Source organism: Carcharhinus amblyrhynchos, chromosome 6, assembly GCF_965287045.1.
Source record: "Carcharhinus amblyrhynchos chromosome 6, sCarAmb.v2.hapA, whole genome shotgun sequence".
NCBI classification, from domain to species: domain Eukaryota; kingdom Metazoa; phylum Chordata; class Chondrichthyes; order Carcharhiniformes; family Carcharhinidae; genus Carcharhinus; species Carcharhinus amblyrhynchos.
Genome location: NC_137329.1, coordinates 51,888,412 through 52,032,590, shown reverse-complemented (window position 1 = coordinate 52,032,590; position 144,179 = coordinate 51,888,412). Strand labels below are relative to the sequence as shown.

At 42.1% G+C, this 144,179-nt stretch overlaps 3 protein-coding genes across 5 annotated transcripts in view; 1 reads left to right on the top strand and 2 right to left on the bottom strand.

Moving 5' to 3' along the window:
* The window catches only part of pnpla2 (patatin-like phospholipase domain containing 2), a 66,038-nt gene extending 13,824 nt beyond the window's left edge, over positions 1-52,214 (bottom strand). Inside the window, exons 1-5 of the mRNA XM_080190458.1 lie at positions 51,923-52,214; positions 21,008-21,240; positions 20,627-20,692; positions 10,376-10,585; positions 4,787-4,847 (exon numbers count right to left, since the gene is read on the bottom strand). Of these exons, the coding sequence (XP_080046584.1) occupies positions 4,787-4,847; positions 10,376-10,585; positions 20,627-20,692; positions 21,008-21,240; positions 51,923-52,115 (763 nt within the window). The 5' untranslated portion in view covers positions 52,116-52,214. The remainder of the gene's footprint in view (positions 1-4,786; positions 4,848-10,375; positions 10,586-20,626; positions 20,693-21,007; positions 21,241-51,922) is intronic.
* Positions 52,215-62,106: 9,892 nt separating this feature from the next.
* On the bottom strand, positions 62,107-71,605 carry LOC145343921 (large ribosomal subunit protein P2-like). The gene is made up of 5 exons (XM_080190454.1): positions 71,490-71,605; positions 69,427-69,550; positions 69,295-69,343; positions 62,770-62,856; positions 62,107-62,223 (listed from the first exon to the last, which is right to left on the bottom strand). The coding sequence occupies exons 2-5, from the start codon at positions 69,547-69,549 to the stop codon at positions 62,147-62,149; spliced, it is 336 nt and encodes a 111-aa protein (XP_080046580.1). The 5' UTR covers position 69,550; positions 71,490-71,605; the 3' UTR covers positions 62,107-62,146.
* Positions 71,606-71,664: 59 nt separating this feature from the next.
* On the top strand, positions 71,665-143,853 carry pidd1 (p53-induced death domain protein 1). Of its 3 annotated transcripts, none has more exons than XM_080190452.1 (18): positions 71,665-71,771; positions 85,239-85,306; positions 88,269-88,604; positions 89,524-89,937; positions 90,369-90,572; positions 95,272-95,326; positions 95,415-95,613; positions 97,013-97,123; positions 104,086-104,268; positions 104,406-104,553; positions 109,989-110,124; positions 121,045-121,195; positions 122,122-122,245; positions 124,651-124,769; positions 128,933-129,040; positions 130,240-130,312; positions 134,843-134,969; positions 142,486-143,853. In XM_080190452.1, exons 3-18 carry the CDS (start codon positions 88,361-88,363, stop codon positions 142,721-142,723), a joined length of 2,634 nt encoding a protein of 877 aa, XP_080046578.1. In that variant the 5' UTR covers positions 71,665-71,771; positions 85,239-85,306; positions 88,269-88,360; the 3' UTR covers positions 142,724-143,853. The 3 variants fall into 3 exon arrangements, 2 of the variants coding, with proteins under 2 accessions (XP_080046578.1, XP_080046579.1); XM_080190453.1 differs by lacking the exon at positions 71,665-71,771 and adding an exon at positions 75,210-75,351; XR_013886821.1 differs by lacking the exon at positions 142,486-143,853 and having other exon boundaries at positions 128,947-129,040; positions 134,843-134,876.
* The last annotated feature ends 326 nt before the right edge of the window (positions 143,854-144,179 follow it).

Below are 144,179 nucleotides of genomic sequence, written 5' to 3'. Positions count from 1 at the left end.
TGGGAATAGAAAATAAAGTTATTATTCTTCTCGTGGAAAAAGCTTTGGGTTGAAAGAAGCAAACCTTAGTTACTGTTTTATCAAATTGCATACATAAATTAGGGAAATTCAGTGTGGACACATTACAGGAAAGTAACAAAGCAATTTGGGATCTCACCAGAAACAACTTCTGAAGCTCAACACAGAAGGCTGCTCACATAAGTAAGTCTCAAATTTCAATGAGCCAAAGTATAACTTTATCCAGAAATATCTGGATGCAGTTTGCATCTAGTACTCAGCAAGCAACACACCACAATGGAGATGGCTCATTTACCTTCTACTTGGCTTTTGCATTTATAAAGTCCCTTTGATGTAGAAGAACATTTGAATGAACTTTAAGGAGGTACAAGGAAAAATGCCCACTGGCACAAAGGAAGAGTGTCCAAAATCATGGTTGGAGGTGGATTTTTAAAGAGGGTCTTATAAAAGGAAAGAGAAGCTTAATGAAGTTGAGTATAGGAATGGTCTTTCAAAACATTCATCTCAGCAAGATGAAAGCACAGCCATCAAAAGTGAGATTAAAAAGTGGGGGAAATTCACACCAGAAGGAGGCAGAGTCAGGAAAACAAAGAAGTGTGATGAGAATGATTTGTAAAATGGAGACTACACGAATAGGGATGAAACTAAACACAGATGGGGATTTTGAAGAATTGAGAATTTGTGAGCTACTGAGAAAACAGAAGTGGTTGGTGATGGGAATTTGATGCCAGATAAGTTACAGGTCGTAGAATTATGGATATACTGAAATTTACAAAAAAGAGTGGAGAATGGAAGTTGGGTGAGGACAACCTTGGTACAGACTGAATCTAGAGGCACCACAGATAGAACTAAGAGCTTCAACATCAGATAAGAAATAGTAGAAGTGGAAGAGATCAGGGACCTTGGTTTAAAGTTAAAATTTAAAACATTACACGCAAATTCAAAGCAAATTGTCTTTTATATCCAACGCAGAGGGTAAACACATCTGCTATAACTCTTTAAAACATCAAAGCATTCTAAAAAAAAATTAATTGCAAAACCTACTATGAATGAAAATACCACTAAATATTAAATGAAAATAATGCTAGAGGGAGACTGATTTAGTGTGGATGAAAATGGTTCAATTGGAGTTAATAATGCTTTGAACCAGCCATTATGTGCAGGTTTGGAAGACATTAAGCACTTACGTTTCAATTTTCATCATCCTTTTATGTTTATGGGTTGTGAAGATTATTGTTAACATAGTGGGAGATGGTGGTGTCGTGATAATGTCACTAGATTAGTAATCCAGAAGCCCAAGGTAATGCTCTGGGGACACAGGTTCCAAAACATCACAGCAGTTGGAGGATTTTAAATTCAAGTAAAAAAGCTGGAATCTAAAGCTAATTGCAGTAATGGCAACCATGGCAATTATCATCAATTGCTGTAAAAACCCATCTGACTCACTAATCTCACTTCCTTTAGAGAAGGACTTTATGTCATCCATACCCAGTTTGACCAACACATGAGTCCAGACCTACAGCCATGTGACTGTCCCTGCCCTCTGAAATAATCTAGCAAGTCACTCAGTTCAAAGGCAATTTGGGATGTGCCAAAAGTGCTGGCCTTGCCAGTGACACCAACATCCAGTAAGAGAATAAAGAAACAAAACATAGATTATCTCTGGTCTCAGGTTGATCTTCAAAGCATTTTGTGACTATTAAAAAGGGATTGCGTACGTTGTGTGCACCAGCAGTTTCACTTAGTCTGGGAAATGCAGGACCATAGTGTGGCTCTGTAGTTATGCTTATGGCAGCCCTGCAAAGATTGCAGGATTTATCCTAAGTTCTGCAAGAAAACATTTCTTCTGACTGGTTTGGGTTTAACCCTTCATGAATTGTTTTCAAGTTGTTGTATTTACTTACATTCCTTTTATATCTTAGACTTCTCGGAATAACTTGTTTGGGAGGCTAGTCCAGTATAAAATTTGAATGGTACTACTCTTATGTGAAAAGAGACACGGAATAGAGTTCCTATATTTGGTGACAATAGAAGTGTTTATTGCTTGCCTAGGCTGACCACCACACATTATCTTATACTTACAGTCAGAGTGAGCGAGCAAATGCTTTCATTTGGAAATGCTGGACTATTCTTATTGGGCGCAAGAAAAAGCATTTGGAGCAAGCTCAAACTGTATTCACGAGAGGAACCAACTGGAACACACAAGAGACAAAAGCAAAGACATTCTGTCAAGGCAGCGTACATTTGGAATAGGGTTGATTATGAATTGTCCTGCAGAGCACTTGGGGCCCTAGAACAAGGGAGCCAGACAGGAACACAGGTAGATTCAGATGATGCCACAAACTACTGAAATATTCACATCAGCTCTTTACAATGAATCTGTTTTTCAGTTCATTAGTGCGTCAGTTATCCCTAAATATGTTAACATCTTGACACACTCAACAGGTCATTTCAAGATAAATATGACTTTACATCAGAATTGAGAGTCATATTCGACTGAAGAACAGACTTTGACTTGAAACATCAACTCTGTTTTGCTCTCCACAGATACTGCCCACCAGCTGAATATTTCCAGCATTTTCTGTTTTAATTTCAGATTTTCAGTATCTGCCAATGTTTTGCTTTAATATTTGTGACTGATTTTAAACCCTGCTGCAACTCAAGACACAAACAGCTGCCAAATCTGCTTTGCTAGAATTTAAAAAGGCATTTGGTTCCTCGTATATCAGCAAAAAGCCCTTGTCTTTTTGAAGGCAACAGAAGGTAAAGCATATTGATAACCAAAAAAAAATGTTTTGCTGCACGGTTGCTTAGCATCGCCAAAACATAACAAAGTGGAAGAGAATTTCTGATTCAAAGAATACAAACCAAATAAATTAAACAAAGTAGGTTGAAAGACTGGTTATTCCAATTCACTAAGTTTGGCTCTACATCCTTCATTCACTTCCTGGATGGAATGTTCTTTCGGGGGGTGGGGGGGTGCTCAGTGCAGACTCGATGAGCCAAGTAGCCTCCTTCTGCACCGTAGTGATTCTATGGTTCACACTATGATCCTCAGGTGGAATACATGAAGTTATCATGGCTAGAGTCCTCATCACAGATCACAAATGCCACAATTCAGATGATCCAGTCTGAAGTAGGTTAGAATGTGAAACTACACCACACATTCTCCCTTCTTTCCCTACGTAAAGGCAGAAGTAATGTCTCCGAGCAAGCAGTTCCAGTGCAAATATAACGAGACCAGGATTATGTCAAGTTCCCTTAAAGTTATGGCAGACAATGAAAGCTGTCTCAGTGCTATTTGTTTCCAGATATATAAATGCTGTTCTATAAACCAACAGTTAAATGAAACTATCTTGGGTAAGTGCTTTTGGAAGTTAGCAACATTTAGCAGCCAACCTTTTGATTTTCCTCTTGACAGATTCCAAAATATGTGGTAGTGGCAACAGTGAACTATGTGGATTGCCAAGAGAATCGCCTTAAACATATTCTGCAATTGAAACAGTTTTAGAAGCAATTAGAAGCACCATTACCCTCAACCGAACCAAAATTTGGTGGTGGGTGAGGAATGGAATTCAGACCTGTTGCCAGAATTTTACTGTCTTGCCCGCCAAGGGTATCAGAGCAAGCAAGGGGCAGACCATGGAAAGGTCTATTGACCTCGGGCAGGATCTTATGGTTTCAGGATGAGCGAGGCCACAAAATCCTGCCTGTTTTGTGCAAATATGTTACCAATACAGAGATTCACTGCAGTTTTGGTTTTCAAATTTACCTAGAGGATGCTTTGTTATATCAGGAGAGAATAAAATCTGGCAGGCAGGTAGCCTTCATCAATAGTAGCAAGTGTGTTGTGAGCAATACCAAGACCTTGAACAGAAAATGCTGGGAAATCTCAGGTCTGACACCTCTCCCCACAGATGCTGTCAGGCCTTGAGACTTTCCAGCATTTTCTGTTTAACGTTTCCAGCATCCATAGTATGGTTGCTTGACCCTGTCCATCTTTCAATGTCTCCATTGTATGAAAGGAATGGCCTGTTTACTTGTATGTGGTTATTGAATGATTAAATGATATCGAATGCAAAATCCAGCAGTTCATAGACTACCCTGCATTTTATTATGATATAAATGTTGATCTGGCATTTCACAAAATAAGGAATTAATTTGCACACTATAATGTACAAAACAAGCATATGATGAGTGCACCGTTTGGCTTCACATAAATTCATACATGTGGAAAGGAGATGTGTTCAATTTGTAAATCTGTACAGTTTTCCTTACTAACACCTGTGGAGATGGTTTGACCTGTGGAATGGCTCACAGGAGAAGGGACAAAATTAAGTAAAAGGAATCTTGATTTCAAGGATGGTGAGCAGCCGGGATGGTGTACACTTGCTGAATATCCAAGCTGGATACCAGTAATTACTTGATTTTCAATGGACCAGTGGTTGCCCCAAAACTAATCTTATTGAGGAACAGATTTAACACAAGCACTAAGTAAGTCTTCCTTCTTGCTTTAGCTATAAAGATAGGTTTCTGATTCTTGCCATCTCTTTAAAAGATAAAATTATCGGATAGGTGCATCATTTTTTTTAAATCAGCTGCAGGATACCTTTAGTAAATATGATATGCAATGATGATTACTACCTCTAGTAATTAAATCCAATGTTGCAGAATATGGTTCACAGAAATAGAGGCAAAATATAGTTCACTTAAATACAGACAGCAAATAAACCTGCCTGTTTAAAAAATATAGCAGGGATACACTCACCATTCCTCTTGAGGAAGTCAAATGCATCACTGTAGCCCTGTTTGCACATATCCCGCATCACCTGCCAGACAGATTAAAACATGGTGAGTGGACAAATTTGGACATGCCAATTGCTAACTTTATAAAACTTATTACATGCTTTTTCATTCGTATTAATTATGCCCATTGTGGAAGATTTGCTGGAATTCAATGAAGACTTTTAGAACGCTATAATCTGAAGAATTCAGGCAGAACACATTTCATAAAGTGTTTGTCCACCTTAATTCAAATCCCTACTGTACTTTTCTTATGTCTTGCTATTCTGTTTAAAGAACATCTCCATATGGTCTGGCATCTCGTTCTCTTCAATTTTTCTGGAGCGAAGTCAGCCACCTGTTTAACCTGAATTCTGATTTCAGGAAAAACACTTCTGGGACCAAAGGCTTCCTGCAATGCTTCACTGATCAATAATGTAGGAATTGTGCTCATGAACCATGCAAAAGTAACACAGCTTTGTATCTGCTGGGATGGAAGGTTTGTTCTAATCATACAGCCTACCCATGCTTTGTTACCTATTTACCTTGCAGCATCCAAGAGTCTTAGTTCTGATCTGAAGACAATTCATCTGGCTCATGCAACGCAAGTTTTGTATGCACTTGCCTCCTCCGAGAATAGCTCAAATTTTGCCGTGAATGTTGTAAGTAGAGTTCATATTGGCTTTAGGCACTGTGCTACGCCCGTCCCTCTGTCATACTGATAAATGATGAATCAGAAAAAGGTGCGGGGATAAGGATTCTTCCCAGAGTGAAGATGGCATTCAACTGGCAACGCAAGGACAAACATACTGAACTAAATTTCTTACAGGCAAAGTGCTTCATAAAAGGGTCATGAACAAAACCCAACACATCACGCAAGCCAGCCTCCCATCCATGGACTCTAGCTACAGTTCTTGCTGCCTTGGAAAAGCATCCAGCATAATTAAGGACCTCACACACCCCAGACATACTCTCTTCCACCTTCTCCCATCTGGAAAAAGATACAAAAGTCTGAAGTCACATACCAACCAACCCAAGAGCAGCTTCTTCCCTGTTGCCATGAGACTTTTGAATGGACCTACCTTACATTAACTTGATTTTTCTCTACAGCCTAGCTATGACTGTAACTATGCTTTGTCTGTATAGCATGCAAGAAACAACACTTTTCACTGTATGTTAATACATATGACAATAATAAATATAAAATCAAATCAAAAAGAAAAATCCACCAATTCAACATTGCAAGTTTGAGATCATCAGTTAATTGAGCCAGATGCACTTCTAATGTACTTCCTTCTAAATTCTCAGGACACCAGTTATGCAGAATTATAGAAGGTCAATGGTGATCAAAAAGTCCCTGATAGTTTATTACAAATTGCACCTCCAGATTAGAGCTTGACACTCCTAGTTACTAATGCCCAAGGAAGATGTTAAGGTACAGGTTAAACATGATTCCAGACCCACAGCAATACAGCAAACTTTTAAATACTTTCTGAAATATCCTAGCAAGTCACTCTGGTCCACCAAAGTACCATATCAAGGAAAAAGCATAAAACTCGATGTGAATTTAGGAACTGGGTTGACAAATGATAAAAGTACACCCTGCTCAGTCAAATCTATAAAGTTCTTCTTACCAACACCTTGACATTTGTTGTCAAAACTGGAAAAGTGGTTCCATAAAGTAATCAAACAGCCTGATAATTATATTCACAGAATCATAGCTTTTAGCCAATGTCCGAGGTTCTTCCATCACATTCTCTGGGTTCACCTTGCTCTCCATCCCCCAATTAACTCTCATTGCATTAACCTATCAAGCCATTTAGTATTGTCCACAGTAACCTCCTGCAGAGGCAGCAAGTTAGATAAGTTAAACAATCGCACAAGCAACAGATCATATCAATTGCTGAGTCTTGCCGCATCAAATCATGAACAGTGATGGTCAACTATACAATTAATGGGAGAAAGAGGCTCCATGAACATCCCATCCCCAGTGATGGTAATCACCTGATTGCAAAAAGGCAAGGGTGGAAAATTTTCAAGAAGAAATGCTGAGTGGATGAAGCATCATTGCCTCTCCCGAGGTCACAGAAACTTGTCTACCACTAGTTTGATTCACTGCACATGTTGTCAAGGAATAGCTGAGCAGACTGGATACAGAAAGGCTTCAGGCCCTAATAACACACTGGTTGTAGAGATGAACACTTGCGTTTCAAAAATGGTGCAGCCTTGAGCCAAGCTGTTTCAGCACAGCAACAACACTGGTATCTACCCAAAAATTTAGAAAAATTGAACATGTACGTCCTGTCCACAAAAAGCAAGTCAATTCCAACCCAGCTGATTCCTGTCCCATTGGTCTACTTTCAATCATCAGCAGTAGTGAGTGAAGGGTTTGTCGATAGGGCTATCAAGCAGTACCTACACAGCAATACCTGCTCGCTGACACTCAGTTTGGGTTCTGCCAGGGCCACTCAACTCAGCTTCTGACCTCACTGCGGTCTTAGTCAAACATGTACAAGATAGTGGAATGGGGGTGGAGGATGTTAGTGATTACCCTTGCATCAGCCTCTAACTGAGGATCATACCAGAAGTCCAGTAAACCCGAAGTAAAAGCAAATCAATAGGAAATGCTCCACTAGCTCCCCAAAGCCTTTCCATCATCAACAAGGCACATGTCAGGAGTGCAATGGAATACCCACAACTTGCCTGGATGAGTGCAATGTCTATCACATTTAGTTGTCCACTAGAATAATATCTAGCACAAAGGGTGGTGGTCATCCGCAGGACCTCAGGACAAGGTCTCAACCACCCCCATCTGCTTCATCAATGATGTTCCTTCCTTTATGAAGCCAGAAGTGGAATTGCTTTTTGATGATTGTTATGTTCAGTTCCATTCATAATTTCTCAGAAACTGAAGCAGTTCATGCAAAGTCTGTCATCTAATACTCAAATGTGGAGGCAAGATCCACACTGGCCAGTAACTTAACTGGAACAGCCATATAAAAGACCTGGGCATACAAAAGCAGGACAGGGGGATTTTGCAAAGATTAACTCTGCAAAATGGGGTGGCACGGTAGCACAGTGGTTAGCACTGCTGCTTCACAGCTCCAGGGACTTGGGTTCAATTCCCGGCTCAGGTCATTGTCTGTGTGGAGTTTGCACGTTCTCCTCATGTTTGCGTGGGTTTCCTCCAGCTGCTCCGGTTTCCTCCCACAGTCCAAAGATGTGCAGATTAGGTTGATTGGCCATGCTAAAATTAGTGTCCTGGGACATGTAGGTTAGAGGGTAAATTGTAGGGATATGGGGATAGGGCCTTGGTGGGATTGTGATCGATGCAGACTCGATGGGCCGATGGGCCTGTTTCTACACTGTAGGGTTCTATGTTAACTCACCTCCCAACTCTCAAACATTAGGAGGCCATGTGGCACAGTGTCGAGTCCCTACCACTGGACCAGAAACTCTGGGTTTGAACCCAACACGTGAACTCGCTAGTCGTAGAAGAAGCATTCATAACGCAGTTCAACAAGCTTCTTCGACAATACCATAGAATCATTACAAGTCTGCACCAAATTTCTGAAAAAGCATCCCACCCAAGTTCAACCCCACAGCTGCATGCATTTACCCTGCTAATTCCTGTAACCTACACACCTTGGGACACTAAGGAACAATTTAGCTTGGCCAATCCACCTAACTTGCACATCTTTGGACTGTGGGAGGAAATCAGAGCACCCAGAGGAAAGCCATGCAGATATGGGGATAACATACAAACTCCACACAGACAATGTGGAGGTAACTCTCAAACCATTACTTCTACCACCTAGACAGACAAGGGCTGCAGATGCATGAAAACACCATCACCAAGTTCCTCTCCAGATCTCTCATGTTCCTGTTAATCCTTCATAACTGCGTCAAAATTCTGGAACTCCTGACATAACAGCAATATCAAGCACCTTCACTACGTGAACTGTAAAGGGTCAGGTAGCTGGTTCACCAACACCACCACTACCACCTTCTTAAGGCCAATTAATGCTGGAGCTGCCAACAATGACACAATGATTTTTTTTTTAAAAATGTCACAATGTGAAAATTAGGAGTATAAAAAGCCAACATGTTTTTGCTCAGATTTGCCCAGGAATAGTCAATAGAGCAGAACACAGGACAGGGAATGGCAGTACCTTCGCTGCAGTTAGGTTGTGGATGATTATTCCAACATGGGAACAATAGTTGATTAAACAGGAGAACACTAATTATTTACTGGCCTGAAAATCCCAAGAATGGCTCATTCTTGGATGTGGGGTCACTTCCCTGCAGGCGATTTCAAGTTTGATTCACACAGTTCACAGAACATGTCACAGAGGTTTTTTTTAAGGAATGTATTTGCAGGTTAGTTCCTCTGCTAAATAACTTTTAAATGCTACTGGTAAATCGAAGGCTTAGTTGTCTCAACATTTAGCAGGAATCTCCAAAATGTCTCCCTACAGTAATCCAGACACATATACTGAAGTGAGTGCACTTTGGAACAGTACAATCAATATCCCATTTCTTTGCCCTCCATCAGTTCAATTCAGTAAATTGAGAATACTTTCTATATAGTGCACTATTATTTTTAGCTACCAATACTGAATGTATTTCACAGACATTCCATTCTAATTATTGGAACATTTATTTCTTTGTACAAAGCTTCAAAAGAAAATGTTCAGCTAAACCACACTGGACAAAATTAAACTACATAGTTTTGGCTACAGTAATAGCACACCCGCACCATAAAAAGAACCATTAAGGCTTCCTTGGCACACATTAACAGTACATTGTAAGAATAGAATTTTTATCCCCATTACCTCCTGCACCAAACCTCACCCACTTACCATGGCTAATCCACCTAACCTATACATTTCTGGACACTAAAGGGCAATTTACCATAGAAACACTACAGAGCAGATAGAGGTCATTTGGCCCATCAAGTCTGTACTGACCTTCTGACATCATACCCAGCCCCTCACCCCCACCTCCTCCAATCTCCATAACAGTCCCCATTTACCATGGATAAAAAAAACCTAATCTACACATCCTTGGGACACTATGGGGCAATTTAGCACGGCAAATTTACCAATCTGCATATCTTTGGACTGTGGGAGGAAATTAGAGCATCCGGAGGAAACCCATGCAGACACAGGGAGAACGTGCAAACTTCACACACAGTCACCTAAGGCCAGAATCGAACCTGGGTCCCTGTCGATGTGAGGCAGTAATGCTAACCACTATCATTGTGCCAATTCAGGCATGATAGAGTAGGAGCTTTACTGATCTTTGCAACAGCATATCTCGGATTTCATATCTATTGGAATAGAAAAGTTTAAGCCTGCACATCCACACTGCAACCTTTGTGCATGTATAAAATCAGAATACCCAAATCTGCTGGAGAGGCTAAGTGAAGCATTCTTGTATAGATTTGTTCCTTTTGGTTGGACTTCATACAGCTACAGCACCATTTGTAAACAAGGTTTCATCATCGTCTGTAGCACCCTGTAATTTAAAAAAAAAACTGTATGGAACTTCCTCCTTATTTATTTGTTCTTACCTCTGGTTCAGGGGGAAATAAGGCCTTAGAAAGTCGGTATAAGTTCTGCAGGTTGAACTGAATGCTGGTGTTGGTTATTCTTAGCTCATGCATATTGCTAGAGCAATCACGAGGACAAATATCACTTTCTCCAGCAAATGGAGACACTGTAATTGTGTTTTTGAGTTCATACTGAGGTAAGTTATCTGTAATTCCTCCATCGACATATCGCTGAGAAGAACAAAAACAAGTGTCAAACTGTAGCAAAACATTTAAACGATAAAATACCATGAACAATGGCTTTGTATGGTCTTGAATATAATAAAGGACCGTATCACAAACATGCAATGCCAACAGAACTCTCCTCCCCTTCCCCATCCAACCCAGGCCCAAATAAAGTTTGGGAGACAGACTGCGTGCACCCATAACCATGTCAGGAATTAGAGATTACAACACTCCTTCTGAATTTGTCTCTCTGGTCACCGTTTGTTGCTATTAGTTTCAGGAATAGTCATTTTGTTTAGCAAGCTGTATCAACGTGGGATAATGCAAGAGAACAGAACTGAAGTGGGGGATTAGCCAAGATCTTTTTGAAAAGCGAGTGAGTTGCTTAGCCTCTTGTGCAAGATGTTGCTGGATCCATGGAACTACACACCAACATGTTACAAAGAACAGACCCTTTCACCCTCCAACCCTCCACCAATCATGATGCCTGTCTAAAGTAAAACCTTATACGTTTACAGAATCCACATCCTTCCATTCCCAATCTATTCATGTATTCGTTCAGATGCCCCCTAAATGCCACTGTTGTACCTGCTCCCACCACCACCCTCTGCTTAAACTTGCATTGCACATCTCCTCTAACCTTTTCCCTATGCACCTTAAACCTATGCCCCCTAGTACTTGGCTTTTCTATCCTAGCAAAGAGCATCTGACTATCCACTTTGTCCATGCCACTCAATCTTGTAGACCTCTATCAGGTCACACCTCAACCTCTGTCGTTCCAGCGAGAACAAAGAGTTTATCCAACCTCTCCTCATAGCTAATACTCTGCAGACCAGGAAACATCCTGGTAAATCTTTTCTGTATGCCCTCCAAAGCATCTACATTCTTCTAGTAGTGTGGTGACCAGAATTGTACACAATAGTCCAAATGAGGCCTAACTAAGATTCTGGGCAGCTGCAGCATGACCCACTAATTTTTTTTATATACCGAATGCCCTTTGTACCTCCTTCAGTTTAGGAGAGGAGAAATGCAAAGATACTTCAGACTGGCAACAACTAGTGCAAATTGTAAAAGTGCCATTGTTGTTACTGGTGGTAATTTTTTGTGGATGAGCTCAGGAAGTAAAACAGCTCTGTAGTGAGATAGCCCGTAGACATCAGCTGCAGGGAAATTTATGTATGCAATAATACTGTCTGCATGCAATAACTCCTCTTCAATCTTCCGAAGCTCTACTATTCACAGGGATTGTGAGACAAATGTGCAGCAGCCATCATGAATGCATTTTCTACCAACATAATAATTTGGAGTTATCATAGAATCATAGAACCCTACAGTGCAGAAAGAGACCCTTTGGCTCATCAAATCGGCACCTAACACAATCCCGCCCAGGCTCTACCTCCATATCCTACATATTTTACCCACTAATCCTTTTAAGCTACACATCTCAGGACATTAAGGGGCAATTTTTTAGCATGGCCAATCAACCTAACCCGCACATCTTTGGACAGTAGGAAGAAACTGGAGTACCTGAAGGAAACCCATGCAGACACGAGGAGAATGTGCAAACTCCACACAGACAGTGACCCGAGCTGGGAATCGAACCCAGATCCTTGCAGCTGTGAAGCAGTAGTGCTAACCACTGTGCTACCGTGCTGCCCCATGGTAGCATGGTGTAATCTTGGGCTCCTAAAATATCTGTTCCATATGAAACTAGCACACAAGAAGCCTCGAGGCAAGTGGTGAAATCCCTACATGCACTCAAAAAAGAATCAAAACAAAGCAGCAGAGTGTTGTGGCTGTTTTCCTGGTTATGACCTTTTTCTGGAATGTACTGTTCCAAACTATGACTCAGAGGTGACAGCCATGCCCTGTACTTCAACTTTATAACACCAAGGTCTCTGGTTAATTATTTAATGTACTACTGTTCTAACATTGCTTGGGTTGGCATGGGATGACATTTCAGCTATGAACCCTGTACACTCCTCCCTTCATTTTCAATGAATACTTGGAAGTCTACTGAGGACTCAAATTTCCAGTAAAACTCCATCACTGTATCATATGACTGCCAGGATGGTGGAAGATCAGATTATTGCAAGGGTTTTTTTGTATGATATACTTTAGCTATCTGAACTGAATCAAGCAGCAACAAATCAGGCTCAATGAATGTTAAATTGAACGTAAGCACATATACACATACTGCAGCATGGGTAGCCTTATTTCAATATTCAGGAATTCCTCACAATTGGTGAGGCAACAAAAAAATAAATTGCAGAGAGGAAGGCCCAAATTGGGGGTGCTCCAACCCAAGCATTCAAGAGAACTGTTGAAAACACTGTCTTAGGATTGTCAAACTCTGATCAGTAGTACATAATAAACAGTCTGTATGGCTGATTTATGGACGATGCAGAAGCATAAATCAAAATAAAATTGCCATAACTGCTATGCTGTCTAAAAGGCATTTACTAACAGTACATCACAATCCTTTTTCCACATAGCAAAGGACTTCCTAAGCCTCAGGTGAACAGAAAAACAAAGCACACTATGGAAGCATGATTGGTTGTGGAGAAGGAACTTTGGTAATAGCCATGTTACTGGACTGGTAATCACAAGACCTGGACTAATAATGCTGAGTGTTCATATCCCAGCATAGTAGAATTTGATTTCAGAATTTGTTCTGGACTACAAAGCTGTTGGATTGTTGTAATAACTCGATTGCTCACTAGTATCCTCCAAACAAGGGAGCTGGCCATTTTTACCTAATTTTTTGTTTTGTGTGATGCGAATCCCAAGTCAATGTACCTGATCTGCAAATGCCCTCTGAAGTAGCCAAGTGAACCATTCAGTTGTATTAAATTCATTACAAACAACTGTAATTCCTCTTTTCTAAGTATAGGCAACAGGTGTCAGTTTGCCAGCGACAACCGCATCCTAAGAACTCTGACCAAAATGAGATGATGTTACTATTTCGTGGATAAAGCTGGCCAAACCCAAGAATTACCCTCTCTATGTGCTTTACAAATAGGGACAATCTGCTTCTCACTAACCCTATAGAACAAGTCAAAAACCTATCTGAAGAGAAATAGACAAGGAAATGTTGATGCAGAAGAACACCAGCAATGTAGTGTGTGGGGATTAAAGTGCAGAAAGTCAGACAGACTGTGAAGCAGGCTACAAGAAAGCAAGAAGGAGCTGTTAGGGAAGGTACAAAGAGCCATTCTGGACAAGAAACGGTGTGCTTTGTTTTGTGTTTATACAGGGCATTGTCATATAGCTCAGTTTCTGCAATATAAGTTCAAGGAAGGTGAAACACTGAAAATTTGGTATTAATTATTAAACCAAGCTAATGAGATAATAAAACATAACCTCTTATATACAATGAGACAGGTATCAATTTAACATTATAACCCAATTACCAAGGATCTCTTCAGGAGATGAAAGCCTGTTAACATTAACTATTTGCACTAGTCGCAGCAAGACTAGAAAAGTCCCTAAGGAGCTTTACCACTGATTAACCATCTATTTGCATGGATGGTTAAGGAGGTAATGGGCAAGATTTTAATTTACTGAATTAAAACCAAGTCCCACATCGCCAAGATACATATACACCAAAGTTAAGAAACGCATAGCTATTTATCACCACTGGCTCCCATGAGATTGTCACTAGGCTAGTCATTCAGAGATCTAGACTAATGCTCTGGCATTTCTTAACTTTGGTGTATATGTATCTTGGCGATGAGGGACTTGGTTTTAATTCAGTAAATTAAAATCTTGCCCATTACCTCCTTAACCATCCATGCAAATAGATGGTTAACCAGTGGTAAAGCTCCTTAGGGACTTTTCTAGTCTTGCTGCGACTAGTGCAAATAGTTAATGTTAACAGGCATCCCATCCTGGCAGCTCATGGAATGTAATATTCAATTAATAAATCTGGCATTACAAATTTAGTCTCAATAATGTTGTCCATGAAATTATTACATTGTGAAAATCCACTTGATTCACGAATTGCCTTTAGGAAAGGAAATCTGCTGCCCTTACCTAGCCTGGCCCAAACCTGACTCTAAATCCACAGCAATTGTCCACTGAAATGGCTAGCAACTCAGCTCAAAAGGTAATTAACAGTGGGCAAAAATATTGGCCTGGCCAAAGATGCCCACTTCCCATGAGAAAGGAATTTTAAAAAAGCTTATTCCTGCACAAAGAAATATACGTTCCAGAGTTTTTATTCAAATTACGTAGGCAACACAATGCATGATACCAGATTCCAATAGGCAGAGGCAAATGATCAGCTAACATCAGTCAAATACAAGGGTTCCTTATACTGACTCTCCACATTTATGCTACTATAACAGTCTTACGGATTCCAGGAATAAGAATATAGACGTATTGTGATGGAAGTAGGGAGCTGCGCATGGACACATCTCTACTGCAATCCAAACTAAACAAAGTCATAGTAAGAGCTGCTATTAGCTGACCATGAGGTGAAGTGTAAAGGAGAGTTCACTTGACTCGATGAAAGTTATTACTGGTCAATATAAACAGTGCCTACATTTCAGAGTTGTGGTATATGACTACAGCTGGTTGCAAACAGTGCAAATTTCCATTAAAGCAGCATTTTCTAAACTAGCTGATATTTTGGATTTTGAATCAGATTTGATCTAACTGAAAATAAACTATTTTAATTAACTGAAAAGTAATCGATTTAATTGCCATTCCAATCTTGAGCCCTCTGCAACTTTTCAGAGATAACTGCAAGTGCATTTTATAGTAAATCTTCCTCTTTCTATCAGTTTTGTGACTTTCCTCCCCCCCCCCCACCCCGCCAAAAGGGATTGAATACTTCTGGTATACTGATTCAAAGTGTTGGAGCTAAAGAGGAGGCATCACTTTTAAGGGCAACCGCATTCTTAAATGCCTCCTTCCTGTTGAAGCAGCTGGATAGTGCTAAGAGGTCAAAACCCTTTTTCACTCATAATCCAGGGGTCTCAAAACTAAATGAATCACTATTACAAAAAAATTTGCCTATTGGTCAGATAGCTCCACCTGTAGTAATGTTCATACCTGGGACAAATGATTCAGTGTGTATAATGTTTGCAGCTAATTTGGAAGGTTGTGGATTCAAGACCCACGCCAGAGACACCATAGATATAAGGAAGTGATTGCACTAGAGAAGGTGCAGAGGAGACTCACCAGCATGCCGCCTGGGCTGGAGTGTTTCAGCTATGAAAAAAGGCTGGATAGATTGGGGTTGTATTCCTCAGAGCAGAGGGGAGGGGAGGTGGGAGCCAGGAGACAAGGTGTACAAAATTTTGAGGGATAGGAAGAAACATTTCCCCTGAGAAGCGGGATTAATAATCAAGGGCATAGACTTAAGGTAAAGAGCAGGAAATTTAGAGGGGATTTAAGGAAATACTTTTTCACCCAAAAGGTGGTGAGAATCTGGAACTTACTGCTTGAAAAGGGTGGTAGAAGTGGGAACACTCGCAACATTTAAGAACCATTTAGATGAACATTTGAAACACCAAGGCTATGGCCCAACTGCTGGAAAATGCGATTAGAACAGTTTGATGGTCAGCACAGATATGATGGGCCAAACGGCTGCTTTCCATGCTGTAAAACATTATGAGTCAAGTATAAAATCTAAGCTAATACTCACTTGAGGAATTACTGCACTGGAGTAAATCAGTTCCACTACGTGTCCAGACTAATATTCACCCGCAACTATTATCATTAAAAAGCAGATTATCTGATCATTATCTTATCACTTTATGTGGAACCTTGCTGAGTGCAAATCAGCTGCTGTGTTTGCTACATGATGACAGTGACTAAACTTGTAAAATACTTCATTGGTTGTAAAACGCTTTGCAAAGTCCCAAATTCATGAAAGATGCTGTAGAAATGCATGTCTTTCATTTCTTAACCTTAACCAGTCAATATCTGGACAGAAAGCTTCATTATGTGCTTCATCGGTGACAAGTAACGATCCTGATGTTTTAGTTACTTTAATAGCAAGATAATTAGAAAACACATTAACCCACTGAAGAGAGACAGGACTAGTGTCAAATTTTCAACAATGCAACCGAAGTAAAGTAGATTTATCCCCTGATTTGCATACCGCATGTGCAATAAATTATTTCCACAATAAGGAACATCTGTCCTGAAGTATTGATTGTTAGAGGCTATTTTATTAGAACTAACATTAGTTTTGACAGCAAAAGTGCACATAGCAGTCAGGCTGAATGTTTGCATCACGTTCAATTTTGAATGCCTTAGTTCACTGAAATTGACTTGGTTTGTCATTGGAAACAAGCCTTTGTTGGCTGAAGCAGCAGTCATCCGCACTGGCAAGCAGCCATTTGATTTTGCCTGAATTTGGAATTAAATAGTATTCAGCAAATCCAGTTCAAACAGGAATTTTGTTTTAAACGTACAAGATTCACAAAAGAAATAACTGGTCTGCCAGCAGATCAACATAATTCCTGTTTTATCCTCTGTTTACTCACAATGTAATTTGTTAATCTTAGCTAACCTGTTTGGGAATGCATCAAGCGGAAACACAGGACAAGAGCGAAAAATGAAATAACACCCGAAGGTGATTCACTTCATGATATTTACGATACTTCCTGACTGACAGTTCAAAAACTGCTGGAAAGTAGATGATTGGATTAGCTACTAGTCAGATGTATAATAAAGACTGGAAGTAACAGGAAAATTCGAACTAATAGCAATAGAAATGAAATTAATGAAGTCTATCTTATTGTTAGCTGTATGAATTTCAGTAAATTGAAATCACAAAACTGACTGTGCTTTGTCGAAGAACAGGCATTATTATATTCTACAGCATAAGACCTTCTTCACTTTGATTCCGGGGCAGCATGGTGGTAGTGGTTAGCACTGCTCCTCCATAGCACCAGGGACCCGGATTCAATTCTGGCCTCAGGTAACTGTGTGGAGTTTGTACGTTTTCAGTGTCTATGTGGGTTTCTACAGGTGCTCCCGTTTCCTCTCTGTCTAACGATATGCAGGTTAGGTGGATTGGCCATGCTAAATTGCCCCTCAAGTGTCCCAAGTAGATTATGGGATTAGTGAGGAAAATGCATGTGGTTAGGGGATAGGATGAGGTGGGTGTGAGCAATGGGTCGAATGACTTCCTCCTTCTAATGTATTTTATAACCTCGGAACTTCCCAAAAATGCATTAATTGCAGTTACCATTATTATGTAGGTAAATCCCTCAGCAAATCTGCACACAGCAAGATGCCACAAAGGCAATGGCATAAATAATCAGATATCTGTTTCCTGACAGTGTCAGCTCTTGCTCTTCTTTAAGTATGTCCAGCTTAACAGGTAAGTAGTGCTTCTGTTTAATGTCTCACCCAAAAGAGTTTTTACCCCCATTACAGTGCAGTACTCCCTCTGTACCACACTGAAGATGCATCAGCCTGGATTATTTGCTGAAGTGATATAGAGCGTGAACCTTCTGAATCTGAGGCAAGAGTCCGACTGCAGAACTGAGCTATGACTTAGAAATTTGAACAAAAATTGCTCAAAATTCAAAGAGCTACAAACTTTTATTTCCTTCTTGTTCCGTACTGTGCGTCAGACTGGATAACTAATTTTTCTACATTCAGCAACCTTGCTTTCTTTTAGGCTCAGACTCCAAAACAGTCCACATTTCACTCTAACTATCCCATTTGTTTCAAATTATTTCTAACATCACCAAATGTGGTGTTACTGACAAACTTTAGAAGCCTGGCCACTGACTCTTCATGTACAATCAACCATGTCAGAATGGAAGCAACTACTGCCATCTCTTTCCATGCTAACACTATACCTTACCAATTCCAAAAACTTCTCCAGTGCTGTGCTATTTTACCTTGTGATTCCCATATTCCAAGTTCAACTACCTCAAATATATTCTCAAAGATTTCTCAAGCACGATCTGATATTGTTGACTTGCCATATCATGCCCCTCCTGGTTATTTCCCTCTTCTTTATTTCAGAACACTTTCTATTACTTTTGCCCATTACTGATTCAAGTTCACAGTCTGTCTTTCTACTATCTCTAAAAATCCTGAGGTGTTTACTCATTGTTATGTTATGAAAATACAAGCTGTCATTATGGCCCATGTATCTTCATGAAGATTGGCTCCTTAACAAGCTGTTGGAAAGTTTAATGTGTTTGTGGAGCCCTGCTCCAGGGAGACAGCTTTTAAATGAAAAATAAATTAAAGGTGGCTAGTGCCTGCGCCCCTGCCCCCCACCCCCTCCTCCCCATCTCCAATCAATACTGAACAATTCACATTATCTGTTGGAGAGATTAATGACAAGACATAATGGAGACATGGGGACAAGTGGCAGGGTAGGTATTTGGTCAGAAGAGCACTTTGTACTCTACCAAGGCTATATTGTTTGGCATAAGCCTATCTGCCCTCAGTAAGGGAGAGACAACAAACAACACCACGGAATGCACAAGGCTGCAATGCATAAACGAACTCATGACATCGAGTGAAGCTAGAATGGTTTACACAATGACTCATGCTAAACCCAAACCCCTTCAAAGCTTTGAACAAACTTTCATAAACGATTGTTCGTGCAGGAACTTGAAGGCTCAGTTGGCTTGCAGAGTTTACAAGCCTATTAATGGGGGAGAGGAAGCATTGACAAATACCATCAAATTTCATCCGAGTTGGAACAGGATCAGCAAATAATATCAGGACATTTACTGAGAAATCATTTTCTCAGAACTGGTGCACTGTTGTATAATAGTGGTTAAGCTCCTGTTCTGTAATGTGACATGAAGCAAGATGTTACGGCAGTTCAAGACAGAAGTTATATCTCATTTGTTTCACACATCCAATTATTCATGAAAGTCTTCATCCATAAACTCTCACAAAAATCACAATTAATAGGCAGCAGCACAGATACTTTAGATTTATGGATTCTGTTAATAAGGACACTTTCTTTCCAATTAACTGAATATCCCTAAATTATACTTGAATGTGATATACAGTATTAACTTAACACAACAATCTATATGATGTTATTAGTAGATCATCAGTTTAGAGCAAAATTCTGATGATGGGAAAGGACAGAAATCATGTAGTGCAATCAAAAGGTTTAAGGGCTGGGGGGGGCGGGGATGATATTCCCTGGTGCTTTCTCCCTGGCATTGCCTCAACCAAACAACACCTTTTTCTCTTGCAGTACAAATTGCAGTTCCCTTTGAAATTTGGCTTTCTTGAATCTGTCCTAATGAATCCACTTTGACAGCATGCCTCTTTGTTCAGCAACATTCAAGTTCTGTACTACCAAGTAACTATTTGTAAACTCTAGATTCTTATGTTTAGTGTCTGCAAAAGAAAGCATAAACCTATTACAACTTCTACAAAGGCTTACCAAAAGAAGGCCGAAACACAGTCGAGACTAGTTCCTTGTCTATGCAAGCTAGAATGGAGGCTCAGATGTTACAATTAGCCTATGCATTTCTGAATCATAGGAGAAACAAAATGGTGACAGAACCTGCTCTTGATTCAAGTGAAAATGCGTGAACGGACTGGTTGCTGAGAACTGGTTGCACTGGCATGACATTTGCTGCAACTGGCTAATAATTCCACGTGTGTGTGTGTGTGTGTGTGCTTCTTTCCAAGTAAACAAAGTCAATGAATTGTGGAATAAATTAAAAATGTAGTTTCTTAAAAAGATAGTGCATTAAAGTACACATCAAAATAAAATGTAATTCCTGTGTGTGCGTGTACACACATGGACAGGCAGCTAAATATGGGCAAGTTATTGGGAGATGCCTTCTGTCCATTGACCTGTTTGATAGCAAAGAGACAATGTTGCAACCTGGATAGAGAAAAAGGAAAAGGAAAAAGATGAAAGTTAACCATATGACAGTAGTAATTCAACCAATCTGTTGTTTGGAAAAAGACTGATAAGCCCAAGCTCACTCGGGTTCACAAGGTAATTTGATACTGAACAATGTGTTGATCATCCCAGTCAAATTCCAGATCAACAGTCTCATATCTTCCAGTCACAGTCCAACTTACCACTCCTTGCAGTGTTGGTGGTATGAGTCCACAGTACACAGGAATAAACGCACTGCATAGACAGGCCTGCAAAATAAATCAAAGGCTATTTTTAACAAGCTGAGTGATACAGCATTTATGGCTGTCCAAAAATAACTATGTAATTATAATCTACTGGGAATCTAGGAAAATTGATAGATTATAACAGTATTCCAGCTGGCAGAGTGCAGGTCAGGATGACTTTGTAATTAAAAGAAACCAGTTTTTTGGATCTGAGATCTTTGTTCCCTCAGCTGCAATTAATCAGGATTTGGGGATCAAAATGTGAAATTCCCAAAGATCAAAATCTCTTCCACCAAGCAGAAACACTGGAACAACAGCAGCAATGCATTCCTACATCACCTGTACAAGCTCCTCTTTATTGTTGAAAACTGTCACCAGAACATTCTCGCCATCAGACACACGGGTCAACGAAATGCCCAGCCGGCCTGTTGCAAGCTCATGCGCATTGTCTGGAAGCCCTTTGTAAAGTCGGCTACGGATAACCTTCATCAAGTTAAAAGAAGGGTGGAGTGGACCCAGGAACCTTTTCCGTGCTTCTTTGGAAACATCAATAATATTTGCACCACTTTCACCTGAAAATTAGATTTTAATTTAATAAACAGGACATTAGTAAACAAAAATTTACTAGATCCTCCACAAGAGCTTTTTCCATGCACCATAACAGTCAAGTGATCTTACCCTGTGACCTATTTTTAAACGAGGGAGATTCCCAGTATCTGCTGTTAGCAGATCTCAGCTGGTCATAAATGGCATCAGCACACTTGGGTTGGAAAGGAGAAATTCATTCAGAAGACACTGATGCAGGTTGTCACCCTTTGCTGGAAGTGCACTTGTGCTGACATCAGATGAAAAAAGAATTGGGCCTGACCATGTTTTGTGGTCAAATAACTAATCGAAATTCACTATAGTTGCTACACATGAAAAAAATGGGCCATTTCCAGACGAAAACCCATCCTTGTACAGCCATTCCAGCAAGTTGGCATCTTCAAAAGAAATTCTAAATAAAATACACATTTGCTATGTACACATGCATAAAAGTTACATTTCCTCAACATTAACAATCACATATCACAATGGCCATTTAGGTAAAGTTATCACTGATGGGACAATAACATAAGAAGCTCAATTATATTGCACAAATTTACACTCTAATTAGGGATTCATTTTCAAGACTGTTAAATAACCAAATTAAGGTTTTGACATACTGGAATGCAAATTAGAAGACAAATAAATTTTTTTTAAGGAGGCAGATGTATGACTGCAGTTGTTTCACAAGAAAATAAAACAGAAGATAACAAATTTAATTAAATAAATGAGCCAATGTGATTTCTCACATCAACTTCAACGTCAATGGGTTGTCTGGTTCAACATCAGCTTCAAATAAATGCACAATACAAATTAATTTTATTCTTCAGGTGGGCCTGGGTTGGATCCAAATAACTGCAACATGTTCCACTTCATCCTTTTCTATAACAATGGCAGAGCTAATTGTTTCCCAACAACAGATCTTTGAAACTGCTTTTGGTTCCACCACAAGAATTTGAGTTGGCAGTTACATCTGCCTCAGAACCCCAAACATTTCTACATCTATCAACAATGGGACAGTCAACAAACTGCTAGCCGATACGATTGTGGCCTGCTCCCCTTAATCCCGTGGCTAGAAATCTGTTTCAGCACACGTTCAACAATGCGGCATTCCACATCCCGCTAAGGTAGGGAATTTCAGAGATTTGTAACCCTTTCAGTGAAGAAATTTCTCCTTATTACAGTCCTAAATGGTTGGCCACTTATCCCAAGATGGTGCCCTTGTGTTTTAGATTCCCCAGCCCACAGGAAAAGTCTCAGTGTCTACCCTGTTGAACCCTCTTAAGGATCTTTTATGTTTCATTGAAATCACCCCTCATTCTTCCACGCTGCAGAGTATATGCCAATTTAATTAGCCTCTCAATCCAGAGCAACTCTCTCATATATGAGCCCTTGTCTTGCCTATTAACCTTGTGTGGCATCTTACTGAATGTCTTTTGGGAATCCAATCTGGTGAAGCCTTGCTGTTCTTCCTCCAATTAAAGTACTGCATGGTAGGTTGTTGCATAAGGTTAAATCTCACAGAATCTAGGGTGAGGTATTTAAATGGAAACAAAATTGGCTTCTTGACAAAAGCCAGAGGATGGCTGTAGAGGGTGACCAGTGGCGTGCCTCAGGGATCAGTGCTGTGTCCACTGTTATTTGTCATTTATATCAATGATTTGGATGAAAATGTAGGAGGCATGGTTAGTAAGTTTGCAGATGACACCAAGATTGGTGGCATAGTGGACAGTGAAAAAAGTTGTTGCCCATTGCAATGGAATCTTGATCAATTGGCTAGTGGGCTGACAAAGACAGATGGAGTTTGATTTAGATAAATGCAAGGTGATGCATTTTGGTAGATTGAACCAGGGCTGGACTTGCTCAGTTAATGGTAGGGCACTGGGGAGAGTTACAGAACAAAGCTATCTAAGGGTGCAGGTTCATAGCTTCTTGAAAGTGGAGTCACAGGTGGACAGAGTGGTGGAGAAGGCATTCAGCATGCTTGGTTTCATTGGTCAGAACACTGAAAACAGGAGTTGGGACATCCTGTTGAAGTTATACAAGACATTGGTAAGGCTACACTTGGAATACTGTGTGCAATTCTAGTCTCCCTATTGCAGAAAAGGATATTATTGAACTAAATAGAGTGCAGAAAAGATCTAGTAGGATGTACCAGGATTTGGTGGTTTGATTTAAAAGGAGAGGCTGGATAGACTGGGACTTTTTTTCTCTAGAGCGTAGAAGGCTCAGGGTGATCATATAGAAGTCTATAAAATAATGAGGGGCATAGATTAGCTAGATAGTCAATATCTTTTCCCAAAGGTAGGGGAGTCTAAAACTAGGGGGCATAGTTTTAAGGTGAGAGGGGAGAGATACAAAAGGGTCCAGGAGGGCAATTTTTTCCCCAGAGGGTGGAGAGTGTCTGGAACAAACTTCCAGAGGTGATAGTAGAGTTGGGTACAATTTTATCTTTTTAAATACATTTCAACAGTTACATGGATAAGATGGGTATAGAGGGATATGGGCCAAATGGGATTAGTTTAGGGATTTTAAAAAAAGGGCAGCATGGACAAGTTGGGCCAAAGGGCCTGTTTTCATATTGTAATCCTCTATTGACTCTACTTCCCTTGGATATGGAAATCAGAAGTGCACAAAGTCCTCCAGGTGAGCTCTCAACAAAATACAATACAATCATAGGAAGATTTCCTTATTTCTGTACTCCAATCTCCTTGCAGTAAAAAGACTAACATACATCCGCCTTCCTAATTACTTGCTGTACTTATACAGTAATTTTGTGTTCCTCATGTAAGCATATCTAAGTCTTTTTGAACACTACATTTAAAAGTTTCATGTATTTTAAAACATATTCTGCTTTTGTATTCTTAAAGGGGAAACGGTGGCATCTGGCTTTTTAAAATGATAAGTAATTCAGAGGCCCAGGCTAATTCTCCAGGAACACAAGTTCAAATCCCACAATGACAGCTGGCAGAATTTGAATTCAACTAATAAAATGTGGAACTGAAAACTAGTCTCAGTAATGGTGCCCAAGAAACTTTTGTCGATTGTCGTAAACACCCATCTATGTTCTTTTGGAACAAAATCCACCACCTGATCTAAATGTGATTCCAGCCTCATAGCAATGCAGTTGACTCTGAACTGCCCTTAGTTCAAGGGCAATTAGGGATTGCAACAATTGCTGGCCTTGCCAGCGATACTCAAGTCCCAAGAAAAAATATTTTTTGTAAACCACAAAATGAATAAGTACTTCTGTACCTTGGTTTCCCATTCACTTAATGTGTCTACATTTCTTCACAATCTTTTTGTATCCACCTCATTGCTTACATTCATACCTAGCTTTGTATCATCAGGAAACTTAGTATCCAAGTCATTATTACAGATTGTAAATAGCTAACTCTTCATCACTGATGCTGTGGTAATCCACGAGTTACAGCCTGACAACTTTCATCCATGACCTATTCATCCCAAATCTCTGCTTCCTGAGTGGTAACCAATCCTCAACCCATGAAAGCATTACTCCCAATGCCAAAAGCCCTTCACCTTCCTGTATAATATATTCTTTTAAACTCTTAAACCCCTAGCATTGCATACTGTCTGCTGAAGGCTGCCATTTTTGTCTCGTGAACCATGCACAGTGTCACAGCATGTGCAATGGGCAGTGTGCAAAAGAAGGTAATAAAAGTGATTTGTAGTGCAGCAGCAGAGCATAGTCCCGTGTTTGTCCTTACCATTGTTTTATGATGAAATGTTCTAAATTCCTGATAAAATTTAATAAGTGAAGCCCATCTCTTTGCAGGCCATAACTCCACTACCAATGCTAAACTATTAGCTGCCTGACGCTGGATAGCGTCAGTTAAAGTTTATTTTTATTAGTGTCAAAAGTAGGCTTACATTAACACTGCAATGAAGTTACTGTGTTACATTTACCCAGCGTGACATCTTTCGACCTCTACTCATGCGCAGATTAGTGCACATGCATAGTCGAGTATCTTGCATTGGCAGGAGACGCCATGGACCCAATTAGGCCTCAATTCCATATTTCCTGCTGGCCTGCCCCTACAATCCTGGACATCCTTGTAGACGTAAATCTGTCTATCTCAGTCTTGAATATATTCAATATCTCAGCCTCCATTACCCATCTGGGGTAAAGAATTCAGAAAATTAACAATGCTCTGACATCTGAATCTTAAAGGGGAGATCCCTTATTTTGAAACTGTGCCTCCGTGTTTTAGGTTCCCACATTAATTACTTCAGGTTCCTCACTCTTCTGAGCTCCCTTGGTTATCCCACATTTCTGGTATGTAAATACCTGTTCGATAAGGATATGATATGAAGAAAATATAAGAAAGAATGTCAGCGAAAGATGGATCTTTGCGGTCCCTCTAAGGTTTCACCCCTTTTTCATCTTCTATATATCTTGCACTGTTGCAGGACCAGAAGATAAGTGGATTCATTTATCCTTTGCCCTTCAGGAGTACAACTCAACTTAACCCTTCACTTCAAGCCCCACCACCCACCCATCTGACACCCCACTCAGCATGTTCAGGCAAGGGACACAAATCCCTTTCCATCAATAGGAACTTTGCATGTACTAACTTTGGGTACAAATTTGCATTCTAGCTTGTTAGCATGTTAATGCAGTGCACCATAAGGTTGAGTTCCATGCCCATTTAGTTACAAACAGGGCTGGAGCCAGTTGAAACCAAATCATCAATGTAAAGCCATCAACTATGCTTAAAAAATAAAGAACAGGAAAAGGCCACACTTGTTAATAAATACAATTTACATTTCTGGTCTTCGTTTACTTTGATTCAGCAAGTCTGACTGAATTCAAGGAGATACACACAAACACGTAACGACTTTCTCGTACAGTGGTTTGTCCGCACTTAAGCTTGAATTACTGACTTCTGTCTGTACCATCCAAAATAGTCCTGGGCAGTGCCCAGGATTGATTTACCATACACAAAATTCCACAAGCCCTAACATAGTGCTAACTCAGGCCAAATTAGCCCATTTACTGTATTGAATTATAAAACAGTACAAATCCACAACAATCACTGCATTTATTTTGTCCTTTACAGAACTCCCATCCAAGGTACATTGTGTAGTTGGCCTATTTTTCCAATCTTTCTGCTGGTAGAACATAGAACACTACAGCACAAACAGGCCCTTCGGCCCACGAATTGCGCCGATCACATCAACACCTACCAATCTATAGACCTATATAACCCCCAATCCCATAAAACCCCATATACTCATCCAGAAGTCTTTTAAAAGACCCCAGTGAGTTCACCTCCACCACCACTGACGGCAGCCGATTCCATTCACTCACCACCCTCTGAGTGAAAAACTTACCCCTAACGTCACTTCTGTACTTTCCTCCCCGCACCTTAAATCTGTGTCCTCTCGTAGCGACCATTTCAACCCGGGGAAATAGCCTCTGAGAATCCACCCTATCTATTCCTCTCAACATTTTATAAACTTCTATCAGGTCGCCTCTCAACCTTCGTCTCTCCAGGGAAAAGAGACCCAGCTCCCTCAACCTAACTTCATAAGGCATGCCTCCCAGTCCAGGCAACATCCTTGTAAATCTCCTCTGTACCCTTTCAATAGCTTCTACGTCTTTCCTATAATGAGGCGACCAGAACTGCGCACAGTACTCCAAATGAGGCCTGACAAGGGTCTTATAAAGTTGCAGCATTACCTCCCGACTCCTAAACTCAATCCCTCGATTAATGAAGGCCAGTACACCATACGCCTTCTTGACCACCTCCTCCACCTGCGAGGCCGATTTAAGAGTCCTGTGGACCCAGACCCCAAGATCCTTCTGCTCTTCAACACTACTAAGACTCCTGCTCTTGATAGTGTACTCGTTCATCCCGTTGGTTCTGCCAAAATGGACGACTACACATTTATCCGCGTTGAAGTCCATCTGCCACTTCTCCGCCTAGTCCTGCATCCTATTTATGTCCTGCTGCAACTTTTGACATCCTTCCAGACCATCCACAACACCACCGACCTTCGTGTCATCAGCGAAGACACGAAGTTTGGTAGTTTGCAGGGAAGTGCTTTGAGACATGTCCAGAAGCTGGCTGCTGACATTCAGCACAGACTGTTATAGCAATTGAATGAAATCAACAATGGATGCTAATAAATAAATCCAACTCTGAAAGTGCAGCGGCATTGTGAATCCAGACCTGGCAGAGAAATTAAAAATAAATACAGGTGGTGTTGCCAAGTGCACAAAGATAGCAGCTCATCGCAGAGTGTAGCTCGAGACAGACTGAAAGCTTAGGAATCTGCAAAAGGGGGCAAGCACTGAGAGAGGAGGTGCTGTTCTGACCTTTTGGAATGACCAGAGACAGGGAGCACAAGAGCAAAAGCAGGATTTGAGAACTAAAGTCTGGAAGCATTAATTAGGTGAGCAGATCAGTGAGTGATCGGTGAGTTTATGTTTCTTCTCAGTCCAAAACAGAGGCAATACGTAGGATAGACGTATTGTATTCACATTTGTAGCTTAACTAATTAAACTATAATATTTGATAGAAATATCATGCAATGATCATTTGTAATTGTATGTATTAAGTCAAACACAGTAGAAATGGCAGGGCAGGTGATCCACTGCACCTGGAGCACGTGGAAGCCGGTGGACACCGATGCACAACCACCATATCTGCAGCTTCAGGAACATAGACTCTAGTTCATCAACTCTGAGCCAAAGCTACCAACATTGCCATGTGTCAGGGAGGGGGAGAAAATTACTTCGACACTTGAGGCAGCCATAGTCTAGTTACTTTGAATTTGGTCTGTGATCATTGACAGGAAGGTGTGATCACAAGTACGACAGGCACTGGCATCCACTAGAGGACCCATAGCTTTTGCAATTGTCTGACAGGGTTTGAGGCTCTTGCAACTTGAGTGAATGAGAGCCAGAACTGCAGGGAGAACGAGCTAATTGACCATGGCATGGGGGTCCATTCAAGTGGAGGTGGGGAGGGTGATTGAATTAAAGGTCAGTTGTAGTTGAGGACAATAGTTGTAGTTGAGGAGAACTGTAGCTGATAGATACAGTTCTCCTGAAGGCTGTGTGGCCTGCCCAGTGCCAGGGGAGTGGAAGAAAAATAATTAAATTGTAATGGTCCATGTGGGTACCAAAGACATAAGTAAGACTAAGAAAGAGATTCTGCTATAGAAAATAAAAGCATCTAGAGCCAAATTAAAAACGCAGAATGATTAGTATAATATTCGTTGCGAAGACTTAATTGGTGACAAAGGCTGGGATCTGAATATTCCCTTAGGACATATTTCAGGAGGAGGAGGAAAAGGAGGCTGGGTAGCTTTGTTAATAAAAAGATTAGCTAGTACAATAGTGAGAAATGACAGTGGTTTAAAATGTTAAGATATAGAATCAGTTTGGTGGTAGTAAGGAAAAAGCAAGGGAAATAAGTCACTGGCAGGAGTAGTTTATAGGCCTCCTAACACAATGGGACATAGTATACATCAAAAAATATTAAGGACTGCAAGAAGGTACTGCAATAATCATGGATTATTTTAATCTTTGCATTGATTGCATAAATCAAATTGGCAAAAGTAACATGGAGGACCAGTTCATGAAGTGTATTTGGAACAGTTTCTTAGATCAATACATTCTGGAACCTACCAAAGTACAGGCTGTTTTGGGCCTGTTAAAGTCATAGAGATAGAGCTTTACAGCACTGAAAGAGGCATTTCGGTCCATCGTGTCTGTGTGACCAATCTATTCTATTCCCTTTTTCCAATGCTTGGCCCATAGCCTTGTTTGCTATGGCATTTCAAGTGCTAAATACTTCTTACATGTTGTGAACGTTCCCACCTCTACCACCCTTTCAGGGAGTGAGTTCCAGATTCCCACCACCTCTGGGGGAAAAAGCTTTTCCTCACGTCTATTAAAGGGAAATGTTCCTTCCTATGCACCCTATCTATACTCAATTTTGTACACTTCAATCAGGTTCCCCCCTCTCAGCTTTCTCTGCTCCAAGGAAAACAACCCCAGCTTATCCAGTCCCTCTTGATAGCAGAAATGCTCCAGTCCAGGAAACATCCTGGTGAATCTCCTCTGTACCTTCTCTGGCATGATCACTTCCTTGCTATAGTGTGGCGACCACACAGTGCTCCAGCTATAGCCTAACCAGCATTTTATATAGATCCATCAGAATCTCCCTGCTCTTATATTCAATGTATGTATCCCATTTGCCTTCTTAACCACTTATCTACCGGTCCTGTTGTCTTCAGAGATCTATGGACGTGCACACCAAGTTCCCTCTAACCTTCTGTATTTCCTGGAGTTCAACTATTCATTAAATATTCCCTTGCCTTGTTAGTCCTCCCAAAATGCATTACCTCACTTTTCAAAGTTAAATTCCATTTGCCACTGTTCTGCCCATCTAACCAGCCCATCTATATTACCCTGTACTCTAAGGCTTTGCTCCTCACTATTTACCACACTACCAATTTTTGTGTCATATACAGTACAATGAAACAATATTCATTGAAGATTTCATAGTAAAGAATCCTCTAAGCAAGAGTGATTATAAACTGAATGCAAAATTCATCATAAAGAACAAGAAATATGGGTCCATAAACTTCATTTATTAATGTCACAAGTAGACTTATATTAGCACTGCAATGAAGTTATTGTGAAAATCGTCTAGCTGTCACATTCCAGTGCCTGTTCTGGTACACCAAGAGAGAATTTAGCATGGCCAGTGCACCTAACCAGCACGTCTTTCGAAGTGTGGACGGAAACCAGAACATCCAGAGGAAACCCACGCAGACATGAGGAAAATGTGCAGACTCCTCACAGACAGTGACCCAAGCCGGGAAGTGAACCCAGGTTCCAAGTGCTATGATGCAGCAGTGCTAACTACTGTGCCACCCAACTGGTATCTTAAACTTAAACAAAGGCAATTACAAGGGTAAGAAGACCCTTGACAGTTGACTAAAGTGGACAGGATAAATAGGCTAAAAAGGAAGACAGTAGAGAAGCAGCGACAGGCATTTAAGGAGATATTTCATAATTCTCAACAAAGCTATATTGCATTCAGGAAGAAAGACTTTGCTAGAAAAATGCACCATCAATAATTAACTAAGGAAGTTAAGGATGGTATCAAATTAAAAGAAAAAGGTGTACGATTCTGCAAAAGTTTACCAGCAAAGACTGACTAAAAAAGAGAAATTGGTGTATGAGAAAAAATTAGCAAGAAAGGAAAAGACAGACAGCAAAAACTTCAACATGTATATGAGGATAAAAAAGAGGAAGCATTGTCTCGTGAGAGGGAAAGTGGAGAATTAATAAATAAAAAACATTGAAATGGCAGAGACCTTGAACAAGTACTTTATATTCACTTTCACAGTAGAAGACAGAAAACATCCCAAGAATAGTAGGAAATCAAGGGACAAAATGATGTAGAGGGGCTAAATGAGTGGGCCAAACAACTGACAGGCGGAGCATAATCTGGCAAAACATGAGGCTGTTTTGCAGGAAAAATAGAAAAGGTGATTATTTAAATAGGGGGAAACCGTGGTAGAGGGATCCGAGTGTCCTTGTACATGAATCATAAAATGACAGCATGCAGGTACAAGGCAAATGTAAAAAAAATCTGAGATAACAACACAACAAAAGGTTCCCTTCACTTCACTGAATTTAGTATTTGGACTATTGTGTGTGGAACCATCATGATTCAAAACAAATGGTCTACGTGGTGCAATGCCAAAGGTTGCACTGGACCTATTTCCATTTTAGTATTAGTATTAGGTTGAAGTAAAAAGGGAATAAACTACTACAAACAACAATGTGGAATCTGTCAGAATCAATTAAGGGATAAGACAGGTTAACTGGGAGGCAAGTAATGTTTTGGATTTTTAACTGTGATGAAATGGAAAGGAATTTGTTTTAATGCGCACTATGATATTGGCCAATGGCTAAATTCTGCTTACATAAAGGGTACAACATTTTTAAAAATATAACGTTCAATTCATTTAGGATGCCAATTATTAATGCACGTTGTATCAGAGTTTGCATCATGGTGTTAGAATTGTTTTTAATCCTTATATTTGACAGAAAACTGAACTGCAAGGACAAATACTGGGGACAGCATCTTCCCTATGGGCTTCTGCAGCCTGTTATCAGACTGAAATTGAGGTCAGATCCTCTCACTGTCTCCCATGTAGTCACCCATGGTGAATTTCTCCCGGATAGTCAAATATTGGCAAGTGGGTGGGATTAGTATTCAATTAAGATTGGCAGGTGGGCTCGAAACTAGACGGTCAATCAGCAACCTTTCAGCTCGAAAAGAAGAGCCGGCAGGTAGGGAATGACACCAGGACTGCCTGGCACACTAGTTCCATGGCTGTCTGCCCACCTCCCATTTCCAGCCCTGAAAATTTTGAATGAACGGGAGGGCTTTTTATTCAAAGTAGTAACTGATAAGCAGCTCAACAGACCAGTGACACGAGAGAGAGAGCGAGAGCAAGTATAAAGATTGATGGACTGAGTAGCTTCCTCTTGTGCTATGCAACACTATTCAAAATGAACTCTTCAGTAGGACGAAACAAAGAAAATAAATTTTGGTGAAAGATAATCTGACTGCTGTGTTAATTGGTATCATATATGTCACAGGACTGTGCTCAAAGTTAAGGGAATAATAAGGAGAGAACACAATTGAGAGGAAAGTTGTATTGGCTCAACATCAGAACCAGGCTAGTAATAAATATTTTTCTCATGATTGCAGAGCACAAGGATATGAACTTTTATGTTATTAGGCTTTGATCACACTCCGGTACATCAACTGATATCTCACTGGACCAACAGTGGCGTGCGAGACAACAGATGCCTTTCCTTCACTTCCTTAACATCTGACTGTGAAACTATTTCTTCAGTTTCCACAATTTCCGCTCAGCTGCTATCAATCATTGCATGTCTCCCTTTTAGATCCTGGCAGCATTTTAGTTTTTGCATCGAGCAATCAAAAAAATTGTTTACTTTTCCTATAGCAGCCAAGAGGCAGATGGTCAAAATGAAGAAATAGTTTGACAATCAGCTGTCATGGAATTGAAGTATTCGAGTGGCTGTTTTGAGCAGGGTCGTATAGGAGGGAGGCAGCTGAAGTTACCAAAGCAAATCGCAAGGAAATAGCAAAATGTGTACTTCGTAACTGTGATTTTTCGCAAAGCGAAACTGTGAGTGAATGCAGGTCTCCAAATCTGGCAGACAGATTAATGTGGTCTTGTAATGTACTGCATACTGTAGTCGGAACACTGTTCCTTTTAAATAAAGGAGGAGAAACTACTGAAATTAGGAACGCAGAAGGAGACTCGAAAGTTGTAGATGGTGCTCACACCTCTATTAGCCAAAACGAGAGACCTAGGTATTCTGTATTTGCTGTCCCCAATACGGTCTCCCCGATATTGGGAAAACTGATCGCAGCCTGGCTGACCATTCTGTGGAACATCTTCACTCAGTCCAAAAGCATGATCCCATCCTCCTATCACTTGCCATTTCAACTCAGCATCTTGCTCTCATATCCATATGTCCATCTTAGGCCTGCTGCAATGTTCCAGTGCAGGCAAATGCAAACCGAGGAGTTCCTGATTAGGCACTTCACAGCCCTCAGAACCCAATATTGAGTTCATTAACTTTAGATTGTGATCTTTCTCCTCCATCTGGAGTCCTATTTTTTGTTATTTATTAGTCACAAATAAGGCTTACGTTAACACTGCACTGCAATGAAGTTACTACTTTATCCCAACACAAACACAAACCCCCATCCACTGGCCATCTGTCACTTGTTATTCAGTTTTGATTTCACTGAGTACTGATCTTTGTTCTCCTATTAATACATTCTGCTATCTTACCTTTATGTCACTATCAGCCATAGTACTTTACACTGCCTTGTGCCTGAACATCTTTGTTGCAATCTCTCCTAGCTCCCATCCATCATCAACCTTCCACTTTGCTCCATGCCCTCTCATACAGCACATGATCCATCTCTCTCTTTAGCTCTGATGAGTCATATGGTTTCAAAACATACTTCTGTTTCTCTCTCCAGGTACTGCCAGATTCTCCAGCATCTGCAGAATTTTGCTTTTATCCAGATACTTTGTTGCCTCTTAGATCTAAGGGCATGGACATTTCAGAAAGCCTGGAAGGGACTTTGGAAGGGGACAGAGATCACCCATTAAACAGTCAAGAAAGGAAAAGTTTGAAGCCCTACAGAAGGAGTTAAGAAAACAGGCTTAAGCAGACTGTCAGGAGGCAAGGAAGTACCTGGATAAATGCAAAATGTTGCTAGAGTAGAGAACCATAGAATCCCTACAGTGCGGAATGAGGCCATTCAGCCCACTGAGTTTACACTGATTCTCGAGCATCTTACCCAAACCCACCTCCCATCCATCCCCATAACCTTGTGCATCTACCCTGTTAATCCCCCTAACCAACACATATTGGAACACTAAGGTGCAATTTATCACAGCCAATCCATTTAACCTGTACATCTTTTTACAGTGGGAGGAAACTGGTGCATCTGGAGGAAACCCACACAGACACGGGTAGAATGTGCAGACTCCACACAGTGACCCAAGACTGGAATTGAACCTGGGTTCCTGATGCTGTAAGGCAGCAGTGCTAACAACTGGGCCATGGAGAAGATTAGGGAGTTTGACTAAAGGAAGCAGTGGTACTTCTTTTGAGAAAGAGATGCAAACTATTGGATACATCTGAACAAGAGAGAGCTAAAAGAAGTACAGCCAAAATGGATAAATCAGGATGTGATGAGTAATTTAAACCAATCTGAAAGAACAGGTAGAAAAGATAGTTAAAATTAAGATCAGTTTACAGGTATCAAATTTTCCAAGATGGAGAGAACACAAAAAGGAACGTATGAGAGTCGAGGAGGAAATCAAATTGACAAGTTATAAGCGAGAAAATACAAAAAGAAATGAGGCATTAGGCTGAATAAAAAAAGACAAACAAAAACCAGGAGCATTAAATATAGCCAGAAAGAAAAGAAATACTTATGTTGTAATGCCCAGTATGGAGAATTAGAAGCAAGTAGGCCACAAGAAGGTATAAGTCTAATAGCACGAGAAAGAAACCCTACCACAATCTGGGCAGGAATAGAAACCAAACTAATTTAACTTTTTTTAAAATGAAGGTCAGGGTAGGTGAGAGAAGGAACAATGGAGAAGAAAAAAAAACCATGCTGGTGAGAGCACCAATATACATAAAGTCAATCTTGTTAAAGATTACATATAAAAATTATTATATTTTAGTGGAGATTTTTCCTACTGTAAAAAAGGGAATAGATGATGAAATCTGTAAATGGATTAGAGAAATAAAAAGGAATAATTAAATTAGGACAGGGAGGAAGTGAATACAAAATGATATTCTTTAAATGTGTGCAGCTAGGATGTCTGTACGTTTGCAAGGGAAGGCATTGCTAAATCTAGTGAAGAGTGACGAAATAGATCCGGTACGAGTTAAATATGAGCGAGTGCCTCATCATCTTTGACCATAATACTTTTAAGAGTTCCACTGAGAGTGGATAACTGCAGGAAAATTGGTGAATGGCCAATGTAATATCAATTCTCAAAACGACAAAGCTAATTAAAGGTCAATTAGCCAACATCCATGGTAGAGAAAATTTTGAAATCTTAATTAGACAGATGAAATTACTAGAACTCTAATTGGACAATATGATTAAAAGGAACATCATATTCAGCAAACCTGATGGAGTTCTTTGGAGGTGACAGATACAAGGGAAACGCTGAATGGAATGAGTATTCACATAAGGCACCTTGCAGGAGATTACAGTAGAGGATCGAGTCTGGAATTTGGGGGAAGGTAGCAAACTCGTTTCAACTAAAAGCAAAACATCGGCGATGGGGAAGCGCTTAAAAAAAAAAACACAACTTGTCTGGCAGCATCTATGGAGCGAGAAACAGAATTAATGTTCAGTAAAATAGGATTCTTCTTCAGAACTGGAGTTTAAAGAGTTAGAGTTTTGAGTCAAAACTCTTTCTATTTAAATTGGATGGAAGAAAGGAATGTCTTCCCAATGTTTCAAAAAAAAGTATAAGAAGGGACTTTGAGACTTGAGATTGGTCAGGCAGGAGGCAGGCATTTGTAATGTTGCATTCTGTACTAAGTAATAAAAATTGGCAACTGACTTCCTACTTCAGCACGTAGCTTCAGAGTGAATTAATAGAGCAGTTACCCCTAATCTGTCCCTTCATGGGAACAAAGACTTTCATCTCTGTCTCTCCCTCCAGAACCCTGACAATGTACCTGCTGCAGAACCCAGTTACAATATACGAGCGTCTGAGGTACAGGTGGAATCACAAGAGCTCAACATCTCCTCAGTTGCAAGTCACTTCAAGTCAAATTCAAGGATAGCCATTCAGTAAGCCAAACCCCTGGACTGCAGATAGATTTGAGCCCGCAGCATGGCACCACAGATACAGAGACCTAAAATATTGGTATATCCTTAGACTCCCCTAAATAAGTAAGTATCTCACACTCAGCAAGGAACTAACAAAACCTGAGAAAACACCTGATCCTGTTCTTATCCCAGAACCAGCTAGACAAAGAACTGAACATAAAATATAGAACACTACAGCACAAACAGGCCCTTCAGCCCACAAGTTGCGCCGATCACATATATACCTACCAAGCCATAGAACTATCTGTAACTCCCAATGCCATTAGATCCCATATACTCATCCAGAAGTCTTTTAAAAGACCCCAGTGAGTTCACCTCTACCACCACCGACGGCAGCCGATTCCACTCACTCACCACCCTCTGAGTGAAAAACTTTCCCCTAACATCTCCTCTGTACTTGCTTCCCAGCACCTTAAACCTGTGTCCTCTCATAGCAACCATTTCAGCCCTGGGAGATAGCCTCCGAGAATCCACCCTATCTATTCCTCTCAACATCTTATAAACCTCTATCAGGTCACCTCTCAACCTTCATCTCTCCAGGGAGAGGAGACCTAGCTCCCTCAACCTAAGGCATGCCTCCCAATCCAGGCAACATCCTTGTAAATCTCCTCTGCACCCTCTCATTAGCTTCCACATCCTTCCTGTAGTGAGGCGACCAGAACTGCGCACAGTACTCCAAGTGGGGCCTGACAAGGGTCTTATAAAGTTGCAGCATTACCTCCCAACTCCTAAACGCAATCCCTCGATTAGTGAAGGCCAGTACTCCAAACCCCTTTTTGACCACATCCTCCACCTGCGAGGCCGATTTAAGAGTCCTATGGACCCGGATCCCAAGAACCTGCTCTTCAACACAGCTAAGACTCCTACCCTTGATATTGTACTCCTTCATCCCATTGGTCCTGCCAAAATGGACCACTACACATTTATCTGCGTTGAAGTCCATCTGCCACTTCTCTGCCCAGTCTTGCATCCTATCTATGTCACACTGCAACTTCTGACATCCCTCCAGACTATCCACAACACCAACCTTCGTATCATCGGCAAATTTACTAACCCACCCCTCCACTTCCTCATCCAGGTCATTTATGAAAATGACAAACAGCAAGGGTCCTAGAACGGATCCCTGGGGCACTCCACTGGTGACCGACCTCTATGTAGAAAAAGACCCATCCACAACCACTCTGCCTTCTGCGGGCAAGCCAGTTCTGGATCTACAAGGCCAAAGCCTTGTGCCCTCTCACCTTCTCAAGAAGTCTTACATGGGGGACCTCATCAAACGCCTTGCTGAAGTCCATGTAAACCACATCCATCGCTCTTCCTTCATCAGTGTGTTCAGTCACATTTTCAAAGAACTCAACCAGGCTCGTAAGGCACGACCTGCCCTTGGCAAAGCCATGCTGACCATTTCCGATCATTCTAAACTTCTCTAAATGCTCATAAATCTTGTCCGTCAGAATCCCCTCCGTCAACTTACCAACCACTGAGGTCAGACTCACCGGTCAGTAATTTCCCAGGCTATCCCTGTTCCCTTTCTTGAAAATAGGAACCACATCCGCAATCCTCTGGAACCTCTCCCGTCTCCATCGACGATGCAAAGATCATCGCCAGGGGCTCTGCAATCACTTCCCTCACCTCCCACAGTAACTTGAGGTACATCCCATCCGGTCCCGGCGACTTGTCTATCTTGACAGAATTTTAAAGTTCCAACACATCCTCTTTCTTAACATCCACATACTCAATCTTTTCAGTCTCTGCAAACCTGTAGTACAACCTCCCAGATCACATTCCACCGTGAGTACCAAGGCAAAGTACTCATTAAGCACCTCTGCCATTTCTTCCGCTTCCACACAGACTTTTCCCCCTTCACCTTTTATAGGTCCTATCCCTTCACTTCTCATCCTTTTACTCTTCACATATTTGTAGAATGCCTTGGGATTCTCCTTAACCTTACCCGCCAAGGCCTTCTCATGACCCCTTCTGGCTCTCCTAATTTCCTTAAGCTCCTTTCTACAAGCCTATTGGGCTGAGTTCATGCAAATTAAGGACAGCAGAAGGCCATTCAGTTCCTTGAGCCTGCTCTCCATTCACTAAGAGCATGGCTGATCTGACTGTTGCTGTGACTCCACATTCTGCCTCACCCGATAACCTTTGAAGCCCTTGTTAGTCAAGAATCTATCCATCTCTGTCTTAAAAATATTCAGTAACCTTGCTTCCACCGTTCTGAGGAAGAGAATTCCAAAGAGACATGATCCTCTGAGAAGAACAATTGCCCCTCATCAATTCTTAAATGGGAGACTCCTTATTTCTGCACTTATCCCCTAGTTCTAGTCCCACCCACAAGGGGAAACATCCTTTCAGCATCTACCCTGTCAAGTCTCCTTGGCTCTTATACATTTCAGTATGATCATCTTTCATTCATTTGAACTCCAGTGGATACAAGACCATCCTGTCCAACCTTTCCTCACAAGATAACCCCTTCCCTCCATCCCAGGTATCAGTCCAGTGAACCTCCTCTGAACCGCTTCTAATCCATTTACATCAGTTTTAAATAAAGAGACCAAAACTGTACACTGTAGTCCAAATGTTGTCACACCAACTCCTGGACAACTGTAGTGAAATATCCCTACTTTTATATTCCATTCAATGAGTTTAATTCTTAATCAATTTTTTATAAACTGAGAAAAGATGCAATTTAAGCCCTCTAGTAACATGCCTAACATAAACCACGGAACGTTACATGCTAGCCTGTAACCTCTCTGGTTGTCTAACATTTTGCAGCTAAAATTCAATGTTTCCATTGTTCCACTATCTTAGCCAAAATCACTGGGCGTCATCTTACTAGCCTTTCACACCATGCTCCCACTGCAGTGAGGTCGTAAAATTTGGCACCCAGCCAAATCTCCATTCAGTGCATGGTGATAACATTCTGGCCACTATGTTCTGATGAAAGATGACAGACCTGAAACAATAACTATTTCTTCTCCCCCCATACTGCCCAAGCTGCTGAGTATTTACATCATTTTCTGTTTTAATTTCAGATTTCCAGCACCTGCAGTAGTTTGCTTTTGTATTAAAGTCACAGCAATGCAAACTCAGCATGTTTAAACAATAGGTTTATCTAAAACAATGAGCAATTTGGATTACATTTCTCTCATTTTACTTGTCACTTTGGGTGGGATTTTACTGCCTCGTTCGAGCAAGACCAGAAATTCCTGCCCAAGGTCAAGGGACATTTCCGTTGTCCACCCCTCGTCCGCTCCAATTCTGTAGCAGGCGAGGTGGTAGAATTCCAGCATTTGTGTCCCCTATTGTTATGTCATAGCACTTAAAACGTCTTAAATACATTTAAGGCTTTGTTCAGAACAAAAAGGTATTTAAGATAAACAATGTACAGGGATTGGCAACCCTAGAGTGCCTCCTGGTTCTTACATGCTCATAACATGGCTTCTGGATGTATTCTGCCTGATAGAGATCTCCACCCTCTGGGGTGACCACTAACTCTCAGTTCCCATTGGTTCCCCAAGCCAGGTGACCTTCTGCTGTGCTGTCTGAAAGACATTAGGAAGTCTCACAACACCAGGTTAAAGTCCAACAGGTTTATTTGGTAGCAAACACCACTAGCTATCGGAATGCTGTTCCTTCGTCAGGTGAGTAGAGCGTTCTGATCAAAAACGGGGCATATAAAAGGCACACACAGTTTACAGAATACTGATTAGAACGCGAGTCTTTACAGCTAATCTGCTATTCAAGTCTTAAAGGTGCAGACAATGTGAGTGGGGATAGCATTCAGCATAGGTTAAAGAGACGTTGCAAGTTCAGGCAAGTCATGAGGGTTACAGACAGTATGACATGAGCCTAAGATTCTGGTTGAGGCCATCCTCATGAGTGCGGAACTTGGCTATCAGTTTCTGCTCAGCAACTCTGCGCTGTTGCACATCATGAAGGTCACCTTGGAGAATGTTTACTTGAAGATCAGAGGCCAAATGCCTGTGACCACTGAAGTGTTCGCAAACAGGAAGGGAACAGTCTTGTCTGGTGATTGTCAAGTGGCGTTCTTTCATCCGTTGTTGTAGTGTCTGCATGGCCTCCCCAATGTATCATGCTTCGGGACATCCTTTCCTGCAGCGTATCAGGTAGGCAACGTTGGCCGAGTTGCAAGAGTATGTGCCATGTACCTGGTGGATGATGGCATCCATGTCGATGATCTGACCACAACACCACACAATCCTGCTACAGCAACCTCTGCAAGACATACCAGATCATCGACATAGATGCCAACATCTCACGTGAGGTGACGAAAGAACAGTGTTCCGAAAGCTAGTGGCGTTTACTGCCAAGTAAACTTAACTCTCGACTTTAACCTGGTGTCAACAGACTTCTTACTGTGATTACCCCAATCCAACACCAGCATCTCCACATCCTACCTTAAAGAGACAGAGACCACACTTCTTGCAAAATCATTCCAATTCTTTTCAATCTTTCTGGTTGCAACATTACACCGATATCCCAACATCATCCATTTGCAACACTAAGTCTGAAATTGTTGTAACAGGCATCACAGGCTAGCAGCTATTGCAAAGTATCACACATGGTTATAAATACCAGTGTTAATACCATGGTTATAAATACTAGTGTTATTCATAGACCTTGTCAGAGATAAATGATGATGATGGTGGTGTCAACCTGAGGAGACTTCAAGCTATCACCAAAGCGAAAGAGACTGTTCTGAGAGATTTCCTCTTTGCCGATGACTGCACCCTGTATGCTGGCTCACAGCCAGAGATGCAAATCAGTATGGACAAATTTTCCACGGCTTGTGACGACTTTGGACTCACCATCAATATTAAAAAGACCGAAGTCATGCGCCAGCCTGCTCCTCATGCACCATACACAGAACCCATAATCACAATCAAAGGGCAGAAACTACAGGCAGTGGACCAGTTCACTTATCTTGGCAGCACCCTCTCCCAAGCAGTGACTATTGATGCAGAAGTTAACTGCAGAATAGCAAAAGCAAGTTCTGCCTTTGGTAGACTGCGCTCCACTGTATGGGAACGTTGAGGAATCAGCCCAGCAACAAAACAGAAGGTCTACAGTGCCATGGCACTCACTACCCTCCTGTATGCCTGTGAAACGTGGACTGTGTATCAAAGGCACGCAAGACAGCTCAATCATTTCCACATGACTGGTCTTTGCAGAATATTACACATCAAATGGCAAAACAAAAGTACCAGTTCTCTCTAGAGCAAGTCTACCATCAGTCTACACACTGCTGATGAGAGCGCAGACCCGGTGGACAGGTCATGTCATCTGTACGTCAGACGAGCACATACCCAAGCAGCTCCTTTTTGGGGAAACTCTCTGCTGGAAGACGCTCGCATGGAGGGCAGAAGAAACGTTTCAAAGTCACACTCAAAGCCTCCCTGAAGTCGCTTGACATTGACACGACCACCTGGGAAACGCTGGTACAAAACCACCCTACCTGGCACTGCCTCATCCACAAAGGCTGTCAAGCTCACGAAGCAAGGTGTATTGCTGAAGCACAACTTAAAGCACGAGCTGCGCAAGTCCAGAGCCACCAGCTCAACAACTACAGAGTCTACACAAGTCTGTCCAATATGTGGCAGGACATTCCGTGCCCAAATTGGCCTGATCAGTCATCTTCAGACACACGGCAACCAGCCTCAAAATGACTAATGGTGTCGAGGTCCTCATCGATGACGATGGACGAACAACAGAGATAAATACATGAGAGACAGACAATGCCTCAGGTTCAATCTGGACCTTCAGATATCTAGCTATTCATAATAACTTTGCATTATAATGGAATCTCTTCCAGTAAATTGGGGACAGAGAAAACTTTGTTTTGACAGAATGTCATGGGCATACAACGCAGAATCAAATTGATACATAATAGCTTACTCAGACTGGCAGCCAAAAATAGAAATAAGTGTTATCAGTCAGTTAGTACCCATGGGCTTAAAAGAAATAGCACTCAAACATACTACCTTGGATCCAATTACAGTCCTCTTTCCTTCACTATATGATATACTGGCCTCCTATTCATAGCCTCAGCCACTTTGGTACATTGATTAAGTTAGACCTCGATGTTATTCCAGTTTATTTTCTTGTTCTCCAGTAGCCAATATAAGGCAGAGCTAATGTAGCTCCCATCAACAAAGGGAGTGTGCTTGTAAGGAAGTGGAACTACTTCTTGTGCCTCCTTCCTCTGGGGGATACCCCTCACCTCCATTTGACAACCACCTTACATCAGTCAGTCTCAAAATTAATTCTCTGTCTAAGATCATGATATGTTATTGGCAATAAGAAAGTATGTCTCCATGCACCTCACAGGCAAATGATTTTTGAAGCATAACTTGGGCAAATACTGACACAAGCTTGTGTCAGCAAGGTCGACAGGCAGAAATGGAACTGCTGACCAGCAAATTTGTTTTTGGTGATGTTAGCTAACTAGTATTTCTTCTAAGTAATGCTTAGTATCCTTTATGCCCACCCAATAAAGGCAGTTTAATACATTATTTGAAAGGCAGCACCTCAGATGGAGCAGCAGTTCCTCAGCGCTGCACTGAAGCACAGCACAAGTTATATCATGGAGTCATAGAGTAATGCAGCACAGAAGCAGGCCCTTCAGCCCAATCAGTTCATGCCCACCATGGTGCCTGCCCAGCTACTCCAATTGCCTGCATTTGGCCCATATCCTTCTAATTATGCGTTCATGTCTTGAAGTGGGACTCTGGGTAATGCACTACCAGTGAGGCATCAAACAACTGGTTTAGGCTCATATTAGAAGATATTTGCTCTGCCTATGAGCACAGAGATCAGTTAAAGTCCCACTGAATCTCCATGAATCTCTTTATTTGTAGCTCAGTCCTCTGAGAGCTTAGCAACGCAAGACAGCAAACTTGCTACCACCTGCAATACTGTAGAGTGTACCAACTTGTTTTTCATTACTTCAATGCTTAGTAATTGTCTTCTGTATTCAGTACTGTGCTTCTTTGATGTGCCGCAGTTCTGAGAAGCGCTAAGGTTTCTTCTAAACATTGGCCCTCGACCAGCTAGCACAGTATCTAATGATTGCGCATTTCAACAAGTGCAAACACTGGCGTAGACTCAGCTATGAATAGGTCATTATGGGCTGTTTACCGCATGTACTCTGCTCAATTCAGTAAACGGTTCCCCTCTTATTTTAAGCAATGTTTTCTTCAAACAAAACACATTCCTCCCACCCCTTTCTCACCCACGAGGAAAGCATGTTGCAAAACTAAGAAGAGTGAGGTCATGGGCATAGATCTATTTTGTAGCACATTGCGTACCTTATGCCCTTGGGCTGTACCTGCTGAGTGGAAATTCGCCAGTTCCCTAGAACCAAGGGTTCAATAGGTGGAGCTTCAAGGTATTAAATGTACAGACTAATATTTGTGATCACATCAACAGGGTTTGGCCAGTAGAAATCCAAACTTTCACACATCACCCAACTTCAATTCAGGATTCATCTCAATTACTTACTTTTTAATATAGCAACTCTTAGTGAAATTGTGCATGAGCATAAGATGCCCAATGACCAAATGGCTCACCTTCAGCTACAGAATGGCTATGTGAATGGAGGCACCCTTGAAAGCATCCAGCTTTCTCGATTTGAATAATAACCAACTGTGGAACTGTAGCTTGGCATGGACACAGCTGCCTTGGACTCAACTTTAAACTCAGGCTCATGTATCTCAACACAATGTTGATCCATAAACCATTTAGCCCTTTAAATAGATCAGTTTAGAAAATATTTTGTATATTAAATGCAGCTTTATTTGTTTCGTCTGTCGGATCCAGTGGGAAGTCCAAATCTCTAGAAAGGTGACTATCCTGCAGCAGCTAAAATACTTACCCGAAACAAGGAAAAGTGATTAGGAAGCACTGGATTTCGCTACTCAGTAATCATCAGACTCTGCTGGCAGCAGGCAGTTTGTCCAATTCATTTCAGAGATAGGCAAACAATGCTCATCACAAAAATGGTTTTGTTAAATAGAAAACAAAAGCTGATTTTAAATGGTTCTTTGAACTTGGATTCCAAAAGCCCCACATCAGCAATCTATCCCTTAGTGTTTACACTACAGAGTTCATTTCTCTGCAGCCCATCGGACTCAGTTTAACTTGGGCTACAGAAAATAGACAAACAGAGGAGACCCAGAAATGGTGAGTCTCCAAAATCCAACTTAAAGCATCTACAATTCATCCTTAATACTTCAGCACATACTGAATGTCAGAGGCAGGTCATGCAAGATATAGGGCAGGATTCTCTGACCACGCTCGCCTCAAATCCCGCCTAAGGTCAATGAACCTTTGTGTTGTCCGTCCCCCAACCCCGCTACAATTCCTGTGGTGGGTGCGACGGGAGGATTCCAGCCAATATAGAGAAGGGAGAAGGGACAGATGTGGAAATTAAATGTTGTCAAGAAAATATTCAATCAACCCAAAAGGAAGCAAGCGATTACATTGTACCAACAGTTATTCTGGTACTCCACCAATCAGGTTGGCATTTTTTATTTTGTTCTAAAAAACACAAAACTGAATTATGAGAAGTGGAACTAACTGGATATCACTTTCAGAGAACCATCATAAAAGTCCGATCGCTTGCTTCTCTGGTGTATGAATCAATGCTTTACAAACGTGTATGCTTGATTGGCATCCCACCCACCACCTTCTCAATCCTCGCAGACAGCGGATTCAGGGTAGACCATTTAGGATAGAAATGAAGGGACATTTCTTCACCCAAAGAATGATGAGCCTGTGGAATTCATTACCACAGGAAGTGGACGATGCCGAAACATTAAATGTATTCAAGAGGCAACTGCGTACAGCATGGGGCGAATGGGATCAAAGGTTATGGGGAGAAAGCGTCTAAAACGTTTCAATGCTTGCAGGATGCAAACAACCAAAATACAACTCTCACCATAAAACTGGATGGGGATGGAATACCCCAGCAATAACACAAGTCAATATGCCCTCATGCCCAACCAAGCATCAGTCCTGGCTCAGTGTCACCACTCCCATATTGAGTCACACAATTGCAAGTTCAAGATTCATTCCAGAGACTTGAGTGCGTAATCTAAATTGGGACTTTGGTACAGTACAGAGTTCTGCACTGTTAGAGATATAGGCCAGAATTTTACCGCCCCGCCTGCCATGGGAATCAGAGCAGGTGAGGGGTGAAACATGGAAACATCCGTTGACAATGGGCAGGATTTTGCATTTCAGGACGAGCATAAAGTTCATAAAATCCCGTCCACAGTCTTTCGAGTGGGATATTAAACTGACCCCTCAACTGCTCTATCAGATGGACATAAAAGATCCAAAAATACCATTTGAAGACGAGCACAAGAGTCACCCAGCTGTCTTGATCAATATTTATCTCTCAGCCAACAAGAAACTTATATGCTAAATGGCTGCCGCTTTTCAATAGATTACGGGTGATTTCTTTTCCCCACAAACACTTCATTGGCTGTGAAGTATTTTTGGACATGCTGAGGTCAATAAAAGGCACTGTATAAAAGACCTTTCTTTCTAAACAATACTGTAGAGGCCAAAAGGCAGGCTCTGTATTTAATATGTCACAAAGTGGTGAAAACATGAACAAATCTTTACACTTAGAAATTAATTACATTACAGTGCCTTTTTTTTTAAAAATCCCTCCTCTCTAAAACGTTAGTACAACCAGTCTATTAGTATTACAGATAGTAACTATAAATCAGAAAGAGAGCGCAAAGCAGCAAATATTCACTGACTTGCATTATGCTCAGTAATATGATGGGAAAGTGAGTGGGAGGGACAGAAAAGTTGACACAAAGTTCAATAATCTCCAGTACCACTGAATATCGAGTGGAAAATCGAGCTGTTCAAACTCACATGATGGTACAGTTGCTTTGAAAACAGAATCAAGAGTTTACTTAACAAGATCAAAGGTTTACGCTGAAAAATGGTCCAACCCAATTTGCATACACACGTGCCCAGATACTTACGCACTCAGATCAGTTGTTCAACAACATCCGTATTTATAAACAAAGCAGAAATAGGCCATTCAGACGTTCTAGCCTGCTCCGCCATTCATTATGATCATGGCTGATCATCAAATTCAATATCTTAATTCACCCCATTTCCCCTATACCTCTTGATCCCATTGGCCCATAAGAGCTAAATCTAATTTCTTCTTGAAATTACACGTTTTGGCCTCAACTACTTTCTGCGGTAATGAAGTTCACGCGTTCACCACCCTCCGAGTGGAAAGATTTCTCCTCACTTCTGTTCTAAAGATTTACCCCTTATCCTCAAACTATGACCCCTAGTTCTGGACTCCCACAACATTGGAAACATTGTTTCTGAATCTACCCCATTTAATCCTGTTAAAATGTTATAAGTTTCTATGAGATCCCCTCTCACTCTTCTAAACTCCAATACAATCCTAGCCAATTTAGTCTCTCTTCATATGACAGACCTGCCACCCCAGCAATTACCCTGGTAAACCTTCGCTGTACTCCCTCAAAAGCAAGGACATCCTTCCTCAGATAAGGACACTAAAACTTCATACAATACTGTGTGTGTGTCCTCATCAATGCCCTATACAATTGCAGTAAATCATCTTTGATTTACCAAGTCCAATATTTAAATCCTCTCAATGAAGGGTCAACATACCACTTGCCTTATTTACTGCCTGTTGTACCTGCACGTTTACTTTCAGCGACTGATGAATGAGAACCTCAAGATACCCACTCTCATCTTGATATACTAAATTGTTCAAAGCTGATTCTCAAGTGTGTTTATCATACAAGTTTTGATGCTGAGCAAAATAGCAATCCAGATTTTTAAGTTTATTTATTAGTATCACAAGTAAGCTTACATTAACACTGCAATAGAGATACTGTGAAAATCCTCTGGTTGCCATTTTCCGGCAACTGTTCAGGTACACAGAGGGAGAATTTGGCGTGGCCAATGCACCCAACCAGCACATCTTTCAGACTATGGGAGGAATCCCTTGCAGACACAGGGAGAACATGCAAACTGCACACAGATAGTGAGCCAAGCTGGGAATCAGACCTGTGTCCCTGGCGCTGTGAGGCAACAGTGCTAACCACTGTGCCAGTGAACGACAGCTTGATCAAAGTGGTAGGTTTTAAAGGAGAATCTTAGAGAAAAAAAGCATCTTAAAAAGGAGAGAGTTGTGGAGAAGGGAAGAGAATTCAAGTTTCAGGCCTTGACAGCTGACAGCACAACTGTTGAGGGTGGTGGGGGGGGTTGGAATACATTTGCATACACTTACTTATGGGTTGCAAACCACATCCTTTTTTAAAAAGGGGTGGTTCCAAACCATCCTATATGGTGGAATTAACTACTTCAAGGCCAGCTGAAATTGTTATTATTTTGGGCTATAGTGCAAATTGCAATAATTTTAGTGTCTGTGGGCATGCAGGGCCCACGTTTGATTTCAGAGTGATAATACTAAACATGCAGTCACCAAGGGCATATCAGATCAAACATTCAAATTCCCTAACAAACGTAAGAGACAGCCATCTGAAGCTTACAAGGGTAGAAGGTCCCAGAAACAATGTGCAAATTCTGCAGCTAAACAGCAACACATAACCACAGAGCATTAAGGTGAGTGTCTAGTCCTAAATCACCAGGAAGCAACCTGACAAAGCCACTAGAACCAGACAGAGCCACTTGCATCCCAAGCACCAAAAACAACAAGCAGCCTCACAAACACACTCTAGCCCCACCACATCCAGTCAAAAATGGAAAACAACATGAGAAGGCTCCACGAACATCACAATCGACAGCAATAGTGAACTCAATATGCATTAGCGTCATGGAACAAAGCTGATAAGACTTCAGGCATCTTTGACCAACAAAGCAGGCAAGTTATCCTGCTGGGACTTCTGAAGTTCCCACCATGATAGATATCAACCTCCAGTTAATTCAGATTACTCCAGGTGGAAGACTATGGATACAAACAAAATTGTAGCTGTCATTCTGATGCCCTATGCAGAGGCAGCCACACCACATACCAAACAGCTTCAGTACAACTAAGTTATTTCCACCAACCCAAAAGTGTTAACATAATGTCCTATCCAGCAACAGATAGCACAAATCTAATCAAGGCAATTATTATTTACCTTTATTTCCCTCTTCCTGTATTGTTCTGAGTCAACATCTCAAAGTTCCCAACATAAAACAGTTATGGAAACACCGTCAGCACAAGGGCTTCAAAGAGCAATTTTACTTACTCACAGAGTTAAAATTGAGCCCAATAGTTCAAGGACAAGGCCCACCATTACCTTACAATGCAACAAATGCATCCTTCCCATACACTGAACATTAAAAAAAAATGTAGGTCTACAGCATTTTGTCTTGATTAGAGATTTTTAATTATCCGCAGGGCCTTCTGCTAACTTGCCCTCATAGTAAACCCCCTTTTCTAAACTGCTTTGGTTTGCAAATCTCTGTTAACAAAGTACAGAGGCACCTGCCCCAAACATCACCTACTCCTGTTCAGATCTGCCTTCCAAACATGAAGCATTGAGGGACAATTTGCCAGAGTCAAGGACTTGACAGTGAACATAAATTGTTCTTGTGGGACCTCAAACCATTTTACTCGTGATTCAGCTGACTACTTGCCGACACTGCAGGAATTGCGAAATGCTATTATATCTACGTTCTTATTTATCTGAATATGCTGAAAATACATAATCTGATATAATGTTTTGGTTAATAAAGCAATGTTTGAAGTGGCTAAATCCTACTGAAAACACTTGATAACGGAGAAAAAAAAACTGTCCTTGCTCAAGTTCTGTAAATATTCACAGAGTTCATTCAATTTCCTTTACACAGCAATAGCCAATAATTTGGACCTAGACAGTAAACTGGCATTCTTCTTTTAGGATAAGAAATATGTTTGCATGTTATGTCTGAAAAACAGATTAGCAGCATTTCGTCATGCTGCAATCGTAAAATGCATTTAACCTGTTGAATTCCCCAGAAAGCATTCACTCGCTGTTGAATCTATAGTTTTGTACTTTATAAGAGCCTACACTTCAATAGTGTTTTGTTGGAGGACACTGTATAAACATAATTTCTATCTTTGCAATACACTGGACAATTAATATGCTGTAGGATTACATTCATACAGTAATCTCAATCTAAAATGGCAGAGGGGGATTAGGTCATTAAGCATGTCACAGAACTGGATAACTGAAAGCATTTACAGAACTTAAAGATGCGAAGGTTGAGTGTTTTCTTTAAAACAGATGAAAGACAATGGAGTTGTGAAATAACTATGATGAGAAAGCTCAAGTGATGAACTTTAGTGTTCTTTTTCCCCATTCCCAAGGAAATGATTATTCAGTCTCTTCATAGAAATCATAGAACCCTACAGTGCAGAAAGAGGCCCTTCGGCCCATCGAGTCTGCACCGAACACCACCCCACCCAGGCCCTACCCACATATCCCTACATATTATACCCACTAATCCCTCTAACCTACACATCCCTGGACACTAAGGGGCAATTTCTTAGGATGGCCAATCAACCTAACCGGCACATCTCTGGACTGTGGGAGGAAACCGGAGTACCCGGAGGAAACCCACACAGACACGAGGAGAACATGCAAACTCCACACAGATAGTGACCCAAGCTGGGAATCAACCCAGGACCCTGGAACTGTGAAGCAGCTGTGCTAACCACTGTGCTACCGTGCCGCCCCGTTTTCTGCCATTCAATATGATCATGGTTGATCTGGAACTCCATGCACAGTGGCCCAGTGGTTAGCATTGCTGTCTCACAATGCGAGGGACCTGGGTTCGATTCCCAGCTTGAGTCACTGAATGTTTGCACATTCTGCCATGTCTGCATGGGTTTCATCTGGGTCCTCCGGTTCCCCCCCACACTCCAAAGATATGCAGGTTAGATTGATTGGCCATGCAAAATTGCCCCTTAGTGTCAGGGGGTTAGTAGGGTAAATAAGTAGGATTAAGGAGATAGGGCCTGAGTGGGATTGTGGTTGGTGCAGGCTCAATGGCCTCTTTCTGCATGATAGGGATTCAATGATTTAACATCGCTTACCCCCTTTAATTCACACCTCTTGACAAAATCCAGAACCTTTGTTAAAAAGCTGTTTATTTCCATTTTGAAATATTTAATAGACCCAACAGCCACATTTTTTTTTGAAGAGGTGGGTGGTGGTAGAATTACAGATTTCAACTATCCAGTGTGTATAAAAATGTTGCTTGATTTCACTACTGAATGGTTATGCCCCCTTGTTATAGATGCCCTCCATTTGGCCTTACTGGGGAGTCGAGAACACGGGGTCACTGTCTTTAATAAAGGGGCCGGTCATTTAGGACTGAGATTCAGGAAAAATTAACGTCACTCAAAACACATATATCTTTGTAATTTCTCTACATGAGAGTTCTGTATGTTCAATCACTGAATATATTCAGAACATAAATCAATCGATTTTGGGATACTAAGAGAATTAAGGGATACAGGGACAATGCAGGTAGCTGAATTTGAGGCTGAAGACAGACTAGGATCTTGCTGAATGGTGGTACAGGCAAATGGTCTACTCCTGTTCCCATTTATGATTCTTGATATATCCAATGAATTCTTTCAACATTTTAAAGATCGCAATTTGATTGTTGTTTAGACTTCTAAATTCAACAGAATATAAGCCACATTGAATTCAATCTGTACTGAATTTAAACCTTTAAGCCCCAGTATTATGTTTGCAAATTTGCAATATACACCTTCTAAAATCATTTCATCCTACCTGATGAGTTGTGCCAAAACTGAATGCAGTGCTTCACATGAGGTCTGACCAAGGCTACAAACAACTGAAGCATAAACTTCCTTCCCTTTGAATTCCACTTCCCTTGAGCAATCACAGTTCATAGTGTCACAATAAACCACATATATACCAGCATTAAACAGGCTTTCATTTAACTGAACAAAACATGCAAAATAATAGTAACTGTATTACTAGCCTGCATCCACAATGTTATCAATCACTATTGATCATACCTGGCCTAATCTTGTACAATAGCTAGTGCAATTGAATTTGTCCACAACTTTAGAAAATCTCCTTCCCACCAGCTGATTCTTCATTATGTCTTCCCATTAGTTATGTAACAGCATTCTTTTGTCCTGTGGCAACAGCCTGTCAGCCTCTTCATTCTTCTCTACCAGAGTTATAACTTAATAGCATTGTGTACATTTTAATAAGTTAGACAAGATGCAGATTGTATGAAACTGAAGTGGAGATACAGAGTAATAAATCTGTAATTTAGTTAAAGTGTATGTGAATTCAAGGCAAGTGGATGCAGGCAAGATACAGATCCGTCCTGATATCACTGAATGGCTGAACTGTCTACTCCTGTTCCCATGTAACCATAAGGGCAAAACTCAAGCTTGTTTAAGGACACAGTGGAGACTCAAGAGATTAATAATTTCATAAGCATAATTCTAACCATTTCACTTGCGGTTGGGACAACCATTGCTTATTGCAACACACTAGCTTTAAATGATCAAGGAAGCTGACCCACTGTGCAGGGATACTGACAGAAGGCCCTATCTGCCCTACAGGTGGTAAAATGACCAATGGGCACCATCAAAGAGCTGAGGAAATTCATATACACACACACACACACATATACCCCTTTACTACTATCAATAAAACAGATTATCCAGTTATTGCCATGATTGCACATTCTCCCCCTGGGTTTCCTCCAGGTGCTCCAGTTTCCTCCCACATACCAAAAGATGTGGAGGTTAAGTGCATTGGCCATACTTAACTCTCCCTCAGTGTACCCAAACAGGTGCAAGAGTGTGGCGACTAGGGGATTTTCAAGTAACTTCGTTGCAGTGTTAATGTAACTTGTAACACTAATAAATAAACTTTTTTTAAATTGTAGAATCACACCACGCACAGAATCGCTGGCCCTGTTTACAACATTGCAGTAGCTGACCGCCCTTCAAAAGTACTTCATTCGTTGTGAGGAGCTTGGGGATATCCTGGGATGATGAAAGGCGCTATTTTAATCAGAGGCTGTTGTTATTGTGCCCCTTTCCTTATTAGTCTGAGCTCTGTCCCTGGCTGGGTGGGCCATTTTGCTAAGAGTTGGAGTGGGCACTTACCGAGACAGGCTCTGCTGACCAGGACACAAGCTGTCAGCGCCCCGGCCGATGCCCCGTAGATGTTCTTGGCGTTGTGCACCAGGTATGGGGCGTGCTCGCACAGGCAGCTGGCCACCCCGATGTGGTAAATGCCCAAAAAGCCGCAGCCGGCAAACGAGATGCTCCAGGAGTTCGAGTCGTCAGTCGGCAGCATCTCTTCCTCGGTGACAGTGTATCCGCTGGGACAGGCAGAGCTACTCTCACTCACATCTTCCAACAACACTCTAACCCTCTGCTTCCTGACTACCTCCCCACCAGCTTTCTTTCTCTTTTGCTGAGCTCTCCCGCCCCTTCAGCCAATCACCTCCAGCACACAGCCAGACTGACAGTTGCCTCCCACCTTCTCGCCACCAATCCCTGAGGCAGCCCGGCCGCTCCGCCCAGCCCAGCACTCCTGTCCCTCAACAACAACTCGTGTTTACACGGCAACCCGAACGTCCCAGCGTCACACAGCACGGAAACAGGTCCTTCGGCCAAAATTATCCACGCTGACCATGTTTCCCAAACTGAACGAGTCCCATTTGCCTGTGTTTGACTCATTATAGAATCCCTACAGTGCAGAAGGAGGCCATTTGGTCCATCCAGTCTGCATGGACCACAATCCTACCCAGGCCCTTTTTCCATAATCCCACATTTTTATCCTGCTAATCCTTTGGCATGATGGTCAATCTAGCATGGCCAATCCACCTAACCCACACATCTTTGGGCTGTGGGAGGAATGATGTGGAGATGCCAGTGTTGGACTGGGGTAAACACAGTAAGAAGTCTCATAACACCAGGTTAAAGTGGTGTTTGCTACCAAATAAACCTGTTGGACTTTAACCTGGTGTTGTGAGACTTCTTACTGTGGGAGGAAACCAGAGCACCTGGAGGAAACCCACACAGACATGGGGAGAATGTGCAAACTCCACAGAGTCAGTGACCCTAAGCCAGAATTGAACCCAGGACCCTAGTGAGGCAAGCAGTGCTAACCACTGTGCCATATTCTTCGAAACCTTTCCTATTTGTCCAAATGTCTTTTAAATATTGTAATCACAAACAGCCCTTTAAAGCAAATTCAGATATCCACATTAAGGAAAGATGACACTCCCCCAGTAGCAGCAACCCCCCGCCCGCTCCTTCATGTGTGCTTGATCAAGAAACTGAAGAAAAAATTATGATTTTTTTGATTTATTATTGTCACATGCATATTGTCAGGTGGATTTCCTCCAGGTATTCCGGTTTCCTCCCAGAGTCCAAAGGTGTCCGGGTTAGGTTGATTGGCCATGATAAAATTAACTCTAGTGTCAGGGTGTCTGGCAAGTTCAATATGAAGGGTTACGGGAATAGGGCCTAGGTGGGATTGTGGCTGGTTGAAACTCAATGGACTGAATGGCCTCCTTCTGCACTGTAGGGATTCAATGGTTCTACATATCAGGATATAGTGAAAAGTATTGTATTTCTTGTGCATTATACAGACTAAACATACCATTCATAGAGTACATAGAGGAAAAGGAAAGGAGAGAGTGCAGAATGTAGTGTTGCAGTTATAGATAATGTGAAGAGAAAAATCAGCTTAATATATGATAGGACCACTCAGAAGTCTGAAGGCAGCAGAGAAGAAATTGTTCTTGAGTCTGTTGATACTTGTTTTCAGAATTTTTTCCCAACATCATGTTAATGACAATATGTCCGGGGTCTATGGGGTCCTCGATTATGCTGGCTGCTTTCCCAAGGCAGCAGGAAATATAGACGAAATCAATGGATGGGAGGCTGGTTTGCATGATTGACTGGGCTACGCTCACAACCATTTGTGGTTTTTTGTGGCTTTGGTAAGAGCAGACGTCATACCAAGCAGTGATTCAACCAGAAAGAATGCTTTCTATGGTGCATCTGTAAAGATTGGTGAGAGTCAGAGCTGACGTACTGAATTTCCTTAGCCTTCTGAGAAAATGAAAGGGGGGCGACTGATTGAGCAGAGTGGCTCGGGCAAGAAGTGGGTAACATGGGTTTAATGACCTCCTTCAGTTTTGTAACCACTACATGGCCAAAAGCGTGGTAAAATAGACGGTAAGGAATGCATTGAGGGATGAAAGCAGTGTGGAGAGGTTTAGGGAGGGTATTCCAGAGGTTAGGGCCCAGACAGCTGTAGACACAGCCACCAATGCTGGAGCAATGGAACGATTAAAATCAGAGGCACTCATAGATCAAGAGTAGATGAATACAGATATCTCACAGGGTTAGCAAAATACTAAAATAATTTGTTCTGAAACATAAATTCTGTTTCATCTTCCCGCAGACGCTGCTTGATCGGCTGAGTTTTTCCAGCTTTCTCAGTTTCTATCTCATAGGGCTTTTGCATCCGGCTGCTATATTTTTGATGTTGTTTTCTTCTTGATATAAACAATGATGTAACATTTTTGTCCCACCAGTTTAGTGTGAAACTTATTAGCTGATGAATACATCTGACTCGTTTTTCATCATTATCCTTTCCTCATTTTATCATACATCTTCTCTCCCATGCGGTTGTTGACACTTTCTGAAGTACAGGTGCACCAAGAGGGCAAGTTCCAATGCACCCAACTTTGTTCCAGGTGCTCAATCTCAACACAACAGCAAAGTAAGCAATAGCCCAGCTATTGCACCAATGCTGCTAGTAGCCATCTCGGGGAATTTCCATAGTAACTTCATTGCAGTGTTGATGTAAGCCTTACTTGTGACTCATAAATAAACTTTAAAACTTTATTACTCCACTGAAACTGACAGCAACTTTATCTCCTTGCGTGAGGTTAAATGAGAAAGCAGAAGTTGGTGCCAGTGATTCTATACTTGTCCAAAGACTGTACTGTTACAGCATCCCCAGGCTGCAAACAATGGGAAATTTATGACCAAAACCTCCTCTTTCATGCTGTAAAAACCCTTGGAAAGGTCACACTTTTTGAATGAGGTATAACTGGTTTTTAAATGTTGCTAATTATTGCTGAACAACCCCACTGAGAAGCTAATGTTAAAATCCCTCCATATCTGTGTCTCTCCTCCCTCCAAAACCTCCTCTAGGCCTACAATCATTTGAGAATCAACATTCCTCTGACATCTTGTACATTCTTGATTTCCCTTGCCTTTCCATTTGTGGCCATGTCTCCAGCTATCCAGGTAAGCTCAGGAATTCCCTTCCTAAACTTTCTCTCCTTTTCTCCTCCATTAAGACAGTAAAAATCCACTTTTTTGCCAAGAAACCTGTCCTGTGGCTAAATGTCAAATTTTATATGATAGTATTTTGAGATATTTTACCATGTTAAAAGACATTATATGATGTTACAATCCCAGTTGGTGTTCCAGGATTTCAAGATGGATCCCTCACTCAAAAAGATCGTGACTTTTACTTTTTTTAAGAAATTATGCAGGAACAGAGTCACACGTTTGCTAACTAGTTTTAAGAAAAATAAATTAAACATGAAAAGTTTAATTATGATACAATACTCCTTCACTTCCTCCTCCCCACCTTAGCTTCACAAATGTACACAGATTTTAAGGTTAACACAGGTTACAAAGTATATCTTAGGCAGACCTTTAAAACACATTGTATGGCTATGGTCAGACAGACATTGAATTTCTGTGGATTTCTCAAAATCCCCCCAGCTGATTTGTAAATCATGGGCCACCTTGTCTCACTGAATTCCAGCTTTCACATGAATGATTTCAAATTCTGCTTTTCTGAAAACATTTCAATTTTTTTTTAAGTAATGCTTTCCTGCAAGTTTGGTATCTTCATGCACCAGTTGTTAAAGGCAAATACACAGGTACAGCAGGCAAAAAGGAAGGCAAATGTATATTGGCCTTCATAGCAAATGGATTTGAGTATTGGAATAGAGATGTTTTGCTGCAATTGTACAGGGCATTGGTTTGGCAGCAAACGTTTGAATTACCTCTGAAGTCTGCTTTTCCACTGCAGTTGTCTCTTTAACTAAGAACACTATTTGCTTTTCCCTTCGATTCTCCTGAATAGTACCTTGTTTCTAGCTGTCTGATCTTGTAACTTCAATCTTCCTAAGATATGCTTTCAGCCCCAAATCTTTGGTAATCTGCACTTTATTTGATACTTTGGGAAGTCTATCTTTTTGTGGACCCTTTGTCCTGTCCAGCTGTTCTTCTGGCGGAGCTGAGAGATGTTCACTCCCAGCTTTCTATCTTCAATTGATATCCAGCTAAAACTAAGTCAAAGACTTCCTATTTAAAAGGTGCCTCTGGTTGCTAAGCATCAATTTTATGCTTCTCCCAGTGTTTACACACTGTAACCCTCTGTAAGCACAGTTTGAACTAAGCAAATCCTCCCACATACCACACCGACCAAACCTTTGACCAGCATGAATCTAACTTTAAGTTTATCCTTCCTTAAATTAAAACCACTTAAAACTATACCTTATTTCTAATATTGTCAATACAAATATAAATCCCTTAAAACTTGCAGCTTGTGGCTGTTTTTGCTGTGAAAGATAAAGTTCAACATTTTCTTTGCACTGTTTTGATGCGGGTGTAACATTCACATTACCTTCAAAATCATAGCAATAGCTGAAACAATTCTGAATTCTGTTAGATCTACCGAGTTTTTCCAGGAATTTCTGTCTTGTTTCAGATTTTACCATATGCTGTATTTTGCTTTTACCATCTTAACACTAGCTTCCTGATTTTTACTGCTGTGTATGCTCAGTTCCTTCATCTGGACAATTTGGATGGGCATGATTCTCAAATGGAATAGATAATATAAAACTTGCGACAAAATATTTAATAATGTGTCACTGTTGGAAAATTCATCTGCCGTACTTGCCCCTGGTTAGCTTGATAATAAGGTACTTGAACCAACTTTTAAAACATGTTTCAGGTGATTGGGGTGGCAATTATCAGCCAATATTTCAAAGCCTTCCATGGCCATGCCCTTCCTTCCCAATTTCTGTAATCTCCAATAACCCCACAACTTTCCAAGAGACGTGTTCTTTTAACTCTGGCTTCTTTATTCACTCCACTATTGTCCATGCAGCTGCGTTGTTCCCAAATTGTGGAATTCTCTTACTGCACCCCCTCTTTTAATTCAATCATTAAACCCCTTTGATCAAGCTTTTTGTCATTTGACCTAATGTCTCCTTCTGAGGCTTGGTGTTGTACTTTGTTTCATAATACTCCTGTGACACACCTTGGAAGGGCCCTTGCTCCCACAAGCAGAATGCTGTGTTGGAGGATGATCTGGATGTTAACCTACATTTTTCCTTCCATCAGACTTGGGTCACAAACAGTATCTTTGTCAGTTTCATTTATGCTTTTCATTTGACTAAAATATCCCTCTTTATCCTTCATTGTCTTTTACTTAATTTCTCTGTGGGTCTCCTGCATATGCCATCGCTGCCCTTCATTGTCATCCCCAACTAAGCATTTTACAGATCATTCCATACTATGTGTAATTCAGTCAGTGCTCTCTTCCCCATTCTATTCCCTTTTAAATGTTGCTGATCTGCTATTGCCTGACCCCAATGCTTCTAGGCTGTTAATACTGCAGACACTGAAAGTCTTTTTTTTTTAAATCATAGTGTATGCTGAGGGAATGAATTGTAAAAAGCCAACTCTGATTGCCCCTTGAAAATGAGTCTGATTTTCACTAGTACATGCCATTCTCTAGCTCAGCAGCAGGTAGTGGTAGTGTTGCTGAACTAGTTATCCAAAACCCAGGGTATTGCTCTGGGGACCCAGGTTTGAACCACACCAGGACAGATGGTGAAATTTGAATTAAAAGCCTGTCAATCCAACCATTAAACCATTGCCAATTGTTGTAAAGACCCACCTAGTTCACTAATGTCCTCTGAGAAAAGAGACCCATCATTCTTACCTGGTGACGTGACTCCAGATCCAAGGCAATGTGATTGACTCTGAATTGTACTCAAGGGCAAGTAGATAATAAATGCTGACCCAGTCAGAGATGCCCACACCTGTTTAATACCTACTTTACATTGGCCCAGCATTATGCCCACCTTTAAGTGACAAGTTCAAACATTCATTTTGAAAATTTGCCTCATTTATTCACAAAAGTACTGCATATTCAGAATTAAGATACTGACCCTATCTCTGAACTGACAACTCCAAGATATCTTATAATTAACTGATTCTTCAGGGCTAGGCATGCAGTGGAGGAGTAGGGAATGATTTGTCAAGTCGCTATTTGCGTTCACCTCTCAGCACTAGCTTACTAAATGATACGAAGGCTCTAGGATCAGATTGACTAATATACCCATTTGTTACGAGTTTGTTCACATGGATTTCCATCAATTTTTAAATTGGACAAATGGGAATTAATCATGAGTAGACTAGGGACTACTGCAATCCAATTTGGATTTTCCCCTTTAGTCCAACAAATAAATGCATGTTTCATTGAATTGGGAGCTGTACACACCACAAAATGACCGAGAACCAAATAAGCCAATTTAGTTTCTGTAGATATTTGAACACAGTTAAACTCAGTATACATAGGCTGGGGGGGACAAAAGACAAATATATCAGGCTCCCTATTTAAAATGAAATCAGTTTATTCTGAAAAATACATTAGCATGGTTATCAAAAGCTACTGGATTCAACTTTTTACTGCAAGTAATTGAGTGGAGAAGGCACTTCAATGACTTGACTTGCATGAAAAAGCCAAGATAAGACTTGCATTTATTTAGCATGTCACAATCCCAGAACATCTTTAAATGCCAAATTACATATTTTAAATTTAGACACTGTAATGTAGGAAACATGGAAGCCAATTTAGGCCCTAAAAACAGTGAAGTGATAATAACTTGATACTCAAGTGTAGTATTGGAGTTGTACCACCAGGAGTGATCAATAGGAAAGTCGAGGGGAAAAAACTGCACACTAATCCAGTGAAAGGCAAAAATAATGCTTTCCTAGTTTCACTGTTGCACCAGTTACTAAGCTCACTTGTGGTAACAATGCCGCATTTTATCTTAATTAATGGATTCAACATGTGACAATCTTGTTAAAAAGCTCATAGGAAGACAAGCAGATTGGTGTAATTCAGAGTATCATGCTGCATTGCAACATAATTGGAGTCAAGCAACTTAATGTTGACTCATGAATAGTCCATTTCATGAGCTACTGAGAATGCAGATGGAACTGTAGCTCAATACAGAATTAACTTGTACAGGAGATGGTAGAAAAACATGCATTAGTCCAAAACAGATAATCCAATTACAAACCAGTGACAGATGTGATACATTTATAAATCACATGCTAAATACTTGGTCTAATCAGGATTTGTTCTTGTCAATTAATCCTTGCATCATTTTATATCGTGCACAGCAGCTCTTTAAAAGGGAGATGTTAAAATTAGGGCAACACTGGTGGGAAATTAAACACATTTTATAATCAGCATCATGGATAAATTGAAGAAGTCAAGTAAGTCAAATTGCTAGTCAGCTTTCCATAGCTCTCTGCAGAGCCAGGAAATGACAAGAGATTTGTCCAAAGGTATAACATGTGCATTTATACAGTGCCTTTTACTTTCTTCAAAAATGGTGCTGTGGGATTTTTTATGTCCATCAGAGGGTAGCGAGCCTTATGTTTAACATTTCATCCAAAAGATATCACACCCTTAGTACTGCATCAGAATGTCAGCCTAGATATTTGTTGAACCTATGTCTTCTAAACTTAAGTGCTAGCCACTGAGCAGTGGCCAGTACTCCATGCTGAATAGGCTGAGGAAACAAAATAGAGCTCAACCTCACACACAAAATCCCACATTTGACATTAATCTGTTGCAAGCACAACTTATTCTCTTCTGTGCCTATACAGTATTATTGCAAGTGATTTCCATAATTAATTGGTGAATGAGGCATAATATGCTCAACTATCACCTCCCATACCCTGTTTTAGTCACACGATCCATAACTTGGGCATGATAAATACGCAACCCAATGAAATATCAAAAACATAATGTTTCAAGGCCACCTAACAGTCACATATATAGTCAGGGCCAAGCTTACAGAATCAGAAACTCCCAAAATATGCTGACATGAATCACATGCAGCCTACATAAAACACAAGGGCAAGAAATTCAGTACAACTGAGATACAAAGGCAGAGCAAATGGGCTACCAGTCCACAAGGTTGCAGTGTCAAAATATTCAATAAACTCCAACACACTGAAAACAGGGTTTTACCCTGAATCTAACTGTTGAGACAATTTGACTTCACGCTCTTCTAGAAGACACTGGATAGTTGATCAATATCACTAATTTGCCTCTTCATTAGTCTAGAGGCCAATTGCAAAGCCTAACTTCTACTCTGGCTGAAGACTCATTTGGAGCCCCTTGGTTGCAAGCTCCTCAAAAGGGATATTTTCCACAATGAACTGTTGAATTATGAGAATTTGGAATACAAGCATAATTATTAAATATTGTACACCTTTCTTTCACATGGACTTTATACTGCCCAAACACCACTTGTTCCAACTGGTCTATGCCATTGTGTTAATGCTCCACACAAGTCTCTTCACACTTGACTTCACGTAGTTTAATTTTTACCTCCATAATCCATTTGCTGTGTACCTGCAGTTATTACTGAGATCCTAGAAAATAAGCATCCTCCATCACCAAGGCACACCACTTGGTCAGTCTTATACAGGATATTTAAGGAAAAATGTCCAATTGTATATAACTATTCTTTCATTACCCTCAGTCTCCTTGTTTTGGAGATCTGCAGCCTGAAAACCTCAATCACTGCCAAAAGTGAAATATACTCCTCCCCCTCCAGTTAGCCCAATTGAATTCTCTTATTCTGCACTGTTTCTTGCTCAGATTTTTAGAGACACCCAGCTCACACTATTGTTTGTGTTCGTACAGATTCACAGTTCTCATTACAAGAGTAAAAAGCAGAACTACACAGATGCCCTGTTGGACTTCATCCTAGAGTCTTAAAATAAGTGTCTAGCAAAATAGTCAATGCTTTGGTTTTAATTTTCTGGAACTCCCTAAATTCAGAGACAGTCCTATTATTCAAAAACAAAAAGGCAAACTAAAGGCCAGTCAACTTAATATTTGTAGAGAAAATATTAGAAACTATTGAAGAAATTACAGCATGGTTCCAGGGTCTCAAGGTAATCAGACAGTCACCTTAGTTAAGAGTATAAAAACCTTGGAAGCAGTTCAGATTTACCAGATGAATAACTGGAACAACCGGAACTGGGTTGTCTTATGTGGAAAACTTGAACAGATCAGGTTTATACCTACTGAAGTTTCAAAGTGTGATGTGATCGAAACACTGGATTCTGAGGGGTCTCAACAGGGTGAACGTGGAGGTGTTTCCTCTTGTGGAAGAATCTAGATCTTGGAGTCACTTTACAATACAGGTGACACGTGCTTGCTCAAGGTGGTGTCTTCGGAACTCTCTTCTTGAAAAGGCAGAAGCAGCAAATATTCTTAAATGGAGGTCTTATTCAAATCATCATCCACGACAACAGCTGTGCACCAGCTCATCAGCCAAAGATAAGCAAATCTCTCACCAAAATTAAAACTTGTTTTCTTCACTTCCTGGTTCCCTCAGCTCAGACATGGAAGCAGAGGGCAGGACACTTAAAAGCCAGCAATCTTCAAGTAATTTGATCCACAAGCCTGGATGGAGTTATTGACAGCCCTTCAACAGAGCACCATGGCACATCTTGTGTACACAAGCAGCAGCACTCCATTACCAAGATGGTCAACCACAGCACCCCCTTTGCACTGACCCAGCTGTAATGAAAACAACAGTTGAGTAGAAACCGAGCCCCAAATCTATTGCTCTGACTAAGCACAGTATTCCCGCATACTAAACCATTAGACGTCAAAAATGGTGATTATACACAATTCAGTATACAGTAATACTCCTGGTTTTAGACCCTTCATCTGAATTGGAAAATAAGGGGAAGAGAGACAAGGAGTGAAGCATTAATAGCTTCTTTGGATGGTCAGCATATCCAAAGTCTTCAACTTTTGGGTCTGTACACAAGGTGCAAACAACAGCTCAAAGGTCACGTGGTAGACATGTCCATGAAGCACAAGGAAATCCAGTCCATTTGCTTTTACTGCTCATTTGTTGGATTGCCAATAACCCCATATATACCACTGTACAAACACAAGGGACAATCTATTAAAACACAGAATAGTTTATTTTAATGACAGTTTTATATTTAGTCAAAGAGGCCAAAGCCCATGTCGTCATCTGATTCTTCAGACTCTTCTTTCTTCTCCTCTTTCTTTTCTTCAACTGAAGTTAGAAAAAAAGTTAAATTAAGATCTTCATTTCCGTACAGTCACATAATTTACTGAAATTGTTTTCACAGGATGCAGATGCTGTTAGCTCAGCCAGAATTTATTACCCCCACCCGATATCCAAAATAAGAAAGATAAGCAAAAGAAATTGCTCTGAAATCAATGAAAGTTTTGTAAAAAACCCACCAGAGGTTATCAATCAAGCGAGCAGAACTTCTACCGAGCTTGTGGCCTCAGTTACCACTAACCACAAGCACCTTGATCTCTCAAATGCCATTGTTAAATGCCACCAATTCTTTACTGGTGATGCTGTTGAAAACAATTAAGTCTAGTGCTTTACAGTACTATGTACTGTAAAAGCGGGCACACTGGCTAAATATTTAGAGATAATCAACAAGTTGTAGCCACAAATCTATAAACCCACACCCACCTCAAGCTCGAATCTTTACAGTTGCAAGTCAACTTGTGCATTCAATTCTACAGCATATTTATATTTTACCCCCAATCTTCAAACAGGCTGAACTTGAGGTTGAGCACTTACCAACAGCAGCGGCAGCTGGAGCAGCACCACCTGTAGCACCAGCAGGTGCAACACCTCCAGCAGGGACACTGGCAAGTTTGGCATTGCCTAAAAATGAAGCAATTAGTTAACAATGTTTCTATACTTGTGAAGGTTCAACGCAACTCCCTCTGCAATCCCCACCCTTCCAGATTCCAAAGCTAATGCCAACTAATTTCTAGTACGAGTATGCAATGGTAGTGTGGGGCTTGGGCTGTCAGTCCGCCATATAGACAGAAATGGAGATGGTCAAGTGCTTGAACAAAACAGCAATGTTGGTGGGGGGACACAGTGAATATCAGAGGGGTAAGGATCCTTGAAGCCTATAGTCCATGTGCAGCAAACCTATTGCCTTTCACTGATATCTGCCTTCTCTTCAAAACCACGCAAGATAGTCTTCGCTCAAATCTGTGTTTGCTACTTCTAACATTTACACATCTAGGCACATCATAAATCCATCATTAAAAAATTCACCCTAACAGATGTTAAACAAACTTACCTGTTAATTGTCTAAGTTAATGTCTTCGTCTTTGTAAAAATGGGCATTACAGTGGCCAATCCTCAAAACTACAGCTATCTCCATCACAACCCTTGCACAAAGATTAAGGCTCATGAGATCAGGGGCAACATTTGAGCTTGGATTAAGGATAGGTTAACTAGACAGAAAACAGCTTTCAAAGAAATGATCCATTTTCAGGCTGTAAATTAGTGAAGTACCACAAAAACCAGTATTTGGATGCCAGCCACTTAACAATCCATATCAATGACATGGATGTTTTACACACAGGACCCTGATCCAAGTTTGCTGACCACACATGTCTGGATAGGAAAGAAATCTGAGGACATAAAAGTTGCTGCAAAATGATATAGTGAATGGAAAAGATAATAGCAGGTGGACTACAGTCTGAGAAAAATGCAGAATTTAATTGGGGAAAATAGAAAACTATTTTTTAAAAAGGCAACATTGGTTTTGAGGATCTTTGTACACAGATCAAAGTTAAAATGCAGATATGACAAGCAATTAGGAAGCCAAATTGTATGTTAACTTTACTGCTGCTAGGTTGGTGTACAAGACTAAGAAATTTGAACCCACGCTTACAGGATTTTTGATTTCCCTGCCCAAAGCATCTTAGGGAGCAATTAAAGTTCATTAGATTGATCCCTGGCATGAAAGAAATTCCATACAAGTAGCCCACATTCTCCAGGCTTTAATATAACATTTAGAGATTTTGACATGGCAGACACAGAGAGGCTGTTTCCATTAGTTGGAGCTTCCAGACTGAGTGTCATAATCGATGAGCATGTTCAAGGCACAGATTGATGGGTGATCTTTGGGCATTCAGGAAATCATGGATTATGGGGTAGGATGGAAAGTGAGTTGAGCCAACATGTTATTCGATTTTCCAAATTCTTATGCTGGACATGACATCCATGTTCTGGGGCCCCTGCCCCTTGAATTTTCTAAACATCTTTACATACATCTGCTCCAACAGTGAGTTGTCCCCTCTTTATATCCTTCTCATCATGCCCCCATCCTTTTTAAATTATTCTGGATTTCCTTCTTTCTCAGCACCGAAGGACTTGGTCATCCCAACAGATTTCCATTTATCCCCTAGCACATCCCCCAAGGGTCCTTTCTCATTCTGTAATTGTGCAATGAAGTACATTAATATTGTCACTGCACTGACAATGCACAGAGTAATTTCAGAAGAACACTAGCCTAAAGTCTGATGATAGTGATAGCTCTCCTGTTTGAGGAGGGAGTCCCACCCAGAATTTAAACAAAATCTAGGCTGACACACTAGTGCAGCACTATCTTTCCTGCAAAATATTTAATCAAGACTCCTTCCACTCCCTCCAGTGTCTGGCCAACTTCCATCTCAATTACACCAGCCAAAAGGAGATCATCTAGTCATGACTTCATTCCATTTGTGGGAGCTTGCTATGCACAAACTAGCTGCCTACATTACAACAATGACTAAACTTCTGAAGTACTTCATTGTCTGTAAAGTATCATGCAATGCCCAGAGTGCACAAAAGGTGCTATATAAATGCAACTACTTTCTAATTAAATAACGTTAAACGCAATCATTAAATTAATGGCAAGAAATAGTAATCATGAGTGACATTTATAGGAAATAGTGCATTAGATGTAAACCCTTATAAACAGTAGTCAACAAAAGCATTAGATGTAGGGCAGCACAGTTGTTAGCATTGCTGCCCTACAGCAGGACCCGGGTTCAATTCTGGCCTCGGGTCACTGTGTGGAGTTGCACGTTCTACCCCTGGTCTGCATGGGTTTCTTCTGGGTGCTCCTGTTTCCTTCCATAATCCAAACATGTACAGGTTAGGTGGATTGGCCATGTGAAATTGCCCCCTATGGTCAGGGAGACTAGCAGGGTAAATGTGGGATTACAGGGATAGGCCCCAAGCAGGACTGTCATCAGTGCAGGCTTGATGGGCTGAATGGCCACCCCCTGAATTGTAGTGATTCTATGATCAACCACTAACGCCAAGAAGCAAAAACTATCACTTCAGTTAGTAAGGCAAGTGTTGTTATGATTGTAATATAGGGAACAAATATAGAACCAGAAATCACTTAAAATATTGACTAGATAATTTGTCTTAGTGATGTGGACGGAGGACATTAGGGGACCACTCAGTTCCTTGAACATTGCCATGGGATCTTCAATGCTCACTTTAAAGGGCAGGTGGGACCTTGATTAACATCCAAGCTGGAATAATGCATTACTTCTGTTAGCACTCCTGCAAAACTTCACTGAAGTTTCAGCCTATATCACGTGTCCAACTCTGGGGCTTGATACCACAACCTGTGCCTGAGTCACAAATACATCACTAAGCCAAGGCTGATGATTCTGCCCAACTCACCTGGTTTAACTGTAAAGGAAACTGGATGACAATTTTAACCATTGCTCATCTCTACTTTGGACTCTGATTTGTGAAGAAAGCATTCCCTCTCTGGACTGCTGGGGGATGCTTCAAACCAAAACCATTTCCCAGTGTCTTAAATACCAGGTTCACAAAACTTTCAACATTAAGATTTATTCTTCTCTCAAGTCTTTTTTTTAAAAAGAACTGACCTAGAATACTGTACTGAGGCCATCTGGCCCAATGTGTTATCATTCTGTTGCCCCGCAAACTTCTCACCCATCTATTCATTCATAAGAACATAAGAAATAGGAGCAGGAGTAGGCCATCTCGAGGGGCTAGATGGCCTACTCCTGCTCCTATTTCTTATGTTCTTATGAATGAATAGATGGGTGAGAAGTTTGCGGGGCAACAGAATGATAACACATTGGGCCAGATGGCCTCAGTACAGTATTCTAGGTCAGTTCTACAGAATGTGTCTCCAGCAGCCTACAGGCAGCACGTTACAGATGTGTAAAAATACGTACCTTGTCCTTTCTTTCATCAATTACCATAAATCTCTCTTCTGGTTACTGACCTGCCTGCTACTGGAAATTTCTCACATTTTATCAAGACTCCGATTTTGAACACCTTTCCCAACCCTCTATCCTTCATTGTAAGCAATCCTGGCTTCTCCAGATACTGATGTTCCCCACCCCCAGTAAATTTGCTCTAGCTCCTTACTAAGCCCTTGATATCCTTCCTGTACAATGCACAAACAACATTACTCCAGATAGGGTCCAATCAATCATTTATGAAGGTTTAGCGCAACTTGGATGTTTTTGTAATTTATGCTTTGTTTATAAATCAACCTGATCATGCTGTCCTGCCATCTGCAAAAATGCGTTACATAAATCCCCAGCACTCTGCTGCTGTACACTTTTTAAAACAGTACTGTTTAGTTTATATCGTGCCTCATCATTGCTACTCCATACTACGCAGCACCTGACATGCACTTAAGCCATCAAGTCTTCCAGCACCCTCTTCACTGCATTTCCAAGTTCTGGGCCACCTGCAACCTTTTTTTTTACAACCCAAGTCTAGCCACGTGTCAAAGAGCAATGGGCATAAGACCAACCATTAGAGAACACCACTGTTAGATTTTCCTCCAGTCAGAAAAACAAGTGTCCACTAACATGCTCAGCTTTTGTTGCATCAGTAAACTTATATCCCCTGTGCCTTCAACCCCATGGGTGTCAATTCTACCAAGAAGTTTATTATCAATAAATTTGTCATTTGCCTTTTTCCCAGGCAAATAACCATTTCATCCATGCAATGTCACTGCAATTCATCATGGTCACCTCTCCAAATTCAAGTCCCTTTGACCTAAAGTCCTTGATCACCACATTCAAAATCACAGGATATCTGGTGTAATTATGACCGCTACTGCAATCACTTTTGCACAAGAGATCATCTCTTCAAGCCAACTGCGATAACCAAGGGCATTTAAATTAAGAATCTATCGGAGCTATTTCCATTCTGTTGTCCACATCATCTTAAAGTGCCAGTGAATTATCCAGCAGTGTCTTTTCTAACAGCTGAAACTCAGGGCATTGTTCCAAAAATCACATCTGGTTACTTTCTCCTTAATCTGCAATATACCCCCCTGAGCAAGCAAACAGTCTCTACAACCGACACCCAATGTTTTCTTCCAGATTTTTGATTTTAACATGTGCTGACCAGCTATATCAAGGATGCCATCCATTGGCATTGCACTCATTTTAAGCACTTTACAGAAAACTGTCAGCAGTAGCCTTAGTGGACATGCTTCGGCAGGCAGCAGGGCCTGATGTGGGGAGGGGCGAGTGTCTATAAATCTGTTACTTTAACCTAAATCAAAAATAAGCATCAGCTACTGAGGCCACTAGTTTACAGCAAGAATTTTGTGACCAGAGTCAGAGGTTTACAGCACAGAAACAGGCCCTTCAGCCCAACTTGTCCATGTCACCCCCTCTTTTAAACCAAGAAGTTAGTCCCAATTGCCAGTGTTAGGCCCATACCCTTCTATACTCATTTTAGCCATGTAACTGTCTAAATGCTTTTTTTAAAAAAATTGTTCTTGCCTCTACTACCTCTGGCAGCTTGTTCTAGACACTCACCACCCTGCGGAGGAAAAAATTGCCCAACTGGATCCTTTTGTGTCTCCCCCTTTCACCTTAAATCTATGCCATTTAGGTTTAGGTTTCCCTACCTTCGGGAAAAGATAGTGATTATCTACCTTATCTATGCCCCTCATTATTTTATAATCCTCTATAACATCACCCCTAAGTGTCCTATATTCTGGGGAAAGAGGTCCCCAGTCTATCTGGCCTCTCCTTATAACTCAAACTATCAAGTCTTAGTACTTCCTAGTAAATCTCTTCTCTTTCTAGTTTAATAATACCTTTTTCATAATAGGGGGACCAGAACTGTGCACAGAATCCTAAGTGTGGCTTTACCAATGTCTTGTAATAACTTAAACAAGATGTCCCAACTCCTGTATTCAATGTTCTGGTCAATGAAACCAAACATGCTGAATGCCTTCTTCACTACCTGTGATTCCACTTTCAAGGAATATGAACTATACCCCTAGATCTCTTTGTTCTATAACTCTTCCCAACACCCTACCATTAAATGAGTTAGTCCAGCCCTGGTTCAGTCAACCAAAATGCATCACCTTGCATTTATTAAATTAAACGCCATCTGCCATTCGTCAGCCCACTGCCCCAGTTGATCGCCACTATCCACTATGCCACCAATGTTGGTGTCATCTGCAAACTTACTAACCATGCCTTCTATATTCTCATCCAAATCATGAATATAAGTGACAAACAACAATGGACCCAACACAGATCCCTGAGGCACATGTTGGTCACAGGCCTCCAGCGTGAAAAACAACCCTCTACAACCACCCTCTGCCTTCTGTGATCAAGGCAAGGAGTCTCAACACCAGGTTAAAATCCAACAGGTTTCTATGGTAGCATTCTCTCAGAATACCTTCTAACATCTTGCCCACTACAGATGTTAGGCTCACCAGCCTACAGTTCCCAGGCTTTTCTCTGCAGACCTTCTTAAACAAAAGCGCACTTACCACCCTCCAATCTTCAGGCACTTTACCTATGGCCGTTGATGATTCGAGTATCTCCACTACAGGAGTCTCAATTTCCTTCCTAGCCTCCCACAACATCCAGGATAAACTTCATCAGGTTCTAGGGATTCATCTATCTTAATGCACTTTAAAATTTCGAGCACCTCCTTCTCTGTAATACACACACTCCTCAACTCATCACTATTTATTTTCCCAAGTTCCCCAACATCCATGCCTTTCCCAACAGCAAGTACTGAGGAGAAATATTAATTTAGGATCTCACCCATCTCGTGCAGATTCACACATAGATGACCTTGTTGATCCTAAGAGGCCCTACTCTTTCCCTAGTTACTCTTTTGCCCTTTATGCATTCATGGCTCTTTCGATTCTCATCCACACTTTTCACTTTGTGCACAGGGGTTGCATTTCAGAACCTTCGCATGTCAGTAAGCACTTTGTGAACATTTCAACAATTTTGTTTAAGATTCTGCAGTCTAACTGAGATTGCTTACCAGCAGCGATAACATCATCCACGTTCTTGCCTTTCAGCTCACTGATGACCTGAAATACATTTAAAAGAGCATTATCTCCAGAAAGTCAGAATTCAGCCTATTGCAACACAAGTATCTACAAAAGCACAATACCTTATTCAGTCGCTCATCGTCAGCTTCAATACCAACACTGTCAAGAATCTTCTTGATGTCCTTTGAAGATGGGGCTTCATTGCCGCCCAACACGGCGAGGAGGTAAGCTGCAACGTAACGCATTCTGAAAAAGAAAATAAAAAATTCCATTTTAGGATTTCTATTCAACTTATCTTTCTGCTGAACTTGTGATCTCTCAGCCCTTTAGGCTTCACTTCTATCTACAGTTTAAAAAAACTTGTCAGCTAACCACAGGTTCATTTTTTCTCCCCTAGATCAATTAATGTTCTCCTGAAGGCACTGGGACACAGTACCAAGGTTATTAGTTGCTGTTTGTTGTGTAGGGAGCCTTTAGATGATGTGAAAATACCAATGTTTGCTCAAGCAGGTCATCCACAAACGTGGTTTACCTGTGCTATTCAAGCAACAGCTGAGCACAGGGTGCCGGTATCACTGCTGGAGAGATTTTAACAGCCAGATTAATATTTTTGGTTGGCAGAGGTACCTGGAGCACTGTGATGACAGTCCGATGGAGAAGGGTAATGTGGCTGCTTAAGATAGAAATGTATCACCGTGACTAACAGCTATTCTGTTAATGTTACTAAATCTAGCAAAGATTCCATTGACGTGACCACCACAACTGTATACATAAAATCTCCGGAGAAGGGAGTTCCACAGATTCTTGCCATTAAGTATGTATTTCCTTAAATAGTTAATGTTATGGACCAATGTTAGCCAACAACCCAACGTGTGCCAAGACATCACAAAAGCCAAACAAATTTGGATAGGTCAATTGTTTCCAATTAGATGTTAAGGCACCATACCCAGCTCCCAACCTATCTACGACCCTACCCACCAACCACTAGGCAAGTTTGTAAATTTAAGTGGTCATTATGAAACAGTTCAAAGTCAAAATAAGTAATTACAGCGTAACCCACAAGATCCAACAAAATCTATTATGGCAGGAAATTAAGAGTAGGTAAGGAGGTAAAGGAGGATGCAGCTAAAACTTGGGGTGGGAGTGAAGTAAGAAAAACATCCAAATGTCAGGGCCTTAATAAATAGTGTGATATGGTACATCCATTCTGTTTGGATGTACAGAAAATTCCTTCTGCAAAGATTCCACAGCAGGGTGTCAAACAGGTTTTTGAAAAGTAACAAACTTGCTTCCTTAATCACCACCCTATACATCCATTCATAAGCAGGTCTTCAATCCACTTGTACCGTCACATGCTTAATACGGCACATATTAAGCAAAGTTTCTCCAAACGCTTTCCAAGAAAATGAGAGAAAAAAAAATTACACGACAAGAAAAAAATCTATCAATACGGTCAGTTTAAATGGAAACTTTTAACCTACCCAAGTTAAGCAGACAAATAAAAATACGAGTAATATAATTATCTTAGTTCGAAATATCAAAAACATTTTACACAACTGTACGATATATATTTATAGAGGTTGCAATCTGGTGCAATGCAAGGATTGTAGAGTGGATTGGGAGTGAGGGGCAGCTCCAGGCTGTAGGCCCCTTTCATGAGTTAGCCTAGGAGGGAGACGTGCTGAGGATCAAAGGGTTCGCAGTAGCATGCGGCGGGGGGGGGGGGGGGGGGGGCAGTCCGTAGAACGGAGACGCCGCCAACGTTCCGAAAACGAACGCGGTGACATCTCTCCCGGGCCGCGTAACAATCGAGGCCGTTCCGATGCACGTGGAGGCTGCGCGTGCGGAGCGGGGGATGGGATTCCGACTGAAGGCGCCTTCGCCCATTCCTCAATCAACCAACAACTACCAGCGGCAGAACTATCCCCAGAGCCAGAGTGAACACTCGGGGGGGGGGGGGAATGAGGGCGATGCCCGGGCTCAGAGTGCTTCCCCCTACCTCTACTCTCACCATCCACCCAAAGGCCTGCTTGCCTAGGCCTCGAGCCTCCCTCACATCTCTCTGATACAGCCCACATGGTGTGAGGTTCCCCGCCGGTCCCCAGGCTAATCCGATGGGTGAGGAGGGGGATTCAGAGCCCCGGCTACCCAGTGAAGGGAGGGAGAGTGCTGAAACTGAGCTTACCTGTGCGGCGAAGCAGGCCTTTGCTATCCCCTCACACACTCGCTCAGAGCGGAAAAGAACGAGCCTCGCTCTGACTCCCAGACATACAGATGATGTGCCGGCCTCCTGCAGCACCATTGGACAGTCCCAGCCAGCTACCAACCAATCATACAGTCAGCTGAGTAATCCCTCAAGCCATTGGCTGGAAGTTTTTGAACTGCACTTGGCTACCTTTGCAATGGGCAGCCGGGGAAGAATGGTAACAATTCCTGAACTTTCTACGGTATACATGGACCTGTCAATGTAAGAAACATGGTTCAGTTTAAAATGTTTACATTGTTTAAAATGTTACTACCTTTGGCATGTCCGTAATTTCATAATTGACGCTTTTATTCACATTGAAGACTACTTTTTGATCTTCCTGCCTCTGCAAACAGGAAGACGAGAGAAAAATTTAACTGTGACTGACAGCAATAATTTTTCAACGCCAACTTTGACTTACGGTCTCTTGGCTTTGTAATTTTAGTAATGGAGTTTTAAAAAATAAATCTTTTTTGGCACTGCTGCTTCTCAGCATCGGAGATCCGGATTCAATTCCAGTCTTAGGTCGATGTCTGTGTAGAGTTTGCACATTCACCCTGTATCTGCGTGGGTTTCCTCCCACAGTCTAAAGATATGCAGGTTAGATGGATTGGCCATGCTAAAATGTCCCTTAGTGTAGGGGATGGGTTTATGGGACAGGACCTGGGTGAGATTGTTGTTGATGCAGGCTTGGAGGACTGAATGGCCTCTTTCTGCATTGTAAGGATTCTATAATTCTATGTCTTTGTCTCCAATCGACCAAGATTAGTAGAACCCCTGCCCCATAAGAATCCCTATTCCACTAAAACTCTTGCTGATGGACATGCAGAAACTGAGTGCTTCCCCAGACCTACAGGCCTGGCGAGACGCGCCATCAATAGGTCCAGGCAGCGGGCGATCGGGGTGGGGGGGCGTCCATCCTGACTGTCTGCCCCCTATACATTCATGGCCAGGTGTCCCTGGAGAGGGAGCATGCGGTGTCTGCAGGCACAGTCAACACCTTCCATGCCCGTTGGGAACCCCAGGGGCTGAGGTGCGTTATAGACCCCAACAATCACGCTTTGATTTGACGTCTCTTAAGTTTCCTTTGTACTTTTTGTTTCTGTTCGGGCTGTTCCCCCTCCTTTTGGGGAGCCGCCCCCTTTTTCTTTGTCCAAATGTAATTTGAGTTTGTTTACTTGGTTTGATCCAAAAGACCGACCCAAAAGACCGACGCGAAAGACTTGACCCGAAAGATCCCCCCCCCAACAGATTTCCTCCCCCGGCCAGACTTACAGAAGATTTAAGATAGAATCAAATCATTGAATCCATATAGTGCAGAAGGAGACCATTCGGCCCACTGAGCCTGCACTGACAACAATCCCACCTGCTTTTTTGGGGGAAGGAGTGTAAATTAAGTAAAAACATTGAACCTTGTGAAATCCTTCAAGTTTTCATTGTAGATTGTTATGTCTGTCATTATGGTATGTATTAGCTCAACTCATCAGTAAATCTTCCCTGTTTGCACAACTGAATGACATATAATACAGAACTGAACTGGGAGAAGGTTCAGGATTTCCAAGTCCTTAAACTCCTGTTAAGGAGGCCATCTGAATATATTTTTGCAGAGGAGTACTGTATTGTGGAATAATAGCAATGTGAAATCAGAGATGTCTTCCAAGCTCAGATCTGGCATAATCTTCACATCATTTTCCCTGTCTCACGATATGAAGCTACTAAATCATCAAAGTCCAGTTCGTTAATTATGTTCTTTAGAGGAGAAAACTTACTGCCCTGAGCTGATCTGTCTATGTTACTCCAGTCTCTCACACAAACCCTGCTAGCATCAAACTGCACTCTGAAGTGACCAAGTAAGCCAGTTGTATAAAATTGCCAAATCAGAGCAAACAACTATAAATACCAGAATTACTGGCACATGCACAATCTGAGAACGAATAAAAATAAGAACACACACATAAAATGCAGTATTTCACAGTATAAGCTTGTTGGTGTTATTTCATGTTGTCAGCATAAGGCTTGGGAGGCTGGCTTGACAGTATTGTCAGGGACCCAGAACAAAACAATAGTGAAAACGCTGGAAAATCTCAGCAGGTCTGGTAGCATCTGTAAGGAGAAAAAAGAGCTGACATTTTGAGTCCACATGACCCTTTATCAAAGCACAAAACAATACCTGACAGCACCATGCATGTTTTTAAAAATATCAGAAGTTTTACACTAGGTAGCCTCTTGGGTACAATATTACTTAATGTAAATTGAAGTGGACATCATACTCAAAAGATCTGGACTGCACTTTTAATTCCCATTATCCAGTTAAACAACATGGGGAGGGTGTAAGTTGAATATCTGTTGTTTGTACTCGTTACTGAATCCTGATGTGCATTTCCCTGTCTTTAAGGAAGGTGGACTGACAAATAATATAGCAAGACAAGGTATTATAAACAGTACAAAATACATGAATGAACAGAATAGTATGACCAGTAAGATTTATTGGTTTCCTACCAATTTTTGTTCGATAAAACAAAGGTGAAACCTAGTACTATTTTCCACTCCATTTCAAGCTCACTGTTTATGATTTCCTCCGAAGATGCTGTCTCTTCAGTGAGCGAGAGCTCCATCTTTTTGGATGGAGCCTTAGTCTGCTGATTTGTCATTCAAAGTTTCCACCTTGGACAGACTGCCTTCCTTTCGATTAAGCAGCTGACAGCATCAGTATTTCCGTTGAGCAGGTGGATTGCCAGGTTCATTAAATGACATCCGTGTTAATATAATAGTGAAAATTATAGTTGACAATTCTCATTCTGGCAAGCTCAAAGTAACATGCAGAAATAAACAGCCTGACAGCTGGCCTACCTGGTGTCATTCCCCACCCACCCCCAGAACCATTCTATCACCATACCATTAACTGTCAGGGAATAAATTATTTCCCAAACAACATTCAGAATTACTATGGAAATATGCTTGTCTGCCCGCTTGGTATTGGGAACAATATCTAAAACACAGGTAAGTTACAGGCTGTGCTGGTAAAAGTAACGCTTTGCGAGATCAGTTCCGCTCACCATTCTCCATGCCCACAATCAATGGTGAGGGTCTTATGCGCGAGACTGATGTCTCGCTTGTGACCAGTTCGTGGTCCGTAGGCCTGTAACTTGCGGCAAGCGTATCACCCAACCTACAAAGTAATTTCAGAATCATCCGGTTTGGTTCACCTGCGTGGTGTACACATAAGGACAAAGAAACAAATTTGCCAACATGTGCGAACTCGTTCAGTCGCTGTTTGCAAAGCTGTTGGCGCGGGAAACTTAGCTTGGGCTGAGGTGTTACCATCTGTCGCTCTGGGGACAAGGCAGTAGCTGAGCTCAGATGCGGGACATGATAGATAGCTGGCGGCTGAAGCTGTTGTCAGCCTTGTAGGGGAAACGCGACAGTGGGTAGGCCGGTGTTGGGAGTCAGTGAAACTTGCAATCCGTCCATCACCCTAAGAAAAGGGAGACTTAGGTAGTAAAGGTTGTTCCAGCCGCGTGATGTTGCAACATTCTGTCGCTGGAACGTTGGAAAGTCATGACATTCTAACGTTGGAACGTTGCAACATCAACTCTGGGATAGTGAGTGTCAAGAGGCGGGAAGAAATTGCCCCGCGGGCGCTTTCCAATAACTGGACGATACAGCAGTGGAACCGCACCTCACATTCACTCTCAGACTCCCTCAAACATAACCGATTCAGGCTTCTTCAACTTTGAAACAGATGTTGGCAAATCGCCTCAACTACTGCCGAATCGCTGGCACTTTAGTCCGGATTTAGTTTGTAAGTGTGATTTCGCTGATCTGGAATCGGGAAGAGTTTTAGCTTCCCCTCCCCCATTACCTTAAACTTCATCTGTGGGCCGAGTGCTTCGATTTCTTTTCATGGGGTGACTGCAGTTTGCAATGTAAAACTACCTGTATTGCTTTGTTTTATTTAACGTTGTAACAATGTACATTAGAGCAGGCATACCCTGAATGATTACTTCGCTGGGGTGTAAAGTATCACTGTGCAGCTTCCTGAATAAGAACACAGATTGACATTTTCTTAAAGGGATCTTATTCCCTGTTTTAAGCAGTTAAAAAAGATTTGTAGCGTCATGGGGACATGACGGGAAGATGGCATTGGGCCTCCTGTGCAACAACGGCTTGCATCTACATGGCGCCTTTAATGCAGAGAACTGTCTCAAGCCGTTTCATTGAAAGATACGAGGAAAACAGGCTGGGAGGGTCAATCCAGAAGCTTGGTCGAAAAGATGAGCTATGATAAGGAATGAATGACTTCATTAATATATGCAGTTTGCCTTTCGTGTTATTAGGGTATTCCAAATGAAGTGCTTTTAAGATGTGGTCTTCATGGCTGTAGACCTATGTCGTAACAAATTTTAACACATTAAGGTGACATAAACAGAAAATAATTAATAAACGTGTTTTGATTATAGAGTCATAGAATTTTACAGCATGGAAAGAGGTGCTTTGCCCAACTTGTCCATGCCACCCTTTGTTTTAATCCCTAAGCTAGTCCAATTGCCCGCATTTGGCCCATATCCGTCTATACCCACTTTACCCATGTAACTGTCTAAATGCTTTTTAAAAGACAAAATTGTACCCATCTCTAATACTACCTCTGGCAGCTTGTTCCAGACACTCACCACCCTCTGTGAAAAAATTGCTCCTCTGGACACTTTTGTATCTCTCCCCTCTCACCCTAAACCTATGCCCTCTAGTTTTAGACTACCTTTGGGAAAAGATTCCTGACTCTCTTCTTTATCTATGCCCCTCGTTATTTTATAGACCTCTATAAGATCATCTCTCAGCCTCCTACGCTCCAGAGAAAAAAGTCCCAATATATCCAGCCTCTCCTTATAACTCAATCCATCAAGTCTCGATAGCATCCTAGTAAATCTCTTCAGCACTCTTTCTAGTGTAATAATATCCTTTCAATAATAGGGTGACAGCTGTACAAGTGTGGCCTTACCAATGTCTTATACAACTTCAACAAGATGTCCCAACTCCTGTTTTCAGTGTTCTGACTGATGAAACCAGGCATGCTGAATGCCATCTTAACCACTCTGTCCATCTGTGACTCCACTTTCAAGGAGCTATGAACATGTACCCCTAGATCTCTTTGTTCTATAATTCTCCCCAGTGCCCTCCCATTAACTGAATAAGTCGGGCCCTAGTTCAGTCTACCAAAATGCATCATTTCGCATTTGTCTAAATTAAACTCCATCTGCCATTTGTCAGCCCAGTGGCTCATTTGAGCAAGATCCTGTTGTAATCCGAGATAACCTTCTTTAGTGTCCACTATGCCACCAATCTTGGTGTCATCTGCAAACTTACTAACCATGCCTCCTGCATTCTCACCCAAATCATTAATGTAAATTATACTGGTTGAGAGATAAATATTGTCCAGGACAGCTGGACAATATTTATCCAATTCCTCCCAATTTTTCACCAGCTGAGTTTCTGACCACATATGTGTGCCATCACTAAGACCATCCATTCCTACGTCTCCAATATTGCCCCGACTTTGCCCCTTGCTTGGCTCATCTGCTGCTGCTGAAACCCTCCTCCACACCTTTCTTATCTCTAGATGAGAATGTTTCAATGCACTCTTGGCTGGCCTCCCCCGTCAATTAAGTTGAATTGGAGTTGTGGCAATGTCACTGCATTTGTAATTCAGAGGCTTAAGCTGATGCTCTGGGGCCAGGGATTCAAATCCCACCATGGCAGATGGCGGAATTTAAATTCAATAAATTTCAAATCATTAATTGAGAAAAAAACTGGAATTAAAAACTCATGTCAGAAAACCCATTCAATGGCTAGAGTATTCAGACAGGACCTGACTTTATTGACTGCCAGCTGAAGTGTTCCTAGCTGGTTTTAAATTCCTGCTGTTCCTTCCCTAAAGGATGAGCCTGCACTCGTCTCGTGGAGCTAATACTCAATGAGGTCCACGAGGAGATCTATTGATGATCTCCATCATAACATGTAGTCTGAAGAGTGACTGGGCTCTCAGCCAAGAATGCATAATGAAGCTTGTCTGAGAGCCCAGAAATCCATCAGCCTGTTGAAATACCTGAGTCCCAGGAAAACATGCTTGATTGACAGCTCTGGCTCTCTGATTTCTGCTGTCAATTTCATAATATTTGTTTACACAAGTTGGAGTGGTTTTCAAGTACTTGCGGTTTCTGCTATTGATACCATAATTAATTTAGATGATTGTACTTATATTGGGCTGAAGTAAAAAGATTATTTAAACAAACTGTGAAGTTATGAATGAATGACTTTTTAAAAGTTTTTTTCCAAATTCTACTGTCACTGTAAGATTCATTGCTTCCATTAAGTGTATAGTGGATGAATGTGGGAGGGGGTACACCTTAGCATGGGGGGGTACAAGGAGGATATTTTGAACTTACCCCTTTTCCAAACCATGTTTCCTGATATCTCTTTGCATTTAAAAGGCAGTCCCAAAAATCAGAAAGTAAATAGAGTGAAACTATTTCTATCCAATAGGGAGTATAAAACCGGGGATATAGTTTAAAAATGAAAATAGGTTCTTTCAGGAGCAAAATTAGGAAATAGAACATATAGAACATAGAACACTACAGCACAAACAGGCCCTTCGGCCCACAAGTTGCGCCTATCACATCTATACCTATCAAGCCATAGAACTGTCTGTAACTCCCAATGCCATTAGATCCCATATACTCATCCAGAAGTCTTTTAAAAGACCCCAGCGAGTTCGCCTCTACCACTACCGACGGCAGCCGATTCCACTCACTTCACCACCCTCTGAGTGAAAAACTTTCCCCTAACATCTCCTCTGTACTTGCTTCCCAGCACCTTAAACCTGTGTCCTCTCGTAGCAACCATTTCAGCCCTGGGAAATAGCCTCCGAGAATCCACCCTATCTATTCCTCTCAACATTTTATAAACCTCTATCAGGTCGCCTCTCAACCTTCATCTCCCGAGGGAGAAGAGACCTAGCTCCCTCAACCTATCTTCATAAGGCATGCCTCCCAATCCAGGCAACATCCTTGTAAATCTCCTCTGTACCCTCTCAACAGCTTCCACATCCTTCCTGTAGTGAGGCGACCAGAACTGCACACAGTACTCCAAGTGGGGTCTGACAAGGGTCTTATAAAGTTGCAGCATTACCTCCCGACTCCTAAACTCAATCCCTCGATTAATGAAGGCCAGTACACCATACGCCTTCTTGACCACGTCCTCCACCTGCGAGGCCGATTTAAGAGTCCTATGGACCCAGACTCCAAGATCCTTCTGCTGTTCAACCCAGCTAAGACTCCTACCCTTGATATTGTACTCCTGCAACCTGTTGGTCCTGCCAAAATGGACCACTACACATTTATCCGCGTTGAAGTCCATCTGCCACTTCTCTGCCCAGTCTTGCATCCTATCTATGTCACACTGCAACTTCTGACATCCCTCCAGACTATCCACAACACCAACCTTCGTATCGTCGGCGAACTTACTAACCCATCCCTCCACTTCCTCATCTAGGTCATTTACGAAAATGACAAACAGCGAGGGTCCTAGAACAATCCCCGGGACACTCCACTGGTGACTGACCTCCATGCAGAAAAAGACCCATCCACAACCACTCTCTGCCTTCTGCAGGCAAGCCAGTTCTGGAAATACTTCTACACTTTGGAAGATAGGAAACAGCAATTGATGCTTGGCCAATTCTTAATTTTAATTCTGACATTGACAGATCTTTAAAAAGTTCTTTCATGGGATAGAGTCATAGAGGTTTACAGCATGGAAACAGGCTCTTCGGCCCAGCTTGTCCATGCTGCCAAGTCTTTACCATTAAGCTATTTCCAATTGCCCACATTTGACCCATATCCCTCTATACACAACTTACCCATGTAACTATCTATATGCTTTTAAAAAGACAAAATTGTACCCACCTTTACTACTGCCTCTTGCAGCTTGTTCCAGACACTCACCATCATCTATGTGAAAAAAATGCCCCCCGTATCCTTTTGTATCTCTCCCCTTTCACCTTAAACCTCTGCCTTCTAGTTTCAGACTCGCCTACCTTTGGGAAAATATGCTGACTATCTGCCTTATCTATGCCCCTCATTATTTTATAAACCTCTATAAGGTCGTTCCTAAGCCTCCTACACTCCAAGGAACCATCAAATCCTGGTAGCATCCTGTTAAATCTTTTCTGCACTCTTTCAGGTTTAATAATATCCTTTCTATAATAGGATGACCAGAATTGTACACTGTTCCAAGTGTGGCCTTACTAATGCTTGTATAACTTCAACAAGACGTCCCAAGTCCTATATTCAATGTTCTGACCAATGAAACCAAGCATGCCAAATGCCTTCTTCACCACTCTGTCCACCGGTGACTCCACTTTCAAGGAGCTATGAACCTGTACCCCTAGAACTCTTTGTTCTATAACTCTTCTCATGCCCTACCACTACCTGAGTAAGCCCTGCCCTGGTTCAATCAACCAAAATACATCACCTCGCATTTATCTAAATTAAACTCCATCTGCCATTCATCAGCTCACTGGTCCAACTGATCAAGATCCCTATGCAATCCTAGATAACTTTCTTCACTATGCCACCAATCTGTGGGTTTCACTGGCTGGGCCACCATTTATTGCCCATCCCTAATTGCCCTTCAGGGGGCATTTAAAAGTCCACCACATTGCTGTGGATCTGGAGTCACACATAAGCCAGATCAGATAAGGATGTCAGATTTCCTTCCCTAAAGGACATTAGTGAACCAGATGGGCTTTTCATGACAATCAACAACAGTTTTAGGGTCATCATTAGATTTTTAATTTCAGATTATTATTGAATTCAAATTTCAATCTTTGTTGTGGTGGATTTCAAACCTGGTCCCCAGGGTACTATCCTTCGTTCTGTGAATAGCTGGTCCAGTCACAATACCACTATTCCGTTACAAGTAAGGCCGATGGGAGTTAGATCACAGATTAGCCATGGCCTCATTGAAGGCACAAAAGACTCAAGGGACTAATTGGCCTACAATTGGCTTCCATTGTTTGCTGGAGCAGGCGAGTGAAGGAGCAGAGAGTCAGGTAAGAAATTACCTGTTTAAAACCTGTTTAAATCAGTTAAAAGCATTTTCGTGGGCTTTTTAGTGTGTAGTAAGAACTTACCTTGTAGAACTGTTTAAATCATTTAAAAGTATTTTCGTGGGCTTTTTGTGTTTACCGCTTTAAGAATTCAAAGGGAGTGGATAGCAGGGATTTGTGGGTTAGCAGGCTTTTAAACAGCGCCAGGTTTAAAAGGAGGCCTGGTGTAGACAGCGGGCAGTGTCGGAGCAGGCAGCGGAGTGAGAGGGAAGCAGAGTGAGCTATTAGGGCTTAGGAACAAAGGGCTTGGGAGAAAAGGGCCAGGTAAGTTTATGTTGAAATCGTTCAATATTACTACAGGGAATAATGGAGGGCCATGTGATGTGCTGTTTCTGTATGATGTGGGAGCTGGTGGGCCCCAGGGTCCTTCCTAGTGACCATGTCTGCAGTAAGTGCAGGTTGCTGGAAGAGCTCCAGCTCAAGGTAGATGAGCTGGCCTCTGAGCTACAGACACTGAGGCTCATCAGGGGGCGAGAGGGTGCCATTGACAATGGGGTGCAAGAGACATCCACCCTCCCTAGACTGGCTAACTCTAAGGGTCAGGAACAGGAGGGGGCTGCTGAGAGGAGGAAGGAGGGTGGGGACCGGAGGAAGGAGGGTGGGGACCAAATGCCTCAGCCTCTCAATCTGCATAACAGGTTTGAGGTTCTTGCTTCCAATGTGGACGAGAACGAGGGCTGTGAGGTTGGTGAGCAAACTGCACACGGTACAGTGATGCAGACACAGGACATAGACAAAGAGAAGGTGAAAAGGAACGTAGTAGTAATTGGGGATAGTGTGGTTAAGGGTATTGACACTGTCCTTTGTCGCAATGACAAAGTGCACAGAAGGGTGTGTTGTCTGCCTGGTGCTCGGGTCCAGGATGTTGCATCTGGGCTGCAGAGGAACCTGGAGTGGGAGGGTGAGAATCCGGTTGTTGTAGTACATGTGGGTGCCAACGACGTGGGCAAAATGCGAACTGAGGATCTGGGGAGGGAGTATGAAAAGCTGGGAATGGAATTAAAAAGTAGAACCGACAAGGTGGTTATCTCTGGACTACTGCCTGAACCGAGTGCAGACGGGCGTAGGGTTGATAAGATTAAGGAAGTGAATGGGTGGCTCAGGGATTGGTGTGGGAGGAATGGGTTTGAATTTATGGGGCATTGGCACCAGTATTGGGGTAGGTGGGACCTGTTCAGGTGGGATGGGGTTGGTCTGAACCGTGCTGGGACCAGAGTCCTGGCGGATCGTGCAAATAGGACTGTAGTTAGGGCTTTAAACTAATTAGGGGGGGAGGGTGTGTGGGCAGGTGACATTACAGGGTCTAAAGTAAAGGAGAGGGTACAGGTAAGGGAAGAGGCCAAGGATGTCCCAATAATAAAGGGAGTAGGGGGCTTGAGTGTGGTTGGTGGCGTTCTGGCAAATAGGGTACAGGTGAAGGCTGGGATGTAGGCACTTTATCTGAATGCATGAAGCATTTGGAATAAAGTGGATGATCTGGTGGCGCAGATCAGCACAAATGGATATGATCTGGTGGCCATTACAGAGACGTGGCTGCAAGGTGACAGGGACTGGGAGCTGAATGTCCAGGGGTATCAAGTGTTTAGGAAGGATAGGCGGGAGGAAAAAGTGGGGGGGGGTGCGTAGCTCTGCTGATTAAGGATAGCATCAGGGTGGTAGTAAGGGATGATATAGGAACCAAAGAGCAGAAAGTGGAATCGTTGTGGGTGGAGATTAGGAACAGCAAAGGGAGGAAGACGCTGGTGGGTGTCGTTTATAGGCCCCCAAATAATGACCTGGAGGTGGGGCGGGCTGTTAACGCGCAAATAAATGTGGCGTGCAGGAATGGAACGGCGATAATTATGGGGGATTTCAATCTGCATATTGATTGGTCAACCCATGTTGGACGCGGTGGGCTCGAGGGAGAGTTCTTGGAATGCTGCTGGGACAGTTTCCTTGAACAGTGTGTGTTGGAGCTGACAAGGGAGCGAGCTATCTTGGATCTGGTGTTATGTAATGAGGCGAGTAGAATTAGGGACCTTGTGGTGAAGGATCCTCTTGGGAAGAGTGATCATTGTATGGCGGAGTTTCTGATGCAGATGGAGGAGGAGAAAGTGGGTTCCCGGACGTGTGTCCTTTGTTTGAACAGAGGGGAGTACGGTAGGATGAGAGAGGAATTGGCGAATGTTGACTGGGGGAGCGTGTTGGAAGGTAGGTCTGCTGAGGAACAGTGGAGGATCTTTAAGGAGATCTTTTTTGATGCTCAGCAGAAATTTATTCCGGTGGTGAAAAAGGATCGTAGGAGGAGAGATAATCAGCCGTGGATAATGAAGGAGATAAAGGAAAGTGTTAAATTAAAAGCGGATGCGTTTAGAGTAGCTAAGAGTAGTGGGCGAGAAGAGGATTGGGAGAGGTTTAAATGTCAACAAAGAATGACAAAGAAGTTGATAAAGAAGGGTAGGATAAACTATGAAGCTGGGCTAGCGCTTAATATAAAAAAGGATAGCAAGAGCTTTTATAAATATATAAAAAGGAAGAGGCTGGCTAGGGTGAACGTTGGACCCTTAGAGGATGAGAGGGGGGACTTAGTGGTAGGGGATGGGGAAATGGCTGAGACCTTGAATAACTTTTTTGTTTCGGTCTTCACGGAGGAGGACGTGAATAATTTGCCGGGTGTTAGCGATGGAAAGATGGTAGGAGTGGATGGCCTGAATGACATTATTGTTACTAGAGAGGTGGTGCTCGACAGACTGGAGGGACTGATTGCGGACAAGTCCCCAGGACCGGATGGAATGCATCCGAGGGTTCTGAAAGAAATGGCAGAGGTGATAGTGGATGCCTTGGTGATTATTTTCCAAACATCGCTGGATTCCGGGGAAGTGCCAGAAGATTGGAAAACGGCTAATGTTACGCCATTGTTTAAGAAGGGTGGCAGGCAAAAGGCAGGGAATTATAGGCTGGTTAGTTTAACGTCTGTTGTAGGTAAAATGTTAGAATCCGTGATCAAGGAGAAAATAGCGAGGCATCTTGAGAATTGTTTGATAGAGCAGACGCAGCACGGTTTCGTTAAGGGAAGTCGTGTCTGACGAATTTGTTGGAGTTCTATGAGGATGTGTCTAGGGCGGTGGATAGAGGAGAGCCGGTGGATGTGGTGTTTCTTGATTTTCAGAAGGCGTTTGACAAGGTGCTTCACAAGAGGTTATTACAGAAGGTCAGGGGGCATGGAGTTCGGGGTAGGGTGTTAGCGTGGATAGAGAATTGGCTGTCAAATAGGAGGCAGAGAGTGGGGGTTAATGGGTGCTATTCGGATTGGCGGTTGGTGACTAGTGGAGTGCCCCAGGGGTCGGTGCTGGGGCCTCAGCTATTTACCATTTATATAGATGATCTGGAGGAGGGAACCGAGTGTATGGTGTCGAAATTTGCTGATGACTCCAAGATTGGTGGAACGGCAAATTGTGCGGAGGGTGTGGAGAGTCTGCAGAAGGATCTAGATAGGCTGGGCGAATGGGCCAGGAACTGGCAAATGGAATTTAATGTTGGCAAATGTGAGGTTGTCCACTTTGGTCGGAATAATGGTAGGAAAGACTATTACTTACATGGCGAAAAACTGCAGCATGCGACGGTGCAGAGGGACCTCGGGGTCCTTGTGCATGAGTCGCAAAAACCCAGCCTGCAGGTGCAGCAGGTGGTCAGGAAGGCAAATGGGATGCTGGCCTTCATAGTGAGGGGGATTGAATATAAAAGTAGGGAGGTCTTGCTGCAGCTGTATAAGGCACTGGTGAGGCCGCAGCTGGAGTACTGTGTGCAGTTTTGGTCACCGCACTTACGCAAGGATATTTTGGCCTTGGAGGGAGTGCAGAGGAGGTTTACTAGGCTCATACCGGAGTTGAGGGGGTTGAACTATGAGGAGAGGCTGAATAAACTAGGCTTGTACTCGTTAGAGTTTAGAAGAATGAGGGGTTATCTCATTGAGACATATAAGATGATGAATGGGATGGATAGGATAGAGGTGGAGAGGCTCTTCCCGCTCAGAAAAGACAGTAGGACTAGAGGGCACAGCCTCAAGATAAAGGGGGGGCGGTTTAGAACGGAGTTGAGGAGGAACTTCTTCACTCAAAGGGTGGTGAATCTCTGGAATTCTCTGCCCGTTGAAGTGGTGGAGGCTGCCTCGCTAAATATTTTAAGACGCGGGTTGATAGGTTTTTGATAGGCAAGGGGATTAAGGGTTATGGGGAGAGGGCGGGAATGTGGAACTGAGACACGACAGATCAGCCATGATCTTATTGAATGGCGGGGCAGGCTCGAGGGGCTAGATGGCCTACTCCTGCTCCTATTTCTTATGTTCTTATGTTCTTACTGCTGTTCTCATGTTCTATTGCTTCACCCATTACCATTCCCTTTATCAATTGAAATCACTCCTCCATTCCATCATATCCCTTGTTTTTCACCCTCCCCACCTTTTCCTGACACCTGTACTTGCTTAAAACATGTTATAGCTAAAGTTTTCCAGTTGAAGACCAAAACATTAACTGTTGTTTCTCTCTCCACAGATGCTACCTGACCCACTAAGTTTTTCCATCATTTGATGTCCAGCAGCTTCAGGATTTTGACTTCTGAGGTGGGGAAGATTTTTTTAAGGAATCCCTCCATTGCCTCATTCCTCCTTATCTCTGTGAGCTCCTTCAGCAAATCCTGATTTTCATTGCTTGACCACAGGTGCCTTGGCCCTCAGCTCGGAATTGTCTCCGACATCTTTCCACTTCTCTCTTCTCTTTTAAGAAGTTCCTTGAAATCTATCACTTTGGCTAACCTGTCTTACTATCTCTTTATGTAGCCTACTTTCACATTTTGTTAATTAACACAATTGTATTTCTGCATTTTATCACACAAAATGAAAGTTGTTGTTGCTAAGTGGTGAGAAATGTTGCAGAGGTTGAAGTGAGTGATTGTTGATGATGATGGATAAGAGACAGGGTTTAAATCTCAGTTTAGGGTTGAACATGTTAAGATTGCAAATGCTGCTGCTGTCCCTGAAAGCGTAAGGAATGAAGTCCATGTCAAAGAAGTGGTGGCTGAAGATTGTAGCTTTGGGTTAATGTTGAACAAAGAATGTTCTGATCAGTGGTCTCCTCTATATTGGAGAGACCAAACTTAGACTGGGTGATCACTTTGCTGAGCACCTTCGGTCTATGTACAATCAGGACCCTAACACATGATCCTGCTCCCATGTCCACATGTCTGTCCTTGGCCTGCTGCAATGTCCCCGTGAAGCTCAACACAAACTGGAGAAACAGCATCTCATCTTCCAGCTAGGCACTTTACAGCCTTCAGGTCTCAACATCAAATTCAACAACTTCAGATGATTAGCCCTACACCACCTCAACCCCTTTGTTTTCATTTTATTTAATTTTTAACTGTTCTCTATCTTTTATTTCTTTATTTTTCTTCCCCTGACTCTTTCCTCCTATTTTATTCCCCATTTTCTTACCTTTATTCCCCTTTTGCTTCCCATTTTCCCAATTTTACCTCTCTCCCACCTATCTCACCCCACTCCTCCCACATCTTCCATCTGTCACAGCTTACCCCCTGATTTCAGCTCCTCTGCCATTTGGCCATTCGCACCTTCTATTCTCTCAACAAACTGCCATTAGCAGCCTTTCCCCTTATTTTTGTGGTTGTGACTCATCTTTCATTTTCTTACCCTACAGTATAAGTATCTCCCACTTTCTAAGCCTTTTCGCTTTGCCAAAGGTTCACTGGACTCGAAAAGTCAGCTCTTTTCTCTCCTTACAGACCTGCTGAGATTTTCTAACATTTTCTCTTTTGGCTTCAGATTGCAACATCTGCAGTAATTTGCTTTTATTTATGTTCTGATCGGTGCAAGATTCAAATTTGTCTCAGCAGTATTACAGCATGGAAGCAATGAGGGACTGAGAGATGTGAAGAGATACAGCTGGATATCACGAATATGTGTTTGAAAGCTAAACTCCATAAAAGCATACTACTTACAAACTGTGCTTCAATACATTCCTGACTCAGAGAACACAGTTACAAACTTGTATTTTAAATGATTTATTCATCAATGTGAGACGGAACATTGTACATTTCAGATGTTCATTTTCAGCATGGCTTAGCCTTTACTCCACTGCCTCGGTGCCATTGGACATCTTGTCCATCCTTCAATTCAGCATCAGTCACTGCTTTCTGCAACCTGACATTAGGAAGCCCGTTAGCCAAATCCTCAAACAAACTCCATTCCTCACTACTCAACTCCACTCCCCTCCCCCAGACAATCTGTTTGTACCAGACCCTGCATCCACATGAGCTATGTTTCTGACCTATTATCCTCTTATCAAAGGCCAGCTATTTCTATTCCATCAATAGAAGTATGCATTTATGTAGCACCATTATATCATAAGGTCAGAAGTGGGGATATTTGTTGATGATTGCACAATGTTTAGCACCAATCACAACTTCTCAGATACTGAAGTTAATCCATGTCCAAATGCAACGCGGTTTGGACAAATCCAGGATGATTGGTATCCCTTCCACAAACATTCACTCCCTCCATCACCGAAGCACATTTTGTACCAACAGTGAGCACCATCCAAAAATGCACTGCAGGAACTCACCAAACTTCCTTTGCTTACACCTTCCAAATTCATGGCCACTACCACCTAGGAGGACAAGGGCATCAGATACATGGGAACATCATCATCTGAAAATTGCCCTCCAAGTCACTCATCATCCTGACTTGGAATTCTTTAGCCATTCCTTCACTGTTGCTGGGTTAACAGCATTGTGGCTGTATCTCTGCCACATGGATTAGAATGGTTCAAGAAGGTGGCTCACCACTTCTTTCTTCATGGGCATTAAATGCAGGCCCAGGCACTGACATGCACATCCCTGAAAGAATAAAAAGGTCAATTAAGAACTGGCAGTTCTCCCTGGTGTCCTGGCCAAAACCTATCCCTTAAATTACAACTAAACCAGATGACCTAGTCATCTCTATAGAAGCAAAATACTGTGAATGTTGAAATCCGAATAAAAACAGAAAAATGCTGGAAAATCTCAGCAGGTCTGACAGCTTCTGTGAGAATAGAACAGAGCGAATAGAGCCAACATTTTGAGTCAGGATGTCCATTTGTCAAAGACACTTATAGAATTGCTGCTTGGGATCTTGGTCTGTGCAACCTAGCTGCAAGATGTCTAATACTATAACAATAATATTTCAAGTGTCCCCTATGGTTGCAAAGGACTTTGAGATACAGAAGATGCTGTGTAAGTGTAAGTCTATCTTTGTCGTTACACATATACACTTTTGTGTATCACCAAAGGAGGACAGGATTGAGCTGGACTGTCTTACCTTTGTAAGTGAGTAACCTGTCCATGTCTCTGGACTACTATGTTACTGGAATGCTATGGACTGTGCCCTGGTATGGGTCATTTTCTTCAGATGAGGAGGGGAGCAAACTGGAATGCACACACAATACAATGTGTAATTTATAATAATAATTCGGAAGTACAATTAAAATGTTAATTTATGGCTGTCTCATTTTTCCAATCATTTTACCTTGCAGCCTATTCTCGAGGGAGCATTGTTGTGAAAAAAGCCTCATGTCTGACCGACTTGTTGGAACATGCATCTCACACAGCTGAGCGATGGTGAAAGATGGCCGAATCACTGCTCAGGGAAGCAGGCACCGCTGGCACTGCAGATGTGTACTTAGCAGACAACAGGCTGAATTTAGATGTGTTTCCAAACAGCCCCAGCCATTTTTCTGTGCTTTACGAAACACGCAAAAAGGAGGTGCAACAGATTGAGTTTCTACGACTAAACTGCAATGAAGAGCAAATTGATTCATCACTCGCCATCATTCCTGAACTAAGGAGGCTGAAATCACTTGTACTTAAAGGTAATGGAAGTCTTTACAAATAGATTGCCATCAAAATTCTGCTTTGGTTTCATTTAAATATAAGTACTTATCTTTAGTTTTTTGAAATGATAGCTAATATGATTTTCTTTGAATAAATGGGTTTCTGTTGGGATAATACTCTAATTTCCTGCAGTTCCTGATACGTCGCATCTTTTCCACAGTTACGAACCATGTGAATGAAGCAGTCTGTGAGTTGGGTTGCATCGAGCATTTACTAAGTTTAAATTACTTTTTTCTGCAAAGTATCACTGCTCTGTCTGAGGCCACATTTCAATGAGTATTTCAGAACTTACTTAAAAAATTTGGACCCTAATATATTCTTTAGATTACCTAGAGCTGCTGATGTGTTTGTGGTGACAATGTACTCTTGATTTAAAGAAAAGTAAAGTTTATTTATTAAGGCTTACATTAACGCTGCAATGAAATTACTGTGAAATTCCCTTAGTTGCCACAGTCCTGCACCTATTTGGGTCAATGCACCTAACCAGTGCGTCTTTCAGAATGTGGGAGGAAACCAGAGCAGATACAGGGAGAACGTGCAAACCCCGCACAGACAGTGACCCAAGCTGGGAATCAAACCCAAGTCCCTGATGCTGTGAAGCAGCAGTCCTAACCATTGTGCTACCATGCCGCCCCTTTTCCTTTCACATCTGACAATTACTTGGATTGATATCTTACAGTTCTAAAGGTTGGATTGGATACTATAGGAAATGCTGTGCACACAGGGAGGCAAATATCTAGGGAAACCTCTACTAGTCTATTGGCTCTATAGCTACAGTCATTGAGATAGCTGTCATTGTTCCTTATCTGGGTATGCCAATCCTATCCAGAAATACCCATGTATCTTTCTGGACACTGAAGCTTGCTCTAATGGTGTTTATTTAATTTAATTCACCAGGCGGTCATCTCACGGATGAATATGGTGTATGCCAGCGTGGCCTGGTGGCAACTTTACCTATGGAGTTCAGCCATCTCCAGCACTTAACCCACTTGGATTTGAGCTTCAATAGCTTTACTTCTTTGCCTGAATGTGTGACTGAGTTGAAGGAGCTAACAATGCTTCAGCTGTGCCACAATCAGCTGACTACCCTGCCCAAAAGCATTGGCAAATTGGTAAAACTGACTTCCCTTTTACTGATGAAAAACCAGCTGAGAAAGTTGCCTGGGAGCATTGGTGAACTTGCAGCACTTCAGACAGCGGATATATCTGAAAATGAACTGGAACGGCTCCCCAGCAAGATAGGAAACCTCCACAATTGTACACGGTTAGACCTTTCGGGCAATAAACTAACAACTGTCCCATCCTCACTTGGTGAGTTTAATTGTGAAACAATTCTAATTACTAAAATAATGACATACCTTGATGTAAAATTATATATCCTTAAGATTATACTTAAGGTAATTGTGTTATGATTTATGAGCTAGTAAGAGATAATGTGTGAAATGTTTTGAGTTTTATTTCATCTGTCTGTCTGTAATAATCCAAACTCTTGATTATATGTCCATGCGACAGCACATTTACAGTTCCAATAATGTTTATCTGTCTATATTTATAATTAATAAATTGGCTGCAATCTGTTGATAACCTTCATTAGTCTTGTGATTGTCCAGAATTTTGTATGTATATTTTAATACGTTGATATAGTAATGTGAATTTAGATGCTGGCATTACAAGGGATCTAATAACAATGTATTATAAACAGCAGTTATAAATGACACAAAGCTTTATGTCCCTTCACACAGCGAACATGATATCTCTCAGGGAATTGCATCTACACAGCAATCAACTTGTCACTGTCCCAGCAACCCTTGCTCACCTTCCCGACTTGTCCAGACTTGACTTGCAGAATAACAACCTGCGCTCCATTCCTCCAGAGATCCAGAATTTCCCCTTCGTGCATCTGAAGGGCAATCCGATAGGGGAGCCAGAGAGCCCTAAAGAACAAGGTATCAACTCAGTCATTTGCGTTTCATTTCGCTGGCTGCAACATTGCATCTTTATGGAAATTTGTTGTGTATTTATCTATTTCCTGAACGAAATCCAGATTGTCTTTTTTGGGCCACTGAATATTGTAAACCATGAAATGTGCTGTGTTTGTTCCAATTCTACTCTGAAATTTACAAGACGTAATGCATACAGATGTATACAGATGTTGTTTATTGTGAGATAGCTCCTCAGAGGCCGATATCCTTTCACCAGATTCCCTTTATTTGCAAACTCTGTTCCACTCCTGGAGTGCTTCAGGTACAAAGTCAGAATCTGGAATGGCAGTGGAGCTGACTCTCCCATATTTATATACAAGCGAGGCTCGCGGATTGAGCAGGATATTATATCCTCAATCAGGGAACTCCAAGAGGCTAACCTCATGGGCCTGATTGAAGTCATTGCAGGTTAGTCATCTGGTAGCTCATCCTGGTGGTCCATCTTCATCCTGTGATCTGAAACGGTGAACAGTTTGAGTATTGGAGGAGGAAAGTGTCACATTTACACCTTCAGCAGCTGGGTGTTGATCAGGAGTGGAAACTTGGGATATTTGGTTTGATTTTCTGCTCTCTGCCAGGCCATAGAATGTGGAGATCGAATCATAGAATGATTTACAGCACAGAAAGAGGCCTTCAGCCTGCCTTAACTGTGCTGGCTGTCTCTAAGTGCTATTCAGCTAGTCCCATTTCCCTCCCTTTTTTCTGTAGACCTGTAAAACTTTTCCCTTTGATAATTACCCAATTCTGTTTAGAAAGCAATGACTGGAAAATTTCCTCCTGCGTTTCTCAATAATCATTCAGTAGTATAGGACCTGAGTATCGCAGAAAAAAGACACATGTCAAAGCTTTTCTTCTTGCACTCATCTGGCCGGGCTTCATGAGAGTACCAAATGTAAAAGGAACAACAATTTATACGTCATCGAAGAGAATGATGATTTGTTGGCAAATGGACTCTGATTGGTAGAGGTGTTGCCATGGAGAATGCATGAGTTACACACTGGCATGTCCCAGAGACTGTTTGCAACTGGCAATTTACTGAAAGTACCCAACCAGCCCATGCTTGCAAAACTTAAAAACACAATGGCCTACATTAGATGTAATTCTGAAATTGGACAGCACTTGAGTGTGCACAAAATTATACTGAGGACAATTTATGATTATCAGTCAGACTCACAGTGTAGCACATTTATGCATGCTCGAAGCTACATACATTAGTACGCAGACCCTATTCTTTATAGACAGAAGGGACACTTATACACATTGTGTCTGTTTCAACTGAACAAAAGAAGCACCAGCCATTTCCTGGTTTATTCTCCTGTGGCAATGCCTTGACCAATCAGTGTCAACCTGCCTGATTTGAATGTAAACAAAGTTTAGCAGTTAACTGTCAGCCATCAGTTAACTGGTGCATTCTCCAAGAAAGACATCCACTAATCAGAGTTGACTTGCCGACCAATTGGCACTCTTCTCAAGAAGCAGGAATTTACATTTGGTATTGTTACAAGTGTCCTGATGAGTACAAGTCAGAGATTTTTGACAAATGTCTTTTTTAAGTAATTGCGTTTCTCTTCACAGATCTTGTCTGACCTGAGTAGAGGAAGTGAGAGACCTTGGAGGAAATGTCCACAGATCCCTGAAGGTAGCATGACAGGTTGATATGGTGGTTGAGAAGGAATGCAGAATCACTTCATTTCTTAGCCAAGGCATAGAAGAACAGGGAACTGCATAAATCCTTTGTTAGGCCACAACTTGAGTACTCTGTGCAGCTCTGGTCATCTCATTACAGAAAGGATGTAATTGCACTAAAGAGGGTACAGAGGAGATTTACCAGGATGTTGCCAAGACTGGAAAATTGCAGCTATGAGGAAATAATGGATTGGCTGGGGTTATTCTATTTAGAACAGAGGACTCTGAAGGGAGATTCAGATACAATATTGTGAAGGACCTGGATAGAGTGATGTGAAGAAGTATTTAGCAGAGAGTGATCTGACTAGGAGGCATAGATTTAAAGTGTTTGGTAGAAAGGTTAGGTGGGAAATAAGGAAGATATTTTCACCCAAAGGGTTGTGGGGTCGGGAACTCGCTGCCTGAAAGGGTAGCGGAGACAGAAATTCTGAACTCATTTTAAAAAGTGTCTGGATATTACGTCAAGTTCTGTAACCTGCAGGGCAACGGATCAAATGCTGGAGATTGGGATTAAACTGGGTGGCTCATTGGCACAGACATGATAGGCCAAGTGGCCTCCTCTTGTGTCGGCATGATTCTATGACCTGCTGTGTTCTTTATTGAACATTTCCAGCATTTCCAGTCTTTTGCTTTTGTGTCCAGGGTTGGAGCTGGGTCTTTCCTGGTCATTATGTTCACTCGCCACTAGAGGTCCTTTGGCTCTTGTTTTTAGAAATACAAAATCATTGCAAGTAACACTGGTGCTTTGAGAGGTCCAGCTTTCCTTCTCATAGAAATCTTACACAGTGTAGAAAGAGGCCATTCAGCTCATCAAGGCTGCATCAACAAGAATTCCACCTAAGCCCTATCCCAGTAACCCCATGTATTTACTCTGTTAATCCCCCTGACGCTAAGGGACAACTTATCATGGCTAATCCATCTGTTCTGCATATTTTGGTCTCATTCTCTCAAGAGAAGCTCCTCATTGCCTATGCCCATGCATGATGGCTGAGATTGACAACTAAGTGGAGGGCAGTAGACTGACCGTCCCTCTGGTGCAGCATCACTCAGCGTTGTGATTCATTTTGAACATCTTTTTATTCTCCGTCTCTTCCATTTCTGTAGCTGTTGACTCACATTGAGATGCAGCCTCATCACTGCCTTCTCCAAATAGTTAGCCAAGCGGATGAATCTCAACAGACCATGGTGGAGCATTACACCAAGCCATTGTCATATAATAGAATCATTTTGCCAAAGGGTTGTCTGGACTCAAAACGTTGGCTCTCTTCTTTCCTTACAGATGCTGCCAGACCTGCTGAGATTTTAGATTCCAGCATCCACAGTAATTTGCTTTTATCCAGACTCTGCCCTTGCCTGACAGCTGTACCTGTTCTTTCTAACAGACTGACTGGGGATTTTTATTTAAATCATCCCTCTCAGAGATGCTGACAAATATTGGCACAGGTGAAAGGTTGAACCTTGGACCAATGTGGCCTTTGTGTCTCAGTTCCACACTGGGCAATGCATTTACCAAACAGAGCACTCTATATTCATATTCATTCAAATTACTCCTTGTATCATCATCTATTTAATAAGTTACACTGTGCAAATGTTTCTAGTTTCTCACATTTTGTACTGGATGAATGACCAGATGTTTTTGTGTCCTGAGAAATATTACTCTTGATGTAGCATTGCTTTTTAATTAGTTTTGCAATGACCTGCTCTTTACTTGATGCTGTCAAAAAATAAATTATATGGATGGAGTTTGAAGTGGAGATTATTGAAGATCATCCTTGCATGGTTACTTAGCAGTTCAATCAATGATTGCAAGTAAGGCACTTTTTTAAATAAATGTAGAAATCACAATTTGCATTTTTTTTCGAGATCTCACTAAATTTCTGGGACTGGAGGTAGTGAGTGATACAAGCAGCTCTGAATCCTTCTGTTGTCAGCTTTCCAGTACTGAATTGAACATACCACTAGAGGGTGATATATACCATTCATGTGTAGAGACTTGCTCAATGAATGAAAAGCTCGGGGTATCTTGCAATACTCACAATGACAAAATACCCTTCCTGTGACATTTTTATATGGCTCCAAGGCAGCCAGATCAGATTAAGTTAGCAATGAGTGGGGAGTAAAAGCTGCTGTAACATGGAAAATCTTTTCTTTTTTTTAAATAGTATCTCAAGTAGGCTTATCTTAACACTGCAATTAAGTTATTGTGAAAATCCTCTAGTTGCCACACTCCAGCACCTGTTCGGGTACACTGAGGGAGAATTTAGCGTGGCCAGTGCATCTAACCAGCATGCCTTTTGGACTGTGGGAGGAAACCAGAGTACCCAGAGAAAACTCATAGTGGCCCAAGCCTGGAATCAAACCTAGGTCCCTGACACTGTGAGACAGCAGTGCTAACTACTGTGCCACCGTGCCACTCAATCTATAAGTGAGATTTCTGGTGCAGTTTAACATTGGAGGAACAGTGTTCTGTGCTATCAGCTTTCTTGCACCTTACAGTGTTATTGTGCTTAGTGGAAATGTTAGAGGATGTTTATTTTAAAAAAAATGGAATTACTGGATGAATGTCAGAGCCACCAGTAGATGCCTAGTTTTAAGGTTTGTGTGATTGACAGATTAGGTAAATGTTGATTTTGTTTTATGACATTATCCAAATCCCTTATTAGATAATTGCCATTGAATGTTTCTGCACACAGACCACACTGAAAACATACAATATAAAGGGACCCCATGTTAAGTGAAGGGAAGAGAAGCATTTTTAATATCAGTTTTCACTGATGTGATTGGCCTGCACATGTCACTCACAGTTTTATTGCTTTGGGGCTTATGAGCCCATTCGTGTCGGCAAATTGGAAAATTATATTCCCAAAGCAATAAATGTACTGGCAGTCGCTTGAAATTACTTGATATAAATTTGTATAAAGGCTGTGATTATGTTCCACAACAGTTGACATGCGATTTATTTTCTCATTTCATACAGAACCCGCCAAACCCAAAGAAATTCCGGTCCGATACCTTGCATCCGACTGCGACAGGTACACTGAGCTTGTTTGATTAAATTGGGCATTATCAGTTGTGTTTGTGGTTATGTCATGAAATCTTTGTATCAATGAAATGTTCCAGCTTCACTGTCACCACCGAAGGCTGCAATATCGTGTTGCCCTGTGGGATTGAAATCCGCTTCCCATCTGAAGCAGTATCCTTGGCAGTGATCACTTGTAGCGTGACTTCCCCTGACCCACAGCAGGTGAAACTGAGGCATCATGACTTCTTACTGAGCCGGGTCCTGGAACTTCTACCTCATGGTATACAGTTTGAAAAGGTACATTTTGATCTACATTACTAGATATTGCCTGGCGTTGCTCGTAGTAAGTTGGCTGATACACTTTTACACCTCTATCGAGATGTGTTGTCCACATATTGATTATCTATCATACACCTAGCGGGTTACTTGTCAGACCCAGCATTTGAGGATAAAAAGCCCCAGCTTTTGGATAGTCAGCTGCTCTTTCCTAGGGTAGAAAAGTCAAGTACTCGGGGACATTGAGAAGAGGTGCATTGAGAAAAGTTTAGAGGAGATGTTCGAGGCAATTTTTTTTATATAGAGGGTGGTAAGTGATTGGACCACGCTGCCCAGGGAGGTGACGGGAGCAGATACGATAGCAGCATTTAAGGGGCATCTAGATGAATACATAAATAGGATAGGAATGGAAGGACACAGACTCCGTAAGTGCACACAGTTTTAGGTTAGGCAGGCATCATGATTGGTGCAGGCATGGAGGTCCAAAGGGCCTGTTCTTGTGCTGTACTTTTGTTTGCTCTTCTGCAATCTTCGCTCATAATTTTCAGCATTTGTCTTTCTGTACCTTAATGGACTACAGAGAAGATCCTAATCCAAGTCTTCAACTGTTTGTGTGTTCTTACTTTGCTCTAGATATAGCGCTCGTCACCTCTTTGCAACAACTCACGCTCTCTGCTTTGTTACTCGGCCCTTTCTTTGCCGGCCCCATGCCCCTCCCTCCACCCCCTCCTCCCACACTGTGCTCCACCAATGGATGCTCCTCTGATCTCTGAATATCTCTCTGAAGACCACTTGGCTCTGCTCCCTTTCTAAGTCAGTGTACATGACGTGGAGTTGCCAGTGTTGGACTGGGGTAGGCACAGTAAGTAGTCTCACAACACCAGGTTAAAGTCCAACAGGTTTATTTGGTAGCACGAGCTTTTGTGGTGCTGCTCCTTCATCACCTGAAAGCTCATGCTACCAAATGGACCTGTTGGGCTTTAACCTGGTGTTTGAGACTACTTACTAAGTCAGTGTTCTTTCCCAAGGCCCACTGTCTCCACTTGCTAAGTGCTTTCAGATATTCTTTCAGCTGGCAAGCACCACAGGAGATGACAGCTGTGTTGCAATATAGGTGGCAATGATGACACCAAATCACAATTCCAAAGATTGGGACATGCTGACCAGAAAATTAGATTCGTAATTTGGTGGCAATGAGTTAGATTATGAGCTGTGGGTTGAAAGGGCCTTGCTCTGATCTGCTGACAGTGAGAATAAAGTGGACATCTGGATTGTCACATCTCTGTATATTGAGTTGACCTTGAGGTTGTAGCAGTGAACTGTTGATTCAAATCTGTGCACATTGTACCGAAAAAGGAATGTTGAAAGGCACCTTATTGATTAAGACTATGGACTGACTTAACATAATTTTTTCTTGCAGGAAGTGGTAATCCGGATGCCTTATATTCCGCCTCAGTCTGACCGACAAAGGGAGGTAGTGATCCGAACATTTAGTGAGAGCTGGAGTGATGTGGATACCAAAGTGTTCAAGGTAATTTCCTCAGTCAGGTTCACATTATTAGAAGTTTATTTAATGATGCTGCCGGGGAACCCACAGCAGCAGTTGTGGGGAGGGTTAGTGGGACCTTAAGGTCCCGTCAGCAGGAAGGGTTGGAAAATATAAACCTATGTGATAGCTCTATTCTGTTTTTGTCAAATGTTGGTGCCAGCCATAGCTGCTGGTTTGCTCTATTTGAGGTTGGCATGACAATATTAATGAATCATTATAGCAGCAGACTCATTGGGAAATAGTCTAAACTGACAAACTTGATCTTTCTATATATTGTAAAGCAGGCCACTGTACACTGACCGAGAAAGCAATACTGGGAAAATACAAGTGAATTTTATTTTGATAATTTTTATACTGATCCTTTCACCTGTTTAAAGACTTCAGTGGTCTGACTTACACACGGCACTGTGATTCAAGCTAAATGGCAGAAGGATTAGAGGGGACCTGAGGAAAAGCTTTTCTCGCAGAGGATGGTGGGTGTCTGGAATTTGCTGCCTGAGTTGATGGTGGAGACAGAGACCCTAAACTCATTTCAAAGGTACCTAGATCTGCACCATAAGTGTTGTAAGTTGCAGGGCTATGGGTCATGTGCAGGAAGATGGGATTAGAAAGGGCACTTGGGTGATTTTGGGTCAGCATGGACAAGGTGGGCTGAATGGCCCCTTTCTATGCTATAGTGTTTCTATGGTGATGAAGTTGCTGAAAATAATACTAATTTCACAAATGAAGAATATTTCATTCATAATTTAAGTTAACAGTGACTTGTATGGGTGTCCCACAACAGTAAACATTATTCTCATCAACCTTCAAAGCTGTATTTTGTTTGAAAAACTTTTGTGTGGTATAGAACAATAGAATCCTACGTGCAGAAAGAGGCCCATTGGCCCATCGAGTCGGCACTGAACACAATCCCACCCAGGCCCTACCCCCATATCCCTACATATTATACCCACCTATCCTACAGGATGGCTTTGCTGCTCCCTATTTCAGCATCAGGCTTGAAAGATTTGATTTGATTTATTATTGTCACACATATTGGTATACAGTGAAAATTAGCAATAGTGTTATGGTTCATGTCAGAAACTCCAAAGTGTTTTATGGAGCCTGGCTGGATCACAAGTTTTGCCACTTGAATTTGTCTAGGATAAGCATGATATGTTTCACTCCAGATAGATTCAAATGTCCCACTAGGGAGCTTTTATCAACCAAAGTTTATTTAAGAATATAGTTAAAAGATATAGTAAGAAAATTAACAAGAATTTTTATCAATTACAAACAAGAAACAGAACAACCACTGCAATGTATAACCCTTAACAAATATATCTAAGTTTTCCAATCAAAACCAAAACCTTCCATAGACAAAAGACCCTTTTCACAGTTTCAACCCAGGAAAGACTAATGCTCACATGATACTGGACTTCAGACCTTTGGGTGAAGTCTGCAGTTATCTGGATAGACTCAGAACAGTTTGAAGTCAGAATAGCTTCCCAAAAACACCAGGGACTCTAGGCAAGCCACCAACAACCTCTTCAGAAAAGCAAGACTTTGCTTTCAGCTAACCAGCAGAATTTCCAAAATCAGAGAGAGAGAGAGAGTTCTTTTCAGCTTGATGCCCCTTCTGAAACTAAAGCTCAAACCTGCAGCTCCAAACTGAAAATGAAAAAAAAACTGCTATCACCTGACCTGCCAACCAGTTTTTCTCTTCTAACAATGCAGAGTCATAAACATCCCAGTAAAAATAAACAAACCCACATTTAAGCAGAAATAAAAAGACTCATAGACAGCCAGGCAACAAGTTTGTTTACAACTGCAGAGTACATAATTTAAAAAAAACTTCTTAAATGTACACAAACGTCACAATAGTTAATGTAGCTTTGGGTCAGTGTGGTTCCAGCAAAATTCACGCTTCACTATCTGTAACTTCATCCAAAATACTTGGGGGACTGACTCACCCTCTGAGTCATCGCACTGAAAGAATACATCGATGGAATGTATCCTTTTGATTATTTGGATCTGGTCTTGGTAGGGGATGTTTGTTACTGTTAGTTTCTTCCAGTTTTGGTTGTGCAAATCCAATGTAGGCTGTCTTTTGGTGTGTCTTTCTCAAATGGTCAGTCATGTGATGCTAGTGATCTTTTTTATTTTTGTTTGCACGATGTTGATGCTGCAGAATTCTTCAAGGGTAGTCATGGTGATAGAGTTCCCATGGTTACAGGAGTTTGCTGGTGCCAAGAGCCAACATATGATGGTTCTTTGCCTTTGATATGTAGAATGTATTTCATTCTCACCACAGGCATAACATCATGTCTATGTTACTGCTCTGTGTCTAGTGATTTAATTAAACTTTTATCGTTTTAATTCTACAATAACAGTATTATTGTTTAAAGGCAGAGGAAGCCTCACTACCATTCTTTTAATTCCTAGCATTCTGTTCTCATTTTCCTTTAAATTAATTGAAATAACTTGTCTCCTAAATCAGTGATATGAAGGGGTGTAACACAGCATGTATTGTTCAGGAAAGACTTCTAACATTTTTAATTTTGAGGTTGTGCCTTTGTTGAGGCAACTGAAATTTTAGTGCTGATTTTAACATTTTGCTGCAGGGTTATGGGGGTGCAAGGAAAAGAGGGGGGATCACCCACTCCCACCTGCGACTTCCTCGCTCTACCTTTGAGCTCCAGTCAGCCAATCAACAGCCAGTTGTTGGATGAGGGTGGGACATCCTGCAGCAGTGGTGATATACCATGACTCAGAAAGATGTAATGGCACTCAATTTAAAGGGCCACTGGCAGTGTCATCCATCCAATCCTTGCTCCACACCTTTCACTTGCTCATAACTCAGTAGACTGGCAACACAGTGGTACTAGTAGCGTACCATATAAACACAGGACGAGCTTTCAGAGGCTCTGACAGTGCATGTCTCAGACAGTTGGAGGAGTGCAAGACTGCAGGTCGTTGCTGAGCCACTGGCTGATGGTGAGCCTCTTGAGGCATCCTTAAGTTGGCAGATGCTGGACGCACAACAAGAGATGTGAAGATCTGGCAGTGATTCCATGGGTCTGCACAGCCCTGGCATGGACAGTGGTGGAATCCATTCAGGCCGCAAATTTTGTGATCTCTTCTCAGCACATGTGGCTTCCCCCTTTGAAAGATTAACGACACTTGTGGAGAGTCAGAATCAGCGGAACAGTCAGGGGATGCTTGGTATGCTGGCCCTTTTGACAGTGACAGTGGCTCTTCCCACCCTCTGCCAGTGCCTCAGGATGCTGCAGTGACAGAAGAGACTCCTATCATTGTACAGGATTCCCTCATGGCTTCAGGTGACTGAGGATATCACCAGTGTCATCCCAGGCAAAGGACCAGGACCCAGTAGCCTGCCTCTAGTACAGGGGAAGCACCACAGCATACACAGAATTAAGAAAACACACGAGACACACGTGGGTCATCATGGCTGCTAGTTGAAGTTGTATTTCTGTGTGAGGTATACTTTGAAGATCTTTATTAAATGCATAATGCCTAAAATGATTGTTGTTCTGAGGGATCTCAGAGTTTGATGGTAATTGGAAAGGACAGTGAGCCCATGAGTGGCTGGTGATGTCGGAAGTGGCGTGGGTGCTCAGAAACTCCTTTCCTGAGGTGCTGTGCAATGCTGACCTTGATGGCGTTGGCTTTGAATGATTATGTGGGATGCAGAGTGGGAGCTTACAGAGCACTGCTGTTCGTGTTGAGAAGTCCCTGCATCGCCAATTTTAGACTTCCAAGTCTCCCTGGATCCAATCCCTGTTGATCTCCAGGTGGGAAAGCAGACTGGACAGGATCCTCCTGATCCTCTTCTGATTCCACATCTGATTCTTCATCTGTCAAGGTTGGTCAATGAGATCCTCTTCTGCCAGGCCCTCCTCCCTTCAGGAACATAGGAGTGTGAAGGGCGCAGCAGATGACCAAAATCAGGGAGACACAAAGTAGGACCACCAGCTAGGCGTCTGGGCCAGTGCCATTTCTCACTGGTGTCAAGAGCCATCTCTTTAGTGGGCAACGCTTGTCACCAAGTACTCATCCTTCCAATAGTGGCGCTGAGGTGAGCAGCTGGCTCAACTGGGAGCACCTAAGGAGATAGACATCGTGGTTACTGCCAGGGTACTGAGCACAAACATGCATGATCCTCTGGCAGTGGTCATATACACTTGGTACATTCAAGAAAGGAAACTTCTTGTGATCCATAAGTGCCACTGATTGGCCTGCAAGTGCCTTGATGACTGCAAGTGTGCACTTTATGACACCCTCCACTGTGCGAAATCATGCAGTGGTACCAAACCCTCTTACTCTTTGGGCCTGAACAACCTCATCCATGATGTAGTTGATGAAGTTGCCAGTTCTCCTGAAAAGTGGATCGATAGCCACCTCGATACAGCGTTGGGCTCATGCCTATGAGATGCCACACTGATCCCCAGCTGCTCCCTGGAAGGCTCTCGAGGCATAAAAATCACAAGGCTGCTGTCATCTTGAGAACGATGGGGATTGGGTGGTCACCAGCTCAATTGGAAGTTATCTCCCCTGCCAGCATCTTACACAGAGATGTTATTATCTCATTGCTATTGACACAGCCAACGAAGACACTGGCAGTCTGACAGCTGCAGATAGTTTGACATTGCCTGTGCATCTACCACCAATGTAAGCAATCCTTTGGGTTGGCTGGCCCTGATGGCCACGAGCTTTACAACCTCTACCCCATTAACATCACCAGGTGCCTCATACATGGCGTGAGAGGTTATTGCAGAAGGTAAGGGGACATGGAGTTGGGGGTAGGGTGTTAGCGTAGATAGAGGATTGGCTGTCAAATAGGAGGCAGAGAGTGGGGGTTAATGGGTGCTATTCGGATTGGCGGTTGGTGACTAGTGGAGTGCCCCAGGGGTCGGTGCTGGGGCCTCAGCTATTTACCATTTATATAGATGATCTGGAGGAGGGAACCGAGTGTATGGTGTCGAAATTTGCTGATGACACCAAGATTGGTGGAATGGCAAATTGTGCGGAGGGTGTGGAGAGTCTACATAGATCTAGATAGGCTGGGCGAATGGGCCAGGAACTGGCAAATGGAATTTAATGTTGGCAAGTGCGAGGTGGTCCACTTTGGTAGGAATAATGGTAGGAAGGACTATTACTCACGTGGCGAAAAACTGCAGCATGCGACGGTGCAGAGGGACCTCGGGGGGTCCTTGTGCATGAGTCGCAAAAACCCAGCCTGCAGGTGCGGCAGGTGGTCAGGAAGGCGAATGGGATGCTGGCCTTCATAGCGAGGGGGATTGAATATAAAAGTCTTGCTGCAGCTGTATAGGGCATTGGTGAGGCCGCAGCTGGAGTACTGTGTGCAGTTTTGGTCGCCGCACTTACGCAAGGATATTTTGGCCTTGGAGGGAGTGCAGAGGAGGTTTACTAGGCTGATGCCGGAGTTGAGGGGGTTGAGCTATGAGGAGAGGCTGAATAAACTAGGCTTGTACTCGTTAGAGTTTCGAAGAATGAGGGGAGATCTCATTGAGACGTATAAGATGATGAATGGGATGGATAGGATAGAGGTGGAGAAACTCTTCCCGCTCAGAAAGGATAGTAGGACTAGGGGGCACAGCCTCAAGATAAAGGGGGGGCGTTTTAGAACGGAGTTGAGGAGGAACTTCTTCACTCAGAGGGTGGTGAATCTCTGGAATTCTCTGCCCGTTGAAGTGGTGGAGGCTACCTTGCTAAATATTTTTAAGACGCGGGTTGATGGGTTTTTGATAAGCGAGGGGATTAAGGGTTATGGGGAGAGGGCGGGAATGTGGAACTGAGACACGACAGATCAGCCATGATCTTATTGAATGGCGGGGCAGGCTCGAGGGGCTAGATGGCCTACTCCTGCTCCTATTTCTTATGTTCTTATGACTTTCCCTGTCCAGCTGTTCTCCTCTCCCTACTTCCTCACTGGAAGAGTCTCCACCAAAATGCACATGCAGCCAGTGGTCTATTCCTTTCAGAGTGACCCTACCCATTTGAGAATCATCTATGGCTCCAGGGCCCACTGACCTGTGACTTCCTTCTAGAATCATAGAATCCTTACAGTGCAGGAGGAGGCCATTTGACCCATTGGTCCTGCACCGACAACCCCCAGGCCCTATCCGCGTAACTCCACATATTTACCCTGCTAATCCTCCTGCCAATAAGGGGAATTTAGCATGGCCAATCAACCTATCCCACACATTTTTGGACTTTGGGACAAACTAAAGCACCTGGAGGAAACCACGCAGACATGGGGAGAACGTGCAAACTCAACATAGACAGTCATCCACAACTGGAATTGAACCCGGATCCTTGACATTGTGAGGCCACAGTGCTAACGACTGTTCCACCATGCCACCCTTTTGGTCCTGCTGGCCTCCTCTTAAATCCAACTTTGCAGCTCGTTACCCTGAGAGGTTGACCCCGGATTAATCAATGAAAACACCTTTCACCGCTAGCAGCTGCTGCCTTTACCTCCTCAGAGCGAGTCCAAGCTCCAGTTTGCTGTCCATGAAAAGCTACTTTGAATCACTCCCGCTGCTTCGCCTGTGCCCTACCTAAAGAATTGCAGGGGCCACGTAAAATTTGAGTGCATTGACAATTTAATTGCCTTAATTAGCACTTAATTGCTGGTTTCTGAAAAGTGAACAAGCTTCTAACCGCCCTCTGCTTTGTTGCAGGCAGGCGTCGTGACATTGACTGCCTGACCCATGTCAAAATGTCTGATTTTACAGAGCAGCAGTGGTAACAGCCGCACAATCCATCTCCGAGTGTAAAATTCAGCCCCTAGCATAGAAATAGTTTGTGGATTTATGTGATCTGGGGGCTTGTGGTTATAGTGCAACGTTAAATTCTCTTGCCACCAGCTGCTATTTCCAATCATTTCTTTTGTAAACGACTCTTTTTTCCCTTTGTAGTCGCAACATGTGGCCTGCTGCAGTGTGCTCCACTTCTCCTGGTTTCTTGTCGTTTCTCGACTGAAGGAAAACAAATGTACTGTCCCCCTTGAGGGAACCCGACTCTTCTCCTCTGTGGATCCTAACATAAAAGTGACCTTCCCACCTGGAGCGGTAAATGCAACCCGCAGTGTGAAAATGCAGGTGTGTGGATCATATTAAGCCCTGAGAATGAAGTAACAAACATCATCTCCGTCCAGTAAAAAATTTTTGTTTTGTGATTGTATTCGCATCTGTTTTTTTTTACTCCACTGATAAAATCTCCTTAAATTTACATGCAGGTATTACCAGTTGCCCTGGATGAATTATATGAGTTCCTGAATGATCAGGATTCTATAGCAAGTCCTTTGCTCTGTTTGTCACAGGATGCATTTGACAACTTCCTGAAGCCTGTCAAGATTCAGCTTCCATTACCGAGTGGGGTCACAGGTCAGTCTTTTTAATACCATTGCAGAAATGACTTAGAATAGCAGTGTGTCTGGGAGATTAGGTGTGTTGTGGGTGATCAAAGCCTTGTTCCATCCCTGTCATGTGTGTAATCAGAGTTACATACAACTCTGATTATACAGTTTAAAAAAAGGGCAGAGAACGGGGGAGTGTAAGTCGACAGCTTTTTGGAGGTGGCAGAACAAATTGAGAAGATGATTTTTTTATTAGTCAGGGAATGTTGGTAGTACCCGTCCTTAGTCACGAAAGTGGTAATGAACCGCCTTCTTGAAATGCTGCTGTCCAGGTAGCGAAGGCACTCCCACTGCACTGAGTGGCTAGGAAGATCAAGATTTTGGCCCAGTGAAGGAAGCCACTCTACCTGCACATCGTTGTGACATTCAGGGGAAATATAGCATAGTTACTCCACCTAACCTACACATTTTTGAACTATGAGAGGAAACTGGAACACCCAAAGGAAACCTGTGCTGACGCAGGAAGAGAACATTCCAACTCCACATTGATAGTCACTGAAGGCTGGAATTGAACCCGGGTCCCTGGCACTGAGGCAACAGTGCTAACCATTGTCCCACCATGCTGTCTTTTATGATTCTTTGGTCCAAAGTCTGGATGGTATGTGACTTGGGTGGGAATGTGAGGTGGTGGTATTCCTGTGTACCTGTTTCTCTTGTCCTGAGTGGTAGAGATACTGTTGAAGGAGCCTTGGTGAGCTGCTAGAGTGCATCTTTGTAGCTAATACACACTGCTGCTACTGTGTGTCAGTGGTGGAGGTAGTGATTGTTTCTGATGTGGATGGAGTGGCAGTCAAACAGATTACATTGTCCAGTATAGTATTGAGTATTTTTGGTGCTGCATTCATCCAGGCCAGTGGAGAGAATTCCAGCACATTCCTGAGTGTTTGAAAGGCAGGAGGTGAGTCACACACTGCATGATACCCAACTTCCGACCTGCCCTTGTAGCCATATGTGGCTAGTCTTAATTAGATTTCTGTTAATTTGGGGTCCTCAAGAAAGTGAGAGATTCAATGACGGTAATGCCTTTGACTGGCAAGGGACGGCAGGTTAGACTCTCTCTAGTGGCAGATGGTGAATAGGATTCTAGGCTTTATAAATAAAAGCATAGAGTACAAAAGCAAGGAATTTATGCTAAACTTTATAAAATACTGGTTAGGCCACAGTTGGAATATTTGGCAATTATAGGCACCACAATTTAGGAAGAATGTCAAGGCCTCAGAGTGAAGTCAGGGTAGCAAGGATGAACAGCTCAGTTTACATGAAGAGCTGAATGAAAATGGGTTTGTTTTCATTTGAGCAGATAAGTTTATGGAGAAATTTGATTGATCCTTTTAATGTGGTTAAAGATTGCCTGTTAATGACACTGATACACAGCCAGTTCTCAGATCATATCCAGCTGTTAGCCAGATAAGTATTAACAGCAGTCTCACCCCATTTAGATGCTTAACCAGTTTAAAGCAGCCCATTATTTTAATCTCACAAAACAACTTCACATAAATATACCAGTTTCCTTTTCTCCAATTTTATTCTAGACTACTCAGTTGAGCATGACACTCTCAGGAATGTTTTACAGACCTATGCAAACCCACCTCAGTTTCTCAGTATTATTTAATCTTACTTATTCATTCAAGGAATTTATATTATTGCAGCAGAGTTGAAAATTTAAGCATGACAAACTGATATTTTTTTTTCCCCACGATTACAAGAATGACGTCAACAGGAGAATAATAGAAAAAGGAAATGCGAGAAAAACTCAGCAGGCCAGGAAGCTTTAAAATAGCATTTGCTCAGTGTATCAAGGAAAATTGGGTGTACCCTCGTATCATTGAAGCAGCTGGCTTCCCACCTTTGCCTGCAACTCACTGCTGAAAACTACGGCAGCCGAGGCACCCATCATTAAGAAGGTCGAGAGCTTTAGGGTTGGACATCTTGTCAGTTGCTTGTGTGGGAATAACATTAACTACCATTCATTTCTACAAAGTGGACGACGTGCCTTTTTTTGCTGTTTTATTGCCCTTGTATTTTTCTCTTTAACTCTCTTGCCAGAAGGATAGTTTCCCAGACACCTGGGAAGTCAGTGGGCCCCTATGGTACCCCAGTTTGAGAATCACTGATGTAGACTTTTTCCAATTTGATCTTTATTGCTTTGGCTGTAGACTTCAGCCTTCAATTTGCTTTGTTAGTGGTTAGAATTGATCAGCAAGTCTACTTAAAGCGATGAGGTATTTTTCAGTACCCACAGTAATTATTTCATTCCATTTATTAGATATATTGGGCACTGGTTGTTTCCAATGTGTCTTATCTGTATTAAATTCCATCTATGTGATTTATCAAAATAATTTGGAAGTTCCCGAATGGACTCTTTGTGTTGGTCATTCTTCTGAGTTTGATATTGTTTGAATTAACAAATTTGTGTTGAGCTTCTGAATCCATATCACCAATATAAACTAATAAAAGTAAAAGTCAAGCATTAATCCCTGGGCCTTATCGTTTCTCCACAACCTCCTCTAACAAATATCATTGTTTCCTACCCTTCAGCCTGTTCCTCATCCATTTCCACAATTTACTTTGAAAGTCAATCATAACATTTTGTGCAAAACATTATTACATGATCTTTGGAGGCAAAACAGTATGGTTACCTAATTGTTGTGGCACTGGATTAGCAAACCAAACGTTTGAGTTTAATTCCCATTTGGTTGTAAATTTGAATTTCATTCATCTGGCCACTTTTTTGCCTAGTACCAGAAAAAGAATCATGTTGGATTGTTAACAACCTAACAGATTCACTTGTTCTTCAGTTAAGGGAAACTGTCATTCCAATCAATTTACCTGCAGCCCCCACCCCCACCCGCACAACCAACTGATCAGTAACCCCTCCATATTCAACATTGCTTGAAGGAAACTAAGAGAAACAAAGCCAATGAATGTACAATTAGTCAGAACTTCATTGTCTGCCATTAAAGGTGGCTCGATAGTATCATTGATCAAGCTAGCTGACACTTGAAACATAAAGGTGACAGTTTGGGCCCATATTATGAGGCAAAGGAATCAACAACAAGGATACATAATGAGCCTTGTCTGAGAGTCCAGAAAACCATTGGTTTGTTGAAGTATTTGAGCCCCAGAGAAAACATTGCTTGGTTGGCAACTCTGTCTCTCAAGTCTAGCTGTCAGTTTCACAATATTTATTTTTACACAAAATAAAGAGGTTTCAAATTTGCAGTTCAGCTGTTGATACTTTCAAGTTTTTAAATGGTTGACACTTGCATTGAGCTGTACTAAAAAAGAGGGTTTTTTAAAAGTTACTAATGAATGGTTGTTTTTGTTTTAAAGCTTTGTTTACACATTTTACTGTGGATTCGTTGCTTCTATACAATGTACAGTGGGTGAATAGGCATGAAAGTGCCATAGCTTGGCATGACGGGCCATTGCGGTTGTTTGGGGGGTATATAGCATGGCATGGAATGCATGAGGAGCCAAAAGGGAGTAAGTGGAGAACATCTTTGGTGTGGGGTGGGGCCATGAGAAGGCCCTTTTGAATATGCCTTTCAAAAGGTTCCCTCATGCATGCTATGATTCAGCTTTCTAATGTAAGCGCATTAATGGCTTAGACTTCCTGCTGGGTCATGTTAATTTTTTTCTTAGCAAAATTTACCTAAAGTTCATCGAACCAAATGCAAATTTCAAGCGCACATTACTTCCAGCACAAATTGAATTTCCACCCTTTTTGCACCAGTTTAACAAACACATGCTAGAAGCTGGCCTTGTCCATCTCACTGGTCACTCCCACAGCTTAAATTAGTCACCACTGTATTAATAAAACTGCAACAAGATACCACTCTTAAATATACAAAGGAATATTTCTTAAAATAATTTGTTTCTAAAATCACATTCTAAGCACTGTTGTATTGTGCTGTTTCGTGGCAGATTTGATATTTGGAAATGGAGAAAGAGTATTCTTGGGCACAGTTTGCACCGGGAGTGATGAATTCATCCAAGTCGAAAATGCAAACCATTCCTGTCCCTGGGACTTTTGAAACCATTTATATTGGAGTTGTGAATTGTTATGCCATTGCAGTTGGGAAGGGTTTGCTGCTCTTATTTTCCATGGTGAATGTTTGGAATATATCATCCGCTGTTTTAGCTCCATAAGCATCTTCTAAGAACCTCTAACCGTCTTCTTACTGTTGTGTTTTGCAGCTGTGTTCTATTTTCATGTTTGCTTTGCTCTGACATCCTTGTAAATTTCCTGGATGTCTATTCAGCTCAGGGAACTCCTTGAACGTTTGCTGTAGAGGATTTTCAGAGAGTTTCTTTGTAGAACAAATCGTCTTCTTCGTTGTGAATATCGCCTCTCTTTGTGAATAGCTTTATAAAAAGGGTGCAGATTCAGGGCACAGAACCACACATAGATTGGTATGGCTTCTTGCAGAGACACCATAAAGATGATTCATAGAATCCCTACAGTGCAGAAGGAGGCCATTCATTTCTGACTATTTTGGATTATAATTTTTAGTCTACGTTTGCTAATTCTGGATATATATATTTTGAATTTTCAGTATTTTGCTTTTGAGGAAGTTTGATTTATCCTTTATTGAAATGTTGCTGAAAAAATGCATCCTCCCTAACCAAAAATTTGCTTCACTTTCATTTTCTTAAATATTGATTATATTTTTAAACTAACATGCTTGATTCTTGACTGCTGGTGTTTCTGAATCTCAGACTATGTTGAACTTGATCTTTCTGTGATTCCTATCTTCCTAGGGTGCCAGAAGTTTCATATCATCCATGGAATTTGGGTCACTTCGTTACAAAGACAAATGCACAGTCACGCATGACATTTGCTAATACAGACTCAAAATGATGTGGATTTTCCCAGTTTACATTTGATTGATTAAAGTCGCCAATTAAAATATTCTTGCTGATTTCACACATAGGATTTCTTTGTAGCGCAAATCATCTCCTTCCTTGTGGATATCAACTCTCTCTGTGATCAGCTTTATAAAAAGAGTTTGGGTGCGGATTCTAGGCACAAAACCACACATAGATTGGTACAGCTTCTTTCAAAGACACCATAAAGATGATTCATAGAATCTACAGAAGGAGGCCATTGAGCCCATCGAGTCTGAACCAACTGTCTGAAAGAGCATCTGAACCAGGCTCAGCTTTGGATGGCTGTTCACCTGCTCTATGGGAATGTGCATAATCTATACTAAACTATACTTACCTGAATGATTTGGAATTTGTGCACTTTTGTCTTTTCTAACTACTCAGGCCAAAAAGTAAATTGACTTTTGAATCAGATACTATTTCTGTTTTGATAACTTATTAGGAACTGGTAATTCTACTTAGTTTAGAAAGATCTGAAAATTTGATTTTTTTAAAAAGTAACTCCTCATCCAGGTTCGAATATGGACCGCTCCAAAGTGCACTTGCTCCATGGAGATCCAGAAGTGCAGGACTGGATGGACATTACAAATCAGGTGGTGCTGGAATTCACTCACTTGTATGCTGTTTTTGAAGTTAACCATTTCTCGTGGTAAGATTTTGCAAAGTTTCGCTGTAGCTATTCATTTTTTAGACTCTGACAGATTTTAGATATCCTCTCCTCCTTGGCGATGAGAGAGAGCCAAGCAGACTCTCTTGTGGTCACATTGGGTCTAACCTGACATCCCTTGTGTTGGGAGATTGGAATTAAGTTGACCTTCTCTTGCGACCTTTGTGGTCAATGCATGAGCTAGGCAGCTCAGTAACCTTCCAATATGCTATTGATTAATCAGTTAGCCTAGTTTATTGAGAAGATTTGGAGTGGTAAACCTGTCATTGGGAGCTGGAATTTTTCCCCACTTAATGCTGGATAATTTTTAAATGAAACAAAGCCCTAATTGACCTGCAGAGGGAAGTGTACCAGTGAATTATGCTGTACAGAATGTAGACTCCAGAAGTATTTATGTGCAAACTGAGAAGCCTTTAGCCTTGGTTAAGTTGGCTCTGGGCAAAGGTTTACTGGGCTTAGCTGAGCGCTGGGTGTCTGTTTGTGTACAGTGGGAACTCCATATTGAATAGATTGAAATTTCTGCAGTGGAATTCTCAGTCATTTCTCAAGCAGAATGATTGTTTCCAAATATGTCTTGTCAGTCAGCTAACCAAGGAATAATTGACCAATAGAACCTTCTGGAATGTAATATAAACTATTTTTTCATAGCTCTCCAACTCCAAAGGTCATTGGAAAAATGCATTTGTCAATGTTAGAAGACATTTCAGTTAAATATCATTGAACTTAATTCTGTTTCACTGTTTTCAATATGAGTAGCTGCCTAGGAATGCAGACGGAACATAACTTGGACATAGGAGCCCTATTCTTATAGGGAAGGGAGCTTTGTTTAGTCCATGACTGTAATTAAGTAAAATTCATCGCCGTTCTAAACATGTTAAAGAAAAATAGCTGGTCCTAATGTAAAATATCTTAAAATATAAACTATGTCTTGACAAGAGTTGAATAGAATTTCCTAAGCAAAAAACTCCATCAATAGCAATGGGTGGGGTTAAGAAACTAAGCCAGTTGATTTACTTCCAGGAAAGTTTGATGACTGCAATGCAAAATATGTGCTTGATATTTGTGCTTTACCTGTTTTCATTGAGTAATTAATACTGCATGTTTTCTCGAGTTATTTTTGTCCTTTTATGCCTGCATAAGCAACATTGAGTACATTTCAAAACAACTCAGTTAACGTGAGGCACTTTGAGACATGAACAGAGGAGGAAAACTTAATCCCCAAGAATGTGTGGGTGGAGCAAAAATGTTAGATTTTTCAACTGAGAATGTAACTATTCATGCAACAGAACTAACAAACAAAGCTCATCTTGTAGAATCCCTACAGTGCAGAAGAGGCCATTTGTCCCATCAAGTCTGCACCAACTCTCTGACTAAGTAAGTTATGATGCAGAGACGCCGACATTGGACTGGGATAAACACAGTAAGAAGTCTGACAACACCAGGTTTAAGTCCAACCAATTTATTTGATAGTAAACTCACAAGCTTTTGGGGTTTGCCCCTTCGTCAGGTGAATGGAGAGTTCTGGCCTCAGACAGAGCATATAACAGCACAGACAGTTTATAGATTACCGATTAGAATGCGAGTCTTTACAACTAACCTGCTGTTCAAGTCTTAAAGATGCCGACAATGTGAGTGGAAAGAGCATTAAGCCCAGGTTAAAGAGATGTGTATTGTCTCCAGACAGTACAATAAGTGAGGTTTTGCAAACCCAGGCAAGTCATGGGGATTACAGGTAATGCGACATGAACCTAAGGGATCGCTACCCACTCTGATGATGTAACAGAAATCCTGGCATTGAGCGTCAGGATCCCCAATTGAATACATTTGATTGTAATTGTCAGGCCATTAAGCCTGATTGCTCCCCTCCCACCCCATTGGTGGAATCACCATAGGTTCGCCATGATATGCACCTGGCAAGCAGAATCCGCTGGAGGCATATAGGTGAGTTTAATCGCCAGAGGGGAGAGGCTTATGCACAGATAGCACCAGGGCAGTGCCAGCATGTGTTCCATGGTGAGGGCTGGGTGCATGCTCAGGTGGGGATTCTATGGGGGGAGGTTTATTGAAGCAGGGGAGTTCTATTTCCAATTTTTTTAATTAGGGGACCCTTAAGTTGCTGACAGGGTGGGTTCAATCAATGTCTGCCCTGCCAGCGCCCACTCAAGGGATGTCCACATCAGTCATGGTTCACGACACCCATGAGGAATCCCAGCAGTAAAGCATTGCAGCCACATATAATCATGTGTTTCATAGAGGAAGCTTTTAGAAGGTTGAACATGTGTTTACAATGCCTGGATAGATCTGGATGTGCCCTTCAGTACTCGCCAGTTAGTCTTTTAGAATAGTAATGGAATATTGCATGTGCCTGACCATTCTATGTGCATTGCATGTGGGGGAGGATATTGGGGCTTGTCACTCACCAGTGACTCTGGAGAATATGGAGAGAAATAATTTAAGAGCGGCACTCATCACCAGACTAATTGCTACCAAGGATAAAAGCAAATTACTGCGGATACTGGAATCTGAAACCAAAAGAGAAAATACTGGAAAATCTCAGCAGGTCTGGCAGCATCTGTAAGGAGAGAAAAGAGCTGACATTTCGAGTCCAGATGATCCCTTGACAAAGCTTTGACAAAGGGTCATCTGGACTCGAAACATCAACTCTTTTCTCTCTTACAGATGTTCCCAGAGCTGCTGAGATTTTTCAGCATTTTCTCTTTTGGTAATTGCTACCAAAATTCTAATATTGTGATGCAGTCATTCTGTTAAATTGGGATTTTCCTTACATAACACATTTTCCAGTTTCTGTATATCTGATAAATAGTGCCTTTGTCCATCCAGTGTCAAAGATCTTTGAATTGCACGGTTTCACCCAGTACTTGTGCACAAAATATGTTGTTCCATTTTATTACTTCGGGGAATTTCAGATTAGTGCCTACTAGTAGCTGCAGTGAATATAATGAGCCAAGCAGTAAAGCACAGAGTTCCAATTTACGAACATTTGCCTCAAAGCAGGAAATAGTCATCTACCTTGAAATTCCCCCTGTTTTTTTAAACTTGTTGACGAGATGTGAGTATTGCTGGCAAGGCCAGCATTTATTGTCCACCCAAAATTGACCTTGAGACAGTGATGGTGGTGGTGAACCATCTTTTTGAATTGCTGCACTCCATGTGTTGCAAGTACGCCCACAGTTCTGGATGGAGGGAATTCCAATGAGAACAAGGGAGCAGCGTTATAGTTCCAAATCATAATAGTATATGACTTGGAGGGGAATTTGCAAGTGGTAGTGTTCCCATGTATCTGCTGCCTTTGTCCTTCTCATAGAATCATAGAATCCTACTGTGCAGAAGGAGGTCATTTGGTCCATCTAGTCTGCACCACCCACAGTCTCATCCAGGCCCTATTCCCATAACCCCATGCATTTACCCTAGCTAGTCCCCCTGACACAAAGGGGCAATTTAACATTGTCAATCCGCCTAACCCGCACTGTGGGAGGAAACGGGAGCAGCTGGAGGAAACCCTCGCAGACACAGGGAAAATGTGCAAACTCCACATAGACAGCAGCCCAAGTTGAGAATCGAACCCGATCCTGGCGCTCTGAGTCAGCAGTGCCATCATGCTGCCCAAGTGGTAGAGTTTGCAGGTTTGGAAGGTGGTTTTGAAGAGGCTTGGTGAGTTGCTGCAGTGCATCTAGTATACTGCTGACATTGTATTGTGGTGGTGGAGGAACTGAATGTCAATGATGGTGGTTGGTGTACTCATCAAGTAGATTGCTTTAGCCTAGATGTTGGTGGATGGTAAAACTGGGATTGGCATAATGATTTCCCCTCATGCACCCTTGCCTCTAGGTGTCATACCTGTACTGTTGAACCTCAGAATCTGTGGTTCACTTCCATTAAATCCCAATATAATACGCAATGCTCATAAACCTGCACTGTTGCAACTAAATGCTCAGTCCAAGCTGTGTCTGCTCATGGCTTCATCAAACTTCAGAGCCAACCCACAATATTGAAAAGCTTTCAGTAATCCAACATTGTCCTGTCTAATTCCATTTTAGCTCAAATAGTCTCCTTGTGAACCAGCTGCAGCCAGAGGTGATGGATCAGGCTGCAGCTGGAGAAGGATGCAGCAGCAATGTTGGGATCAGGGTTCAGGTCAAGTCAGGAAATGTTCGGGGAATTAAAAGTCTTTCCTGTAGTAGAGAATCCTGCGTTTTAAATTAAATACCGGGCTGTATTTTATTTTAACCACGGGCATTTTGTTTATACCTCAAACAATAAAGGTCACTGTTGAGAAAACCTCACAATGTTTAACTAATGTTTAGAATGTCTTAAATTCATTCTCCCACTGGGCCTGTCACTAATCCCTCCCCATCATACTAAAACCTCAAGCCCTATATCTTCTTATCACCGTTTTCTCCCTCATCGTCACCCTAACTCTCCTGTGCAATCTTCCATCATCATCAGTGAACACCGAATTCTCCCTAATCACAACTCTCCTCTTTCTTCAGCCCCTCGCCTTCCTGCATTGTGCTGTCATTCAATCCAACTCCCACTTCATCCCACATTCTCCACGAATGGAAGAAATACTTAAGTTTTTGTTTAAGAGCACTTCACAGACAAAAGTGTGAACACTTTTACATAAGCTAACAAGGTGTCAATTTTCAGCCCAAAACATTTTCCACAAGTGAAATATATGACCTTGCTGTCAGTTAGTGCAGGGTTATTGACCTTCTGTTAAATATGTGTCCCAACTTCCTGCCTCATGGCACATCCACTATGACTTGCCAACATAAACACAACTTCCTGCTTCAGGCAAATGCTCAAGTACAAAATTCTACAAATGTTTTTGTTATATTTGTACACAAAATCCATACAAATGTATTTCTTTTGTATAATATTACTGCATATGAATTACACATATACACACACACTGTATTTACATAACAAGTATATAGTGATTTCAATGATACTATTTCAAATAGTTCACTTATAGTTAAATGAGCAACTCCTGTGTCCTTTATTCCTAAGCCTCTGTGTTTGAAAGAGCTTGGTTCAAGGTCCAGTCAAGAATTTATAAGTAAAAACTTAAAAATTTATTTAGTAGTCACAAGTAGGCTTACATTAACACTAATGAAGTTACTGTGAAAGTATAACCTGAACTAGCATTTTACTGCAATAGTGTGGGAGTGCTGCATTATTGCAGGAGCTACAATATCTGCAGGTATCAAACCTGACCTCCCTACATATAAAGCCCCAGTTTTAATCTTCAACCTTTCAGGCAAGCAACATTTGAATTAACTCACCTGGTGTTTACTGAACATCAATTAGATTTAATACTTTTAAAGCAATTACTTTTCCAAAATTATATTTTATTCAAAGAATTTGTCAAAGTACATTATATAACAATTCAAATTTGACATAAAGTGCAATATAGGACTGTTTATTTCAATACAGTACATGAGGTGCCTCATTACACTTTCCATTACAGGTTACATTTACATTTACATTTCATGTCAAACATTCTATAAACATACAGCCTGAGGGGTTTTGCACCATTTTCAGTGCCTCACTATGTTTGAGGTTGGGGGGAGGGGTTAAATTGTGGCTTTTCTCCATTGAGCCTTTGTGAAAGCTGCCCCAGACATCTTTGGGGGTGATTTTGAGCCTGCCCTCTCCATCTGCAGGAATTGCAGCGCGTGATCAAAATCCAGAGAGTGCAATTCATACTGGCAAGTTTCTGAGTTCCAATCTTATCGACCCCTCACCAGTGGCATGAAACATGTCGCAGAACTGCAGGAAGCTCATTTTAATACATTAGCTTGTCATTGGCAAGCACTCTTTGTAGGTCTTGCCCTCTCCTCACTGGATATTCAGCAAGTGCTGGAGTGATGTCACACCAACGCCATTTACAACAGGTCTACATAAGGCTGATCCTGGTGCCTTCACCTCTGAAGGGGGAATTCAGAAGTGTGCGCTCAGGCAGCCAGCACCCACTGCAGTGTGCACTGCTCAGGGGGCACCAGAAACACAGATGCGTTCAGTTTGAAATTGGGGTTCCAGAATCATCATTTCAGGGAATCACTTGCAGGCCTTACATTCTCTTCATGTGGGGAGTGGGGGGGAACCTAGCTTTAAAGGTATCGTGGAGGCTGATGTACAGGCAGCGCTTCCTGTGTCCTCCATCCTGCCTTCCTGTTCATATCGCAGCTGAGGCTGTCTCCTGGAGTGGGGTAGAGTGTATCTTGCCTGCACTTCGTTCCACCCAGCATCCTTGTGAGGCCCCCACCCGCCGACACCCCCGCCGACCCTCCCCCCAAAAAGTGCAGTGCTGCCTTCTTGCCTGGCATCTCGTTGTGGAACAAGTGCTGGGGAGCAGCTGGTGAGCCGTGTATATGGAGTTCTCTAGTGCTGGCAGCAGTTAAGCCATTGCAGGGTGGATGAATCAGAGGCTACATGCCACTTAAACACTGTAAAACTTGTGGGCCTAAAAGTCATGTGGCATAAGATTCAGCCCAAAAAGCATGCCAGCACTGTCGGCAAGAAACACTATTTTTCGTGCCGAATCAGCACTCTGCCATTTTTTGGTAAGGTTTCACCCAGTTTGTCCCTCGGCACACAGTCCAGGATCTTGGAATGTACCAGGCTGCGACATCCTGTCATCCATAGCTCTTTGCGATGGAAGAGTGGGAAGTTTCAGTAAGACCAAAGAGCATCTTCCTCCAAGTTGATGGTCTTCCAGCAGCAGTGGATCTTGGCGTATGTCACTGGGAACAGCCCATGGAGCAATTAGTCCTGGTTATGAAGCTGCTTCGAATGAACTTCAGAAAAAAACTGCCACATCTCTTTCCAAAACTCTTGATGCAAAGACACATTCCAGAAGGAGAGGGCAGTGACAATCTCATACCCACCACAGTTGGCTCAAAGGCAGGGCATGGAGCAGTGAGACTGGACATGCTGGTAGGATCTAATTAGGGGGATCCATCTCACTACCAGCCAAGCTACAATTTTTATAGTCCAAAATGAATACATACAGTTTAACAGAGAGACATTTCATTGAGGTAGATTTTCACCTTCACCATCTAGGCAGCAATCTGGCAGAGTGTGATTCTCACTGAACATGCCCACTCTTCATTCCTTTTGGAATGATGGGCAGGTGAATTCAATAAAGAGCAAGCAATCCATTTTGTCAGGTTACTGAGCGTGCAGTGAATTTGATCATGTAGCCTACTGCTTTGTACATTATCCTATTCTAAAGGGTTGTTTAAGAGTCACTTAGACAGCCACATGAGCGGGCTACATATAGGGGAATATAGTAGGCCTTACTAAACATTGTAGGCTCGGGAATACGTTTTGCCTCAGGGATGTTAGTCTTTGCCTGTTTAATAATGAATTTTTTTGTCTCCACAGGCATTTAAGTCCAGCAAGGGGCATGCATGCGGCAGGTTGTAGTGGGCTGCTCTTGGACATTGCTTCGGGAGTTGCCTATTGCTTCATGTCGTTAGTGTGCTTAAACTGGACCATCTCGAGGGCAACATGACAGCTCAGAGACTATCTCTGTTACTGTGCGGACACATGGATTTGGGCGTGTGTCTGTGGGAGTTTGCACGTTCTCCCCGTGGTTGCGTGGGTTTCCTCCGGGTGCTCCGGTTTCCTCCCACATCCCCAAAGATGTGCTTTTAGGCTGATTGATTGGGTACTAAATTGTCCCTAAATTGGACCTCCCTGATCCTCGCACATTAGGCGTAGACTAAAATCATGAATAGGTCACTGAGACAGTGGGACGGCGGCGCGGGCTCGTTGGGCCGAAGGGCCTGTTTCCCGTGCTGTGTTGTTCTTTGTTCTTTGTTCTAAACCGTGACAAAATAATGCATCCTGTGACTTAGCATGAGCAACACTCTGGAACATTACCTAATGTTTAACATATGGCATTTCAGTCATTTGCAGCTGCTTTAAATTTATGCACGTGACCATTTTTTTCCATTCACTGCGACAATACTTCACAAATGGATGTTGAGGAGATTTGAATTAAGATGCAATTTGACCAGTTTTGTTTTGCTGCAGATGTTGGTTGGGCAAGGGCATGATTGAATTGGCCTTTTTTTCTTATCTCCTCTTTACTAATTGTACTTTTTTAAAATGCACTAAAGCTCTACATCCAGGGACAGTTACTTTGGCTTGTTCTTCCCGAAGTGGATGGTGAGTGTCAGGAAATTTTGCACCACACCCACTTCAGGACAATCTGCAGTAAATGGTGTGACGTTCATCATTCCATCACTCAAACCAGCCTCCCATCCATTGACACTGTACACTTCCCACTGCTTCGGAAAAGCAGCTAGCATAGTCAAAGACTCCACACCCCTGGGTATTCACTCTTCCACCTTCTTCATCAGAAAAAAGATACTGAGATTATGTACCAATCAACTCAAAAACAGCTTCTTCCCTGCTGCCATCAGACTTTTAATTGGACTTGCCTGGCATTAGGTTGATCTTTTCCTACACCCTAGCTATGACTGTAACACTACATTCTGCATTCTCTTTTTTCCTTCTCTATGAACGGTATGCTTTGTATAGTGTGCAAGAAACAATACTTTTCATCATACACTAATACATGTGACAATAAATCAAATCAAAGTTTGTTATGGGTGGGTATGGTAGTGATGGTGGTATGGATGGAATTGGGTTCACTGCTGCTGGATGCAGATAGGAGACAGCCACAGAGGCTGCCAAGTGTTGTGGTGGGCCTTGGTTCTCTGGGACTAATTGTTTTGTGAAAATTTAGATCCTCCAGTCCTCACACCCCACATTATCCTCCCACCCACTCCCCATGTCACTCCCACACCTCTATGACAACTTAACGCAAAGTCATACCCCACCCACCATCATGGCCCCTTACAGCTCCATGCCAACCTAATGTCAACCCCCTTAGCACTTTCAGCCCTTACAATCGTCAGGTAAATCCATCCAGTATCCACCTTGGGCAGACAGGAGCCATTGAGCAGACATAGAATGAAGGTCTAAAATATGTTATAGCTTTTACTATAATAAAAATACCTCTCCAATTCATGAAAGCTCATTCAGAACATTTAAATGCCCTCAAGTACTTCTTTCCTTCTAAAAATAAACAAACAGCTAGTCTTTTAATAACCTTTCTGAATTATCAGTCAAACTATGAACTAAGTACCCCATTGGTGAGGTTAATATATGTTATGGAAAGCAACCAAAAACAGATAATGCTATAATGATAACCATTGTATACACGTTAACAAACGACTGCTATAACTGCTAGAACATTTTTTTCATTTTCACTGGCACAGGCAGCTTTTTATTAATTTTTAAAGAGCTGAGGATTTGAATAACTTCACAGTTTGATAGTTCTGCACACCATATCTGTCTTGCTTGAGCATTTAAGAATTTGTGACTCCCACACTACAGGATTGTCCTTTCTGGTTTGAACTTGGCACTGAGTTCAAACGTTCAAATGGTCTGAATGAGTTCAGATTTCCTTCTTGTGTGGGTCATGCCTTGCCCCTTTTCTCCTACCAGCAAAATGTGATTTGTTGGAAGTTGGGGAGGACATTCTGAATCTATTTTTAAAGTTTTGCAGAGTCTGCACAACCTTTGAAATATTCAGATCTCTCCCTCTCTCTCCTTCGTTCAAACAAGTTAACAAACTGTGGTTTTGAAATTTGAAATTTTTGACAAGTTAATTTATTTAGTTGACAGTTAAATGCAGACAAAGGAAGAATTCTGCGCACTAAAAGAGAATGTCCTGATTTTTGGCCAAGGCCAGATCAGGTGCATGATTAGTGAATGGACCACATATGATTTTATGTCTGGAATAATACCATTAATCAAGGTATTTGATAATGCCATTTTTATATCCAACAAAATTCAAAACCATTCAAGACATGGGAGAAGAAATCTGTTTGTGTAGCCGCAGACCATTACCTGCAAGGCATTCTTCTAAAATATTACTGCATAATATGTAACAGCTTACAAAGCTACCTGGCTCGGAGAATCAATTGGGTCCCTCTCTGAAACAATTTCTTCTACTCTGTGTTAGCATTATTCACAGAGCACTCATGAATGCCATGATTATTGATTTTCTTTCTTTCAAAGATTGACCACTTACACCAGCAAATGTAAATGTGTGGAAAACGGCATTTTAAATTCTTGTGAACATACAGAACTGACAGACAGGAAAGACTCAGCTGTTCCATCAAGCCCATGATGAGGGTCACGGTCGGAAGATCAGGACTAAACATTTCCCTTCATCTCAGCCTCCTTACATCTGTAGCCATAGTGTCTTTGGAGATGTAAGGAAATGCAAATGATATGGGAAAAATTATTCTGGAAATTCCCACTCCTACCCATCATTCATCAGTGATTAAACCACTCTAAGAGGTCACATGCACCAAAATTAGCGTTGCCAACTCCACACCCTTCATAGCCTCCTCAATCTTCTCAAACCGCTAAAAGTAATTGAAAAGCAATTGACCGCTTTTGAATTTCCATAACTCTGTACATTGCCAAAGGCTTTCTCTCTAGAGAAAACCGGCTCCCTAATCAGGTAAATCAGTTGTTGAGGAGGCAATCTTTCACAGTAGTCCATGTTGAAATGCTAAAGAATCTGAAGAAATTTATTTTCTAGGGCATGTAATTGAGAAACACATGATTGTGGGTTTGGAGGACTGAATGAAAGGAACTTGCTTGTCAGGTCTGACCTGTGACCGTTTCTTCGACGTCTCTACTCTATGGGTTATAACAGTGGCCTGGGGCTTTTTCTCCTTTTACACCGAGGTGTCCATGACATAAATGCATAATTGTTGGAGAATTCCAACGACTTGTTCAGAACAAATGCCTTGTTGATGAATTCTGCTTTGTTTTTGTGTTAAACAGGTACTGGTTGTGGTACACAACTAAAACATATGTTGATGGTATTGCTAAAAGAGTGTATGAACGCTTGCGGAAGTGGCAGGTCAATTTTTTGGCACTGCAGAGAAAGAAGGACCCAGAGCAAATTTTCCTGCAGTGCGTTCCCAAAAATAAGGTATGCCTTTCTTACAGAAAGAAGAAAGAGTTGCATTTAAATAGCACCTTTCTTGCCTTCAGAGCATCCCAATGTGCTTTACAGCTAATGAAGTACTTGCGAAATATAGTCACCATTGCAATTGAAGTCACAATGAGTGAGTTTAATCCACATACAGAGTGGATGAATCAGATCAGCAAAGGTAGTCTGTAAAATTAGGTCATTTAATGTATTCAGTACATTTGCTTAGAGCAGTACGTTCTCTGGGATTCTCCAGCCGTTCACACCAGCAGGATTCTCTGGTCAGAATCTGGTGCACCAGATCCTCACCTTTGCTGGTAGTGGCAGCGGGACATGAACAGCCAGAGAATGCTGGCCTATGTCTCTGGAATGGGACTTCAACTCAGTCAGTTGAGCTATGGCTGACATCTTTTTACATTCTTCCTGAGAAGGATAATTGGCTGCTTTTGTCCAGCTTTGCAGACAGATATTAAATGCAGGCTAGGCCAGCATTTAATTCCAATTTCAATTCTCTTTTTGCACCAAGTGGTGCACTAAGACAGACTTTTGTCTGTTGCCATAGCTAGTAATTCCTGGAACAGGTCACTAGTCTGTTGTCGGAGGCTTAAAGGTTGAGAGGGTGCCACTCTGCATCAAGTGTGGCTGATCAGGAGTCTCTCCCACTCTTAATGCCTGCCGTTGGCGTGTGTTGAAGGATCTTGCCGGTTGAAACTCAATCTGTTTGGCTGCACTATGAATACACCTTCCTTGCCAGCAAGTCCTGGGGTGGGACTCAAACCCAGAGCTTCTGCTCAGAGGCAGGAACATTATGCATTTGGCCACATGCATCATTTGGCCATCCGCAGCATTTAATGCTTGTCCATATTTCACAATGGTTGTGAGATTTTATTTGCCCATTTTTCTTAATGTAATCTTTTGTGGTTTAGGTTGAATATGTTCGCAATAAGTTGGAGCCCAGATATTGTGGCCCCGAGCCATCTGATATTGTCGAAATGTTTGAAGGGGAACAGTTTTTTGCTGGATTTGAAAAAGGGATTGAAATAGATTCAGGTAATATCATGTGATGGATTGGTTCCGTTCAATGATGTGTGACCTTTCTGAGGTTTCCAGTAAAGTTAATTTATTAGTCACAAGTAAGGCTTACATTAACACTGCAATGAAGTTACTGTGAAATTCCCCTAGTCGCCATACTTCGGCACCTGTTTGGGTCAATGCACATCTTTCAGACTGTGAGAGGAAACCCATGCAGACACGGGGAGAAAGTGCAAACTTCAGTCAGTCAGTGACCCAAGACGGGAATTGAACCCGGGTCCCTGGCGCCGTGAGGCAGCAGCGTCACCCAGTTTACTTTTCTCATGATATTCATATTAAAATAAGTCTGCATCAAAATTATATACTGCCAAATGAAAATGCAAGAGCTGTATTTCACCGATTCACTAGCTTTTATTCACGTGCCTCCTAAGCAGACAGACAGCTGAAGATATTTATTATGTTGCAATTGAAGAGCAGTATATTTTCTGTCACATTATGCCAACGGCTGATCACACAGCTGCTAATTCAAGGTCACATATTGACAAATGGGAGAGGAAGTTTAAAATACTTATTCCAGATGACTCTTGGCAATTCCGATGCATACATTCTGAAACAATGGAAGAGACGATGAAAAAAAGATCATTTTGAGGTCGAAGAAATTCACATTTTGACCGCTGTTTTCAAGATAAATAGTTTGAGGAAGAATTGGATATTATTTTTCAAATTGCATTTATAGCTCTGTTAAAGCAGTGGAAAATTTATGCTTCAGGGCTACATAACATTTCTGTACAGCTCTGATTAAAAACCAAAATAATAAAGCTTGAGTATTTCATCTCATCATCATAGCATGATCAAGATTGTATTACTCTCCATGGCATCTAATAACTTTTCAATAATGCGTTGGTTTCCATATTAATATCACTTTTTTGAGTACTGCAATACTTTAATTTGAGATTATGGCTGGAATTTCTGGGCCATTCTTGCTGATGGTATCTTCTAGTCCCACCAGTGAATCCCCGCCACTTGGACACAGATTGGGAAACCCTGTGGTTAGTCGCAGGATCAGAAAATCCCGCCACCAGCCAATTGCAGGCTGACTCTGTCTAGTGAAACACCTCGGGGTTGTAGAAAATCCAATCTAAGGTCCCTTATTCTGGAATGTGATATTCCATATCCTGTATTTGATTTCCTATTGCACAATGGGAATACAGGCAAACTAAGACATCTATTGTCATTGAAGTGGAAGTGTTAGAATTGAAGAGCTTTACACCATAGAAGAGGATTGTTTAACCCATCGTGCTTGTGTTAGCTCTTTGAAAGAGCCGTTGTGTTTAGCCCCACTACTCAGCTTTATCTCCTATAACTCTGGAAATTAATCACCTTCAAGTATACGTGTAATTGTCTTTTGAATGCCCCTATGGGATATGAATCTTCAATCGTTTCAGGTAGTATAATGAATTCTAGATCTCAACAAGTCTGAAAATATTTAACTTCATTTCCTCCTGGTTATTTAGCCAGGTTACCAACCCTCTTGCCAAAGGAAGCATTTTGTTTATCAAAACCCCTCATCATTTTGAATAGGTCCTTTAAGACTCCCCTTAACTTTTTCTCCAAGGAGAAAACTCTCAGCTTCTCCAATCTCTCCACACAAGTGGAGCCACTCATCTCTAGTTTCATCCTGATAGAGTTCCTTTGTACTGTCTCCCAAGGTCCAGATTTGCTGAAAGTAACGTGTCTGTATTTTTACATATGTATGTTAATGCAGCCTATGAGTCACATTCCAGTAGTCTTCTTGCTGCACCTGTTTTGGGGTATACATTCGCTGTACATGAGCTCTAGATGTCAACGACAGAGAGAAAGATATGTTTTTTGAAAAACAGGTGGAGTTTAACAGCGTTAAATCTGAGTGACAAGTAGTAAATTACTGCTCATGTTCTGTCACTTAATGAAAAGTAAGCAAGTGTCCTGATGCATAAACTATTGGATATCTGGCACATAAGCCATAAGGAGGAAGCAAGGAGTATTTGCTCAGAATATGAGCTTCAGATTTGGGATTCTGAGTTGATGCATGTCTTTTAAAAAAAATTCTGGCCATTCTTTCTCTCCCACATTGTGACATGAGCTGTTGTGATGTACTGACTTACTTTGGATCATGAAATATGAATAATTCAATGTCCTCCATATCACATCATGGTATTCCCAGTGAGGAGACTCCTTGATGTATTGAGACGTGCACAGAGAATAAGATGCTAGGGTGAGCAAAATTTTAATTTAATTCATAACCCATCGTGGCTAGGACCAGCGCAAAAGCTGAGGAAGGGACTAAGAAAACATACATTGGTATCATGATTAATTGTTTTCTAATTAATATTTTAAATATTCACTTGCGCAACAGATGACTTAAGTATTTGCTTTATTTTCAGATCGGCCAGACTGTGTGGATGGGAGGATTGGGTTCACCTTTTACTCGCACCTGAAGAACAGTAAGGAAGTTTATGTCTCCACAGTGGTTGACAGGAAAACAAAAGCCGTTAAAGGACAGGTAAATGATGTTCCAGCTTTCTTAAAAGATTACCATTAATGGATGGCACAGTGCTTAGCACTGCTGTCTCATAGCTCTAGAGAGCCGGATTCAGTTCTGGCCTTGGGTGACTGTGTGGACTTTGCACGTTCTCCCCGTGTCTGCATGGGATGTGCACATTAGGTGGATTGGCCATGCTAAATTGCCCCTTAGTGTCCCAAGATGTGTAGGTTAGGGGGATCAGCAGGGTAAATACATGGGGTTACGGGAATAGAGCTTGGGTGGGATGCTCTTTCAGAGAGTTTGCAGACTTGATAAGCTGAATGGCCGCCTTCTGCGCTGTAGGCATTCTGTGAATCTGCATTTCCACAGTCAGATGCTTAACTACTTACTGATGCATTATATTTGCTTCCAGAATCCAGGATAATTTCATAATTTTGGGCCAGTCATGAATGTCACCTGCTTAGGGGATGTACTCTGTAACTGCCAGCTGTTCCTTTGGAATGTGCAAGACAATTCTCAAATTGGCAAGCACTGGGACTACATGGCTGGGAGACTCTGAGCCATAGCAGTTTAGTTCATGCTTTCTGTACTCCAATCTTGATCTGTTCTAAAAGATTATTCTAGGCATTAGGATCCAGATTCAAGCTGTTGACAGGTCTTTTACTGGTTCTGAATTTGCCACCTAACTGAAGGCAGCTGAAAAGTTGCTGATGCAAAGTCTCCCATCCATTGACTCTGTCTACATTTCCCACTGCCTCGGAAAAGCCAGCATAATTAAGGACCCCACGCACCCCGGACAAACTCTCTTCCACTATCTCCCTTCAGGAAAAAGATACAAAAGTCTGAGGACAAATACCAACCGACTTAAGAACAGCTTCTTCCCTGCTGCCATCAGACTTTTGAATGGACCTACCTCACATTAAGTTGATCTTTCACTACATCCTAACTATGACAGTAACACTACTTTCTGCATTCTCTCCTTTCCTTCTGTATGCACTGTATGATTTGTATAGCATACAAAAAACAAAACTTTTCACTGTATACTAATACATGTAATAATAAATCAAATTAAGTCAAATCATGATTTCTACCACATGTCCATTAGGTCCTCACATTTTGTCCTATCTTAGCTTAACAAATTTCTCTAATTCCTTTTTATTTATAACAATACCTCTCACCTTTCTGTTAACCAATTGAAGCTTAACCCCTTACCAATTAACCTGCACTTTTGTAAATATTGAAGCAAAGTACTTGTTAGCCATTCCCGTGATCCTCTCTTCTCTGTTAATAATTCTTTTTTCCCTTTTAAATTTGCAGAATACTTTGCTGTTCTTTTTAATATATCTTGGGAATTTATGTTACTGGATTATTAGAAAGAAGATTAGAAAATAACTTGCATTTATATATTGCATTTGACAACCTCAGAATGTTCCAAAGCTAATAGGGTAGGATTTGAAGTGTAACTGCCATTGTAATATCAGAAATTGCACATGGCAAGGTCATAAAAGCAGGAATGAAATACATCAGCATGGTTCTGTATTTAGTGGTGTTGGTTGAGGGATAAATAATGACACGAGTGAGTCTATCTTGCTGCTTATACTAGTAACATCTTTGACAGCCATCAAAGAGGATAGATGGAACCGTGGTTTATAAAATTTAAACATAAAATGGAATTGCTTTCTTTAAAATCTCAGGATTATGCTGATTATTTTCTGTGCTGGTGATTATCTGATGAGTATGCATTAGCCTGAAGACACATGTGATTTCACATCAGTCACTTAATAAGGACGATGAAGCATAAGACCAGGATTTTGTTTTTCATTTAATAAAAGGTTTCTGGTTGGTGGTTGAAGCAGCTGCAATTCAGACCAATCCATTTCACATCACTGACTTATTGATTCAATGCAATTTACATGGAAATGTAGTTATATTGCTTAAATTTGAGTAAATCTCTTGTTTGTAAGGTAGTAGCTCTTTCGTTCGACTCATGTATGTTCATCCTTGTATTTGAGAGAATGAATATCTTTTGCATTCAGTTGAGGATTATCCATGGGTTCACTCTTGTTCTCCATGTTTCCCTTCAGTACGAGACAGTTGCCATTCAGCATGTGTGCTGGACATACGTATATTTGATCTATGCTGAGGTCAAGGGGAGAGTGGGTCAGACAGTCAGCATTACAGTACTGTAGACACTGAGGGCCTGATTTTACCATTTAGACTCTTACGTGCTGAATCGGGGAGTATTCCAGATCCGAATTGTCAACCCGTTCTCAGGAGCCCCCATGTACGCACTCAGCCTGAAAAAAAAGCAGCAATTTTGAATCGTGCTGCAGAAGACTGTGGGTGGGACTGACTGCACCCAAAACACTGCTGCTCTGATTGGAACCTTCAACAAAAAAAAGTTTAAAAACGCTCCCCTGCCACATTGCTCCCAGACCCGCTAATGTCTCCACCCTGGCCCCCACAGACATTGCCCCACCCCCACAACATAACTGAACCCGTTATTACCCCAACCCCTGCTACCCAGATCGATTGTTGCCCCCTTTCCACCACTGATCACATGCAAAGTGGCAGCGGACCCATCTGCCCCTGCACCCACCCCACCGCCAACGCCCCCCAAGCAGGGAACGATCTGACCCGCCTCCCTCCTCCCCTGCCCACCAGAGAACAATGTGACCCACCTCCCCCCTCCTGTCCCCCACCAGAGAACGATGTGACCTAGCTCCCTCCACTCCCCCCGACCAGAGAACGATCTGGCCTGCCTCTCTCCTCCCCCCATCCTCCACCAGAGAATTATCTGACCTGCCTTGCTCCTCCCTTCCCACCCCCCCCCCCCCCCCCCCCCCACCAGAGAACGATCTGTCCCGCCTTCCTCACCCTCCCCCTTCACTTGAGAACGATCTGGCCTGCCTCCCTCCCCCTCCCCCCCGCTCCCCCACCCTACCAGAGAATGATTTGGCCCACCTCCCTCTCTCATCCTCCACATTCCCCCCCCCCCCGCCACACACACACACACACACACACACACACACACAGAATCTGAGCTAGAGAGCTGCTGGAAGCTCTGAACTTACCTGGAGTGCCCAAATCGGGCCTTTGTGGACTATGTCTGTTTCGTGCTGAATCTGGACAGCGGGAAATGCCGGTAAGTTTGGGCATGCAGCCCATTAAGTCAATTTAAATGCATGCAAATGCATTTAAATTGACGTTGCGCCCATTTCGGGCATGGTGCCAATCGGGGCCATTTTGGATACTTGGTAAAGGGGGAATGGGTGCGGAGGCGGTCGTGGATTGCACTACTCACCTCATGACTGACTTTACCATGTTTTCGTGCCCGAAAACGGGCACAACTTGATGGTAAAATCAGGCCCTGACTGTGGCTTCCTACTGGGACTATGTGATTGCTGGAATTACCCTTTGACTTTTCAGGGATTGTCGCAGTGTGGAGTAAAAACTACAGGACCCACTGCTGTAGAAATGCCTTATTCTTTATTCAGGATGGATGGTAACAGTTTAAGCAAAATTGACAATACATGGACAATGAAATTTAAATGTTAAATCGCTCAGCTTCATTTAAAGTTTTGGGAATGCGTTGATCAGTGTGTGGATTAACAGATGGGAATGCAAGGGAGTCAAAGGTTACGGGGAACAGGATGGAAAGTGAAGTTAAAGAAACATAAGATCGGCCATGATCTTATTAAATGGCTCAAGGGGCAGAATGGCTTTCATCCTGTTCTATTTCTTTTGCTCTTGTTGTCCCGGTGGCACTCGTGATTTCACACAGGTACTTGGTAATAAGGAGGGAAATTGAGAAAGTATTCTTGTCACGGATTATTTCATTTATGCTTCGGAGTACTGTTGTCTGATGGAGACCATGGACAGCTGAGTGGCTCTCTAGTCTTCACTTGAGGCAGAGCTGTTTGGAGGTGCCCTGAAATGCTGAACTTCCTTGTAGAGAACCATCTGGTCTCCACTGTTGGCAGTGTCAGATTGGGAACTTGCCAGGAGAGGAAGTACAAACTTGAATCTGTGCAGGATGCTTTTGTAATACTGTTTAGCAGCTCGAGAGCCAGCCAGCCTGCCACAACATAGCTCCCTATCAAGATCCTCTAAAGAACAGCATCCTGTGCTCAAAGCAGAGATTACAAGATGTAATGGTGTTTCACTGATCTTCATTCTAGGTTTCCTTTTACAGAGGATCTTTGCCGGAAAACGTACCTGTGGAAGCTGCTCAGAAGCGAAAAGGCCCAGATTCGATGTGGCTGGCCACTTTACCAATTAAATTGCCAGTAAGCTGCTTCATTTTCTTAGGTCGGGATTTCTTCCCCTCTCCGCAGCACGTTTGGCAGTGGCGGGAGGCAGTGTGCCACTCACTGGTGGCAGGATCTTATGGTCCTGCCATTGTCAATGGGGTTTCCCGTTGAACACACACCTCGCCTCCGGGAAACTCGTGGTGAGGATGTGCCATCAGCAGGACTGTAAAGTCCCGCCAGCATGAATGGCAGCAAGATTTTGCGTTAATGTTGTATTTTCTTAGAGGATTTAAGTAAGGTTGAAAGCTGTCACAGTAGAATCACTGGACACATTTTATTAAGAGAAGTGAGAAAGGCTGTTGTTATAAGTGTCACTTTAACACATTTCAGTAATTATGTTAAAGTGCAGGTACTGTTGTTATAGGCAAATGTAGTGGCCATTCTGTGGAGAGCAAGGTCCTATATAAATAGCAGTGCATAACAGCAGTTAATTTGAATTTTGTGGGATTGGCTGAGAGAGAAGTGCTCAACAAAAAGCTGGAAAACAAGTCCTTTTTTTATCTTAAAGTAGCGCCATGCAATCTTTTAAGTTTACTTGCAATAGTGTAACAAATGAAAAGATCCTTGATATCTCGCACTGAAGACTAGTGTTTCTGACAAAACACCTCCTCAGTGTCCACCTAGAGTATAGGCTCAAGTACAGGAGTGGGGCTTGAACCCATGTTTTAGGCCTGATTTTAAACTGCTAAAACTATTATCTGTTCACGTACAGTCCATCAGAGAGGTTAGGACTGTTCTCCTTGGAGACAAGACAGCTGAGAGGAAATTTGATGGAGCTGTTCAAAATCACGAGGGACTGGACAGAGTAGGTAGGGACATTCTTTCCCCTCCCCCCGCCTCATAAAAGGATCAAGAGTGAGAGGGAACAGATTTAAACTGACTTGCATGAGAAACAAATGCGATGTGAGAAAACATTGAGTGGCTCAGGTCTGAAATGTGCCTGGAAGTGTGATGGAGTCAGGTTCAATTGAGGCACATAAGAGGGCATTAGGTCATTACTTGATGAGAAATAATTTGCAAGAATACGGGGTAAAGGCAAGAAAATAGCACTAAGCCATATTGCTCATTTAGTGAGCCAGTGTAGACATAATGGGCCAAATGGCCACTGTAACAGTGCTGAGATTTCTGCTTATGCCAAAGTGTGGCTTTTTAAAAACCTGCTGAATTTTTTCCAGAAGCAGAAATCAAGGCTTCATAATGAGTCAAGAACGGAATCATCCTTTCCACCATTAAATCTTGGCGATGAAGGTGAGATTGTATTACTTTCCAAGTATTTAATTTGATTTTGTTTGCTTTTGTCCAAGTGCTGAACAATGGGATGAGTTTTCTGCATTTTTAACCCAGTGTCTGTGCAGCACCATGAATTCCCAGACCCAGTAAGCTCTTTCTGCTGTGTCTGCATCTTAATAAGAGCCTTAAGAGGTTTTATGCAGCAGAAGTATAGGTTCTGCTATTTTTGATATCATCCAACTGTAATGCTGTAGCATTGTGTTCTCAATAGTGATGGTAAAAACTAGACCATTTTCAAAGGTGATTTTCTGCCCAAATTTTCACTCCTATATAGCAGCAAAATTAATTTTTATTTTGAAACGAAGGGAAGAGAATCTGATTTTGTTAAAGAAGTGTTGTTAGTTAGTCAGTGTTTTTGTCTTGTTCTCCTTCTGTGTCATCTTTGACATTAATTAAATGGTAAACTCAAATTGGTAATCAAAATCAAACCATGATGAATCGCATAATGTGATTTGGATGGCAGTGACTGCAAGACTGAGCAAGTATAACATTGTAGAATCCAAATCCAAGTTGTCCAACGTATGGCCCATGGGCCACATCCATCCTGCGAAGATCCTCTGTACAGCCCCCGGAGCCAGTTTCATAATCCCTGTCAAAGAGGTAAGTTTCAAGAAAACGTTCTGCACGTTCCTTCTCCTTCAATCACAGGCCTTTTCTCTCCAAAATCTGCTGTTGCTAGGCTGACTAATAAGCCTATCAGCAACAAAAGTGGGAAAGAAACAGTCTCTGATTGGAGGATCAGAGAATACCAGCATTGGTGTGTGTGCAGGGGAAAGCCAAGGTATGATAGGACAGGAGTCTGGGGAACCAAGCAATGAGTCTGGGAGCCAAGAAATGGCAGAGCTGAAGTCCAGGGACCCAGATACATTGGGCACAGGGACTATGCAGTTTTGTCAGCCCAGCCAGGGAAAAGTCTCATTAGGCCCAGGAGGGCCATCTGCATTGGGGTGTGGGAGGGCAAAGTTTTGACAGACCCAGATAATAGCGCAAAGTTTTGACAGGTCTGGGAAGGGCAAAGTTTTGGTTGACTCAGGGAGGTGAGGAGGTGACAGTGCCGTGGTGAATATGTGGGAGTGTGCGCATGTGATTTGTGTCTGTGCATGTGTGACTTTGTGTGTGTGTGTGTGTGTGTGTGTGTGTGTGTGTGTGTGTGTGTGTGTTGAAATGAGACTGACAGCATGGGTATGAGAGTGAGTGACTGAGTATATGGAGGGAAGTATGAGGGCATGAGTGACTGAATGGAGGTGAGTTCAGGCAACTAAGTGAGTGTGAAGTTGTGAGTGTGAATCTGCCTGACACCCTGTATCAGTTTCTCATTCATTCTCAGCAGCACACACCAATCCATACACATGCACCCTCGCACACTCATCCACCCACATGCACTGACCCTCGCAGACACTGGTTAGTTTTATTACTTACTCTTTTTTTTAAACTTAATTTATTGCTATGACAGCAGTGTATTTTTGCTCAGCAATATTTTTTTCTTTAAAATCTTAATTCTTGTTTGAAATTCAATTTATTATTGTGTCAAATCTTACCTTTCCAAAATTTGCTTGTTGGCCCCTTGAGTGAGAAAAAATGCAATTATGCACCTGCCCCGAGTGAAAAAAATTGAACAATTCTGGTCTAAATATATGGGCGTGCTTAAATATCCGTTTAACTGCAGCATTTAATAAATTATTGAATCTCACCCCTTGTAAAAGCCAATAATGTCAACAATGCCATTGTCATTCATTGCTTGCTAGATCATATCAGTGTCTGGCCAGGACCTCAGGGGTATGAGTCAGCATTTTGCTTAAGCTTAACATGTATAAAAATATGTTATGTATGTGTAGGTTTTTTTTTAACTAAAATTAAACTTGCGGATGAACTCTTCTGTTTCTGTTACCTTCAATTTGCTTTATAAAGTACCTAGCAATTTAGCTTCCTGCGAGTATCTGAATGGCTTTTGCTATCTTGAATCGGATAAACCGACCGAGTAAATGCAGAAAAGCAAGGTCACTGAAGGTCCGTTCCCCCCAAGCAATTGAGTCATTAACAATTACATCTGAGCAGTATTATAATACCAATTCCATATTAATGCACAGTGTTTCAGTGAAAATGACAGATGAATCCTACCTGGAGTCAAGTTCTGACCTGACTCCAGCACACAGCAAGGTGAGATGCTTTCTGGAAAGTTATCTTCTGAGCTGTTTCAGGGATGACACTGGCTGGCTATCCTGGCTCTTTTACAAACTTACCTATTGGGTGAAATTTTGCAGTCTGTGCACAGAATGGTGGCTGAGGTGAGAAAACTAACATGCAGCTCTCTAGCTGCACAGCTGAGCTTTCCTGTCCAGACTGTTTGGCACTCTGTGAACAGATAACCTGGTTTTCGCCGTCATGCTGGCAAGGCGGGGCCCAATAAAGCTGGCAGCACCAGTTCCACGGAGATCGGAGTCCCATTTTTAAAACACGTCCCAGTCTGTGCTGACAAAAGTGTCTTCCCACTGCCTTCACAAGCACCAGGGAAATACTCCACCTCCCACCTGACCAAAAGTAGTGGGGCCACCCCACCCAGCACACATTAAGGGAACCCGCCCCATTGCTTGAGCTCCCCAGAGGCCTGCCCCTGGCTCCAGCCAGGATTTTACTTAGTTCGCGGCAGGTTCCCCACGTCCCCTTGACTGCTTCACATTTTTAAATACTGTTGTAAGCCTTGGCAATGTGATGTCGAGAGGGATTCTCCAGCTTTCCAGCTCTAGTTTTCCCATCGGCGGGAGGTGACGTGTTGTTTGCTAGGGGCGGGATTCTCTGGTTCTGCTGTTGTCAATGGGAATTCCCATTGACGTCACCCCATGCCAGTAGGAAAACCCACAAACAGGGGTGCACTGCCACCCGAATGGGAGAATCCACATGAAGCCATCATGTTGGAAAGGGAGGAATCCCTTATATGGGGGGAACATATGGCGGGGAAGCCTTTAAGAGTATTGAAAAATATTCAAATCTTTTGAAATTAGGCTCCCACTCAGAAGTGTCACCTGCGAGGGGTGGGGATATCAGAAAGCGAGATGCCGCTGGCGAGAATCACTTTTTCCGATTGTCACGGGATTTTACACACATCGACTTTTCCCCTTATGGTGAGGACGGGAGCAGAATCGCCCCCATGGTCTTTTTGAGTGTATTGAGAAAGCAGCCGTTTCATCCACAATCACAAAGCATTAGGGCAGGATTTCTCAAACCTTTCCAACCACAGAACCCTTTTCATCTCCCAGGAGTACTGTCAGAACCCCTGAGAAACATTCCAGTTGTGTTGAAGAGTTAAAACACAAAAAAAATGACTGTTTCCACAGACAACGTACAAATATATAGAAACCTGATTTACAGAAGCCTTTTCTATTTCTTATATGTATACACTATAATTAAAAGATTTTCTTATTTAAAAAACACATAGGTCTTACCTTTTTGCCATTTTTAATGGGATGAGTGTTGCTGGAATATTTATATACATAGACACACACTATTTGCCCCAGTCCCGCTCTGAGACCTACTTTCCCCCGACCTTTCCCCAACCCCCTTTTCCACTACTTTCAGACTCACTCCCCCTCTCTGAGGCCCGCTATCCCCCTCTCTGAGGCCTGCAACCCCCTTCCCGGGACATGATTTCCCCAGTCCCTCTTCCATGCCTGCTTTCCCTACTTCAAGACCTAAAATCCTCTGCTCCGAGGCCCACATTCCCCCACTCCGAAGTCCACATTTCCCCGCTCCAAGGCCCACATTTTCCCATCCGAAGCCCACATTTCCATACTCCGAGGCCCACATTCCCCACTCCCAGGGAAACTTTGAGTTTGGTGCTGTTTTCAGCTCGACTAGTCAGAGGCTGGATTCTGGAGAAGCCAACCTATGATTGGACAAGGAGCTTTGTAACATTTTCAAATGTTATACATCAGCCTGGCCTGCCTCGGAATCACTGGCATTCCTCCTGCAGAACTCCAGGAATTTGTGGAATCCAGTTTGGGAAACCCACATTAGGAACATATGATGTGGATGTGACATTTCCAATTAGATGCTGTTTGCATTCTGCAAATGTTGGTCTTGAGCTGCCAACACATTACAATCTTTTCTGAAGTTGCCCGTTATTGATGTGGACAGATACTAGCTTTGGCAAATACTGTTCTCCGGGGCAAGTGCCTTGTGACAAATATTATTTTCTGGCACGCTTGAAAACTCTCACTTATTGTTATATAATGGGTGGAATTTTACCAACATGTCCGCCCGAAGCTTATACAATCCCACCCGAGGCCAACGGAGAATGCAGTTCTCCGAGCCTTGCCTGCCATTGGAGTCGGAGTGGTCATGCCAGTAAAATTCTGGCCAATTTGTTGAAACTGTGTTCACAATTATAAGCTTAATAATATAAAGAGCTAACTGAAATAGGTTCTAGAAGTACTGAGTGGACACAGGTTCATTATACATGTTTTTCTTAATGGTTTCTTTACTTTTGGACAGAAACTGGCTACCTCACAGAAGCTAATCTTTTGAGTATCGCAAGGAGAATCGGGCTGGAATGGAAGAATATTGGTATAAATCTTGGTTTATCCTATGCACAATTGGAAAGAATAGAATATAGTAATAGGTGAGGAAGACACTTCCTTATAACTGTGGTCAATAGTTTGGTTTTCCTGATTGTTCTAGTACAATGATGGTTGTCAGATTAACTTAAAGGACAGCAACAATAAAAGGTCTGTATTCCTCTTTACAGTCCAATGACAAATACTCCTCATGCACAGTAAACATTGATAGTTAAGCTCAACACAGTGAGCTTCAGATAAGCCTTTCCCATCTTGTTCTGATGCATACCTTGGCCCTACAATGTCCATCATTCTTTTGTAAATGATGCACGGCAGTTGACCTGGTATGTGCAGCACATTCCTGGTATGTCACTGACATAGCACAGTTGCTCGTGTTTGTTTGGGCTTGACCTTGAACCACTTTCATTTGATGCCAAACATATGTTTTCCCCAAAGGACAACAGATAAAGGTGCAGCTCTAATGGATCAACCATTGCCACCACATGGCTGATCCAGCATTACTCCACCTTTATCAGCTTAGCCCTAATCCCAGGGCAGAACCATAATGTTGATTGCCTTGACATTCAAGGTGGTGAACAGCGTGCAGCCTTCTCGGTGTTTTATGTGCTTTCTGCTGTAGATGCAAGACTGGCAGCTGCACAGTGATGGGGACATTTGGCTTCTTGGCAGACTTTAGCACGCATCTTTATCCTGTGTTGGTTAATGGTTCCTGAGATACCTGGAAAATTGTATTTGACTTTTGATCCAGCTAATAACTTCTTGGCCACTGATATCTCACTGAAGATGCCCAGGTTCATATGGTATTTGCCACCTTGGCTTGGGCTGTTTAATGGTAACTCTTGGTGCAGCATGCAGCTCGGGTAAGATAGGTTGGTAATCTCAAAAATTATCATTAACCTGTTGCAGCTGTGACAACGCTCCCACAAGGTCACCTTGTATGAGTGATGGGTTACTTAATCCAATTTTCAATAGTTAACTAACCATTTAATTATAATGGTTAACTTTGCATTTAAATTGTTTCATCCCTCTTCATCTCTGTAACACTCAGCTGCACTATAGCATGACTCACCCCCCCGCCCCTTCCAGCTGCTTCAGATCTTTTCACTAGTTTGACCTGAGCTTCGTCTGCATCATCCCCTCAGTTTACCCCATTATTGACAACTGGCGACCCCTGTTGCCAAAGCTTATGCTTTCAAATTTCTCTATTTGAAAACTCTCCACTTTTCTTTTTACTTGAACAATCGTTGCTAATAATCCACCTATTTGACCAAGCATTAGGTTGCACTTATTGCACTTCTGATATGTCTTTGAATTTTTTTTATTCATGCATGGAATGTTGGCATCGCTGCTAAGCCAGCATTTATTGCCCCTCCCTTATTGTCCTTGAGAAGCATTGGTGAGCTGCCTTCTTGAACCACTTCAGTCCCTGAGTTGTAGGTAAACCCACAGTGCTGCTAAGGAGGGGCATCCAGGGTTTTGACCTACAACTTTCTACATTAGATGTTATGTAAATACATTTTATGTCATTACAAGATACTTTTATTTCTAAAATACAACACTGGTGCAAAAAAGTGAAATGAAAGCATCGCATTCACGCAGTATCTCTTCAAGCATTTTGTTTACATTGGGTTACTTGGAGGTCTACTAACTGGCTGCTGTGTTGGCTATAACACAATAGACACGGTAGTACCCCATAAATAGATGAATGAGTGATCAATTTTTCTTAGCAGGATTAGTTCGTGGAGGAATTTTATTTGGAACATTGGGAAGCTCCCCACTTTTTAAATAGTGGCTTGGGAATTTTAATACTCACCTGAGAAACTGGGAGAAATGGAATCTCAATTTAAATAGCTTGTTTAATACATAGAACATAGAACATTACAGCGCAGAACAGGCCCTTTGGCCCACGATGTTGCGCCGACCAGTTAAAAAACAATGACCCGCTAACCTAAACCAAACCCTTACCATCCATAAACCTATCCACGGATCTCTTAAACGCCCCCAAACTAGGCGCATTTACAACTGCAGCAGGCAGGGCATTCCAATCCCTCACCACCCTCTGGGTAAAGAACCTACCCCTGACATCCGTCCTATAACTACCACCCCTTAATTTAAAGCTATGCCCCCTCGTGCTAGCTTTCTCCATCCGAGGAAAAAGGCTATCACTGCCCACCCTATCTAAACCTCGAATCATCTTATATGTTTCAATAAGATCCCCTCGTAGCCGCCTTCTTTCTAACGAAAACAACCTCAAATCCCTCAGTCTCCCCTCATAGGACCTCCCCTCCATACCAGGCAACATCCTGGCAAACCTCCTCTGCACCCTCTCCAAAGCCTCCACATCCTTCCTATAATGTGGGGACCAGAACTGCACACAATACTCCAAATGCGGCCGCACCAGAGTTTTGTACAGTTGCAACATGACGCTGCGGCTCCTAAATTCAATCCCCCTACCAATAAACGCCAAGACACCGTATGCCTTCCTAACAACCCTATCTACTTGATTCCCAACTTTCAGGGATCTATGTACACATACACCTAGATCCCTCTGTTCATCCACACTATTCAGAGTCCTACCGTTAGCCCTATACTCTACACATCCCTGCCAAAGTGAATTACCTCACACTTTTCCGCATTAAACTCCATCCTCCACCTCTTGGCCAAGCTCTGCAACTTGTCCAAGTCTCCCTGTAGACTAAGACACCCTTCCTCACTATCTACCACACCTCCGACTTTGGTGTCATCAGCAAATTTACTAATCCACCCAACAATACCCTCATCCAGATCATTTATAAAAATTACAAACAGCAGTGGCCCCAAAACAGATCCCTGAGGCACACCACTCGTAACTGAACTCCATGTCGAATACTTACCATCAACCACCACCCTCTGTCTCCTATCTGCCAGCCAATTCCTGATCCAATTTCCTAGATCACCCTCAATCCCATACATCTGCAATTTCTGCAGAAGCCTTCCATGGTGAACCTTATCAAATGCCTTACTAAAGTCCATGTATACCACGTCAACTGCCTTACCCCCATCCACCTCTTTGGTCACTTTCTCAAAAAACTCAATAAGGTTAGTAAGGCACGACCTACCCTCCACAAAACCATGCTGACTATCTCTAATCAATTCATTACTCTCCAAATAACTATAAATCCTATCCCTAATAATTTTTTCTAAAACCTTGCCCACAACAGAAGTAAGACTCACCGGTCTATAATTCTCGGGGAAGTCTCTGTTCCCCTTCTTAAACAATGGGACAACATTCGCTAACCTCCAATCTTCTGGCACTATACCGGTGACCAACGACGACCTGAAGATCAGAGCCAGAGGCTCTGCAATCGCCTCCCTTGCCTCCCAGAGAATCCTAGGGTAAATCCCGTCCGGCCCAGGGGACTTATCTATTTTCAAACCCTCAAGCATATCTAGCACATCCTCCTTATCAACTGCAATACTGTCCAGTTTACAACCCTGTAACCCAGTGTTCTCCACAGCTACATTTATGTCCCCCTGCGTGAACACCGAAGAGAAATATTGGTTCAATGCCTCTCCAATCTCTTCCGGTTCCACACATAAATTCCCACTGCTGTCTCTAACTGGCCCTAATCTTGCCCTAACCAACCTTTTGTTCTTAACGTATCTATAGAACGCCTTAGGATTCTCCTTAATCCTATCAGCCAAAGTCTTCTCATGTCCTCTTTTAGCCCTTCTTAACTCTCTCTTTAACTCCCTCCTAGCCAATCTAAAGCTTTCTAGTGCACTACCTGAGCCCTCAAGTCTCATCCGGACATAAGCCTCCTTTTTTTTTTTAAGCAGTAAATCAACTTTCCTAGTGCACCACGGTTCCCTAGCTCGACCAATTCCTCCTTGCCTGACAGGGACATACATATCAAGGACTCGCAGTAGCTGCTCCTTGAAAAAACTCCACATTTCAGACGTTCCGAGACACTGTAGTCTCCTAGTCCAACCTATGCTTCCTAATTCTCTCCTAATAGCCTCATAATTACCCTTCCACCAGCTAAAACTACTGACCCGAGGTTCATGCCTATCCCTTTCCATCACTAAGGTGAACGTAACCGAATTGTGGTCACTTCACCAAAATGCACCCCAACTTCCAAGTCTAGCACCTGGTCTGGCTCATTTCCCAGCACCAAATCCAATATAGCCTCACCTCTAATTGGCCTATCAACATACTGAGTCAAGAAACCTTCCTGCACGCTTTGTACAAAAACTGACCCCTCGCATTAAAGTATACACATTTCAAACCCTGCTCCACTTCACCTCCACGATGCCGCGCATTGCAGTCCCCATCTATGCCCCCCAAGATATTAGTTCCCCTCTGATTCAGGTGTGGACCATCACTCCTGTAGAGGTCCCACCTTCCCCAGAATGAGCCCCAATTGCTCAAGAACCTGAACCCCTCCCTCCTGCACCATCCCCTCAGCCACGAGTTCAAACTTTCCCTCTCTCTGTTCCGCTCTACACTATCCCGTGGCACAGGCAAGAGTCCCAAGATAACCACCCTGTCCGACTTGGCCTTAAGTTTCCACCCCAACTCCATAAATTTCTGCTTAATATCCCCTTCCCTTAACCTCCCTATGTTATGCGTCCCCACATGAACTATGACTTGGGGTTGATCCCCCTCACCCTTAAGAGTCCTGAACACCCTCTCTGAAACATCCCGGACCCCAGCCCCTGGGAGGCAACACACCAGCCCTGAGTCCCTACCATTACCTCTGACTCTCCTATCCGTCCCCCTAACTGTGGAGTCCCCAATCACTAGGCCCAATCTTTTACATCCCCTAACCACCTGAGCCTTCACAACAGGCTCACCTCCAGGGACCTGCTCCCTTTGGCAATCTCCAGTTGATTCCTCCTCAACTGTAGCCTCCAGGACAGAAAACCTATTTTGGAGGGGAACAGCCCCAGGGGATTGTCCCCCCAATTGCTTCTTTCCCCTCTTCCTGGCATTTACCCAAGACTCATTTCTAGGAGTGACTATCTCCTTGTAACTCTTATCTATGTCTGCCTCAGCCTCCCGAATTATCCGGAGTTCCTCCAATTCCAACTCCAGCTCCTTAACACGCTTCTCCAGAAGCTGCAATTGTATACACTTCCTACAGGTAAAATCAGCAGAAACACTACTGATGTCCCTCACCACATACATACCACAGGACGTGCAGCTTACTGCCTGAACTGCCATCCCTGAAATAATTTCCAGCAGAAAAGAAAAACAAAACAAAACTTCCCACACACTTATAATTAGGTTAGAGGAGGTGGGAGGGTGGGATTCTCTACCAGTGTAGAGGATCGGGTCTCTTTGTGCCGATTTATAGGGTCAGAGACCCGAAAAAAAACTACAAATACCAGTAAGCGTCCTAGTAACGACTTCCGGTTTCGAACTAATTCAAAAAAAGAAAAAAAAACCACTGCTACTCGCGACTTTAAACTAGAAATAAAAGTTAAAAAAAGTACAAACAAGAAAATGTACCTTACTCACGACCTCCACACACGCCCAGAAATCACTGCCTCTCGATGCTGCTCCACAGGAACAGTGAGCAATACTTCTGGCAATTTATCACTACCTCAATACAGTCAGCACTGTCAACCTAGTTAAGAATGTACAAGATTTTTAGTGGACCTTGAAACTACCAGCTTCTAACTCAGTCTTGCTGCAACTGTTCAGGGTACTGGTGAGGCCGCAGCTGGAGTACTGTGTGCAGTTTTGGTCACCGCACTTGAGGAAGGATATATTGGCCTTGGAGGGAGTGCAGAGGAGGTTCACTAGGCTGCTACCGGAGATGAGGGGGTTGGACTATGAAGAGAGACTGAATAGACTGGGTCTGTACTCGTTGGAGTTTAGAAGGATGAGGGGGGATCTTATAGAGACATATAAGATAATGAAGGGGATGGATAGGGTAGAGGCAGAGAGATTCTTCCCACTTAGAAAGGATAGCAGGACTAGAGGGCACAGCCTCAAGATAAGGGGGGGGCAGTTTAGATCGGAGTTGAGGAGGAACTTCTTCACTCAAAGGGTGGTGAATCTCTGGAATTCTCTGCCCGTTGAAGTGGTGGAGGCTACCTTGCTAAATATATTTAAGTCACGGGTAGATAGGTTTTTGATAGACAAGGGAATTAAGGGTTATGGGGAGAGAGCGAGAAAGTGGAACTGGTCCACTTCAGATCAGCCATGATCGTATTGAATGGCGGGGCAGGCTCGAAGGGCTAGATGGCCTACTCCTGCTCCTATTTCTTATGTTCTTATGAAAGGTGAGATTTGGTACAGAGCAGGAAATTATTCTACTCAGGGATACATACATTTGGTGTACTATAGAAACCATTTTGTCCAGCATTATATAAATTGTGTTGATATACAAACATAAGGGAAAAAACAGATGTTTTTCATATTCCCTCTGGCATTTTTGAAAATATTGATTTTATCTTGAGTCTTCACAAGTACCTTTGTGGTAAAATTGTTTTCATGAAGAATGTTTTTTTTTGAAATAGGGCAGGTACTTGTCTCAATTTGTTCAATTTCGCAAATAACACTGCTTATACCTCTCCTTGCTATTTTTGCTAAATTGACAGGTGAACACTCTAAGAACAATACATAAAATCATTGCTAGATTGGTTGTGGGTTTTACGCCTCTTAATTTCTTTGTGGTTCATCTTTGGCCCCAGTAGCCTCCTCAGTCCAGTGGTTACCCAGTAGAATCTGCCCAAGCTATTCTGAGGATTTCAGAAATGACATTCTTGTGATTTCTACTTCTTTTCTAACCTTTAAATTCCACCTACCCACCAGTAACTGAGAGGGGGAGTCATGACAAATGGACATTGTTGATTTCATTCCATTTTTTACTTATTTATAAATCAAGACATGTGGCTTCACTGGCTAGGCCAGCATTTATTGTCCATCTCTGATTACCTTTAGATTGGTAGTGGTGAGCTGTGTTGAACCACTGCAGAACTGGGTGTAGAACCCAGTTCCAGGAATTTTGACCCATCAACAGTGGAGGAACGGTGATATATTTCCAAGTCAGGATGGTGAGTGGCTTGGAGATCTTCCAGGTGGTAATGTTCTCATGTGTCTGCTGTCCTTGTCCTCCTAGTGTGGTATTTGTGAATTTGGGAGGTGTTGCCTAAGGAGTTTTGTTAAGTTCCTGCAGTGCATCTTGTAGATGACACACAATACCACCGCTGTGCCATCAGTTGTTGATGGGGTACCAATCAAGTGGGCTGCTTTGTCCTGAATGGTGTTGAACCTCTTGAATGTTGTTGGGTCAGCACACAGTCAGGCAAGTGGAGCATATTCCTGACTTGTGCCTTGAAGATTGTGGACAGACTTTGGGAAGTCAGGAGATAAATTACTCGCTACAAGAGTTCCCAACTTCTGACCTGCTCTTGTAGCCACAGTATTTATATGATTTGTCCAGTTCAGTTTCTGGTCAATGATAACCCCCAGGATGTTGAATGTAAAACTTCTTGGATATTACCTATCAAGGAAATGTTTCTTGAACCACTTCTTGTCTTTTCAAGTTATTGCTTCATTTTCTTTAGGGGTGACCTGGACAAGCAAATCTTAGAGATGCTATTTACATGGGCACAATGCAACGTGAGTGTACCAGGCTGCATCAATAAACTAATTCAGGCAATGAAGGAGAGTGATCGCGAAGATATTGCCGAAGAAGTGCGTTGCATTATTGAACTGGGAAGGAAGAAATATCATGATTCCATTCGCCGAGTAGGACTGAGCCAAGAAAGCAGTAATGAAGATTCAGCTATAGCAATGGTGTAACCTGGGAAATACTGCAACTATAGACAATGCATATGAACCTTCCTGGTGATTCTTGAAGATAGAGAGGTTTTTATTTATTTATTCATTTTCAGATGTCACTGGGTAGGCCAGCATTTATTGCCCATCCCTAATAAGCATTGAGAAGGTGATGCTGAGCTGCCTCCTTGAACCGCTCTAGTCCATGTGGTGCAAGTCCACCCACAATGCTGTGAGGGAGGGAGTTCCCGAATTCGATTTTAGACTTTTATTTTTGCTGGCAAAAGATGTCATGGGGGACAGTGAATTCTCAGCATTGCATGCAGAGTGGGTCAATATATGCAACTTCCACAGAGCTCATTCCATATAAGTATCAAGAATCACTGTGGTTGTGTTTTACAGAGAAAGCCAACAAGCTTTTACGACAGCACCAATTGATTTGTAGTGATGTGCAATTTACAATTTGATTTTAGCTACATGATGTGCAATTTTATTCTGTGCATGTTACCCAGGATAGCATACCTTGCACTTAGTTTAAAAGGTCAAGTGAATTTCTTTATCCTTAATGGTGAGGGGTGTCAACAGTGCACCATGGAGGTTCACCACATGGTAAGAAGCCATCCAACTCATTAAATCTGCAGTGTTTTTCTCAACCTGAGCTACCTAATCTAATCCAACTCTGTTACTTGCTCACTTTGCAGCTTAAATCTGGAAAATGGGCTTCTTTGCCATTTATTTGCATAAGCCCCTGGTATCACTGAGTTCACCATAGGGTTGGATTGGAATTCTAGTGCATCACCCAGCTGCTGTGTGCCACCCTTTACAGCATGAATGAAGGATAAGGTTGGTGAACCTGCAATGACAGGCAGCCTCTGCTTCCTTGCAAAGGAGTTACACTAATGAGTTTCTGTACTAAAATTTGCATTGTTTAGGTGATCTTTGTCCCTAGTGTTTACCAGGCCCAAGTAAAGTAAGTTAATTAGTAAACCTTGCCTGGTGAAGTTAGATTTCTGAAGGTGCCAGTGGCAGTTCCCACACAGATCCACAGTTCCCAGCTCTAGCTAGTGTGATTTTTTTTTCATTTTCATCCTTTTTTGTCACATTGATTGCAATTTGCAACTTATGTCAACTAAAGAATTCTCCTTTTGTGTAAATTTAGCTACCCATGAAGCATTATAAAAATTTACTACAATCAACTACAAGGTTTTACGGAGGGTATAATTAGTGTTAACATCCAGAGAAAAGAGTGATTAAAGTGGGAACAATTTTTTGATATACTGGTACTTCTTTATTTAAAAATGACAGGTACACAGAGCAACATGGGTTATTCCTTTCTAGTATAGAACAGTATGCCAATATTTTGCCACATGTACTGCACATGACATAGTATAGAAACAAATACAGATATTAATTGAACTGGATCTATAGGTATGTCAGTACATAACATACAGTCTATAGTAGCCTTCACGTCAAATGTTTG

What these genes read in the sequence shown, in the direction of transcription:
- LOC145343921 (XM_080190454.1), bottom strand. Translation starts at nt 69,549, where the DNA reads ATGCGTTACGTTGCAGCTTACCTCCTCGCCGTGTTGGGCGGCAATGAA. An exon ending in ACGATGAGCGACTGAATAAG is followed by an intron (nt 69,344 to 69,426) that starts GTATTGTGCTTT and finishes AATGTATTTCAG; the next exon opens with GTCATCAGTGAGCTGAAAGG. An exon ending in GGATGATGTTATCGCTGCTG is followed by an intron (nt 62,857 to 69,294) that starts GTAAGCAATCTC and finishes CTTCATTTTTAG; the next exon opens with GCAATGCCAAACTTGCCAGT.
- pidd1 (XM_080190452.1), top strand. Translation starts at nt 88,361, where the DNA reads ATGGCCGAATCACTGCTCAGGGAAGCAGGCACCGCTGGCACTGCAGAT. An exon ending in CCCGCAGTGTGAAAATGCAG is followed by an intron (nt 104,269 to 104,405) that starts GTGTGTGGATCA and finishes ATTTACATGCAG; the next exon opens with GTATTACCAGTTGCCCTGGA. An exon ending in GAAGTTAACCATTTCTCGTG is followed by an intron (nt 110,125 to 121,044) that starts GTAAGATTTTGC and finishes TGTGTTAAACAG; the next exon opens with GTACTGGTTGTGGTACACAA.